We start from the raw sequence: 121896 nt of genomic DNA on the forward strand, positions 1-121896 counted from the left end.
TTTGTAGCTACCTATCTGAAACTTATCCCACATATTTAATTCTTTAGGTAAGTTTTTCATCATATCATCATAAGTAGAAGCTTAAACTATTATTTATTAACTAGCTGGGCCCGCGGCTCCGCCCGCGTGGAATTCGGTCTGTGTCAGTAAGCTTATTCATCCCTAATTTCTCTTTCTCTCCCTTGGAGGCGAAACTTGAAGTAAAGTTGACAGATGGATACGATTAGCGGACTGAAGTCCAGATAAAATATTTTACAATTAGGTAGGTACCACTAAACAAAATTACACTCCAAAACCAATAGTTTTTTTCGCCCTTATTCCAATATTAGACGTGATTTAAACGACACAGAGTAGTAGGTGTATAAGGGACAATACAGTACTACTTTTGTATTTTTACGTTCTTGACTGTACCTATCCAAATCATGTCCATGGCAAATATATCAGAGCATGAAAAATTAAGAATTTAAATTCGTACTAAAAACGCGAGCGCAGCGAGCGCGAAATTTTTTGATAGAAAAAAAATTGAGAGAGGCTATGTCAGGGACACAGCCGCAATGGTTGAATTTTGGTGTGGATATCTAATGCGAAAGCCGAAGGCCGAGCTCCGCGTAGGGCCGAAGGCCCGAAGCGTTCTGGATGTCAGTGCTTAATCACAGAACAATAGTATAAGTGTCTAAGTGCGAAGGCCGAAGGCCGAGCTCCGCGTAGGGCGGAAGGCCCGAAGCGTCCAGGCTGTCAGTACTTAAACACAGAACAATAGTATTAATGTAGGTTAATGTGTGTGCTGGGAGTCCTGAAGCACTCAATGAGTTTAGGAACTCCAGAGGGTCTGTTGTGACGTTGCCTTCATCCAAGACATTGTTAATGGATTTAGGTATATACTGCCTGTTCACTTACGATTTCCGCCAATATCCGCGCATATGTAGGTAAGTACAGACGTACGACTCTCTCCAGTACCCGCTGATGCACCAGTACTTACCGTCGAGCGCGTTCTGTCGTGCGAATCCGCTGAGCGGTCAACCATTCTTCGCACTGCGTGAACGTCTCCGATTCTTCCTCAGATTCCTGAGACCGTGCTACCTTGTAACCTCAATACGTTGCGAGAATTTCGCGAAAATTCCGTTTTTTTTCGGAAAGGTATGGTAACGCGTTTAAAATGCAAGTCCCAAATTGTTTGACATTTACAAAGACATATATATAATACCTATTTAAAATGTAAAAACTTTCGCGTTTTGAACACATTTATAGACGGGCCTATCTCGAAATTTATTTTATTACCTTTATTTACCGATGTTTCGACACAGGTTTCACTGGTCGTGGTCGCGGCTAACTCATGGTATAATAATATACTCCGCCTGGTACTCTCTTCCGAGATTCGCGAATGACCTAACTGTCACTTGCCTACGTCATCATGCTGTTTACAGGTTCTCAAACTTTAAAATGTGGGAGAATTTTAACCAACGGTGAAAATTATTTTAACGGCATTAATTTTAAGTTATTCATGTAGAAACATAGTAAAATAAAACAAATCTATACTGCACTTTTCACTCCTACTCTTACAGTTCCGAATAGAGCAGCCAACCATTTTCGTAACAAAACATTAATTACCAAGCTTACGACGTGAAAAGTTTGGAAAACACTGCGACTGCTGACACTGAGCGAGAAGGAAATAACAATTAACACGCGTTCGACAAGGATGACGGTCAGGGACAAAATGGCGGATTGTCAAATGTGACAGCGCTATCCTGTGTTGCCAGTAGTGTAAACAGAATTACCCGAACGTCTGAAATTTCTTTCGTGAATCGGAAGATATTGCTAACGAATAATTAAAAATGACGTGTTATTGTAAAATTTCAGATAAAATACATATAAATGAAAATTATAAAATTATAAAGAAATATTTTAACTTGTTAACCATAGATATAATGTACCCATGTAACATGTTATGTTGAAATAAAGTGGCAATGTTATTGTGACGTAGGCAAGTGACACTCTGGGAAGAGAAGACCATGTTTTATTAGACCATGGGCTAACTGATGTCCCAACAAAATGTCAAAACAGAGATTTTTGCAACTACCCGACGAAAAGTGTATGAATAAGTTTGGGGTAGACATGATATTTTCAAACCACCCACTTCACATTATGTTAATTACTGTCAATAAACCCGCGATAGACCCGTCTATAAATGTGATTTAATATGTATTTGCAAAGACGTTTGACACTGACTAAGAAAAATTTTGTTTTTTTTACAAAGTACATACACAAAAAAAAAAGTTTGCACCACTTTCTTAAGTTAGCACCATAAGATTCAGGTGCAAACATAACTTAATTGAGTGTAGTGGCCACCCCCCCTTTTAAGGGTTGATTTTTTCTAGCCTAAAATAGGGCCAGGGATTTTCTTGACAGATTAGTAAAGTTTGCATCAAAATCCGTTCAGCCGTTTTCACGTGATGCGCGGTCAAATAAACAGACAAACAGATAAACAGACAAAAAATCTAAAAACTGTTGGAACGTGTTCTGTTATCGATTCTAAGTATCCCCAACCAACTTTTTTTCGAATATCTTCCATGTACAGACTTTCGACCCTCTTCAGCTTTATTATATGTATAGATTCCGGATGGGTGTGCAAGTAGGTAGTACGAAATCATCAATTTAATAATGTATTATTAACCTCATTTGTCATTTATGGAGCCAGATTGATTTTCGCCGGGCACATTAAAGGTCGAATCAGTAGCTGTCATTGGCCTTCGTTTGATCCGTACTGAACGTGACACTCTGTACATAGTAGATTCGTTAGCATATAGGTATATAATAAATACTGATATTCTCGTACTTTCTGAATTACTTTGCGGTTAAATTGTTGGAAAATACATTAAATTTGTGGCACTCTCTCCGTAGCTAACAGTTTAGTGTGCGAAATAATAATTACAAATATAAATATATAATATACTTAGCACCTTAAATCCTTTTTGGTTAGTGTTTGAAAGACACCCCCACCTATCCAAATAACCTAATTTGTAAAAGAGTGTGAAACTGAGATTCACGCGGGAAACAACAACATAAACTACATAAACCTTTGCAATCGTATGTATGTATGTATGTATGTACGATCAGGCCCACGATCTCTCCATAAGCATCTCATTCGAGCCACCTGTTACTCGAGGCCCTAAAGAAGCACTTCGTGAATATGTTCACGGGCACAAGTTATTATAAAACTCGCTTTGCAAGCTATATTATTTACATGTAGCTATATTGTTCTAGCTTCTGCCCACAACTTGGTCTGACAATTATGATGATTGATAGAAACTATCGTATATGTCTTTCCTCGTATAAGCGCGAAAAATTAAGCAATTTACAAAAGAGTTACTATATATATTATATTAATTATTAAAAATTAAAATCTACATATTCAAACTTGTTCAAGCTTCGACTTGCTTGAAGCTTATAAGGACTATTGTAAAACTACCTGTTTTAGTTAAGTTAAATTAAGTATTTATGTATTTGTGCGCTCTAAACGAAATTTAATATACTGTTCTGTATTTATCTCGTCAAGTGAATTGTAAAATTCTTATGAGAATAAATGATCTTAAACCTAAGATATTGTGTTTAAGCTCCAATAAAAATTGGCCATTTGTTCAGTTTCTATGATAGCACATTTATTACTGTTAATAAAACCTCAAAAGTTTCTAATTAATCACAAAGTCACGATGTCACAAGTTGTTATTAAAATAAAGGAATATTACACTCGCGCTCCTCATTATATTCCTTCAAAACTTATCTAATTTGACAATATGAAAAACCTTAACAACAGTGAAAGATAAAACAGGTACCTAAATGTCGAACAAAAATGTATGCGGTATTACAATTTTATTGTAATAAAAACAGCTATCCTCTTTGAATCTTGTTAACCCGACCCAAATAATATCAGCACTAAATATGTATTTGAGTAAAGCAAACGAATAAAATTTCATATTGTCATAAAATTCGCATGGCCTTCGCAAACTTTTGTAAAATATAATAAAAACTAAATGTCACTGTCTCACCTCAGATCTTCTGTCGGTGCTTTAGTTTTTACGGACCATCACCGAGTGGAGTTCTAATTTGGTTTTCACCAGTTCACAAAAAAGTAGCGCATAATTTAGTAAAAGTTTGCCGACGCTGGAGTTTAGGGCGCGGGACGGGCGGGCGCGTCCGGCCAGGGCTCCGGTGCCTACTGTACTACGAACGAGCGCCTCGGATACTCCCCCGCTAGTGATGTGCCATGCTGGGCGGGACTTAGGTACCTCGTATGGTATCCTTTCATTATACTAAGACTCCAAGTAAAGTATTAGTAGAGCTAAAGAAAAAGTGTAAAAAGGCAAACCTCGAATTCTTTTGTTTGTCGATGTCCCACAGCTGGACCTAAGTCACGGAAGGTTAATCAACGGTGATATAAATATCTACGCGAATATTCGGAATCTCTTCCGGAAACGATGGACTGGAATTTAAATATCGGCGTTTTCATTTTTCTAGAGTTTTCTCCCTGAAGAGTGCCAAACAGAACCCTCCCTTGTTCGCTTATAATTAAACTTAAAAAAATTAAGTCTGATCCCGCACAAATAAGTAAGGTGATCTCGCGTGCGTAAGGTATTTTCTGTCTATTGTCTATCTCGTATCCATGAAATGTAAATTGCATTATTAAAAATTTACAATGAGACTATAAACAAGACAATTAATTCCGGCGAGTGCGTCATAGTCGTGAAGTTTTTAAAATGGAATTTACTGTAATGTCAGCAAGGTGCTTGTTTCTATGACACAGTAATGTTAATATCGCATTATCAACTTAGCGTCCACTACCAATCGTTTCCGTTATGGATTTTCCTCTTAGTCGGTTTCTTGTTTCCTTGTTGTTTCGTACTGCATCCAATTATTTATAGTTTTCGAAATAGGTACTACGTCAGAAGGATTGGAAGTAAAACCGTTTCTTGAGAATAACAACACCTACCCATTTCTTTTTTTTTATTCGCTGGAGCAAATCTGTTGTTTTTACCATAAATATGTATGGTATTTAGGAATACGGTACATGACGTGTACATAGGCCCTAGCCCTAGGTAACCGCTGAAAATCGTTCTTAAGGTGGATCGTATGCTTGTTTCCCACCGTCGTGTCAGTTTAACGACTACATATTACGCAGACGATATTTACGAAGACGCATCTGCAGAGACTACAGAATGGTACTGGGTTGGCTGTATTGTCTATGTGTTTGGATAAATATAAATACCTACCCAGTTAATAAAAATAGAAGTTGTCTCCTTAAAATATTTAATCTCATTCAAATTTTTATAATATACTCGTGTCCACACTCAAAAAAATATGTTAAAATGTTTTAAAAGTACCTATTATTCACCATACCCTTTAAATATATGTTCACAATTAAGCGAATCGAATTTAATAGTTATTTGTACAACAAGAGATCAAAGTTTGATATTTCTTCGAGTGCTTATTTTGAGTCCCGAGCAAGCGAAAGATTCTATACTAGATTTATACTAATTTAGAATCTTGAGCGTAGTAAGGGACTCAAAAGCGCACGAGATGTAAATAACTTTGATCTCGTGTAGTTCACAAAACTTTTCACCTCAGCAGTGAGAACATATTAGAGAACCCGAAAAATGTATTCCTTCTTCACCACTTACCTATTCACTCATGTTTTCTTAAGATATACCAAGAATAAAGGTTTCACCTCAGCACTCGAACAAGGGTACTTTGCTACTTAAAAACAGTGAGCCAAATCGCATTTTGCTCATTTTGTCTCACTCAGTGAGCAAAATGCGATATTGCTCACTGTTTTTAAGTAGCAAAGTACCCTTGTTCGAGTGCTGAGGTGAAAAAAAATTAACACAGTTTGATCAATGACAATACTTCTGGTGTTTGTTGTAAAAAGGTCAAAAATTAAAATTTATCATGCTAGTAAGTCAAAAACTTGAAACGTCTAGGTTAATTTGAAATTACAGTTGATAACTCAGATTAGGCAAGTATTTACATAGGTATTAATTATTATTTACTGTTACGGACATTATAATTCGGTGAAACAAACAATGTCTTTCTTGCTCGCCAAGTTTCTTCGCTCTGTAATGTAATTGGGTAATTTAAATTCTTAACAATGATATAATATTAATTAATTCTTAAATTTATCATTTCATATGACATTAATTAGTTGCTAATCCATCAAAGTCCAATTGTACATATACTTAATTACGTCACGTTTAAACACATAATAAAATTACAATTAATACTACGGAACTATGCATTAAGAACGAATTTAAGATTTTAAAATGATATTTGGGCGTTTTTTTTTTGTTGTCCCCTACACTTTTTTTTTCAAATTTGGGATTTTTTATGTTATTTCTATTCAGAATCACGAGCTCTTTCTATCCTAATAGAAGAAAAAATGTGTCCTAAGGTTTTTATTTCCAGTACGTCACCATTTTTCATAGACTTTGTATGGCGGTCGCGGAATGGAAAGATCGAAAAATGTATGGAAGTTTTGGATAGAAAGGGCTCGTGATTCTGAGTAGAAATAACATAACAAATTTGAAAAAAAAGTGTGGGGGACAACAAAAAAAACGCCCATTTGTATTAAGTACGCAAAATGACAAAAAACCGCACCTGTATACTTTAAAACTTAAACAAACAACTAACTCTAACTATTAAAATTACATTATAACATGTTTTTATATGACAGCTGTGCTCCTAGTGTCCATGACAGCGAGCTCGTTGGCCGCACTCACGATGGTCTGAGCGATGTTCTTCGGCGGCAGTCCGTACTGCTTGAATATGAACTTATAGCTGTAGTTCTTCGCACCCACCACGCGCACCGCGTGCCGAAGAATGGTGCACGTGCGTGATATGTTCCCGGCCTTTCTTTCTGCAGCTACGTATCTAAATCAAAAGGAAGAATAGAACGATAAGGTTGACAGTTAAGACTCATTACCAATAACACAAGTAAATGAAATACGAGTACCTAGCTTAAGTTTAACGTCCTATCTCCTATCTTGTAAGTGTAGGTAGGTACTCTGTGCAATTACTCAGTTGTAACGAAATAACGATTTTTTAACGATTGCCACCATGAAACAAATGTGATACCCTTGGTTTCCATAATTTCACCTGCACTAATTTCATTTGCCGATCAAAAAGTTCCCACTTACGCCGGACACCTCTGCAGTCGCGGTATCAGCTCCTTTTTCTTCAGCAACAACAAAGCATTCCTTATAGAAGCCGCGGCGACCACGGACGGGTACTCGGGGCAGAGGCTCTTGTTGACCATCATCCCGCAGAGGCAAAGGAACGTGGTGGCCACTTCGATCTCGCCAGGCCGTTCTTTGTTGCACCACCAAGCGAAATAGCAGAGGTAGTCTTGGGGCACTATTGGTTGGCGCGGAAATTTCTGCAATGTTTCAATAATAATTAACTAACTACTTATACAGAGTGGCCCATTTAGATTGGTCAGTATGGGGAAATCTGAAACTATAAGACATACGACGATCTCTTCTTAGGAACCATGTCATGGATTTTAACAAGAAAAACTGCATACATAAAAAAAAAATGTAAAATGTATTGAAAAAAAAAACCGGCCAAGTGCGAGTCGGACTCGCGCACGGAGGGTTCCGCACCATCAACAAAAAATAGAGCAAAACAAGCAAAAAAACGGTCACCCATCCAAGTACTGACCCCGCCCGACGTTGCTTAACTGCGGTCAAAAATCACGTTTGTTGTATGGGAGCCCCACTTAAATCTTTATTTTATTTTGTTTTTAGTATTTGTTGTTATAGCGGCAACAGAAATACATCATCTGTGAAAATTTCAACTGTCTACTATCACGGTTCGTGAGATACAGCCTGGTGACAGACGGACGGACGGACGGACGGACGGACAGCGGAGTCGTAGTAATAGGGTCCCGTTTTTACCCTTTGGGTACGGAACCCTAAAAATGATATGAAAACTGCATTTTATTCATTTTAGACATCATGTTTCATAGTAACATTTACTGCTTAAGACCTAGACACAATCGATATCTAAATAGAAATAATTTTATTTTTATTTTTCAAAACGTCCGGGTTCGATTCCGGAGCTGATACACATTTTTTTTTAAATGTATGAATGCAGTTTTTCTTGTTACTAAAATCGATGACATGGTTCCTAATAAATATAACAAACAGATTAAAATTAAGAAGGTATATTGGGCTGGGATAAATGCGGATCAGCGTGTGGATAAACAATTTATTATCAAGCGATTTTTTTGCGAGCGATACTAATATTGATATTATAGGGAAATAGTGGATATTATATTATACCAAAGGAATTTAATATTATAGGAGCGCGTGGGCTCCTTAAGGAGCTTGGTAAGCGGTTAAGGGAGGCAACAGGGGACTCTCGCGCAGGCAGCTTTCTCGCGCAAAGGATTGCCATCACTATACAGCGCGGGAATGCTGCCTGCGTGATGGGCACCTTGCCGAGGGGCCTAGGGTTAGAAGGTAGGTTTTAGGGTTTTTTTATTAGGTTTAGTTTTAGTAATTTTATTTTATAAGGTACTTAAGTATTAAGTTTGTACTATTTACGTTAAATAAACGTTTTGTTACTGGAAAATAGTTATTTGTACAACAAGAGATCAAAGTTTGATCTTTTTTTGAGTGCTTATTTTGAGTTCCGTGCAAGCGAAAGATCCTATACTAGATTCACGAGCGTAGCGAGTGAATCTAATTTAGAATCTTGAGCGTAGTAAGGGACTCAAAAGCGCACGAGATGTAAATAACTTTGATCTCGTGTAGTTCACAAAACTTTTCTCCTCAGCAGTGAGAACATATTAGAGAACCCGAAAAATGTATTCCTTCTTCATCACTTACCTATTCACTCATGTTTTCTTAAAATATACCAACAATTAAGTTTTCACCTCAGCAGCTCGAACAAGGGTACTTTGCTACTTAAAAACAGTGAGCAAAATCGCATTTTGCTCATTTTGTCTAATAATTTTGTTTTTAAGTAGCAAAGTACCCTTGTTCGAGCTGCTGAGGTGAAAATTAAAATGTACTGCTTCCGGCAAGACTCGAACTTGAGACCTTTCGGAACACCAGTACTATCGCTCTCAACCAACTGAGCTACGAAAGTTTACCAGTCCTTTTTGTTTTACACGTATATATTTATTTTAAATTTTCAAAATATATACAAATATATATTTTAAATTTTATGATATATAAGTTTAATTTCTTGTTTAATATTACACTTTCCTAGTTTGTTTTACTATTAAAATAGTTTTTTACGATACAAGTGCGGAAAGTAGGAAATTTGCAACGAGTGGTGAAATGGTGATAGATGAATTAAACCACGACCAAAGGAATTTAATCGACATTGATAATTAAATCGATATGAGTTGCGAATTACCTATTCGCACGTGTATATTGTACGTTTTACAGTAATAAATAGCCATTTAAATTTTCGACATAAGCACGGAAAATGCTTATTCCCGCACTACTGCGGGAAAGTAGCACCATATGTACCCTGTAATAGTTATTTGTTTTACAAGGGGGCAAAGTTGTTGTTTAACCGCTCGTGCTAATATTGATACCTGAGCAAGCGAAAGATTCCAAAATTGAACCACGAGCGTAGCAAGTGGTTCGAAAAATGAAATCTTGGCCGTTGCGAGGGTTTCAAAGCACGAGGGTTAAACAAAATTTGCTCCCAAGTGAAACACAAAATCTTTTACCACACCAACCCGAAGAAAATATAAACTAAGATATCAAACCAAATCAAATCCAAATAATTGTTATTAAATATTAATCATTTAAAAGTCAATTCTATCAGCAAACATAAGAAAACAACTCAAAATTTGCATTTGATTACTTTGCTTCACATGTGAATAAAATGGAACTTTGCCAACAGTTTTTGAACAATCAAGGGAGCCTTTATCAGTTGGTGTGGTGAAAAAGTATAAACAGTAGGTAGATACCACATACCAATCTAAGCAATATGACTTTCTCCGCCGCCCACAGCCTCTGCTTCGTGAAGGTATGGTTTCCGTATTTGACAAGCTTGGACGCAGGCGTGAACGGCCCGTGGAGCTTGGACGCGATCCAGTACGCGGCCGCCGCCACCAGCTGCATGTTCTCCGGCGTCACGTTGCCCGTGGCCAGCACCGCGTCCAGGTACCACACCGCCGTCTGAATGGTGGCTGGGTTGCCGTCTATGCCCTAAGTTTAATTCAAATGTCAATAAGGAAAGAATTATCACTATATGACACTTATTTCGAACTATTACAAGTAGTTGTATTTCATAAAACGAATCACTTATAGAATACCATAAAGGATGAAACGTTAGAAAGGCCCGGGTCCGAGCCGATTTATCCGACACTGTTTTCTATAGAAAGCATCACGTGATCACCGGTCGCCTGTCATAGAAAATGAAGAGTCGGTTGCCTCGGTCCGGACCCGCGCCGTTCTAACGTAAGACATCCTTATGTGTTTCGTAGAGCATGATTAACTGTGTATAGGAAATTATACTTAATTTTATAAACGCAACATATGGTACATTTTTAGGGTTCCGTAGCCAAATGGCAAAAAACGGAACCCTTATAGATTCGTCATGTCTGTCTGTCTGTCTGTCTGTCCGTCTGTCCGCCGTATGTCACAGTCACTTTTCTCCGAAACTATAAGAACTATACTGTTGAAACTTGGTAAGTAGATGTATTCTGTGAACCGCATTAAGATTTTCACACAAAAATAGAAAAAAAACAATAAATTTTTGGGGTTCCCCATACTTAGAACTGAAACTCAAAAATTTTTTTTTCATTAGACCCATACGTGTGGGGTATCTATGGATAGGTCTTTAAAAATGATATTGAGGTTTCTAATATCATTTTTTTCTAAACTGAATAGTTTGCGCGAGAGACACTTCCAAAGTGGAAAAATGTGTGTCCCCCCACCCTGTAACTTCTAAAATAACAGAATGATAAAACTAAAAAAAATATATGATGTACATTACCATGTAAACTTCCACCGAAAATTGGTTTGAACGAGATCTAGTAAGTAGTTTTTTTTTAATACGTCATAAATCGCCTAAATACGGAACCCTTCATGGGCGAGTCCGACTCGCACTTGGCCGCTTTTTTGTTTATTTATGGTACTTACGTTAATATTCATCAGCCAGTTGATAACGCACGCTCTCGTCTCACTCTTAACCCGCGGGAGGGCCACTGGTTTCGTTTCGGCTTGTAGAAGGTATGATAGAATTTCACCCGTATATTCTCTGTCCATGCTAGCCATGTATGATTTTTGTACTGTAAATTAAATGACACAACACTTGAATAGTAATGCACCCATTAACATTAAGTACCTAACACATGCCTAACACTTAAAAAGGACATAAATAAGAAATGTATTTAGAAAACGAATATTCAATCATTTTAGTAACATAGTTACATACATAAATCAGGTGACTGCATCCTCTCACGAATTGTTTGATTGAAAACACTTTCAACCCTTTCCCGACTTTCCAGTGGTGTTAAACCTTGTAACTCTCTACTATGAGGTCTTTTCAAGCTTCGCTTTATATTCTTTACCCTGGCTGGAACTAATGTATTAAGAGCCGGGGTACTTGCTGATATCCACTTCTTATTAGCAAGGCCATCTTTATCAGTGAAATGTATTTCCTTTTCGTTTGTATCATTTTCCTCATCACTGCTAACAGTAATGGCACTCGGCTCTGATATTATGCTCTTATCATCTTGGTAAGCAACAAAAGTGTTGTTGAAATCTTCACAACCCCGTCGCACAGTTACAAATTTAGTGTCATTTTGAAAAGGACTCCTTGGTCTATTGACAACGCTTTTGTTTTTTGAATTGCTTGGGCCAGCCATGCAGAACAAATTTAAAGATGGCACATTATGATTGAGTGCATTAGGGCCCGATAAAGTATTCAACGGTGGTCTCTCGCTTAATTTCTTCAGCAAGTGGTTCGGCAGAGCTGGCAGAGGTGCCAAGGGTAGAGGAATCCTTGTTTTTGGTTTGAAATTTTCTTTGTCTTGATCCATATTCACACTTCACTTTTAATTTTATTCTCGTTTAATTCTTTTGTCTTTTTTGCACTTAGGCACGACCAGCGCGACCGTTAATATGTTTAAGCTGAAGATAAATTATGCCGGGTAGGTACATAAACATCTCACAACGGGTTTAAACTACCCTCTATACTTCTCTTACAAATGCACGTATAACAGGTATAACGGACTGGATCGTATGGCAAGATATTTTTTGTCGCTTTACTTATAGATTATTATTGAGAAGATCATTAGGGGAAGTCCGGGCATAGTGAACACCTTTACCTTTGACTTGACATAACAGAAAAATTTAACGAGGAAGAAATGAAAAAAGTATCAATAATAAGTCTTTATTTAATAATCTTTTAATTTAAAACAACACTAGCCTGCAATGTTTAACAGTTGCTGCAATTTTGAACAAAACATAAAAAAAGATATTTTATTCGCTTTGCCCAGGGTGCCGGGCAAAGTGAAACTGGCCCCCGGGCAAAGCAAATATTACTCATAAAATCTTAGTGAACTTAATAACTAAGTGAAAATTAATCAACATAAGATCATTTCAATAATATTAATTAGAAAAAGCTGTCACAAGTAACTTTTGATATATTTTCACTGATTTCATAAGCATAAGTCTTCACGGCATTTCTGAAGACATTTTAACACAGCGAATCCACGTTCTGATAGCCATTTCTATGACGTCTGTTAGCCAGGAGCTATTATCGATCTTTTTTTGATATTTATATACCATCTGTAACAAAATATTTTCATAAAAAAAATTACCTAATAAATTCAAAGTGAACACGCTATCCGCTTTGCCCGATCCACTTTGCCCATTCAGTCAGTTAAAGAAATTAAGAATTAAAAAAAAATAACCGTTGGATTGTTTTAAAAGAAATGCGTTGTAAAAGGATGATACTTTAATAAGCAATAGAAGCATCTTGAATTAAAATTCGAGATAATTACTGTGACAAAATAACATACAATGTACTTACCTTTCAAAATCTAATGTTTTGCACTAAAAACACATTTTGACTCGTCACCGACGACGCTCACAGCGACCGCTCCCTGTGACGCTTGCCGCTCATAGAGCGAAGGATTCCGAACATCATATAGGCGCGTGGTGCGACAAAGTCGAATAGTTTAGGATTGGGAGCCCGAATTCGCTTTGCCTGGGGTGTTCGCTTTACCCGGACTTCCCCTACATTAAATTTAACATCAACGTACTTGTATCCTTAGTGTAAATTTCATTCGATAAAGTGTCATTTTGTATGAGATTTTCAGTTTCCAAAACGTCCCGCTTGGCGCACTGTTCAAAATCCTATACAAAAATAGACATAATGCAACGCAAACGCTCGTGACGCTATCGAATGAAATTTACTAATGTAAACTAGAGTCCAGAAGTACCGTAAAATGGGGTAAGTAGGGGCAAAATTTTTACATATGCAAACTGAATAGTGTAAAGTGTCATTCAATAGAACTTGCTAAGTATGTAAACAAAAGTTACTAGTAATTTGACATTCAGTGTCAATTATAGTATGGCGGTTTGTTTACATAGTTAACAAGTTCTATTGAATGACACTTTATATAATAAGTGTTCCGGACGTTTTGTATTTTAGTTTTTATTTTATTTTGGGTAGTTCCATTTCATAACTTTAACGATAAACAGGAAATCCCACCTCACCCCGTAGTCTCTCGTAATTGGGGTGAGATGGAATTTCATACAAAGGTGATTTTGGAAGATTGTTGGATCGATTTTTTTTATTAAGAATATTACTATAGCTCCATTTTAAATTGGAATAGGGTTAGTTGTTGATCAATGAAACACTAAAAGTTCAAGCCTTCCTATCTCTGGTGTTTTTAAAGTTATGAGTGTGATATTTCGTATGAAGATAAACAATTTATTTGGCTATCTTATGGCGTTCTTGGTTTCTACTTATTTTTAACAGTTTCTGTATTATAAAGCTTTTTTTGAAAAATGAGTTTTGTTTCATTGTGTACTTGTGCATGTTTTCAATGAAACACTCTAATTTTTACAGTGAAACAGATGTAATATATATAGTCTACCATGAAACATCCTTAATAAACATTGAAACGTTGTAATAAATAAGTTACATTAATACATACATCCTTTCAACCAATTAATGAGAAAGGAAAGGAGAAAATAGTGGAAGGCTGAAATTTGTTATTTAAAAGGTTTCCGAAATATGGAATCATTATAAGATTGCTGAAATATCTAAAAGCGAAAGACTTGTTTCATTGTACGCACACCTAAGTTTCATTGTGAATCGAAAATCTGGTCGGCACTTACGGCATGCTGCGAGAAAGGCGCCTTTTATGTCCACGGAGCATGATTGCCAACTAGGTGGACGCGGGAGGGTTTTAAGCATCTCCATGCTTGATATCATACACTTTCTTGCAACATAGTGTTTATAAACGACTGTTTCAATGTTACATATGTGACCTTAACCTTGCCATCAATGAAACATTCAACATATAAACTATCCTATCTCAGCCATTTCTAAAGTTAAGTATCTTATATTTTGTCATATGACAGACAAATTATTATCAATTTTCATGGTATTTTAGTTTCACAAATTTCGCACAGTCTTTAATTAATTAAAAAAATAATGAGTTTGTTTCATTGTGTACTAATACTGGTGTTCAGTGAACATCATGTTTCATTGTTTACTACATAAATATGTTTCATTGTGAGACTAGGGGGTGTTTTTTGAAACAATTAAAAAAAAACTGCACCAAAGAGTGAAATAAATTTAAAAATATTTAGCACCAAAGTAACTTAAATACACATAGAACACAACAAAAAATTAAATAACGCTAAACTAGACTCTATATCTTGGTAAAAAATTGCGAAACATAAATGAAAAATATTACTTTTGTCGCACGAATTCACAATAACGCTCGTAGCAACGTGCTCCTTCTCCGAGGCGCGCTCGCGTATTGAGGAGGTGCTGGGGGTCCCTGAGCCTGCCCTTGCTTGACAGACGGCACTAGCTGATAACACCTAGTTTCCGAGATATCGCAAAGTTTCACTGTGTACGATTGTTTCAATGTTCGACAAGTGACCCTACATTATTTTTGTAGCAGTAGCCTTAAAATTCCATCTCACCCCCCTTTCATCCCTTCTCTCCCCATTCATAACCCAACTCTCCCCGCGAACCCTACTTATCCCATTTTACGGTTTGAAAAAAAAATTTTTTTTGAACAGCCAATACGGACGGATATGAATCTAGAATATATATTCTAGATGTACGATGCCATATAAACATTTAATTTTACAAGTATTTGATTTTGTTCAAAGCTGGGTGGGGTAAAGGTACATAAAAAATGAACATTATACAATAAAAATAAATATAATCTTAATCGCGATCACAACTGCCACTAAAATAAATAATACCTTAGTCTAATGACTTAAACCTACGCTGTGTACTTTCACTTATCAAATGCTTCTGGTTTACTTTCTCATAGATTTAAGATTAAAGACAATTACAGTCAATTAAATTCACAGCAAAACATCATCATGCTCCAAATTAAAAAAAAAGGAAACAAACAGTCAACTGACTAACGGCTTATTGCTCGAATTGTACTGAAATATTAGCGATCGAAAAATTAAGTCTTTTGTTTCTTTAAAAAAAATCTTGTTTAAATTTGGAACGGCGTCGGTGCTTCTGGGTCTATGACTTTCCCAGCAATAACAACCAAGTTGTCGAGGCGATCGATGATGAAGAACATGAAGGGTCGGTCGACGCTGAAGCGGCGGGGTTCCTTGATGCCGGACAATGGGATGTTCTTAAGAGACTCCTGGACCGCGTTAGATGCTGAAAAAGTAAATGTAACAAAAGGTTATGCGTGGTCACTTTGTGTGTAATACTTCAAGATTTGATTAGTAAGCTTCTTCTAAACTAATTTTACGAGATAATATAAAGAAAGAAATAAACGATGATGTTTACTCAATGGAGCGTATCCATGCTTTAGCTAAAATAGAAAACTTAATTTTTTAGTATACTTATAGGTGATAGACAATTCGACAATTACTTTTGTACAAACACAAACAAATATTTAATTAATTTATTCTACAACAAAAATCGAAGAAACACGAATTCAAGCATTCGTGCGAGCGAGGAAGTTCACTTCGTTACGTTTCGAAGAGACGCTAAAGCTGACAAGGCTTACAAGAGTTACAAGCAACTACATACCTGACATTTGTGACGCGGAAGTGTCCGTGTTGTCGACGCGAACCGCTACGTGCTGCACCAGCTCCTGTACGAATAGTCCCTCCGCTGAAGAAACACCCGACAGCTCGGCGTCGCGGCTGAAGATGCTGCTCACTCCGAACTGCAATATCAATTTGTAAAGATAGATTATACCTATAAGATAAAAATATTTGTGATGACAAGTAAGATGACACCTAATTGTAAGTATATATGTATGTAAACATTTTATTAGGCAGAAAAGCATGCTGAACGGAGGACCATGGTGCATAAAATAACGACCTCATGTGGTCGCGACCCTAAGTCATGAGGAAACGAGGAAGAAGGAATTAAATTGTTATTCAACAAAATACCGGGACATTGCGACCTAACCTAACCTCGGTTAATAAAATACTTAATAGGTACCTTAGCTAAGGCTGCAACTGGCTTTGTAGTGGTCTCCACGTAGAATGTGGGCAGAGAGACCTGCAGCTCCTCCTCGCGCAAGCTGTCCTGGATGTCTTCGAGCGGCGCCGAGGGCAGATCCGCCGTCAGCCGCGTCAGGCCGTCGCGGGTGCGAGGCAACACGACCAGCAAGGAGTAGCGACCGCCCTGGAAGGTGGGTTAGTAATTTAATTTGTTAATTATAAATCGAATGCAACTAATTCTACGGTTTACCTTTGTTTTGTCGCCAATTTTTCTGTAGATTTTTGTATCACAGAAAATTTTTCAAGTATTTTCATATTGCAAAATATTCATTACACAGAATATTTAATTCAAACAACTTTAGTTCGGTTTAGTTACATTTCACAGAAAAAATTAAACAATTGTTTCGTTTTAAGGACAATTTATCCATGTAATTTCATTTCACAGAATCATCGATATCTATATAAGTTACTTCTCATAAATATGGTTTACCAAAACTTAAAATACAGAACAGTTATTTAGTCGAACATGAATTTCATACAATAATATTATTAAAGTATACTTTATACATATTCATGTTAGGCCGAAAGTCATTGCAACGTTAACAATTTAAAACATTGCGGGTAAAATCATATGAAATGTTGACGCAAATGAATGTAAATGTTGCGGAGTTGTAATTGTTGGAGTTATATTCTTCATCGAGTCGTGCTCCGCATTTGCTCCAGCGCTACGGGCAAAGCAGCCCGTTCGTCCTTGCGTATCAAAGCGCAGGCACAAAATGCTCCCCTCCGCGCCTCCGGCTTTTTACATACACTCTAGGGGTAGGACAGACAAGACCACGTGGATAGTGGGGTGCTCCGATTCGGATTTTTGTTAGTTAGACTTTTAAGTCTAAGTGCGTTTATGTGTATTTTAAGTGTGTTTTATTTAAATGAATACTAGGTAAAAGGTAATTTAGTGAAGTAATAATAGTTGAAGTCAAGATTCTGTGAACTGTAGTGTCGTACAAATAATACTCAATGAATAATAATTCTACAGTTAGAATTTTATTTTATTTAAAAATCTTTCAATAAATATTCTGAATATTAATAAAGTTACATAGTATGTTTCTTTAAAATGAATAATCGAAGAAACAAAACTAATTGTGACAAAAATGTGGGATTCGATTATTCTATGAATAATTTTCTTTAAAACAAAATTCGGCAAAAAATTTGACGGTAAAATAAGGGTACACCCTAATTCTACATATATGTCATCATTTTAAAAGTTTTTTTATCCTGTAAGCTAAACACCTAATTTGCATTTTCTCCAATAAAACTAAAGTAAATTTCTAAATAGTATTTTATACAATCGTGATAAGACAGCTTTTCAGTCGAGTACTGTGTTTAGGCCACGAATCTTGCTGAGTGGCCTAAGTACGAGATTAACAAGCTTGATTTTATCACTATTGTATATGTCGGCGGCAGATCGTAAAATCGGGCATATCGAGATATTCCTGGGCATATCATGAAACGCCGCCATTTCATGATCTGACTAAGATTAAACCAGGCATATCACGATCTGCCTTATAAAAGAGGCGGCAGATCGGTCAGACCAATATATTCGTTGATATTCCTAGCTTCTTACCGGGCGCATCGTAAAATAATTGATGAGATATTCCTAGGCATATCATGAAACGCCGCCATTTCATGATCTGACTAAAATTAACTCAGGCATATCACGATCTGTCTTATAAAACATTCGGCAGATCGATGGGAGCAATGTATTCGTCGAATTCCTAGCTTCATTCATACCGATCGCATCGTAAAATAATTGCATTTTTTGCCACTGGTGGCGCTGCAATCTATATGGCGCTGCGTCCGAGTCCAGTGTTGCCAGATCGTACCTTTTAATACAAGTTTACGTACCTTTTGAGCCTTGAGGTTTGCTCGATATGGCTGGTGGTCGCTAGGCAGATCATGAAATGCCGGCGTTTCATGATCTGCCTAGGAATATCACCCCTTGAGGTTTGCACGATATGGCTGGTCGTCGCTAGGCAGATCATGAAATGCCGGCGTTTCATGATCTGCCTAGGAATATCACCCCTTGAGGTTTGCACGATATGGCTGGTCGTCGCTAGGCAGATCATGAAATGCCGGCGTTTCATGATCTGCCTAGGAATATCACCCCTTGAGGTTTGCACGATATGGCTGGTGGTCGCTAGGCAGATCATGAAATGCCGGCGTTTCATGATCTGCCTAGGAATATCACCCCTTAAGGTTTGGACGATATGGCTGGTGGTCGCGCTAGGCAGATCATGAAATGCCGGCGTTTCATGATCTGCCTAGGAATGTCACCCCTTGAGGTTTGCACGATATGGCTGGTCGTCGCTAGGCAGATCATGAAATGCCGGCGTTTCATAATCTGCCTAGGAATATCACCCCTTGAGGTTTGCACGATATGGCTGGTCGTCGCTAGGCAGATCATGAAATGCCGACGTTTCATGATCTGCCTAGGAATATCACCCCTTGAGGTTTGCACGATATGGCTGGTCGTCGCTAGGCAGATCATGAAATGCCGGCGTTTCATGATCTGCCTAGGAATATCACCCCTTGAGGTTTGCACGATATGGCTGGTGGTCGCTAGGCAGATCATGAAATGCCGGCGTTTCATGATCTGCCTAGGAATATCACCCCTTAAGGTTTGGACGATATGGCTGGTGGTCGCGCTAGGCAGATCATGAAATGCCGGCGTTTCATGATCTGCCTAGGAATGTCACCCCTTGAGGTTTGCACGATATGGCTGGTCGTCGCTAGGCAGATCATGAAATGCCGGCGTTTCATAATCTGCCTAGGAATATCACCCCTTGAGGTTTGCACGATATGGCTGGTCGTCGCTAGGCAGATCATGAAATGCCGACGTTTCATGATCTGCCTAGGAATATCAACCCTTGAGTTTGCCCGATATGGCTGATGGTCGCGCTAGGCAGATCATGAAATGTCGGCGTTTCATGATATTCCTAGGAATATCACACCCTACTTATTTGATATGCCTAAACGTCGCTAGGCAAATCGTCAAACGTTGATGTTTGAACGATATGGCTTGTAGTCGTTAGTCAGATCATGAAATGGCGGCATTTCATGGTATGCCTAGGAATATCTCGATATGGCCGATTTTACGATCTGCCTCCGACATAGATATAGATTTATGATGTAACTGACAGTTACGTCTATTTAAAATAAATGTAGGTAGGTACCTATATATATTTTTTTGTCTCTAATTAACAAAACCCAAAGTGAGCCGTATGTGTGCTAGAGATATGAGCATTTATAAAAATGTTCTTCGTGATTTGCTTATCCATAGGCACTTAGCATCATGTTCGTTAGACGCACGTGTCAGATCCTCTTTTAAATGTTGTGATTTGATAAAATTCTTAACAACTCAACCATGCTTCTCAAGATGAGCTCACACGACCTTAGCTTAGGTAACATCCATAAATAGACTCGTATCGTATTAAGTGTGCTTCACTGCCAGCGAATCAATTTGACTAGCTAGTCTGATAATATAAATAAATAAGGTTTTTCGTACACAAGCGACAAAATACCTTCAAGAGGAGTCAAGCGATAAATGACTTAAATAGGGTCAATACCAACGACCTCCTATACATATAAATGTATGACCTATACTTAATCATATATAGGTACCTCTTAAAGGTATAGATCAACCGCAATAACAACTTGTATTCTAACATGTAGATCTTATGAGCATCTTGTTTCGAGGTAATTATCCCGTTTGCACGGTTCATTAAGTGTTCATTATAAGTAAATATCAAAGTTGGTATCAGATGGATGATGAATTTGTTATGAATATGCTTCCGTAGTTCATAATACGGAATGCGTCCCTTACGAGAAGCAGTTAGCCAAGTTTGATTAGCACCTCGGTATATTCTGTATTCAAACTATTTCAAACTATACTATACTACCATACTGTGGCTGACCTGCAGTGCCGTTACCCGTAACAATCGTTTAACGTTGACATAAATAATTTGTGTTTGCTAGTAGGTAGAAGGTAGAAGTAGGTAAGTACTGCAGTTATAGTAAACTTTATTTTTATATTAATTTAAATCTTTAATAGGAGCACACTTGCATTGTATGCGACTTATTTTATCTGTAGTTGAAAATTCACCAATAAGGATAAAAATATCAAGTTACCTAAATACAATGTTATTTTTAATGTACCTATGTAATTATATTACTTATACTAAAGTTCCGATGCTCGATTTGCATTACTTGCTAGGTACCTATAAGAATATGTATATTTACAATAACAAAAAAATTGTGTCTTTTACTTGGTCTATCGATATAACATACCTATATGCGTATAATGTTAACACGTTACGTGCATGTGTTTAATAGTTGAAAACTCACCAAATAGTATTCGCATTATGAAGAACTGTGATACGTCCTAGCCCTGTAAAGAAATTATTTTATCGTTAAGTAATTCATAATATACACGTAATACTGCTGTAGGTACAGAATGAACTCTTGATTGTAAAATATGACACTCTTTTTTTGGCATTTATTAAAGTAACCATCGTCATGTGTCATGTCGATCTAATTAAACCGAACCGGGAATTTAGAATTTAGAATGAGATAAAAATAGTTGATGATCCCAAAAATTGTATATTTGTGTGCTGTGACTTTCGATTAGGGTTGCCAGATCGAAAGGCGCTATTATCGGGAAAAAATATCAATTTTTCGGGATTTTGGGCCTTAAGTCGGGAAAAAAACCATTCAAATTAAATTAATTGTATTAAAAACAACGATATTTTACATTATTGGCACTACGTCAGCTTCTCTGCCCAATCTCGCCGCGCGCGCGCGCTGACGGGCTCAATGTGGGTCGCTGGCTCGCTCAACGACAGTTTGGAACTTGAAATTATTGTTTTATAACGTGATGCTGTTTTTCCGGACAATTTTCACTTTGTCGGGAATCGGGAACACATGCTAAAAATCGGGAGAATCCCGCCGAATCCCGACCATCTGGCAACCCTACTTTCGATGCATAACAGACTTTTTACCGCAAAAACCTGGAGTGGCTTTTTATTATAAGTACCTATTTAGGAAAAAAGAAGCATCGATTAAAATTCAGACAGGATCCGGTTTGAGAAGGACAAATATTTGAAAACAAGTTCGCTACATGATTTAGCTTTTTAGGGTTCCGTAGCCAAATGGAAAAAAACGGAACCCTTATGGATTCGTCATGTCTGTCTGTCTGTCCGTCTGTCCGTCTGTCCGTCTGTCCGTCTGTCCGTCTGTCCGTCTGTCCGTCTGTCCGTCCGTATGTCACAGCCACTTTTTTTGGAAACTATAAGAACTATACGGTTGAAACTTGGTAAGTAGATGTATTCTGTGAACCGCATTAAGATTTTCACAAAAAATAGAAAAAAAAACAATAAATTTTGGGGGTTCCCCATACTTAGAACAGAAACAAAAAAAATTTTTTTTCATCAAACCCATACGTGTGTGTGTGTGTTATGGATAGGTCTTCAAAAATGATATTGAGGTTTATAATATCATTTTTTTCTAAACTGAATAGTTTGCGCGAGAGACACTTCCAAAGTGGTAAAATGTGTGTCCGCCCCCCCCCCCCCCCCCCCGCAACTTCTAAAATAAGAGAATGATAAAACTAAAAAAATATATGATGTACCTACATTACGATGCAAACTTCCACCGAAAATTGGTTTGAACGAGATCTAGTAAGTAGTTTTTTTTAATACGTCATAAATCCCCTAAATACGGAACCCTTCATGGGCGAGTCCGACTCGCACTTGGCCGCTTTTTTTGGTTTTCATCTTCGCTGAACTATCGAGATAATTACTCTATCTGTTTTTTTTTCTCTGTATTTATAATCAGATAAAACACATTTTATTGTTTTTCTGGGAACTAGTTGTTCAACTGTTTTCTACTAACGTAAATTTAAAGTAAACCCGTTAATTCGAACAAACCTGACCTACATAATGTAACTCGACGTGATTGGCTAGCATTCAAAATACTTACACGACTGACCACTTGGAACACAAACGCACCACTATCAGTCTAACAAAACCACAATTTTTTATTTTATTTTTTAACCGTCAAAATGCGCGGGAATCGTGCAGCCGCGTCCGGTGCGTGCTCAATCGAGAATGACGTGCACGGAAGCTGCTACACACCGTTTTATATATTGTAAGGGTAAAAACACCAGAGCACCATTTTAAACAATATTTATTAGGGAATCACAATAATAATCAGAGTTTTGGACTTAGGTAATACGCGACGCCGATCACGCGCAAAAACCGATCTTTAGATGACAGACGTCAAAGTGTTGCTCTATTCCTGGTTCTCGTAGTGATGTCAAGACCGCTGTTTGACGATGCCGCCTTTTAGCTCGGCCATCGCCTGACCCGACCAGCGCCCCGCAGGTCACTGTCATCAGTGCAGCCACTGAAGTCTGCCACAGCCAACGCAGTCGCAGCAAGCTGGGTCTTCACCAGGTGGATGTAGCCTCCACCAGTTCAATATTCTGCGAATTGAACAAGCACCTTTTACGCTCAGCCGATATACAAGCCTTGGTCCTTTTGAGTAATTCGACTCGAGTTCCGTTGAAACGGTCTATTTCGTTATTGTCAACTTACACCAAGATATTTAGTTCTATTTCAGTCGAATTGGAGTAAGGGCTTAAGCCGACTGAACCAAATGTAAGAAAGCATGACCAGGCTAGGTACCAAATAATCCGTGGTATGAGAGGTGTTAGGATATGCAAGTCTGCTCAGCACTTGCTTGAAATACACAAAAGGCTTAATTCACGTGCATATGACACCAAGAGGATATAAATACCAATTCATTAATTATGCAAAATAATAAAATATTGCGATGAGCGTGACATCTAGCGGCAGTTAGATAAACCACCCCCTTTTTTTAACACCATCCAACATAAATTATTTTCTTGCGAATAACGTCATATAACTTTGAAGGATTTATTAGATTTTGATAAATTTCTAGCATGTATACCCATGCAGCTAATCCAAACCTTCCATTGAGCGGTGCGTTTCATACTGACCGCTTAACATAACAATGACTATTTGTGTCGTTTTAAAAGCAAAGACTTGGAACAAACTCACAATTGGCTTCTCCGTTGTAGGACGTAAGACTCCCTCGCATGCACGCACAAAAATGCGTACAACTCGTGAGAGGCTAACATGGGACACGTCTCACGCATGTGCGGAGCTGCCTAGGCTAGGACACCACTGCCCTTGTAGGCGCAACGACCGTAGAAGTCAGCCCTTCACGATAAGGTTGTCACGGAGCCCGGTGCACGCACTCGCTCCAACTGGGTATTTTGAACAGGCACTCCCTCCAACTCTACTGGATCCGGTACTTCGCCAGCGATCCCTAGAAGGTATAAGTGCAAGCAACCCTTTCAAGGTAACCTTGAGATCATCAGTCTTAAGGTCATTAAAATATCCTTTTGTAAACAAGGTCTCAAGCCAACCTCTCAAGGTCAACAACAAATAGTACGATACGATATAGATAAAACATTCATCGGTAGTAGAAATAATGGTCCTCTTAAGGATAATATCATATCACATGCAATGGTCCGCCTCTTTAAGCCTGCACTGCAGATACCAGGAACAAACTAGCCTGTTAAAGATAGTCTTGTATCACATGCAATGGTCCGCCTCTTAAGGCCTGCACTGCAGATATACCAGTAACAAAATTAGCCTATTAAGGATAATCTAAGCTCACATGCAACGGTCCGCCTTTTAAGGCCTGCATTGCAGCAAATACCAGTAACAACCATCCTCTTAAGGATAGTCTTATATCACATGCAATGGTCCACCTCTTAAGGCCTACACTGCAAATACCAGTAACAACCATCCTCTTAAGGAAAGTCTTATATCACATGCAATGGTCCGCCTCTTAAGGCCTACACTGCAAATACCAGTAAACAACCATCCTCTTAAGGATAGTCTTATATCACAAGCAATGGTCCGCCGTTTAAGGCCTGCACTGCAGATATACCAGTAACAAAATTAGCCTATTAAGGATATTCTAAGCTCACATGCAACGGTCCGCCTTTTAAGGCCTGCATTGCAGCAAATACCAGTAACAACCATCCTCTTAAAGATAGTCTTATATGACATGCAATGGTCCGCCTCTTAAAGCCTACACTGCAAATACCAGTAAACAACCATCCTCTTAAGGAATGCAATGGTCCGCCTCTTAAAGCCTACACTGCAAATACCAGTAAACAACCATCCTCTTAAGGATAGTCTTATATCACATGCAATGGTCCGCTTCTTAAAGCCTACACTGCAAATACCAGTAACAACCATCCTCCCAAGGATAGTCTATATCACATGCAATGGTCCGCCTCTTAAAGCCTACACTGCAAATACCAGTAACAACCATCCTCTGAAGGATAGTCTTATATCACATGCAATGGTCCGCTTCTTAAAGCCTACACTGCAAATATCAGCAACAACCACCCTCTCAAGGATAGTGACAAGCAACAGGCCGCTCCTTAAAGCCTCTGTTGCGATTACCGGCGCCAGGAAGTAGCCTATTAAGGATAGCATCCCTTGCCAAGACTAAAGTAACAGCCCTTCTTAAAGAGCACATAATAATTAAAGCTCTATAGCAGACATTGAAGAGAGTAAGTAATATAAATAAAATAATCACTCAGTTCTCAATCCGAGTGTCTAATAAAATTAATCAAGCACAATGTGTTTATTTTAGTCGGCAAACCCGTTAACAAAACACATAAGTATGACAACAGTAACCCAGTTCTAAATCTGGGATAAAACAAAATCACAACTCGATTCCAAACTCGAGAGTAAGTAATATAAATATAATAATCACTCAGTTCTCAATCCGAGTGTCTAATAAAATTAATCAAGCACAACGTGTTTATTTTAGTCGCCAAACCTGTTAACAAAACACATAAGTATGACAACAGTAACCCAGTTCTAAATCTGGGATAAACAAAATCACAGCTCGATTCCAAACTCGAGAGTAAGTAATATAAATAAAATAATCACTCAGTTCTCAATCCGAGTGTCTAATAAAATTAATCAAGCACAATGTGTTTATTTTAGTCGGCAAACCTGTTAACAAAACACATAAGTATGACAACAGTAACCCAGTTCTAAATCTGGGATAAAACAAAATCACAACTCGATTCCAAACTCGAGAGTAAGTAATATAAATAAAATAATCACTCAGTTCTCAATCCGAGTGTCTAATAAAATTAATCAAGCACAATGTGTTTATTTTAGTCGGCAAACCTGTTAACAAAACACATAAGTATGACAACAGTAACCCAGTTCTAAATCTGGGATAAAACAAAATCACAACTCTATTCCGAACTCGAGAGTAAGTAATATAAATAAAATAATCACTCAGTTCTCAATCCGAGTGTCTCATAAAATTATATCTCAGTTCCTAATCTGAGAATATACTCGTAGTCAGTTCTTAATCTGAAAACGGTACCTGAAATAACAGCATTTGCCCTTAACATGGGAAATATAAAATAATAAGCAGTTGCTACTATGCAACCAATTGTAAATGATCATGTGCAACTTGGCTTGCCTCTTCCGTGCCCCTAAATAAAGGCCACACTCTTACTATACCAACATTGAACTACAGTAGAGCCTGAACAGAAGTTCATGTTATCGAGGTTCCTCTCTTACCCAGGTTCGCCTTATCGAGGTTTCACAAATTGTATTTTTCAACCATCATGAAGTGTATATTGATAATGACCAATCAGTCAAATCATGGCACATATGCTTAAACCATAAAGCTTCCAATCCCAAGACACACATGGTTGATTTTCTCCAGCTGTGCATGTGCATTTTATGTGTAGATAACTCAACACATCATCATCCAGGTTAACTTATACCTGCACAAAACTAAATAATTTTGTTAAATGCCATGCAAGCACACATTGTAAGATAAATGAGTTCATAACATAATAAAACACAATTTATGCATTTTTCAAAACAATGAAATACATACTTAGTGAACCCACAAAATTTGTGAAACATATTATTATTTATAACTTCTGATTTATGAAACCCAGAAGCAATGAAAGTGTACTGTTTTATAATGTAAACAGTACCATAACACACTACAAGTTCAGACGAAAACCGTCAATAACTTCAAACAGTAGCTCATGACATGATATTCTTTGGTCAATGTTCATTAGCAGTGAATGGGTTAAAATAGTTATTTGGAAAGCTTTAACCAAGCTATTTACCTTCGTTTAATATTCACCCAATAAACACTTATCGGACTGGAACGTTTAGAGTCCAGTCGCACTTGTATGTAAAAGACATGTATCATGTAGACCGTCAATATCCATATTGACTCCTGAAAGTATTCACGCTGCTTACCATGAGCAACAACCTTCATTACCATGTCATACTCAGCTCAATAAATATCTTGTTCAATATGTCCATCTCTTTGACAAGATTAAACCTTGGAAACACCTGTAATCATACTTCATCGGTGCAAGTATTATAAAATTATGGTCAAAACTTCACCAGCAATAAAGTTTTGTTATAAGGAAATGCATCTGAAGAATACTGTTAAAACACAAATGATTATCATTGTCAATAACTCAAACACTTGACAATGTCATGCCAATAAAACTTTCATTAGTTTGGTAAGTCTGTTTAAATATAATGTCTTTGGTTCATTTTATAACATGACATTTTGTGAAAAATATTTGCAATGCAAACTTAAACCAACATCCCAATGAACAAAACAACAACCACAACATACTATAAGCTGTATGCAATTAATTTGTATGAACATTCATAAGATTTTTCATACATAGAACCAATCAATAATATGTACAGACAGAAATTTTCTCAACATTTCAAATGATTTACTGCCTTATTTATCAGTATGTCTGCAACTTAATGTTAATTGCGAGAATGCATGAGGTTATATGTGATATGGACTGTCTTTTAAAATGTTCAGCCCGAGGAGGCTCCGGAAACATGGAGTGACTACATTTGTCACAGACGATACTAACCAGCTACAAATAAATGTCACCTTTCGCTTATTCACAAAGCGCACTTTACTAACCACACACAGTCAATGTAACACATACTGACCGTTAGTATACATGTACAACATGAACAAACATTTTATTTCTAAATAAATACCTCATTTTCCATGACATCGGAGATTAGCCACTTATCAACATATTTTCTCCATATATGAATTATGAGCACTAGGACATAATATACCTGGCATCCATAACCAATTAACTTTGAAATATTAGCCATGTCCATCCGGGTTCATTATAGAGGCCTGACCCGATAGTCACTCTAGTGCGTTCAACAGTGTTGGCCGAAAGTTAATGCGAATTGAAAATGATGGCCATTAACCATTATAAATTGAACCTTAAACCGTATCGGACGATTATAGTTTACGATTCAATTTATAATGGTTAATGGCCAGCATTTTCAATTTGCATTAACTTTCGGCCAACACTGGCGTTCAACGACGGTATGGTCGTTCAATTCAAGAATCATTGCTGTCAAATTTCTGGAAATTACACAAACAAAAACATACCAACAAAGCATTATTTCAGTTGCAATAAGCATGTGTAATATCACACACACACACATATGAAACAACAAGTAATTTCTCCTCATTGTCGTTGTAACCAGTATTCCAGTGTTTTTGAAACCATGAAATCTATTTTACTTTGTCTTAAAGGATAAAGTATTAAATAGCGCTCATTGTTAATCATGAAAGCATATTACCACCATACATATAGCATCAATCAAGGATACATTACCAAACTTGTTTTATATGCTTTTTACTTGAATGTAAATTTCACCACGACACAGACTTTAGAAAATGTTCATAGCATTTTGTTAATATGTCATGTAGACATACTTAATCACATTATGTTATGTATCTGAAAGCACATGAATTACCAAAATAACACAACATATAAGTGAGGCAGTGAATATTTACCACTTTGGCCCCGTAGTATTGTTAGGTGTTGGATCAACACAGACTTCTTACCTGAGTTAACTTTTACCTGAGTTACTCTGTAATCCCAAGGATTTATTTCATTCATACCAATATCAAAATTCAATTGTACCTAATGGTATCTGTCAGCTTATGTCTTGTGATCTTCTGCTTTGAATATTGTAATACATACATGCTAGCAGCTTTATTACACTGTCAATATGTATTATTTTTGACAGTCATGATCACTGACGTACATAAACTGAAATAGGTATCTGAAATCAAACACAAAACAAGGGCAAAGGCGCGATACGCTAGCAGCCAATAGCCGGCATAGGTTAGTTTTGTAGGTTATTCTTGTAGGTATGATTTTGATACCGATCTTGGACTTTGTATATTTAAGTCCCTAACTGATGAGTGGTGTTGGTGCATTTACTCATTACAATCAGATTAACGATCAGAACAATGAAACAAGGAAGGACTACGCGCGGTAAATTTCGTAATGTCAATTTCGACAAATTATATCGTAGTAGGCGGGAATCCACTATCGCACTTCTGAAGCTGTAAGGGTAAAAACACCAGAGCACCATTTTAAACAATATTTATTAGGGAATCACAATAATAATCAGAGTTTTGGACTTAGGTAATACGCGACGCCGATCACGCGCAAAAACCGATCTTTAGATGACAGACGTCAAAGTGTTGCTCTATTCCTGGTTCTCGTAGTGATGTCAAGACCGCTGTTTGACGATGCCGCCTTTTAATATATAGACATTTAAAGCCGGCCACACACACTAGGTTATAACCGATGGTTATGCCTGCACAGTTTACTTGTGCAGGCATAACTGAACGTGTGTATGACATGACTCCTTGCCTGCGCAAGCAAACTCCTTGCCTGCGCAAGCAAAATTGAAAATATCAAAATTTATATTTTTTGCCTGTCGGTTGTGCTTGCGCACTTCGCTTGCGCAGGCATAACTGAACGTGTGTGGCTGGCAGGCTTGATAGGCTTCAGTTATCCAGTGATTGCCGAGGGGATAGGTCGCAAGTCACTGTGCAACAATGTCGTCTCGCAAACGAAATGCAATTGTAGAGGATTTTTAGTAGATTTTTAGGGTTCCGTAACCAAAGGGTAAAACGGGACCCTATTACTAAGACTCCACTGTCCGTCCGTCCGTCTGTCACTAGGCTGTATCTCATGAACTATGCTAGTTAGACTGTTGAAATGTTCACAGATGATCTATTTCTGTTGCCTCTAGTACAACAAATACTAAAAAACCGGCCATGTGCGAGTCGGAGTGGGGCTCCCATGATTTTTTTTCCGTTTTTATAGATAATGGTACGGTACCCTTCGTGCGCGAGTCCCACTCGCACTTGGCCAGTTTTATTATTTTTTAAGTGTGGAGTGGATTCATGGTTTGTATGCGTGTATGGCTGACGAAATATAAACCTAATAGCGCTATTTCGTCGACGTCAACTACCGCTACCGGTGCCATGATGGTTTGAACTGAGAGTTTGTGCAGGTTTGTCGTTACGTGTGTGTGCCCTATGGAACTCGGTCGTGCCTGTTGGTTTTGCTTGCACAAGCAAAACCGACACGCAAAACCTAGTGTGTGTGGCCAGCTTAACAGTTATGTTTGTGTTGGCTTTGAAGCCTTTAGAGCCGGCAGAGCTATGGAATAGTAATTTTATTAAAATTATATTTACCTAATAGGTATCATAAAATTTACCTTGAACTTTTATATTATGTCACTCGCCAGGTGCTTCATCAATACGGAATGACTCATTAAAGATAACACAAATTTAATTACTAACTTATTCAGTAAACTACTAAGTATTAAATTACCGCGTTAGTAACCGGTGTTTTAAAAAAACACCTGGCAAGATTATATTTCATGTCATAATGGTCACCTCATGGCAATCATTCTGTTTAACATGATTATGATTAACTATAACTTGGATTACATATACGAAAATAAATTGATTATTTGGAAAGCGTATTATTAGTCGCCATGTCTATTTTTTGTATGTACATATCATATTGCATGCAAAATCGGATAAAAATGCAAAACAACGGAGGACTGGCGCCGAAAGCCAAAAAAACTGTCCTTGTTGGCACGCAACTAAGAAAAAATGGGTTAACTCTTAATTAAATTAAATAACTGAACAATCCGTTACTGTTTGTCTTGTCAGTAATCTGTGTTATTAGGAATAAAGTTCAAAGTACGAAATGAAACAACTATAAGTACCACTTTACAACATTTCTCGGCCAAAGCAGTAAACAAGAAAACAAGTAAAGAAGTTTCGAACATAATTTTATAGATACCTACTTACATTAATAATGAAGAATAGGAAATTTCTCATGTGATGAAAAATACCGTTACCTACTTAATTTTTTTTTTATAACACATCGCTATAGTAAGTATACTTGGTCAACCAGATCTTGACAGTAGGAAAAGGCGGCAAATTTAAAAAATGTAGGCGCGAAGGGATATCGTCCCAAAGAAAATTTGAATTTCGCGCCTTTTTTACTGACAAGATTTGGTTATATATATATATATATATATATATATATATATATATATTAAATAAATAAATAAACAATAATTGCTCGTTTAAAGATATAAGATTACGAGTAAGTATAATGGCAAATTTAACAATATAAGGGTCACATCTTATTTCAGCTTCAGTGTTGCCACTGGCTCCTTCAAGGAGCATGGCAAGTATCGATTTGATGCTGGCCGGCGAGACCACCACATTGCCACTTCGGTCTTCAGTCGTAGATCTGAGGAGATCCGTGTCGAAGTAGTTAAAACGTGTATTGTCTGCGGTCTCAGCATGGTTCCATTTTTATCGACTATCACTATGCCCGTCACTTTCGCACTTACATACTTGTTAGAACGTGACAGGCATGGTGACAAATGATAAAAATGCGACCGTGCTACTAGGGCTGGTCTCTAGTTATCCATGCACTCTAAACTTTGAAGGCAGGCTAAAAAAACACCTGTAAAACAGAAATTTTAGTGAAACCTTTTTGTAAACCAACGCCACAGCACTGATAGAACTTTACTGATAGAAGACGAAGGATATATTTAAAATGATCATTAATTAGGTAGCAAAATAAATACCTATGTGTTAAATACTTATGTATTTTAGCATAATGTCGCATAGGTAGTGAAAGGATAACGCAAATGTTATGTTTGTTCGACAGTAGTGAATAATAGTTTTTTTTGAAGGAGGCAAAGTTGATGCTAACTCCATGTGCTAATATTGACAAAAGCGAAAGAGTAAAAAAAATCACGAGCGTAGCGAAAGGTTCGAAAAGTGGAATCTTGAGCGTTGCGAGGGTTTCAAGGCACGAGAGTTAACCCATTCAGCGCTAATCACGACACGTTGTCGGTTTGCCTCTACAAAGAATTTCCCATATTATCGGCTACGGCGTAGCGCTACGGCCATAGCTCTGCGGTGAATGTGTTAAATAAACTTTGGTACCGAGTGAAACACAAAAATGTTCACCAACAAATGAAAACTATTAGATATTTATCATTCGAACCAACCAAAATACCCTTACGCCGCGTGGTCCGATCGGCTTGTCTGATCAATCGGACTACGAATATTTTTTTTTCCTGTTGGCTCGATTGATCGGACGATAAGTACTTATTGAAGTCTTGTAGTCCTACTATCGGACTAACGGGATTTTAAAAGTTCATCTAGTTCGATCGATCGAGACACGAGACTTTGTAAAATCCTCCTAATACGATTACACAAATTTTATTCTTCCAGGTGGTTCGACCGATCCTTTCGTGGCGAATTTTGTGTTCTGTTCATATGTCGAAAGTGTTGTTTACTTAGTTAAGTAATCAATGTACTGTATTATTTATTTTATGGCACGGACGTGGACCGACTGGGACACCATGGATTATCTTGGCAAAAAAGTGCAGGCCGTTTTTCGAGACATGCGTCGCTTAATGACTTAATCCGTCGGTCTCTTGCCACCATCAATGTGCCTGCTCTTCCTGAGCCGACTGGCATTTTCAGAGACGATGGCAAGAGGCCCGATGGGTTATCTCATGCCAGTTTCTAGTACCTAAGCTAAGATGAGATAGCCTTCATGTATTTTTAGCTGGACTTAATAAAACAGTTTCTATAAAAATAGTCCGATCAATCGCTTTAACAGGAAAAACAATCTCCCTGTGGTCCGATCGTTCGGACTATAAGGAAATCAATTTTCCTAATAAATCGATAATCGGGCTACGAGAACTTTAGAGTTCGATCAATCGAGCCAACGGGAAAAAAAATATTCATAGTCCGATTGATCGGACAAGCCGATCGGACCACGCGGCGTAAGGGCCAAAATATCAGAAAACAACTCGAAATTTGCATCAAATTACTTTTTCACTCTTGTGGATAAAATGCTATTTACTCATCAGTTTTTAAAGAATAACGAGCTGGTGTGGTGAAATAAAAATGTATAGGTATTTCGAAACAAGAGCTTTTATTAATGATGCCTTGTAATAGGTAACCGGAACGACTCTTTATTTTATACAAACAGGTTTATAAATGAGGAAGGTCAGAATAAGAACTAAGTAAGATTATTATCTGCCGGTTGTAGGTACCTAAATATCTACTGCAAAAACAAAAAGTACAAAATGCTCATAACATAAAGTTAAAATAAAACTTACTGCACAAAATAACACGGTTCATGGTGCATCGGTTCCTCTAATTCCGGAACAAATTGAAAAAACCTAATTTTAGCATAAGTTAGACGAGTTTTAAACTGAGTATGTCATCGTTCGTAAAAAAAAGATGAAGGTTAAATTTACACTCCACACAACCATACACCAACACAAACAGTACTAGACTAATATTGTGACCTGTGTGATGAGACAATAGCTTACTTAGATTGCAAACCACCTTGATCTTTTATGCAAGAGTGCTTCGCCTCGCGGCTGTCACACGCATTTTCCGGCCGGATCCTTGTTATTAGACTCATCCCTATTTAGCCAAATCCACCCGACCTCCCCCGACCGCGGACCTGTATAATGCGTAGGTAAGTACCTATAGCCGCGCTTCTCAGATCTTCTGCTTTACATTGATCATATGACGCGAAACAAATAGTATAAACGAGAATAAATTGAGGTACGGGAATTTTGTGGCACCGAAGTTTTAATAGGTTGAATTCTGGAATGTTAGGGCAGGTAGGTAATTGAGTGAAACTAATAGGTACGTATAGATAATTTTTTACATGTTATAATTTTGCGTCTGATTTTATTTTCATCGAAGCCCAGAATACCTAAATCACATCTCACATTTTAAACTTTATTAATTTAGCATTTCCTTTTTTTTCCCAAATTTCCAGCACCAAAGTTAATAAAAACATATTTTTAATGTCATAGATATCTGCGGCTATTTAATGCACTTTTTTTAAATAATGATTCTATGAAATGTCGTGTTGGTATAACCGAAAGAAAAATTCGACTAAAAAAACAACCATGGTGATGTTTCTACCTGAACCTCATAGGTGAAAAGCAGTAGGTAAGTATGTCACATTGTAGCAATATAATTACCACCTTGGGCATAACACACTTGAATCCCTCACTACGCTCAGGATTCTACTTTCGAATACCTCACTACTCTCGGGTTTCTATTATAGAATCCTTCGCTTCGTTTAGCATTCAATGTAGGTACGCCCTCGCCGTTAATATGTCACTTTGCTCCCTCGTGACACGCAATCTACTATTCTGGGATCGAATATAAAGGCTGGGATAGAATACAATGTTTCTCCGTAATCACTGCCTTACTAAAAAACCGGCCAAGTGCGAGTCGGACTCGCGCACGGAGGGTTCCGCACCATCAACAAAAAATAGAGCATAACAAGCAAAAAAAAAACAAGCAAAAAAACGGTCACCCATCCAAGTACTGACCCCGTCCGACGTTGCTTAACTTCGGTCAAAAATCACGTTTGTTGTATGGGAGCCCCACTTAAATCTTTATTTTATTCTGTTTTTACTATTTGTTGTTATAGCGGCAACAGAAATACATCATCTGTGAAAATTTCAACTGTCTAGCTATCACGGTTCGTGAGATACAGCCTGGTGACAGACGGACGGACGGACGGACGGACGGACGGACGGACGGGCGGACGGACGGACGAACGGACGGACGGACGGACGGACAGCGGAGTCTTAGTAATAGGGTCCCGTTTTTACCCTTTGGGTACGGAACCCTAATAAAATGAAATGTTTCTCTGACAAAGATATCGCGAGTTCTAAATTGAAATTACTTACCTACGCGCCAGCCTCTGCTCGTCAAGCAAAGGAAGTTATAAATAGGTATCCTAATTTAACTGGGTCGACCAATAATAAGCTTTATAGAAGTTTTTAAAGCATCCTAATATTTAACACTAGCTGATGCCCGCGACTTCGTACGCGTGGATTTGTATATTGGTGGTTGTATATTCTACATTAGCTTAGAACATTATGCAGCAAGAGATTGCGGTAGGACGGTTAATCATTTGATAATTACTAATATTATACAACGCATGAGACTTTGTCTTTCACAACCTACGAAGTTTCAAGCCCCTAACTGAATAAAATTGTCCTCGATATAATCCCTCTAAACCCCCTTAGAAGATTTTCATGTCCTCTATTTAATAAAACCTACTACCTAACTACCTATTTACGAAGTTTCAAGTTCCTAGCTTTAAATAAAATTTGAACCCTATACAAACTTTCAACCCCTTTTTAACCATTTTAGGGGATGATTTTTTTAAAAGCTGAAATTATTTTTCTTGTATTCTAATAATATGCCTTTATACAACGATTCAAGTCCCGCACTCAAAAAAATGTTTGGCCTCCATACAAATTTTCAACCCCTTTTTCACCACCTCGTGGGACGAATTATCAAAATCTCTGACATTAGTTTTCTTCTCTTTTGATAAAATACATTTTTACGAAGTATCAAGTTTGTAGCTTTAAATAAAATTTGAACCCTATACAAACTTTCAACCCCCTTTTTAACCATGTTAGGGGATGAATTTAACAAAACGCTAAAATAACTTTTCCTGTCTTCTAATAATATCCCCAAATAGAAAGATTCAAGTCGCGCGTTCGAAAAAATGTTTGATATCCATACAAACTTCCAACCCCTTTTTCACCACCTTAGGGGATGAATTATCAAAAACGCTGAAATTAGTTTTCTTGTATCTTAATTTAATACCTTTTTGCAAAGTTTCAAGTTCCTAGCTTAAAATAAATTTGCACCCTAAGACGAACTTTCATCCTCTTTTTATCCCCCTTAGGGGTTGAATTTCCAAAAACGTAGCAATTACTTTTTTTGTAATCGGCTATTATGCCTTTCTAAGAAGTTTCAAAGCATTTGTAATGGATTAAAACTTATAACCCCTTTTTAAACCTGTTGAGGGATGAATTTTACAAAACGCTGTAATTATTTTTCCTGTATTTTAATAATATCCCGAAATACAAAGATTCAAGTCCCGCGTTCGAAAAAATGTTTGATATCCATACAAACTTTCAACCCCTTTTTCACCACCTTAGGGGATGATAATTCAAAAACGCTGATATTAGTTTTCTTGTATTTTAATAACATATATTTTTACGAAGTTTCAAGTTCCTAACTTAAAATAAAATTTGAACTCCATACAAACTTTCAACCCCTTTTTAACCCTGTTAGGGGATGAATTTTACAAAACGCTGAAATAACTTTTTCTGTCTTCTAATAATATCCCCAAATACAAAGATTCAAGTCCCGCACTCTCAAAAATATTTGATCGCCGTACAAACTTTCAACCCCTTTTTTACCACCTCGGGGGATGAAGTTTTAAAAACGCTGAAATTAGTTTTCTTGTTTTTTAATTTAATACCTTTTTACGAAGTTTCAAGGTCCTAGCTTAAAATAAAATTTGCACCCCAGGACAAAGTTTCATCCCCTTTTTTACCCCCTTAGGGGTTGAATTACCTAAAATGTCGCAATTCCTTTTTTTTGTCATCGGCTATTATGTCTTTCTAAGAAGTTTCAAAGCATTTGTAATGGATTCAAACTTTCAACCCCTTTTTAACCCTGTTAGGGGATGAATTTTGAAAAACGCTGAAATTACTTTTCCCGTCTTATAATAATATCCCCATATACAAAGTTTCAAGTCCAACACTCACAAAAATATTTAATCTCCATACAAACTTTCAACCCCTTTTTCACCACCCTGGGGGATGAATTTTCGAAAACGCAGAAATTAGTTTTCTTGTTTTTTAATATAGTACATTTTTACAAAGTTTCAAATTCCTAGCTTAAAATAAAACTTGCACCCCATACAACCTTTCATCCCCTTTTCAACCCCCTTAGGGGTTGAATTTTTCAAAATCGCTTCTTATCTCTTGTACACTTTATAAATTCAACCTAGTGTGCAAATTTCAACTTTCTAGCTTTTGTAGTTTCGGCTCTGCGTTGATGAATCAGTCAGTCAGTCAGTCAGTCAGTCAGTCAGGACACTTGCATTTATATATATAGATAGATAGACTAGCTGTTGCCCGCGACTTCGTACGCGTGGATTTGTATATTGGTGGTTATATATTCTACATTAGCTTAGAACATTATGCAGCAAAAGATCGCAGTAAGACGGTTAATCATTTGTTAATTATTAATATTACAACGCATGATACTTGTCTTTCACAACCTACGAAGCTTCAAGCCCCTAACTGAATAAAATTGTTCTCGATATAATCCCTCTCAACCAGAAGATTTTCATGTCCTCTATTTAATAAAACCTACTACTTAACTACCTATTTACGAAGTTTGAAGTTCCTAGCTTTAAATAAAATTTGAACCCTATACAAACTTTCAACCCCTTTTTAACCATTTTAGGGGATGAATTTTTACAAACGCTGAAATTACTTTTCTTGTATTTTAATAATATATATGACTATATACAAAGTTTACAACGATTAAAGTCCCGCACTCAAATGAATGTTTGACCTCTATACAAATCTTCAACCCCTTTTTCACCACCATGGGGATGAATTATCAAAAACTCTGAAATTAGTTTTCTTCTCTTTTGATGAAATACCTTTTTACGAAGTTTCAAGTTTGTTTGCAACTTTACAAACTTTCAACCCCCTTTCGACACTTTAAGAGATGAATTTTAAAAACGCTGAATTTACTTTTCTCGTATTTTAATAAAATGCCATTTTACAAAGACTAACAAAAATGTTTGATCTCCATACAAACTTTTTACCCTTTTTCACCACTTTGAGAGATGAATTTTCAAAAACGCTGAAATAAGTTTTCTTCTCTTTTAATAAAATACCCTTTTAAGAAGTCTCGAGTTCCTAGCTTAAAATAAAATTTGAACCCCATAAAAACTTTCAACCCCTTTTTAACCCTTTTAAGGGATGTACTTTTAAAAACGCTGAAATTACTTTTCTTGTATTCTAATAAATGCCTCTGTACAAAAATTCAAGCCCCGCACTAGTGTTGAGTCGCTCACTCGTGAGGCACCTCATTCGTACCACTCATTTTGTTAATTTGTCGCAGTACTTCGTACCGCAAAAATGTCTTACTTCACTCCTCTATTCATTTTACTTGATTCTAAAATTATCTTTCTCCTAAAAGTTCTATTCTTAACCTCCAGAATTGCACTCCAATTAAATGTTACTATTTATTTATTTATAAAGGAAGTGATGAATACATAAATATGTATATACATTAAATATTTTTGTCGCCGTTGGAATTAATGGAATAGTCGACGCTGAAAATATGCTAGTACCTCACCTCATTTGAAGTAAGACATTGTAACACCTCATTTTAGTAAATGAGGTACTCATACAAACTCATTTTAAATTGATGTCCTACCCATCACTACCCCGCACTCACAAAAATATCTGATCTCCATACAAACTTTCAACCCCTTTTTCACCACCTTGAGATATGAATTTTCAAAAACGCTGAAATAATTTTTTTGCAGTTTTAATTTAATACCTTTTTACGAAGTTTCAAGTTCCTAGCTTAAAATAAAATTCGAAACCCGTACAAACATTCAACCCCTTTTTAACCCTGTTAGGGGATGAATTTTACAAAACGCTAAAATTACTTTTCCTGTCTTCTAATAATATCCCCAAATCCAAAGATTCAAGTCCCGCGCTCGAAAAAATGTTTAATATCAATACAAACTTTCAACCCCTTTTTCACCACCTTACAGGATGAATTTTCAAAATCGCTGAAATTAGTTTTCTTGTATTTTAATTTAATAACTTTTAACAAAGTTTCAAGTTCCTAGCTTAAAATAAAATTTGAACGCTATACGAACTTCAACCCCTTTTTAACCCTATTAGGGGATGAATTTTACAAAACGCTGAAATTACTTTTCCTGTCTTCTAATAATATCCCCAAATCCAAAGATTCAAGTCCCGCGCTCGAAAAAATGTTTGATATCCATACAAACTTTCAACCCCTTTTTCACCACCTTACAGGATGAATTTTCAAAAACGCTGAAATTAGTTTTCTTGTATTTTAATTTAATACCTTTTTACGAAGTTGTAAGTTCCTAGCTTAAAATAAAATTTGAAACCCGTACAAATTTTCAACCCCTTTTTAACCATGTTAGGGGATGAATTTTACAAAACGCTGAAATTACTTTTCCTGTATTCTAATAATATCCCCAAATACAAAGACTCAAGTCCCGCGCTCGAAAAAATATTTGATATCCATACAAACTTTCAACCCCTTTTTCACCACCTTAGGGGATGAATATTCAAAAACGCTGAAATTAGTTTTCTTGTATTTTAATTTAATAACTTTTTACAAAGTTACAAGTTCCTAGCTTAAAATAAAATTTGAACCCTATACGAAATTTCAACCCCTTTTTAACCCTATTAGGGGATGAATTTTACAAAACGCTGAAATTACTTTTCTTGTCTTCTAATAATATCCCCAAATGCAAAGATTCAAGTCCCGCACTCGAAAAAATATTTGATATCCATACAAACTTTCAACCCCTTTTTACCACCTTACAGGATGAATTTTCAAAAACGCTGAAATTAGTTTTCTTGTATTTTAATTTAATAACTTTTAACAAAGTTTCAAGTTCCTAGCTTAAAATAAAATTTGAACGCTATACGAACTTCAACCCCTTTTTAACCCTATTAGGGGATGAATTTTACAAAACGCTGAAATTGCTTTTCCTGTCTTCTAATAATATCCCCAAATCCAAAGATTCAAGTCCCGCGCTCGAAAAAATGTTTGATATCCATACAAACTTTCAACCCCTTTTTCACCACCTTACAGGATGAATTTTCAAAAACGCTGAAATTAGTTTTCTTGTATTTTAATTTAATACTTTTTTACGAAGTTGTAAGTTCCTAGCTTAAAATAAAATTTGAAACCCGTACAAATTTTCAACCCCTTTTTAACCCTGTTAGGGGATGAATTTTACAAAACGCTGAAATTACTTTTCCTGTATTCTAATAATATCCCCAAATACAAAGACTCAAGTCCCGCGCTCGAAAAAATATTTGATATCCATACAAACTTTCAACCCCTTTTTCACCACCTTAGGGGATGAATTTTCAAAAACGCTGAAATTAGTTTTCTTGTATTTTAATTTAACACCTTTTTGCAAAGTTTCAAGTTCCTAGATCAAAATAAAATTTGCACCCCAAGACGAACTTTCATCCCCTTTTTAACCCCCTTAGGGGTTGAGTTCCAAAAACGTTGCAATTACTTTTTTTGTAATCGGCTATTATGCCTTTCTAAGAAGTTTCAAAGCATTTGTAATGGATTCAAACTTTCAACCCCTTTTTAACCCTGTTAGGGGATGAATTTTCAAAAACACTGAAATTACTTTTCCTGTCTTATAATAATATCCCCATATACAAAGTTTCAAGTCCCACACTCACAAAAATATTTGATCTCCATACAAACTTTCAACCCCTTTTTCACCACCTTGGGGGATGAATTTTTAAAAACGATGAAATTAGTTTTCTTGTATTTTAATTTAATACCTTTTTGCAAAGTTTCAAGTTCCTAGATCAAAACAAAATTTGCACCCCAAGACGAACTTTCATCCCCCTTTTAACCCCCTTAGGGGTTGAATTTCCAAAAACGTTGCAATTACTTTTTTTTTGTAATCGGCTATTATGCCTTTCTAAGAAGTTTCAAAGCATTTGTAATGGATTCAAACTTTCAACCCCTTTTTAACCCTGTTAAGGGATGAATTTTCAAAAACCCTGAAATTACTTTTCCTGTCTTATAATAATATCCCCATATGCAAAGTTTCAAGTCCCACACTCACAAAAATATTTGATCACCATACAAACTTTTAACCCCTTTTTCACCACCTTGGGGGATGAATTTTCAAAAACGCTGAAATTAGTTTTCTTGTTTTTTAATATAATACATTTTTACAAAGTTTCAAATTCTTAGCTTAAAATAAAACTTGTTCGCCATACAACCTTTCATCCCCTTTTTAACCCCCTTAGGGGTTGAATTTTTCAAAATCGCTTCTTATCTCTTGTACACTTTATAAATGCAACCTAGTGTGCAAATTTCAACTTTCTATCTTTTGTAGTTTCGGCTCTGCGTTGATGAATCAGTCAGTCAGTCAGTCAGTCAGTCAGTCAGTCAGTCAGGACACTTGCATTTATATATATAGATAATGGGAGTTGAACTTGGTAAGTACATAGATGTTTGACCGATAGCGATACCTACGAACCTTGATCAACTCCGTTAGAATTAAGGATGACTCACGCTAGACAGGGCCTTGCCCGGGCCGAGGCATCTAACGTGTCATTTTCTATGACGGCTGATCGGTGATCACGTGGTGCTTTCCATAGAAAACGAAGCGCAGGAAGCTCCAGCCCGGCCCCGGCCTGGTCTAGCGTGAGTAATCCTTTAGTAAAACTAGTTATGTTTACGCAATTCAATTGAAAGTCTATGTAAATCTAATCGTAGCCTCTTATATTTCAGCAACTGAGTAATTAAACATTGTTATAAGTACCTATCAAAATTAATTTCAGTTTGTACGCACCCGATCGTGCCCCGGGGAGTATTTCGTCGAATCAGCACTGGGCAAACGGCGGGCCCATTACGTAACTGACAGCGACGGCCCGGCAGCGGTCAGGAGGTCAGCTCTCCAATGAAAATTTCATTTCATTTCATTTCATTTATTCATGCTAAACAACATAAGTATACACAAATACAAGTACACGTCATATTATGAAACCCGGATGGGGCATAGCAGATAACTTATTTTCTAGAACTTAAATACAAAATTATCCTAATTACAATAAATAATAAATAACGATATAACAATATATACAAAACATATGCACACTAAACATCTTTGTCACCAAAATACTCTGCTATATGGTAGTAACATTTGTCATCTAAGTTCTTTTTTAATTGTTTAAAAAATAGTGTATTGTTCTTTTCTCCCTTTAAGGTGTCACTTAATTTATTATAAATTTTACTTGTCATGGCGTGTGGACTTGTACTGTGCAATTTCATTGTAGATCCTGAGACTGTAACTAGATTATTTTTGAACCTAGATTCGTAACGGCGGGTCTGATCTAGAATAGAAGTGTATAGTTGCTGGTTCTTTCTGACAAATTTACACACCTCATAAATGTATATGGAAACTAGTGTTAACATCTCATAATTATTTTCTAAAGTAAGGAATACAGCTCTCTGGGATTTTTATATTGGCTAGTATGCGTACACACTTTTTTGAAGGATAAAAAGATCTTCGACGTCTGTACTGTTTCCCCATAGTATGATGTCGTATGTAAGCCATGAGTATGCGTAAGAATAGTAAGATGTAATCGCGGAGTTAAAATCAGTAGATCTCTTAACTTCCCTCAATGCGTATACAAAAGATGATAATTTTGATTTAATTTTGGCTATATGTTCCTTCCAATTAATATTTGAATCTATAACGAAACCTAATAATGTTGCAGAGTCCACGAAATCCAATTTTATGCCATTTATGTCGAAATTTAATGATAGCGGTTTTTTTTGATGAGGTCTAAATTGAATAATTTTCGTCTTTGAGATATTTAGTTTTAAGTTGTGGTCTCCCATCCATTCTATTACAGAGTTTAATATGGAATTTATATCTTGATTTGTATTTGTGCCGTCGTTACATGAAGTTAGAATTGAGATATCGTCAGCAAAATATACGCAATATTGGGCTAATGTTTTCGGGATATCATTAATGTAAATTAAAAAGAGCAGACATCCAATTACACTACCCTGAGGGATGGAATGCGTGATGGGCTGCTGATCAGATTTGACACATGTTATTTCGCCCGTTGTGTGATCCAAGAACTCAATTGCAACACATTGTTCTCTGTTTTTGAGGTAAGACGTAAACCAATCGTGTGCAGTTCCCCTTATTCCTATTTCATATAGTTTGTTTAATAGCGTGTCGTATTGAACCATATCATATGCTTTAGACATATCTAGTAATATGCCAATTGCGTATTTTTTATCATTAAGTATATTTAAAATTTCTAATATATATAATAATTTGACCTAATTTACCGGGGAAAAACGGTAAGATATTCTTTTCTAGTATTCAAAGTACTGAACTCTCCATACCTGAATGTCACGAAAGTTACGTACTTAGTTTCCGGAAAATCAGCTTGCAATTGGAGGTTTCAGGGACATACTAGTACTTATTAAAAATAGGGACATATACCTCTATATATTCGATAATATATAGGTATATGTAAATACTGATAAAGCTAAGAAGCTGATTTTAGGAATTATTCTATTTGATAACTTAGTTCTATACCTATGTACTATGTATGTAAACGCGTATCATCGACAAAAGTTGTCATTAGGTATGGCGGAATGCCTCTTTATTAGAGTACAGTAGGTATATATAAACAATTAAGTTCTTGAATATCAATTGTATTTCTTATTTCTTCAATTGTAGTAGGTAATGGGCATCAGGGTAAAACAAAGAACAAAACCGATGTGTAAAACTGTTCGAAATTACGAAATCGTCCCATTTACGGATAAGCCCAATAGTCCCAATACCCATACAGGAAAACAATATTGGGAAAACGGAATACTTATGTGGGTAATCCCTAATAACCTGTCTGTCCTTTCGTGACAGACATTTTAAAGCAAATTTTTACTCATAATTATGTAGGTAGGTACAACCGAATTATAAACAATCCTAAGCTTTTAATATAAATAATAAGCAGTTAATTTTAAGGTAAAATACAACAAAACTATTGAGAATAATAGGCACTTTGGTATTAATTAATTTAATTAATTATGTAAAGGCCCATTTACATTATACAACTTTCTTGTACAAGAAACGACAATTATTGCATACAAGCCTTGCCTTTCAAAAATTGTATTCAATAATTGAACCATAGTGTTTATACATGAGCAATTATCAAAAACTTGCATACAATTATTGAATGCAATCATTGCCTGGAAATAATTGCTACCCTACTTTGTTTATATTCATGACATTATTGCACGGAAATAATAACATGCAAGTCTTGACAAGTCTAAACCTTTTAATTGTACAATAAGTGACGTATTGCTGCAATTATTGCATGTATTTGCCACCGCAAATTTTAATTGAACATTGAACGTTGGTTGTGTTTGTAATTTTTTGTAATTTTCTGTTGTGAGTTGTGAATATGAGCAAAAACGTATTTAAATTTGGTTCTTCGGATATGATAAAATTTATAGAAATATACATAAATCACGAATGTTTGTGGGACACGGAAAACATTCATTATAAAAATCGAGAGGCCTGCGATGCTGCACTAAAATCATTTTCCATCGAATTTGGGATTGAAGATGTTGGTATGAAGAGGGTTGGGTGTGTGGGACACTGGCTTGACACATTTAATTTGAACATAGAAGCTCAAGTTTGAATGATGTTTAATTCAAACTTGAGAACGTCAAATTACTCTACTTCCAAAAGCCGTCATGAAATGTTGTGTTTGTGAATTAAATAATAAATAATGTATTAACAAACTAAAGTGCCTTCCAGTATTTATAATAAACCTCCAAAGACCTCCTGCAACCTTTAAGAGGTTATGGGCCCAGCACGCTTCCACTGCGTGCTGGGCCACTACTGTTCATTTTATTTCACACGGGAGATCGCCAGAAATATTGCCCACTTCATTGAAGATAATGAATTAAAATTTGATTGCTTGGAATATTTAGACGGCCCCTGATGAAAACCCCACATACTTAGAGATTCGAGTTCCTTATTATCCTTAAAAACCTTGATCACCACTTATCGTCATAACGGAACAATCGTTGTTTTCCATGAACAGGAAAATTCAAGATAAATGTATTTTATAAGTAGGTATTTTCCCGTAAATCTCCTACGGAATTATTGTTAGAGTAACTAGAATTAAGACGCATGCGTTGCTTTATCTTTTCGCAGCCATTGACTTGATATAAAGTTAATTCAATAGATTTAGTGTCCCACACGCCATGGCTTCATATCAAGTCAAGGCTTTGGTCAGGTTTGTTTACGAGCAATTTGTTGCTTGGCGTTGATGACACTTTATTAGGTACTTTATGGCAGCGGAAAGGTTAAAGACGGGTTAATGGTTAGGTTAGGTTAGTACATACCCGTATTATGTACCTAACATACTTATTGTATTATGGATCGCAGGTCGACCTAGCCACTTAATGGCTCCTCTACACGATGGGCCAGCGCCGGCCACTCCAAGGGACGCATTTATGCGTTAGAGGGAGCAAGTGATATTGCTATCTCATTCTACCGCATGGCTGCGTCCCTTGGAGTGGCCAGCGCTGGCCCATCGTGTAGAGGAGTCACAACACTGATCCACAACTTCCACAAGATGTCACCCCAATCTTTAACCATTGGAGCCCTCGTCCTTCATCTCACTCTCACATAATATTATTTGTTGGTAATTTCCTTAATTACAATGGCAATGACTGAATGATTGACAATGGGAATGACTGCACTCTAAAAAATGAAGACCAACTAAGAGCAGTTTTCTCTTAGTTGACGTTAAGTTAATTACAACAATAACGATCTTATATATAAATCAAAGAAAGCTGATTATTTAAAACAATAAGTGTATCTGTGATTGTACTAATAAAGTAGGTATGTTATTAATCCTAACAATGGTATACTTTGCATCTATCATTAACTTATTGGCATAATTATGTAACGTAGGTTGATTCAATCCTTAACAGCCCTTAGTTGACCTTGCTAGGATGAATTAGTTAGCATAATTATTTTTCATGTAAATATTGAACAAGATCTTAATTGGTTCAGTTACATAGATATAGTAATAGCAATCAGAATTACCTTATTTGATGTGTCTAAGTTCTTGTTAGGCTCGTATGGAATCAAGATGCTTGATTACGACTATCAAGATATTGATAGGGCCAACCAAATTTTTTTTAGAGTGTGGTATATTTATGCGTATTACTTTTTTTAATAATAAAGTACCTACAGCAACACCTATGACTTATGAAAATCGTAGATTAATTATTATACTTAAACACTAAAGTTCTTACATGAGCAATTCTCAAAAAGTTTGTACATTTCGATCACATCTTAGATTTCTATAAAAATTGGTATGCTGGTAAAGTACATCTTCAAGCTGAACAACTTCCACCACATTTCCCAAAATGTCCCAGAAAGTTTCTAAGAAACATTCCTTTTTTGTTACCAAACGTGTAAGGAGTGTGGTGTGATCGAAATGTACAAACTTTTTGAGAATTGCTCACATAATTAATTATGTACCTACATACCTAAATGTACGAATGTAAAAATTCTATAGATACTTATAGGCATTACAAAGACGTCATTTTATGGAATAAGTAACCCTTTGAATTAAATTAAGGGATTAATATTAGAAACGTTTTTTTACAGAAAAACAATGGCCAGCAAACGAACGATCCCCCATATTAGTGGATATCATAGCCTATGGACGCTTATCCTGGTTCGTGCAGGAACTGTGATAGGCGTGCGGCATGCGGAACTTTTAATGGAAAAGTAAAAAATAAACATGAAAATCTATTTCACGTAGAACTCCAAACAAAACATGTTTCATAGCACAAGCGCTAGTTGTTGCGGCATTTGTTAAACAAGCGCCAGTTTTACAAACATGATGTTTTGTTTCTTTACTTACATAACAGAACTGTTACAATACCGGACGAGTAGATCACTCAGGCTAACCGGTTTCAAAGTGGTTTTCGATATTAATTATTTACTCAATGACTAATAAAACTTATAAATAGGTAATTTGGCTTGCTAATTACACACTTTTTTTTTACAAAATGAAGATATTTCTGTCACTCACGGTAATATCGAATCCAATGAGACCTCATTTATCAAAATCTGCCAAGTAGTTTCGACGCTTTGGTGGAACACATACGGCACTACATATGTATATAAACCCTAAATGTAGTCGGTAAAAAAATTACAGCGTTTTAATTTTGTATTCAGCAGAAACGTCCTGCAAACGTTACCACAAAGCTTAGAAATAAATGAAAAGTGGAAATAATCACTATCTCGGGAGAGTCAAACTCGCGACTCTGGATCCCTAGCCCATCGCTCTGCCAACTTAGTTACCGAGACTTCACTCGATGACAGCGAATATTTCCACCATATCACTCATTTGCGCCAGGGAGGCGCCTAGTGACATGTAGGGTCGACTACAAAGAGATGTATCCACTTTTTCACCTTATTACAAGGCAGTAAGGTGAAAAAGTGGATAGGTACATCTCTTTGTAGTCGACTGTATCGTAAGAGCATTAGGGTAACATTCCATTTCTGACCGCAGCTGCACTACTGGTACTGAACGCGTCGCTGTTACTGTCAATTTCCATAGTAAAATGAACAGTAGTGCAGCTGCGGTTGGAAATGGACTGTCACCTTTACCCTACTTTTTTTTTAGCGTTTTGTTACATTTTATGCAGAGTTGCATGTTGCATCAAGACAACATAAGCATTATTTGCCGAATAAGGTATTCGGCATTTTAACAGAATGATATATTCGGCCTAATACGAACCTAGTAAAACGTGCCACATTACAATCACCTATAAGCCTTAATTTAGTATGTGACAGACTGTTCATATCCACCGCTTTTTTAGCTGTTATGAATAACATCGTCACCAATGTCATTAAGATGGCTGCATGGGATAAATAAACAAAGATTAGAAGGATCACCTTACACTGGTTCGACCAAGACCTCGAGTCGTGCGCTGGCGCAAGCATTGACAGCAAGGGCGACGTTACGAGAAGTTACGACGTGAGAGCCGAAACTGCAATCACTCACCAGACATTATGGCGCATAGTAAAGTCGCCCTGCTACTCGCCGTCGTGCTCGGCTCCGCGATAATTGTAAGTAAAACTGTAATAAAACTAGCTGCTAGAGGGCAGTCAATAAGACTTATTTCCATAACAACACATGTAAAATTTGTGTTTTAGGTACTTACCTAAAAAATGTATGTCGTAATTCTTATTTATAGGTTCTTTCAACACTTTTTTATGTTTTAGACGGGTAAAGAATATTTATGTTATTACAGCATACACCAATACAAGCAGAAAACATTCTGTAAAACAGCTGTTTGCAATGAATTACTAAATCATGCCAGCCTATAAAGATTTTATCCAAACTTACTCGTATATTACAATGTGTATTTCGTTAGATTTATGCTAAAAAGAACAGCTGCAGCAAACTCTGCAGTTTTGTTTCTAGGAAGGTAAAGAATTACGCACAGAAATGTGTTCGAACTGAATAGTTTTCCGGGCCATTTTCAACATCTTCGTCCACAACATTGTCTACACAGCTTCCTACGACTAGTTTAATGATAAAGGAAAATATTTTCCGTGTAGCATTTCCACCCACTGATAGATCGGGCTTTAAGTTACGGGTCATTGGGGTTTTAAAATAGAATAGGTAATGCTATTTCGGGCGAATGGGTGAGACACGGGCCGCTGCTCGGTAAAGGGCTCTTGCAGGGCTCTTGCCTTAAATAAAATATGACATTGACGGAAAGAAATATGACTGTCATAAAATAGTTTGATTAACACTTTCAGTGCCAAGCATCCCATTTCCAAAACAAAAATAACACACTTACGTGTTCCTGGGGGTAACTTGCATAGGTAGCAAAATCTAATGAAATAATTAGGTATTCGTGAACTGGACGAGTGCCAATGAGATGTTAATTACACCTTAACCACCCAGCTATGTACCTAAATTGTGGCTGTTTCAAACACGTACTTACTAACAGCAACACTCTTTTAACTGATCATCGTTGTACCGTATATCTTTGCAATAAGGTTTACGAATTGCCAGAATATGACAGTGTGGATAGTGGTTATATTTTGAACACAGAGCCTAACGAGGATAATTATTACAAAACATATTTCTCCCTCATGAATTAGGTTTTTGTTTTCGTATTTCGTATTTCGGTCGAGTTTTTTTCTTCTCTCAAAAATCTCAAAATAAAAGATACCTAACAAGTAGACTTACAAACTCCACCATCTGAAAAGATGACGCGTATTTTTTAAATTTGTCGCTACCTTCCAGTCTCATGTCATGTCTCAGGAAAAAATATCTGCAAGCGTTTTTAAAGTGGTGTTAAAAAACTTCGAAACAAAAATGCTACCCTTATTCCACACGGGCTCCAAAAATAAATCCAGGACACCATTTTTTTAAATTTGCTCATTAGCTTTGACAACTGACTAATCGTGAAACACACTGCTTAAAACACGCACATACTCGTACAAGACTGTTAAAATCAATAGAGCTTCCGCAGGTCTTCTGGTACTGACGATGTAGTAGGTATATGTTATTTTACGAATCAGTGTATTTGATAACAGTTTGCACATGCCGCCACGCTTCGCCTCCTGACTTCAAACGATCCTTTGCTGTTCCATGTTGACGTTGAGTGTGCAAACAAAATATGCGTATATAGCGTTTAGAAATGATAGGTTGGCAACTTGGCATTTTTATTGACTTTTTTATAAATAGGTATAAGGAGAGCTTTCCAATATTTTTTTAAATTTAATTAGAATATCGTTACAGGAATGCAAAATAGTCCTGCCGCACAAGCTCCGATACCTCGAAAACATGTTGAATGCGGACTTGCTATCGAAGGCCACGAGGATGCGACAGCGAACGGAAGGCAACTCCGGTGGCGAGAACAGAGTCTGGCCCGTTCTGGGTTTAGGAAAATACCAGGATGAGCTACCGAGCGGCCCTCCACCTTTGCCGCCATTTCTCGTTAATAACATCATTCAGCGGCGAATTTCAAACCCCAAAATTTAATCTTGTTAAACTCTAAGTTTAATCTAAGTTAGCAAGTAAGTAAACAGCGATACATTCATCTCTAGTAAATCTTTTCTGAAGATTAAAAGAAGCTAACAGATTCGTTAATCGTTTTTTCTCGTGATAGATGTAATACGAGTAACACGGCATCGGTAGCTGTGTTCGACTAAATTACATCCAATTCAGCTTCAAATGAAACCTACAAAACAGTGCAATAAGGTATACGTATTGGTGCTCGGCGCGGTCCCAGTACATGTCATCTTGAAACTTAAGTCATTGTCAATAGAGGTGACAGCAGGGCGCCATCTATTGAGCATTAGTATGACGAGCACTCGTACGTTACTTATTGGTTCATTTTTTGAATTTTGATATATCCCAAAATTGTTTTACGAAATAATTAGCATATTGCTAAGACGTAGTTTTAAATCATATATAACTTAATATAGTTAATATACATTAGTGAGACTGAAACCTGATTCCACAGTCAAACTAAATGCACCTAGCTTATCTCGTGAAACTTTGTACACCTGAAATTGTAACTCTTTGTTCTAATAAATAGTTAAATTAAAAAGTAGGTAATAAATTGATACTTATAATTATGTGGGAACCCCAAGAAGCTCTAAGGTACCTAAGCCCCGTGGTGGAGGTTGTGTAAACGATTGCAGGGTGCCCGGCATTGGGAATAGCTATGTGAGGGGTTCAAAATGATCTGTAACCTGATTATTGTAGACACCCGGCTCGCTTAGTCACTTCAGTTGCTGACTGTGCGACGAATTAGCTTCTGAGGCAGCTTCGAATCGACGGAGGTAGTCAACAACGACTGCTTTTCCTTAATCAAATGTGCATAGGTCCTACTGAACTCGAATCTTAAGGTATTGTTAATTATATGTTGCGAATAACCCAAAATGTGTTTTACTGTCGCATTACCACTTTTACAATGGAGTATGGAGACTGTCAATGCGTTATCGTAGTACCTACCTATCAAAGTGCTATATCTCAGTAGCGTTCTTTCGAAATATGAACTCTAAAATTGGGTGAATAAGATTGCTATCGCAAGGGTGGTTTGGGAGAGATACGGGGTTCAGCGAGACAATGGCTTTTCATCTCGTTATGGCAGTCGTTTTTCACCGAACCCTAAGAGGGCCCGTGAGGCTATGAATGCCGTTCGCGTTCTAATGGACGTATACATCAAAATGCTTAGGTGTGCGTCTTTGTCTTCCCACTTGACTTAGTACAGGATTCGGTAAGTATAAAATACTTACATACAAGTCCCGTGTTTCAAAAAAGATGAATGATAACGAGTTATGTTGTATCACTGGATATATGCTCGAATTATCGGTCTGATAAAGCAAGCGCTAGTGACGAAGCGTCACGCTTGCACCATTCCACTAAACCGGTTAAACCGTTAACCCAGTATCAAATTGTATTGTAACCATGGTAACTCCAAGTTTAACCGGTTAACCCCGGGTTAGTGAATGGTGCAACTGCCCCTAGTGTCCTTTCATAACGTTTCGTAAGTGACGTAGAGTAGGGTACTTAAGTATTAATCAAATCTACTTAAATAAAATTTACTTCATAAAAATGTGTTCAGAAACATATGAAAATGAAAGCGTATTAATTCAAGCTTTATGTGGGATCAGCTTGTTATTATAACGCTATTAAGAGCCCGTTAATGATTTTAGAGCCAAAATATAAAATTGATAGATTTAGTCGTTGAAATTGTACACCTTTTATTACGTAATATCTAAATAACAAGTATTATCAAATCTAATACCTTTGAACGAGCAATTCTTTTATATTTATTTATTTATATGTATATAAATTTTAGGGATCTCGGGAACGGCTCTAACGATTCCGATGAAATTTGCTATATGGGGGTTTTCGGGAGTGAAAAATCAATCTAGCTAGGTTTTATGTCTGGAAAAACGCGCATTTTTGAGTTTTTATATGTTTTCCGAGCAAAGCTCGGTCTCCCAGATATTTTATATAACATTAACACGTCTTCTCATCTTGCCTTTTAATAATGAGCGTCCGTCACCGGCAATATATGACGAGAAGTGACAGTTTTTAAAAATTCATCAAAAAATTATAGTGGTAAATTATACAAAATGATGTATAGGAACAGTTTCAGGAAATGTTGTAGACTGTTTTGTATCAAAATTACGTTGAAATTAAGTCGATTTTCGCGAAAATTTGTGACTTGTTTTGAAGTAATTTCTGGGGAAAATTAATTTCGTCTATCTTTCATTTATAGCCTGACCAGTAATATATGATAATTGTCAAGAGGGCGCTGTTATTCTCATGTATAGGGTGACAATTCAGTGTAGTATGAAAAAATTAGTTCCAGTGAAATTCCGCAACATGGCGCACCCTCAATAGATCCTGGTTCACCTATACTCTTATTCAATATCATATAACAAAAATGCAGTCTATTAAAGGTGGAGTACCTACAGGATATGTGTAATACAAAAATACCATTTTTAGCAGTTCAACTTTACGAAATTTAAAAATAAGATCGACAAAATCAGTGCTTTAAGGGCGTTTACCTAAACGTCCATCAGAAAAAAAATCATTACCTTAATTTAGTGAGTCTGTTTTCAAAAAAAATATGTGTAAAAGTGCAAGATAAGAAGACGTGCTAATAGATACCAGTACTTGTTATTTATATTACGTAACAAAAGGTGAACAATTTCATCGACTAAATCTATCAATTTTACATTTTTGCGACTAAAATCGATACCGGCCTCTTAAAGGTCCGATAAACGTGACTATCGATTACCCAGTCATTTATCAGCGTCAAAACCAGTTTTTTCGTTCATTATAAGTACTCAAGGCTATTTGTTACACTGAGTACCTACTTACTTGGCAGTCGAATCCAGACTTTCATAATAGATGGTTGAAAATCGTGTTTAGAAAAATGTTTCAAAAATAGTTCAAGTTTTACCCTTTGACAGCCAAAGAGTCGTCTTGAGCACGTTGACGGCTATTAGTAAAATGTTAAAATTAACAATCGACTTGCAAGATTTTATTACATACTTGCTTACCTAGGTAGCTTAAGTCTAAATGTCCCAATGTACCTATTAGTATTGTATGTCCTAAGATAACTGGAACAAGCTGTGGTTACCTATAATTGGACAAGCATCTACTGTAAGCTACAAATTATTTTTTCATGATGTGTCTGTTGGTGATCCTAAATAAATATAAGTAGGTACTATACGTGCATAAAAAGGAAAAACATTTAATAATTTGAGTGATTTAAGTAGGTAGTAAATTTTTCTTTTTTTTTCTTCTAAAAATTTCGTTCAGTTTTATTTTTGTATAGATGTAAAAATAAATAAGGCGGCCTGACCCATTTGTACCTTAGGTGGGGATGTCATATAAGTACGGTCCAGGAATAGGCTACATGACTAATTTTTTTCTATGGTATCAATCGATCGGGTTTGTTTTTAGGATCAAATGTCTATATGGAACCCATTGCATTAAAGTAACACAAAACTCAGAAATTGTAGTCAAAGTCCGACAGTCGCACTTCACTCGCGAAACGCCCTGTACAAAACGGCCAGAGGCCGTGACGTCATCGCCCATCTTGTAGTATGGACAAAACAAGAAAATTGCGTTTTTGTCGGTGAAATATTGCGTTTATGTATATAGTTGCTAGTCTATTTTTTTTATTCGGTAGACTGAAATGACAGTTCACAGTATGAACATAAAATGTCATTTCATACTATGAAATGTCATTTTAGTCTACCGAATAAAAAAATAGACTTTATACAATATTTTTTGGATGAAATGTAAGGAATCGAATGGTACCCTTACTTTTATCGTTTTTGGAAGTTAAAAATAACTTAAATTTTGAAACTTTCAGGTCCTATAATTTTGTAATTTTTCAATATTTTATTTTAATATCCACATTATTGTGATAAATTGCTCGTTTGCTATCTATTTTACTAGATTTTGTTATAAAATTCAACATGTGTCATCATCCCTATTAAAGAGTTCTGTGGCACTTGATATCTTGTTATATAGGTAGGTATATATGTGACTATATATATATATAACTTATATATACCTATAGTTGCATATGTACCTATTAGATTAGATGGACAGCAGTTTACGCACAAGATACGAATCGGCACAGAAATCAAATTCCTTAACCCCTTAACCTTTTGGACGCCAATGACCGATATATCCGCACCGTAGGTTCAACGCCAAAGACCGATTAATCGGTCACAGACCACAGAGCAACATACACCTACGTGCATACCTATGCATTTTAAAGTTCAATTTCAGTTTTGATACTTCGGTGACGTGGCGTCAGCGTGACAGCTTTTGTTTGACACGGCGTCGAAAAGGTTAAGAATACTTAACCCTTCGAGTGGCATTGTCCTCCTCGAGGTCTCTACGGTAAGTGGCGGTGGCCGCGAGACGGACAGACATTAACAAGTCGTTGAATGGCGGCACCTCAGATTGAACGATGGGTTGAATGGCGCAGCCATTTTGGAAAAATATACGTCAAGTGGCGGGGCCCAACGGGTGATCATCGCGAATTTGACGCGTGTTAGAAATATGACCATTTCCCAAAAAAATGTATGAATGATATATATAAACTATATATCACTGAATTCAGCATAAAATGGCTTATTTGATTGTATACCAATTAATTCCACTCTATTTATGTGAATTATGCTAGACTTGTTCTAATCTCATATTACCAATTTTTTTCTACTTTCATGTATAAAAATACGTATAATTAGGAAATAAACAATTGATTGTAGAAAAAGCAGTATTTATGACTAAACAATACATTTAACACGATCCACACAGTTTCTTTCACTTTTTATCACTGCGTATTCCATTTGAATGTTCGCGGCTCGACAATCGGCGCGTAAGGTGGGCGAGGTGGGGCGGGAACATCACGCCATTTCTAACAAACTTAGTTTTACGCGGGAATTCGACCGTTAGGGAATACCATCCTTGTTTATTGACGAATGCATCTTGCAAGAGTGAGCAAGCTAGGCATAGTTTTAATGGTTTTATTTTAGGCGCGAAATGCAGCGTCGCACAGAGGCCGCGAGACGGTCTCTGCCAATTACGGGCTTTGTTATGACCGAACCTTCTCGCGACCGCCGCCAATTAGGGGAGTGTCCGCGTCGCGGCCTCTGCCACGCAGAGGCTTATTAAAAAAAATGGCCGCGCCATTTCTCCTACCGTTCAACCGGAGGTGCTGCCACACGAAGGGTTATAAGAGTCCGTCAACGCTAACTGTGCACAGACCTTGAAGTAACCAAGTGTGAAAGTTTCACCATTAAATGCCATATTTTCGTAGGAATTTGACTGTCAATGCAAAGTTGTGCAGAGTGAGCTTAGTCCGACTTGGCAATAGGCAATACGTCATATGTCATATACCTACTTAGGAGATAAAAATAAAACAAATTATGCTTTTCAATAAGTTTGTAATAAAATAATATAATAATGTAGGTAGATCACAAAATATTTTTAAACGACTGCGTTCATTCTATGGACATAATGAGTATGAGTATTCCATACAACGGACTAGCGATTGATGGAACGCCGAGCATCTAGTGCATTAATTAGAACCTGGGCGATTTCAAGTAGGCAGGATTTTCAATAAAAGCAAAGATCTATTGAGTGTATAAGATAAATAAAGTCTAAGAAAAAAGCGTGCCTCGACAAATCAAGAAAATGTATGCTCGAATAGATGGCAATATACCTTTGGCCTATACTCGAGTAGATGGCGACACCGTTTGATATCTGACATATACTAGTGAAAGAACACCGTGGGTCAAATAGCCATATGTCATTCTAAGAGTTTTAGTCCTGTGTCGAAAGATGGCAGTAAATTTAGTTGACTACAAAATTTACTTTGATACGCCTCTAAAGTGTCATTCAATAGAACTTGCTAACTATGTAAACAAACCGCCATACTAAAATTGACACTGAATGTCAATTTGCTAATAATTTTTGTTTACATAGTTGGCGAGTTCTATTGAATGACACTTTAATACTCAATTCTCTTTGCTAAAAGTAAGTGCTACGTAAGTGGTCAACCTTAACCCTTACAGCTCGGCCACAACTTTGAGCGAATTGCGACGGCGGCAATTTAAATTTTCGAAATAGTTACGTAATGGCCGGGCTAATTATCGCACTTGTGCGGTAAAGTAGCACCATGTGTACTGTAAAGATTGCTATTGTTTATTTATGTCACTTAACCTTTTCGCCGCCACGTCAATGAAGTAATAAAGTGTCATCAGCGCCATGTCAAAAATTGCTCGTATACAAATCTGACCAAAACTACGACTTGATATAAAGTCGTGGCGTGTGGGGCACGAAATGTTCGGACTTCATATCAAGTCAATGGCGGCGAAAGGGTTAAATAGGATAAAACTGTAAGGTACGTTACTACAAGAATATATTCTAATAGATGTGTGCTCGAACCCACCGCTGGCCATTGGGTGGATTAATTATTTATATTATTTCTTGTTGTTATTTTGTCCCGCCAGCCAGACAAAAGTAGTACCTACAGTCAGAAATTTCGAACTACGTTCTACTAACAAGCTTAGTAGATGGCCCCTTATGGAAAGAGCTTATTATTAAGTAAGTACCAGAAAAATGCATGTTTGTTGAATTGAAATAGATACTTCGTTTTTAGAATACCTCTACAAAATATAATATTTATTGATGTATAGATATATTTAATCATATTGCACTAAATGCCTGCGTTTTGTACAGTCGACGTCAAATATATGTTTACACTTTTGCACCTTACTCCTTTGTAATAAGGCGAAAAATGTAAACATATCTTTGACGTCGACTGTACGACCCAAATCGATAAATTCAACAGCGGTAGTATAGGCCGAAGAGCGTACGGTATATTGAAGAGAACGTCAGTTCACAACCAAAACTCATTCAATGACTAATGCCTAGAACAAAAGGGTTTGCTCCTGGTTCGTCGTATTCCTGTTTCGTCGGATTCCTGATTCGTCGTATTCTTGTTTCGTATGTATGCTGGAAAAAGTACGATCACTGGTGATTACATTAAATCTTCATATTTAGTAAATACTGGTTTACTGCACGACATATTTAATTATATGTATATAATTCCGATGAAACAAGCATACGACGAATCAGGAATCCGACGAAACAGGAATACGACGAAACAAGAATACGACGAACCAGGAACAAACCAACAAAAGTACCAAGGCCCAGTTTTATTTAACCTTTTGGACGCCAATGACCGATATATCCGCACCGTAGGTTCAACGCCAAAGACCGATTAATTGGTCACAGACCACAGAGCAACAACGACCTACGTGCATATACATAAAGTTCAACTTCAGTTTTAACACTTCAATGATGTGGCGTCTGAGTGACAGCTTTTGTTTGACACGGCGTGGAAAAGGTTAAATAAAAAAGTATCCGAAGATAACGTAGCTATCACGCTATATTCACATTTTTTAAATTCAATCGATTGCTTAAATTATGGTCACCTTCTTCAACTTTATCGATCTAATTGAGCATCTTAAGATACAAGGTTTCGTGTTACCGAGCTTTGGTAGTCAACTGCCGATAAAAGGCAACTATAGTGTGTCAAAGGTCTGTTTGATTTCAAACATAGACAGAGAGAATCATACTACATATCTTTGTCTAACACTAGTACTAGCACCCAAAAGAAAAGGATGAGTATAGTTTTTTTTGTTCCTATTTACTGACAGGATTTGGTTGACCCAGTATACATATTTTATAACGTCATTAGTGTCATTACCATACTACTTTAAACCCAATGAATTATTTTATACATGTTTGTGTATGTTTCTTTTTTATTTATGTAGGTACTATGTTGTGGCGTATAAAATTGTTTTCTTCTTTCTTTCTTTCCATTATCAAAGCACCTTGTGAAAAGACGATTTCATAACTTAAATCCAGGATATTGCTGGTATAAGAACAAAATAACTGCATTATCTTACCATAAAAAGGCTAATTGTACTTTTTGACAACATAATAGTTTATAAATTACAGATTAATTATAGGTACTCTAAATATAAAATACAGAAGAAAATTTGGTTACAGTAGGGCTAAGATAGTCGGTTTTTTATCATCTGTCATAATGCCTGTCACGTTCTAACAAGTCGGTAAGTGCGAAAGTGACACATGACATGACAAGTGACAAAAATGCGACCATGATACCGTCGCCGACTACATTTTAGAACATGAGGAATTCAGTTGTTTTCTCGATAACGCTGTTGTCACGCGGCATGGACATAAAGCAACCATATTGATGCCTGTACGGATATGATGGTCGTTCTTGTCTACGTGACAGCGTGATAAAACGGTGTCCGTCACTTTCTTTCCCACGGTGTTAAACAGTGACAGTTATTTTATCACGTGGATAAAGATGGATAAAGCTATCCATAATAGGCTGGCTGGTGAATATATTTATAAGCCTTAGGTAGAATTTGTAATGTTTAAATATAGAACATGGTTACTTAACTGTTAGAATAAGGGCTCATTTAGACGGTGCGAGTACTCGCATGCGAGTTTTCTTACATTGCGGTATTTGATCGGTCGGCTGAATTGTTGTAACCTCAATGGCCCGCAATGTAACTAAAATCGCATACGAGTTCGCGCGCCGTCTAAATGAGCCCTAATGCGTTTTTTCAATCGACAGCATATATCATAGACATACATGTCCCTGGCGCGAAGACAAATAACAGCGCCTAAAACGTTGTGCTATAGAACGCCAGTACAATTTTATTATCACTACCTACTTATTAGCTGAATATGAGGCGAATGCTTTCGTTCAAAAACTTGTTAATTCTGGTGTTTATGCAACAACAGGGTCTATTTTGATGTGCAATCTCAAATTGTGTACTTTCGAAGATTTATACTCTTCAGTATCCGAAACAAATATGAAATAGTTGAGTCTAATATGCCCTCAAATACACTGAAATTCTGGTATATTAGATTTATCCTTGATTTATTGAAGAAACGAAAAGAAGTTTTTGAACGAAAGTCCGATGTTGAAACCGCCGAGTAATAATTTAGAAATAATATATCATTCTAATCGATTCCTTTCGAATATTTACAAAGGCCGAGTGTCTCGTTTAAAAATATCACGGGAATATACAGTATTGGTATAAAATGTTAAAACCGAAACAATAACAACATGGAAGATCACTGAAAAAATATTGACTATTCCGCACATAAAAATAATTGATCTATCTGAAATATACATATGACATTACATTACATTATAACCTACGACACATATACAGAAAACTTTATCTAAGACGTGTTATCAACACATTATTTTACATTTCATTGATATGTCACATTATGTACATCAATACCGATTTAAACAATGAGTATGTTGCTCAAACTCCGTGGCTACAATAGTCGTAGCAATAAATAAATAATTAAATTAGCACGGGACTATGGGTACCTATACAGGGTGGCCCATTTAGATCGGTCAGTATGGGAAAATCTGAAACTATAAGACATACGACGATCTCTTCTTAGGAACCATGTCATCGATTTTAGTAACAAGAAAAACGGCATTCATACATTTAAATTTTTTTTATGTAAAATGTATTGAAAAAAATGGTGGCCATTTCGAAAACATACTAAAATAAATTAAAGGATATGAATACAATGCATTTTATTCAATTCAGACATCATGTTTCATAGTAACATTTACTGCTTAAGACCTACACAATCGATATCTAAATAGAAATAATTTTAGATATTTTTTTTTCAAAACGTCCGGGTTCGATTCCCGAGCTGAGTACACATTTTTTTTAAATGTATGAATGCAGTTTTTCTTGTTACTAAAATCGATGACATGGTTCCTAAGAAGAGATCGTCGTATGTCTTATAGTTTCAGATTTTCCCATACTGACCGATCTAAATGGGCCACCCTGTATACGCAAAATATACAGAACAGTATAGGGAATCACTCAGTTGAAGGTAGTCCAGCCCTTGGGCAACGCGGAGGGCGGGGCTTCCCCGCTCGATCCCGGCGCCTCCGGCAGCCCGAAGCCGAACTGGCTAAAGTCCAACCCGTACTCGTGCAACAGAGCACTGTCCGTCGATTTAGTCGTGTCCACTTTATCATTTTTATCACGGCACTTGAGAGGATCGAAATCTTCTAGATTCGTCGGCGAATCGTCCAGTTTTATTAGATCAGTGGACTCACACGACTGTAAAAGAAAATTTAAATTAATCATCACTATACGCGTTCGTATAACATTATTATTATTAAATCAGCATCTAGTCTTATTCACTAACGCTACAAACAGATCTAAAACTTGGTAAGTAAATACACAAACTAGATACTATTACTACGTAATTTAGTGCCATGCAATTGCGTGCACTAGGAAGGCATGACATAAGTGTGTTAATTATTTACAAGGCGATACATAGGACAGATAGACAGATCCCAGTGACATGTCATCTTTCACAGTTGGGCAAACCACGAACCAAACAAAGGCCTATTCATCAAATCTTCACTTCATAACGCAGCTAAGGAGCGGTGAAACAAATACCGGCACTATAATTAGAATAAATAATTATTTCTGCTTTTTACAAATCAATTAAGTAAACCAGTACGGATATGATGGTCGTTCTTGTCTACGTGACAGCGTGATAAAACGGTGTCCGTCACTTTCTTTCCCACGGTGTTAAACAGTGACAGTTATTTTATCACGTGGATAAAGATGGATAAAGCTATCCATAATAGGCTGGCTGGATTAGTTCAGCAATAAATATTGTTATTTTTTTATATCGTCTACAACTTGTAGCATACATAATTATTAATTATCAGTAACGAGTCAAGTACCGCTTTAAAATAATTGAATTTGCTAACAAATGATTTAATATTTACCTTTTGCTAAGTAAGAGAACGATGTCCTTTGCGACATTGTAGTAAGTTTCTCGTCTAGGCACATTTTGTTATATCCCAGAATATAATAGTTCATCATGAGAACCCTGAAATACTATTTGTCGGGCAGCCACACCATGTTAAACAGGTCGTTACAGATCGCGGGCCAATCGGGGTTCGGGCAGCCGGTTGCACTGCCCATTCTCGACTGACCCAAACTAGGGATCACTGGTATCTAGCTCGAGTACAGTGAGGAATGAAGGACCTTGGATATGTTATAAATATATTAATCCATAATGAAATTAACAATATAATAAGTTTTTATAGTTAATGTTTTAATAAATAAACTATTCTTATCTATTCAGTTTTTAAAACCGTGTTAGTGCAAAACAAGCTCCACTCTCGATCTCAGGGTAAGAACTCGACCGTTTTCTGTTTGACAGCGAGATATAGAATCGATATGAGTATAAATGCGCATATCACAATTACCTCTTGAGTATTTCCTCTATTCGGTATGTGGAGGTATCGGGCCACGGGCCTGGGTAAGCTATTGGGTTCCGTGGCGGGCGCGGGCGCGGGCTTGGGCGGCGGCTTGAAGCCGTTGGGCGCGGGCGAGCTGTCGGACAGCTTCCTCTGCGTGGTCGACATGGTCAGCTTCAGCTTGCCTTTCTCCTTGCCCTCCGTAAACTGAATAGTGCTCGTGTGGAAATCGCTCGCGTCACTGTTTTTGGTGATGTTAGTGACGAAATGCGAGTGGTTCGCGTGGTGCTGCGCGCGGGGAGGCGGCGCGGGCGCGTCGGACAGGTCTATCAACTTCCTCGTGGAAATTATTGGGTAACGGAGGGGGAGTTGGGGACGATCCGGTAACCGGGGTGGGACACTTGGTGACAGTGTTTTCTGCAAAATAAAATTGAATAATGTGCCACTGTGCCCCTAGGACCGGGCTGACACGCATTCGCATCACACGCATCGCATACATAATGACGTGTCCTAGACGGGTATGGAAGCGACTATGAAATAGAAACAAGCCGAGTAGGTACTTGAAATCTAAATAGAAATACCAAATTCACGACTAATCAAAATTAATGTCTCACAAAAAAATATGATTACAGATAAATGTATCTTGTCTGTGCGCTTATTTCTTGTGGGGTCAATTTTGATAAGACGTTAAGTAATGAAACAGTGAAAGTGCAATCATGGCTTTTGAAACATTCAAATTAATTAATTTAATAAAAAAACTGCGTTTGATAATCAAAGAAAGTTTGACAAAGTAATGTGATGACGTAGAAAATCAATGTATTCATGGAATGTGCAGAGAAGTTTAGAACGAACTTACTTAATGAGATTAGCAAGAAATTTGGGGTCTGTACAACCGCATGTCTAAAAAAATAAAAGGGGATAAAAAGCACATAAAACACACACACGCATAATAAAAAAATATCCATAATAAGTCAATTGGCGGACAAACCGTACATGTATCATTTGCAAATTTTTCATGCTTGCTTAGCCATAGCAAGCTTGAATGATTTCTATACAACTGGACAACAATACACAGTAACAAAAGCCACGATGACGAAAGCACACAACAAGCATCTAAGATTCTACTAAGATACATAGAAAAATTAACATTTTTGAGTCGCTGACATTAGCCCTTTGAATGCAATACAAAAGTACAAATACGATGCTCACACGCTTATAGGTGCAAGTGAGCGTACGGTCAGTCTTTAATTGCTAAGCCAGTTAGGGTTTCAGCTAATTTGGATATTCACTACTTACGCTATGAAATGTATAACAATTTAAGACTACACACGCATAACAATTAAAGTCCGTGACTGTACATGATAACACTTTAAGGTCTTCTTACCGCAATTTGGGAGACACGAAACAGATAACTTTGCACGGTCTTGGCATCCAAAGTGTTAATGAGTCGTATCAAACAAAAAAGTTATATTTTATAAAGATACTATAATTTGGATTTTTTGGACTACGTGGTAAGTTACTGCATATGACAAGGTCGATGACATTGCGTTAGATAAATCGAATAGACCGACTCTTTTGTATCTGAAAAATTGAACACCGCAAGTGTTTATGGGTGTAGTTGGACAAGGTAACAAAATGTATTTCGTCGAGGAAGATGTTAAATTCAGAGATTCGTCGTATTCCTGTTTCGTCGGATTCCTGATTCGTCGTATTCTTGTTTCGTCGGAATTATATACATATAATTAAATATGTCGTGCAGTAAACCAGTATTTACTACCTAAATATGAAAATTTAATGTAATCACCAGTGATCGTACTTTTTCTAGCATTTTTAGCACATTTCGACGAATCAGGAATCCGACGAAACAGAAATACGACGAAACAGGAATACGACGAACCAGGAACAAACCAATTCAGAGTAGTCAATTATTCCAGAACAGAATCGCGCAGTGAGAATGATTGTGAATCTTCGATACTTATAAAAATAAAAAGCAAAAAAATGTATACACCTCCAAAATATACTAGTTGTTACTAATGCCATCGACTTTTCATAGATATAATAAATATATATTTATCACACTGGATAATGTAATGAGTGTACGTTGTATTAAGTTACTCGTTATTTTTCTCGTCTAAGCATCACTTCAAGACCGTACGGATTTAATTCGAAAGGTACACCCAGTATGACATTTTAAACGACCAGGTCTAGCGAACGCGTTGATTTTGCATATTCGTAGTTCTATTAAATACTGCACCCTTACAATACTTAAGGGTGACACGAACCCGCCCATAGTTAGCCGCTCTCATACAATCGCAGTAACTCTTTTATTTTAGAACAACACGATTAAATTACAAGAAACTTTGCATGAACATTTAGGTAACATATCTAAGCCTGGTACTTGTTTTCGTTGCTAAAAATTGTTATACAAAGAAAAGAGTGAGAAGAAGTTTTGCACCTATGTAAAATTTCCACTCGCACTAATTTATTTGTATTACAATTTTTACCAAAGAAAACTACTACCAGATTTGGGGTTGAGACCCTTGGCCCGTGGGGTCCTAGTGCCCTACAACTTTTTAAAGAGCTGGCAAAAAGATTGATCGACCTCACTGGTGACCGAAGAGCTGGCAGCTTTCTCGCGCAGCGTATTAGCCTCGCTATACAGCGGGGAAATGCTGCCAGAGTCTTCGGCACCATGCCAAAGGGGTCCAACTTTTTAGATTTATTTTAATTTTATATAGTATTAGTTTTTAGTTTTAATTTAGTTTTATTTAGTTAAGTTAGTTTATTTATTGATGAATGTACATTTACCTGTTAATTTATTTATTTCATTAAAAATATATAAACATCAGAAACTACTACCAGATATAGATATAGGTATGTAAATGTTCATGTTATTTCAGAATGTAATTTTAAAAAAGAGAATATTACTTCGACTGTATGGCGGCGGATAGTTTCGTGTGACTCTTAATACGATGCGCAACGCACGTACGTACAGCACAGTATGATTTGCTACGCACTCACTAGGGGTGGACGCACCATTTTCTGTATTAAACCATAGAGAAAATAATACATAGATTGCTCACTCCATACATCAGTTTTAGTACCAAAAAGACTATTAGCATCTAGCATCGAGTAGTGGAACTATCAGTACTGCTACTTGACAATAGATGTAGCACCGACCGGAAAGTCTTATGCTGTTGAGATAAGACTTTCCGGTCGGTGCTACATCTATTGTCAAGTAGCAGTACTGATAGTTCCGCTACTCGATGCTAGATGTAGATACTGAAATTAATAGTCTAAACTGATGTATGGAGTGAGCACTCTTGTCTTATTATATTTCTCTATGATTAAACTCACGGTTCATCGTTTAACTCACGGATCTGTCGGCTAGACTGAGCTGGTTGTGCGGGCTGCCGGGCAGGCTGTCCCGGCGCGACTTGTTCTTGAACAGGTGCTCCATCTCGGTGAGCAGGTCGAGGGGCAGGTGCGGCGCGGGGTCGCGCAGCGGCGGGTCGCGGGACGGCGACGAGTCCGAGGAATCCGACGAGACTGGCGTTACTGAGCCGCACGAGAATCTGACAAGTCAAAAACAATTTTTTCCCAAACATACTACAAAATGTATGCGTTAATGTCACGAAATGAAGACATGAAGTCGCTCATTTATGGCTCCTTACATTACTTCTTGACCTAGGCCAAGAAGTAATGTAGGGAGTTAGTATGAAACGTACATTATTGTCCGATGCTCTAACTTTTTAAATTTGCTCACTAAGATTAGACTGACAGAGGAAATATTACATAGAGCCAACGACCACTCTCTCTGTAAGCATACTTGCGATATATTTTTTTTATTATGTTGTATCATTTGTTGAGTCAATCGGTCCTCGCAAGAAATACGGGCGGCCGGTTGCTCTTTGTCGGATAGCAGCTATATGTGACGTGTTGACGTGTTAAAAAACTACTTTATAAGCGGTTAAACATGGTGCTCGAATAGCTTTTTCAAATGTCAAGTTTAAAAAATAAAAAAGGCGGCAATTTACATTTTTATTTTCTTACAATGTTTGAGAAAATTACTATACAATCCTTGGCCGGAACAGGGATTGCAACACTCGCTTTATCCGGCAACCGCAATCTCGTCCTGCAATCCCTTACTTCACGGCCTCTGCAGTAATGTACTATTTCACACCTCCTATTCGGAAAAGAGCTTTTTCTTCCCTGCTACTCCTAGCAGGGAAGAAAAAGCTCTTTTCCGAAAAATCAAAGTGGCACTTTTTCTCCCTGCTAGGAGGGATCAAAGTAACACTATTTTTACATTTTTTTGCACATTATTTTTTTAGCTTAAATAATCTGTTTAAGCATCAGATTGTGTCAACACTAAGATTTTTTTAATTTTCCTCATAGTTGATGTGAAAAGCAGTATGTGTCACACGGTATCAAAATGATTTCGTCTTGGGCGTTAACACTTGAATCCCTCATTACGCTCAGGATTCAATGTACGCCCTTGACGGAAATATATCATTTTGATCCCTTGTTTAACCCTTTGACCGTCACAATAGTCCATACTCGACAAAGGTTACAGTATAAAATGAATCTTAATGTATTCTAATAAAGTATACAATTGTGTGTTCTATAATTTTACGGCTATTTAGCCGTGGTAGTCAAAATGTTACCGACCTACTCAACTACTAGACGGATAAGACAATCGAGGTCACCACCAGGGATGTTGCGGATGCCGATTTTTTGACATCCGCGGATGCGGATGTCAAGATAGGTACATAAAGACGTCAAATATTACATTTTAGTAATTTTTATTTCAAAAAACCGGCCAAGTGCGAGTCGGACTCGCGTTCCAAGGGTTCCGTACATTAGGTCCCACTCACGCTTGACTGCTCATTTCTAATAGGTTTTTTTGGTTAATGACTAAATTACCTAGCAGTCTAGCACTTACGCCGATGCTAAGACGTTCCTGTACCGACCTGTTCCACATCCGCATCCGCATTAAATCCGCATCGATTTTATGCGGATGCGGATGTTGAAAATAATGCGGAATTTCCGCGGTTGCGGATGCGGATATTCGCAACAACCCTGGTCACCACACATAAGAGCTCCCATGCAAATATTATATGTAGTTATTTGTTGTCCATCGTATTTTCTAGGAAACGTTCGTATTTATAATGCTACTTCACTCAACCTTAGTACATTTTGTACCGAGACTGGCTGAAATAGCAAGACACGTTCGTACATTTCCGTGAAAAAACGATGGAAAATAATTATGCACCACATCTGTAATGCGGTGTCTGTGTAGTCTGTGTCTTACCTGCTGTCATCTGTAGTATTGATTGACGACGGCCGAGAACCAGTCTTGGGTATTTTATTCTTCAGACCCTTCACCGCTGACTTCATGTTTTTACCTCCTTGCCGGACCTACGTTCAAACATTTCATAGTTATTTACAACATGGATGTATGGTATTTACTTTAGAACTAATAGCCTCCTAAGGCCCAAGGTAGGAACCTATGGTACGTATTCTATTCGATGTAATTTAAACGATGTTCAATTGGAACAGAGTCGCTTTTGCTTTGTTTCGTTCAATTTTCAAACAACGCAAAATCAAGTCTAATTCCTACAGTTTAGGTTCAAGTTTCAGTGGCAAATTTTGGATGTCATGTTTGTATGGTTGGGCCTTAGGAGGATAAATGACACGGATAATTAAATAGTAATATGCATAAAGGAGTGCAAAATATTATAGCGATAAATTTGACAGCCGAAGTAGATAGCGCTGTACTGCCTCATGCAGGTTTTAAATCACTAACGTTTGACAGACCAGGCCCCGTAGCCAACATGCCAATCGCTAACGCTCCGTAGGGAACGCAACGCAACTGTCACTGTCACACTAATATGGAAGAGTGTTAGAGAGACAAAGCGATTCGATTGCGAAGCGATAGTGATCGTCTCCTTGGCTAGGTCGCCTGAGGGCCTAGCCAAGATGACAATCGTTGATAGAAAACGCAAACCGAAACAAATAATGTTACCGCAAAACGTACAGCGCTTTCTAAATATCGATACCCTGTTGGCATAGTTCACAGTCGCACTAATTACGCGGAAAATTTGGTTGATGTAATCACAGCCTTTTGTTTTTGCGCTATGGTACTGAATACAACCAAATTTTCTACGTAATTAGTACGAGTGGGAACTAAGGTAAGTTAAGTATAAAGTTAGGTAGGGTAGGGATGGTTAGGTTAGGTACTAGAGTAGGATAGGTATGAAAGTCGAATGATTATTAGCTAATTTAGCCTTTGTGGCGCGTTTATGAATAACGCCATGTATCTTTGTGTGTATGTCTTACGCTAAAATCCAAAAAATATCAGTATAAATAACAAATGAATACCCGTGCCCTGTGTACACACACAATTGAACCTTAACACGAGGACATAAGGTTCACCGATGGTCAGTTAAGTTGTTGCTGCCAATTCGTAAAAACTTTTTACCACACCAGCTCGTAAATGTTCTCTTTATTCTTCAAAAACTTTTGAGGAAGTTGCATTTTGTCCATAAGTGTGATAAAGTACGTTGATGCTAATTTTTAGTTGTTTCCTCATGTTGGCAGGTAGAATTAACTTTTCATAAAAAATAAATATTTAAATGATCTTTTTTATTTGATTAAATTTTTAACTGAATAAATCAGTGGGCCTGATTAACAGTCCGCCGCACGGTATCGGCCTGTCAGTTGTTCGAAGCTGTCAACTTTTTGTTCTAAAGGGGCCCACTGATTACCAGTCCACCGGACGATATCGGCCTGTCAGTTGTTCGGAGCTGTCAACTTTTTGTTCTAAAGGGGCCCACTGATTACCAGTCCACCGGACGATATCGGCCTGTCAGTTGTTCGGAGCTGTCAACTTTTTGTTCTAAAGGGGCCCACTGATTACCAGTCCACCGGACGATATCGGCCTGTCAGTTGTTCGGAGCTGTCAACTTTTTGTTCTAAAGGGGCCCACTGATTACCAGTCCACCGGACGATATCGGCCTGTCAGTTGTTCGGAGCTGTCAACTTTTTGTTCTAAAGGGGCCCACTGATTACCAGTCCACCGGACGATATCGGCCTGTCAGTTGTTCGGAGCTGTCAACTTTTTGTTCTAAAGGGGCCCACTGATTACCAGTCCGCCGGACGATATCGGCCTGTCAGTTGTTCGGAGCTGTCAACTTTTTGTTCTAAAGGGGCCCACTGATTACCAGTCCACCGGACGATATCGGCCTGTCAGTTGTTCGGAGCTGTCAACTTTTTGTTCTAAAGGGGCCCACTGATTACCAGTCCACCGGACGATATCGGCCTGTCAGTTGTTCGGAGCTGTCAACTTTTTGTTCTAAAGGGGCCCACTGATTACCAGTCCACCGGACGATATCGGCCTGTCAGTTGTTCGGAGCTGTCAACTTTTTGTTCTAACTGACAGGCCGATATCGTCCGGCGGACTGTTAATCAGTGGGCCCCTTGACTGACAGGCCGATACCGTCCGGGGGACTGTTAATCAGTGGGCCTCTTTATAATGTTTTACAGTTGGTATTTTTCTCTCGTTGTTGTGGTGTAAACTTTTGTGTTTCAGTCCGTGGCAAACTGTGTTTAACCCCCATGCTAATAATCAATATTAGCACGACGGGTTAAAACTAAATTTTGCCCCCTTGTAAAACCAATAACAATATATTAACAAAATCGATAACTACAGTCACACTCAAGTTGTGTGTTTCAACAAGTGCCAAGTAGAAATTTCATTGCCGACTATACTTGGGGGCTATTCATATATTTCGTCATTTCAAATTAGAGGGGGGGGGGGGGGGTCTGGACATCGGATGATAGTAGGAAGACGTAGGAGGAAACGGGGTCATTCGAAGCATGATTTTTGGATGATTTTAGGGGGGATTATTTCAAAAATCGTCAAAAACAGATGACGTCATTTATGGACAGCCCCTTGTCAGTGACGCAGATATTCATTTGATTTAATAAAAAATAGCATGCAATAAATACAGTAATGTCCTATGGAGACCCAGTGCAGAAAATAATTTAGAACCAATTTATTATATTCGCTACTTCGTGGAGTACACATACTTTGCGGCAGCGCCAAATGAAAAACTAATAGGTATTTGTGAATAATGCGATATATACTAACTAAAGAATATTACATTTATATAAGCAAGCAATTTGCACAGTTAAAAATATCAAAATAATATTACGCGACTTCTATATCTACATATTCATTAAAGACGGCAATCATAATAAGATAAATATACTTACAGTTGTGCAATATAATAGCAGTACTTACATAAGAAAATGATAATTAGGGGAAAACTATAACTTTAGATCAATTAATTCTGCTGACAAAACAATGCCGAATGAAGAAATCAGTAGAAGCTATTTAGGAGACTTAATAGTAAAAACTTATTTCCAAATAATACTTATCTACATTACGAAATATTAAGCAACCTACAATTAAGCTGGGCTAATACGTAAGGTCAATGCGGCTAATTCCGGCTTTGGGGCTATTCCGTCCACGAGCATATATTTCTTTGATTGTCGATCGTAGGAAAAAAATCATCTGGTTTTGATTGATGAAACTAAAAGCAATCGCTACTTTGTCGATGAAATTATCAATGTTGGTGGTTGTTCGAGAAAAACGCTAGTGGACGGTATTGGCCACATTTACCTTACTACAATATGAAGAATACTACATAACATATACAAATATGCAATAATACATATCCTACATATATACCTATACATTTGTGTTTTGGTTACGAAATTATAGATTTGTTTTTTTTTTCTCTGGACTTGGAGAATCGTTACACAAAACCTCGCAGTCTTTTGAAAAACTTTTAAACCATAAAGTAACTAGATATGTTATGGTTGTAGTTACGAATAATGTTGTCTTAAATAACTGCGAAGTTACTCATGAAACAAAACGTTTCGACCCCGTTTTACACATTGACATTATCTAGGGACTGGCTTTACGGGCAATAAAAATGAGGCATGACAGGGGCCAGTACAGCGGTGTGAAACCGCTACAACGCGATTGGTTGATGAGTTCGCATCACGCGCGCGATTGGTTGACGAGTACCGCTGAACTAGTACAGTCACCAGCATAAATATATGACTGTGGGCAGCCGTGCAAAAATATCTGATGCTCCATTGGAGGCATAAGTATATGACGACACTACCTCGGTAAAAATATGTGATGCTTTGTGGCCGGCAAAAATATCGTTAGTCTGTATCCGCATAAATATCGGATCGGGTCGCTTAAAAATATTTGACGAGTCATAAAAATAAAAATTATGTGATTATCTCATCTGGCATAAATATCTCTCCACTGTGAATGCAAATACATGGGATGGCAGACGGACCGCCTATATATCTGACACGAAATTATGAAATATGTATGTCATCAATCGGCAAAAACGAACCATACCTGGATAGCATAGAGCCTTAAATTGTATCAAGTGATATTTGATTACTCATAAAAATCAAAATTATCTGATTACTCTCATCTGGCATAAATATCTCTCCACTGTGAAAGCAAATACATCGGATGGACGACGGACCGCCTATTATAATATCTGACACGTTGGAAAATCACAAATATGTTATCGACCTTCAAAACGAACCATACATGTTTGGTATAGAGCCGTAAATTGTATGAAGTGATTTGACAATTCACGAAAAGAGTGCAGACTTGTCATTGTATATGTCTGTCTCACATTATATTCTATCATCGATTTGACGGAATAAAATGAATATAATTTATTTGTAAATTTAAAGGCATTGCAATCATATCAAGACTCTAGTATATAACTGGATCTGGCATGAGGGGTGGGGGAAATGACCGAACGGGATAGTCTTATGTATCATTCAGTAGGAGTAGCAGCGAAAGCGCTATTATTGTTTGTCCTTGTCACAGTCTACAAGTTGACTTCTTTCATCATCATCATCCTTTTTTATGTAAGAAGGAGGTTTATTCGTTTTATTAGACATCTTCTATTAAAAGTCTACCTGAATTATGTCACAATTTAAAATTGCAAATGAAATACGTGAGACAGACATATGCAATGACATTGCAATGACAAGTCTGCACTCTTTTCGTGAATTGTCAAATCACTTGATACAATTTAAGGCTCTATGCTATCCAGGTATGGTTCGTTTTTGCCGATTGATGACATACATATTTCATAATTTCGTGTCAGATATATAGGCGGTCCGTCTGCCATCCCATGTATTTGCATTCACAGTGGAGAGATATTTATGCCAGATGAGATAATCACATAATTTTTATTTTTATGACTCGTCAAATATTTTTAAGCGACCCGATCCGATATTTATGCGGATACAGACTAACGATGTTTTTGCCGGCCACAAAGCATCACATATTTTTACCGAGGTAGTGTCGTCATATACTTATGCCTCCAATGGAGCATCAGATATTTTTACATGGCTGCCCACAGTCATATATTTTTGCTGGTGACTGTACGATTATTTATATATTAGCCCGTCCTTAGATATTGTACGTCAATAGTTTTACAGCTTAGTCTCCTGTTGACCACGAACACTTTAAATGGCTCGAGACGTCGGGATGTATTTTAAATTCATTATACACGATATAATCCGTTGAAATAGTTGTATTCCATGTAGTTACGGATAAATTCATTGCATAAATCCAATTTTCGTCAGTTAATTTGTTATTTAAATATAGACAACTTTAATAAAACAAATCGTCTTTTAAGTTTCACACACACAGTGTATATAGAAAAATAACAACGAAACCAAAGCATTTTTAACAACTACCATCACCAATACGCAACATAAAAAGTACGCTCCACAGAGTAGTGAACAACTAGAGTAATTTGAACGAAACAGTTCTGACGCCATTGTCTGGGACTCACCGTTTTGACAGCTGACTGTACCGCGGGGTTCGCCTGGAAATATTAAAGATAAAACAAACACACGTAGTTAAAGCGTGCATGCATATGGGAACAGCTACGGGGTAACAGAGATGGCGATAGTTGTATGTTCACGATAATATTTCATGTGGTATTTACAAGAGCATTATTAATAAAAGTCAGCGAAGTCACACTAAATATACCTACATATCATAAATTATTCCATATAAGCCAACATTTTATAATAAATTAATTTTAAAATCTTTATTTTTTGGCAAATTTATAGTACATACATATATTTATAAATTTTACAATTTGAAGGTAATAACTAATACATATTTTCATTTTCTACGTATTTGGAAAGTTATAACCCGCCCGCTATAGTTATTGGGCACTCCATATTCGCGAGGTGGCATGGTACTGATCTCTCTTACACACTTCATAATATTCATATTTAGCGACCCGCCCCGGCTTCGCACGGGTTAACAAATTATACATAAACCTTCCTCTGGAATCACTCTATCTATTTAAAAAAACCGCATCAAAATCCGTTGCGTAGTTTTAAAGATCTAAGCATACATACAGACAGACAGCGGGAAGCGACTTTGTTTTATTTTATACTATGTAGTGATATAAATATAAATAAATAAACAATTTTTTTGTAATGTTTAAAGTTAACCAAATTGTGAGTCAGCTGCAGGGAAAAGGTAACCCTCCCTGCATAGAAGTTTGTATGCAAAGGTGCTAAGCGTATAGTATTGCTGACTGTACATGAGACGCAGAAGTATAAATAAGATGTGGATTAGTTTGGGTCTAAGCTAAGGCTAAATTAGTATAAAACCGTAAAGTCAATTCTCTAGATGTTGTTCCAAGTCTATTAGGAAATTATTGCTGACTTATTTCAGTTAACACTATACATTTGACAAAAAAAAAACAAATAACTAATTTTTGATAAAATAATCGTGGCATTGACGGTCCAATCGCTGTTCAAGACACGTGTGGGTATGTAATGATGTGAGTGTCCATCACTCACACCCGATCGGGCGTATGATAACGTATTGAGAGTCCCACAGACCTAACCGCCGCCATACAAATGAAGTTACGCTCATTTTAAAACCACATTACTGATGTATATATATATATGGTACTAGCTTTCGTTGCTAGAAATTATAATACAAACAAATTAGAGTGATTTGAAGTTTTACATACAAAACTGGTACTAAACATAGATATATATTACTTACGTAGGTTTTGACTCCACGTTTAATGTAATTCGTATGGGGGCGGCCATTTGGCGGTGGGTGGGTACGTGTGACTCTTAAACGACAAATGTACACACTTTACGACATTATTTTTACCCGTCTTCATTATGCGATAAAAACGAATACCATAGCCCTCTGTTAACACACGTAAACACAACTAACCGTACAAAAGTGTTACCTTGTCTTTGAAATTTTTAAAGAAGGCCCCGCCTTCTTTCTTCACAGTCTTGGCCCAGTCTTTGTACTGCTGTTTCAGTCGTTGGCCGCTGCCCGTCCCTAGTTTGTCGGCGTACGCGTTACATTCCACTTCGAACTCGTCGTTAAAGCCTCTGCCGGAATTGAGCAATTCTAACCTCTCGTCTATAAACTGGAAATGGAGAAGGAAATGAGATGAGAAAATTCTAGTTTAAACCTTACGTACAGATCGATTCACAAGAGCTGGCACGAATGGAATGAATGAGTGAATGAAAAAATCTATGCGGGTATCACATTAACCAATAATGGTGGGTTTGACTATAGTATAATATATTGTATAGTGGGCCAAGAAAGTGGTCTACCAATTTTGACAAAAGTTTCTGCGAGATCTAACGATCGCTAAGGTTGACAATGACGTACAGTTGACGTACGTGTGTCGACCTTGTTGTCTCATGACGTTCAAACGAACCTCAACCGTAGGGTGGTACACCACTTTCTTGGCCCACTGTACCGATACAGGTGTTACTCCTAAAAGTTACATTCATTCCATTCGTGCTTTCGTGAATCAACCTGTACGTCTACTACAATTCATAAAAAAAAAACTTAATTAACTACTGTTGATCAGAATTTTAAAACAAATAGTTTCCCAAAATTATTATTATTATAAACATTTTTTGTCATGTACGTCAAGGAACTTCAGAAATTTGGGATATAAACGAGAATTTAATGTTTGACGGATTAAAATAACACAGAGAGGAAATTAATATAATAACCTACTTTGTAACCTGCTGTGAATGTAAATTTGTTTCTTATTTTATCTATTACAAATAAATTTACAAACTTTAAGTCAGTCTTAAAAATAATAATCGTAATCGTACCTGTTGAAATATTTGTGATTGTAGAATTTTTTTAAGGAATGGTTGCATATTTTTTCTAGTTCTCACAAAAGCCTCAGGGTTGAACGTTATTTGTTGACCTTTTTCGATTCTAAAAAGAAAAAGAAAATCAACACACAATTCATCGATTTCATTTTAAACGAAAACTAAATAAAAGCTTGTAATAATAGACATGAAAAAATGCCAATTCATATTTTCTTAAATCTTTTTATTGTTAAAAAATAACAAATATATCAATTTACAATCCTTGATTCTTAGATGATTAAAGGTCTGTAACGATCATTAGAATCGAACCAGTGTGTTTTCAGCCTATGTCGTCAATGACAAAATCAACGTCTATACAGGGTGGATTTTCTTTTTGGGTCAGTAAGGGCAGCTACCAGATCCCGTGCTGCTACGAGAAAACGGTCTAAGAAGACCTTCCCTCGATTTCAAATTAATGAAGATTGGCTTTTACAAATTTTGGAAAAAACATACAGGGTGCGAGAAAAAGGTCATTTTTGACAAACTTTTTTTTTGATGCCAATCGATCCCATTCCTATTAAGGATCAAAAGCTTGTATGGAACCAAAAAAAAATTTCCGGCTAGAAAAGCCACACATCGAGGAAAACTTTTCCCATACAATTTGTATGAAAATGAAAACTTTTATTTTTCACATGCTATTTTTGTATGCCAATCGATTCCATTCCTATCCAGTTTCAATAGTTTCTTTGGGGTCAACTTACGGTAATGTACTAAAAAGCCACAAATTAAAGAAAACTTTTTCCATACATTTACTATGGGGAAAATGTGAAATTTAATTCACATTTTTCTATCTGGCCAATCAGTCCTGTTACATTTAAGGACCATAATACTGTATGAAGACATTGCTGTAGGACTGATGGGCGAGATAGAAAATTGAGAATAACATTTCACATTTTCCCAATAGTAAATGTATGGAAAAAGTTTTTATTAATTTGTGGCTTTTTAGTACATTACCGTAAGTTGACCCCTAGGAAACTATTGATACTGGATAGGAATGGAATCGATTGGCATACAAAAACAGCATGTGAAAAATAAAAGTTTTCATTTTCATACAAATTGTATGGGAAAAGTTTTCCTCGATTAGTGGCTTTTCTAGCCGGAAATTTTTTTTTGGTTCCATACAAGCTTTTGATCCTTAATAGGAATGGGATCGATTGGCATCAAAAAAAAAGTTTGTCAAAAATGACCTTTTTCTCGCACCCTGTATGTTTTTTCCAAAATCTGTAAAAGCCAATCTTCATTAATTTGAAATCGAGGGAAGGTCTTCTTAGACCGTTTTCTCGTAGCAGCACGGGATCTGGTAGCTGCCCTCACTGACCCAAAAAGAAAATCCACCCTGTATAGATAAGCAGATCGGCAGCGGGATATTTAAAGGCGAAAATGTGGTAATAATACCCTTTAATTAAACAGCAGATAAAATACTTTGAAAAGGAAATTATTATAGAAATGATTATAAACAATACCTAACTAAAGTTATTTGTAAAAGTATCTATTTTAGTTACATAGTATAACACTTTGGGCACTAACTACTTAAACGAAAGGGTGTAGCATAATAATAGTGTCTGCAAATAAAACTTTGATATCCAACACCATTTAATTAAAGCATGTATTTATTTAAGACACAGAAATAAAACGGCCTCCAAGTCACTGCCGATGGGCAGCGTGCCTAGAAGGCTGGCCGCATTGCCACGTTGAATGGCAATTGAACACATAAAAATTGATAATTTAACTTAACCAATCAAATACGACCCTAGCCTATATTAAATGTACATTTTAAGGAGTAACACACTTTGGGACATTGGCCTATTTCGAATTTCACTCTATTTTCCTGTAGTTGCTCAGGGCACCGACCAGCTCCGCCTGCGACCGAGGCGAGTATCTCAGCAGCTCTATCTGATAGTACCTCGGGCGTATCCCAGAAATCACCGCTTCAATCATCAACTCATTCGGAGCGTTTGGCGAGATCCTCGCGAACAGTCTCCAGGCTTCGTTGACGTACTCCGCGTAAGTGTCGGCATCGTTCGACGTGTATTCCCTGAATCTATTGACGAAGCGGATGTATCGTAACTCCCCGCAGAAGTGCATCATAAGTTGCTCCTTTATAGCCGGCCACTGCGAGAAGAGATGAGCGTTAGCCTCCGCCCAAATTTGCGCACGTCCTTTAAGGCACGATAAAGCTTTAGTCATGGCGAGCGACGGCGCGATCCCTCTTACTTCGATCAGTGAATCGACCTGATTGCACCACTCGCCGACAGTTATCCTTTGATTGTCCGGGTTATATTCTGGCAGGTAGATATCGCTGAGTTTATTGTTTTGAGTTTTGATGTTGAACACCATTCTCTCGAGCAGTTCGATTTGTCTCTTGAGCACTATTAGTTCGTTATCCTGAATCATCCCCGGTAGGCTTGGGGAAAGCACTGATGTTGAAGGAACGTCATCGTGCAGTAGGTTGTTATTAAAATCTTCGTCTGGCGTTGGTGGCTGTCTTGGACGGGAAGGTACTCTTCTATCGGAGGACATGATTGGCACGGATGCTTGATTAATTTGTAGTTGTTAACACTTTGAAAGTGTCGCGAGAACTGAGACAAGACTATTACCGACTTTGCACTTATAGTTTACTAATTCGTTTCAATCTCAACCCGCAATCGAAACGCATCACCACGTAACATAAGGTGCAACAAAAATATACAAAAGGTTATCTGTTTAGGTACTAGAACCGCTTTTGTATTCCAATAGATTCGCTTCCGGGTGCGTAGTTCGTATTGAGAGCTGCATCGCAATAGGATACAACAATATTAACATTTGAATATATATTATGGGGAAGAATAGAATCTGCAGAAGTACTGTGTGTGATTACCAACATACTTATGTATATATTTTTAGGGTTCCGTACCCAAAGGGTAAAAACGGGACCCTATTACTAAGACTCCGCTGTCCGTTCGTCCGTCCGTCCGTCCGTCCGTCTGTCACCAGGCTGTATCTCACGAACCGTGATAGACAGTTGAAATTTTCACAGATGATGTATTTCTGTTGCCGCTATAACAACAAATACTAAAAACAGAATAAAATAAAGATTCAAGTGGGGCTCCCATACAACAAACGTGATTTTTGACCGAAGTTAAGCAACGTCGGGCGGGGTCAGTACTTGGATGGTTGACCGTTTTTTTGCTTGTTTTGCTCTATTTTTTATTGATGGTGCGAAACCCTCCGTGCGCGAGTCCGACTCGCACTTGGCCGGTTTTTTCATACTTTATTGCACGATACAAAATTTAACGAATGGTGAACTATATCTACTAATTTCGCATTAACATGTACCTTCTGCCTTCAAAATAATAACTACATTCGCAATATCGACTTTCCCCCAATCAAAAAATTTGGTATTTGAAGTATTTATTATTTAGGCAACTGACAATCTATACCTATCTCTCTCGAAGTCTCAACTCTCTTAACTGGCCATAGGTGAACATCTTGTATTTAGAACTAAGATTTCAAGGCCCTTAGTATATTGTTGACTTCTAAACACGGTCCATATGACTGACACTTATCTGACGCATATCACTGACATATATCCCTCTTCCATACCATATCTAAATCTACCCCACCCCGCTCGCAGCTTTGAATATTACCCAATACAAAGAGAATAGAGTGAATAGAGAGTGAATTTTACAGTCATCGTAAATTATGCAGCCCCAGTACAGACTGCCAGCGCCATCGCTCGAAAAGTTAGCACCATACCTTTGGCCTAATTTCAATATTTAACAAATTAACACATATCAGTGAAAGAATAAGGGTCAATGTCAAATGGCGTTCTAACAGTTTTAATCTTTTGTCAAAAGATGGCAGTGAATTTACAGTGGCTACATAATTTACTTTGACAATTCGCCTCTATTTCAAATTCTCTTTATCCAATACAAAACCTCCAGCTAATAATAATAATGGTCTCAGCTCAGCAACATGCTGAGATGAGACCATTTCGTGGCACTTTATCCTTTTATTCTCTGTTATATCTCTTGTCATCTCTTGTTATATCTCTGTTATATCTGTTATATCTGTTTCTATTTTGTGTTTGTGCTCACGAATAAAATTATTTCTATTCTATTCTATTCTATTCTATTCTAATAGAAAAAATATAGCGCGGCATTACAATATTTGACGTTGTCAAGCAGAGCGCAGTACAGGTCACTAGCGGCGACGTATATTGTACATGAAGTAATTTTTGAGCTAGACCATAGAGAAATATAGTAAGACAAGAGTGCTCACTCCATACATCAGTTCAAACTATTAATTTCAGTGTCTACATCTAGCATCGAGTAGCGGAACTATCAGTACTGCTACTTGACAATAGATGTAGCACCGACCGGAAAGTCTTATGCTGTTGAGATAAGACTTTCCGGTCAGTGCTACATCTATAGTCAAGTAGCAGTACTGATAGTTCCGCTACTCGATGCTAGATGCTAATAGTCTTTTTGGTACTAAAACTGATGTATGGAGTGAGCACTCTATGTATTTTTTTCTCTATAGCTAGATTATAGCTATTCTAGTACGCTGAGTAATAAAATAAGTGGTTAGAAAAATGACATAGCTCACCTTATCGCGTCTCGGTACCCCCCTATTAAACCAACCAGTGCCCGTAGAAACGCGCGCGACACAGCGTCTCCTAATGCATTCTTATCACTTAAAGCTTTCTTTAAACTGGATACCTGTAATAACAAAGGACAAACTTGTTCATAAAGGGTAATATTACATGCAGGGGAGTAATAGATGTTTAACTCCCTGAGTATCTTATCGCTAACTCAAAAAATGTTTGACTAAATATTTCACTTGCCAAACAAATTTAACCGAACGCGTTATTTTCAAAAAACTTTTTTTAAGCATTCGTTGAAGCCGTTAGGTTAAATTTGTGACCATTTTGAAAATTTGGCAAATGAAAGATCGGGCATAAATGTTTCGCTTGCGATACCTTTGGACTCTTTAGAAATGTATCGAGAAGTAAGTAATGTATATTCTCAGAAACGCGCAGTTGGATATAAAAGCGTGTACCAAAAATACTTGAAATATGTACTTACCAATTCAGGTGGAAGACTTTCTAAGTCTTGGAAGGGAGATCTCAGTTCGTTTTTGTCTACGTTTAATACTACTACGTCTCCTATATCCGACATCCTTACCGTCTGAAATGTCAAAACGAAACAAATTACATATAAGCATAGAGAAAAAAATACATAGATTGCTCACTCTATACATCAGTTTTAATACCAAAAAGACTATTAGTATCTAGCATCGAGTAGCAGAACTATCAGTACTGCTACTTGACAATAGATGTAGCACTGACCGGAAAGTCTTATGCTGTTGAGATAAGACTTTCCGGTCGGTGCTACATCTATTGTCAAGTAGCAGTACTGATAGTTCCGCTACTCGATTCTAGATGTAGACACTGAAAATAGTCTAACTGATGTATGTAGTGAGCACTCTTGTCTTACTATATTTCTCTATAATATAAGCATATGAAGCCACGTTACACAGCCAAGACACACAACCGAACGTTTTACTGCCTATGCAAAACGTTCCTTCATATTTAGGGTATTTTAATATGCGGACAAATTTAGAGGAACGCAAAAAAAAAGTTTCATTACTAATTTTGAAATTACTTTAGGTGCTGACACTTTAATTAAAACATTTTTTTGCGTTCCTCAAGAAGTCGTGATATGTATGGGATCCAATACATTCTACAACTCTTCTCATTTCGCACACTCTCCTCCTTCCGCACATACTCTATATAATAAATGCGGAAGTAACTGTCTGTCTGTATGTTTGACTGTTACCCCTTCACGCTTAAACCGTTGAACCGATTTTGTTGAAATTTAATATGGAGATACTTGAGGCGAGGAAGAACATACCTACGGTAGTTTTTATCAATCGTCATCATCATTACACGCAAACGAAGAAACTAGTTTAATTATCGTAAATTGAACAAACATGCATTTTGTGGTAGTTAAAACTCATTTTCGTAAAAGGTCATCTACCCGAAGTTAACCGGTGAAACATGGTATTACCATGGTTACCAGTACAATAAGACACTGGGTTAACGGCTTAACAGCTTAACCGCGGGTTAGCGGGATGGTGCAAGTGGGCCTAAGCATGTTAGTAGAACGTAATACAAAATTTCTGCTATCAAACTGTATCACTATTGTCCCTTGGATAACGAGACATAATAACAACACAAAAACTGGATCCAATCATAAAAATATGCTGCCCTTTAACCTCGCAAGACCCACCATATTCATTTTTTTTTATTTGAACCTTATTCTATATGTAAATTAGATCGAATTACGTGTTTTAAAAAGCAAAGAAATGCTACATTATTTGGTTCATGAAAGGTTCAAATTAGATTGCACGAATATGTACAATGTAATGTACATTTAGTCTCAGGAAGTTAATGGCGGAACGTTCGTCGAGCTTAGTGTAAGGCCTGAGGGGACGCTCGAAGCGGAGCGTTCGGCGGGACGTGCAGCGTGGCGTCGGGCTCGCAAGTGATTTGAGCAGCGTGCACTAAGGCCGCTCCTATACGTTTGCATTTGTTTAACATGCGCGCCGCACGCCCCGCCCCGCTGCACGCCCAACTCGAGCGTTCACTCAGGCCTTACACCAGGCGTGTCTCCGCGATTTCGTCGCTTTGCTACAGGTAGCTAAAAGTACATCTGTTCGGCCCCAATTTTGGGGAAAGCCATAAGCCGCGCGTGGCGCTGTCGCCACCTAGCGGCCATATCTGTGCTGATCGTAACAGACGCGTTTTGTTAGAGAGTGAGTCTTCTGTACTTAGTACTATTATTTTTTCTGTGCTTACACTTACACTCATAACGCTAGCAGGAACTCCAATAAGAAACGGCATTGGCGCCAACAGATAATCCACAAAGTGTTTAGGCAGGATCGGTATAAATATATGCTGCCATGACATAGGGAATAGTGTCGCGTTGGCCGCCTGCACGCACGCCGACAACCGGGAGGGCTTGGACGCTACGATGGCGACTCGTCTCTCGTGCAGTAACGCTGCCCATAACCCTGCCATGCATTTTGTGTCTACCGCGCTGAAGTATTCCGTTAAGTTACACTGGAAAAAGTACAGCACGTGTTGTTATACAAATAAAGTCAATATATAAATAAATGAATTAAATACGAAAACTCATCGATTTGAAAATGTGACCAAATATGACAACTGACCAAGTATGAACCATAAGCACGAAGAATTCCGTACATTGACCCGCTTGTTCCTATCTCTATCGCACGCTCGCGCATTGCTGTCTCGCCGATGATGCCGGCAGTCAACGCCACTTTGCGAGCAGGACAGCAATATAATCGCGTCACTATGTACACTTCAGTTCATTTGTGGTGCGCGTGCCGCGGCCGCTGCAGGACACCATCGCAAGCGGCTTCTGGCCGAAGGGTGTGGTGTTTCCACGGTTCCGGGGCAACCTGCCGAACCCTACACCAAGTCAGACGACGCAACGGAGCCACGCTGTTATGTCGTCGCCCAAATCTAGCATTTAATTTGTTTTTCTTGTTTTTTAGTTTCACAGTGCATTGGTTTTACTGTAATGCTGTGACACTTATTTGAGTAATAAATAAATAATAAATAATTTACCTACGCGTGCGATAGACACAGGCAATAGCGGCTCAATGCACGAAATTCTTCGTGCCTATGACGTTGCGGGTTCCCAGTGGTAATTAAAAGCATCGACGAAGGTACATACATTTTCAGGGATGCTCGGAAGCCGGCCGTCGGGGTTTTGGCAAGAGAACACGCTTCGACCCGCGTTGTACGTCACTTTCAGCGTGTGGTCCCTCATCGGGGGCCGGATCCGACACGCCTCCAGGAACGACGTCAGTTCCCCCTTCTCTGAACTGTTTATTAGGTTCGATATACTATTTAATAATCTGGAAGAAGATAGCATGGATGAAACAGACATGAAAATCGCTTTGGTACTATTAAATTACAAGGTATTTTTTCAACCCTTAGTTATATTTCGCGAAATGAATGAATATGACGCTATAATAAGCTAATCAAGCCACGCTCTCCCACCGTAACGTGGAAATTCAATTCGTACAAATTATAACATTAATACATTCGCTGCAAAGTGCCCGATAAGCGTGTTAATTTTTTATTATATATGCTAATGACGCTACATATATATATACTATTGTTTTACAGTTTTGATTATAATTTATAATACTGATTCACAACTATCAACAATCATTCGCTTAGCTTTATTATTTATTTGATTCATAAGTGGCTTTGTGAGCTGTAAGATAGGTCAGTCATATTTAAAATAATTCAAATACTGAATCGAAACAAAAAACCAATAGTATCATCAAACCAGCTCATAAAATTACACGATAATTGATTAAGATAAGTCGGACATAGGAAAGCTTTTAAACCCAAGTTAAAAACGAAAAGAAGTTGCGTTGCTCAGTGGCAATGACATATTATAGATAAAACTAATTTAAAATGAACAAATATACAGGTATAAACATATTTGCCATTAGGGATTAAATCCGCCATTACATTGTATTTTGTGTAATAACATTTAAATTCGCTTAGCTTACAATGCGACCTCTATTGTGGTTTTCCTTTAGACATGTGGGTATATAAACATGAGAACAAGGAAAAGTCACAAACCAAACCTCTTTTTTTATATAAGGTACTAAAATAATCACACTCTGCAAAATTAATTAATGTTTCTTAATGAATATTTCTAGATTTCTTTCGCTTCTTTCTCAATAATCCTCATTAAGATCATTATAATTAATAATTAAGGAGTACCGTATATCCTAATCCAAGTTAAAAATACCTATTTATATTTGAACAAGAACTTTCACCACAATCTGTTCTGCGGTATTTGCGTGACACTAGTTTACAACACCTGTGCAAAATGAAGATCCATATTATATCACTGACAATGCAGTATACTGTGCGATTTCAAACCTTATAACACCGTGGTAAGGCCTAGCTTCTAATAGGTTACTACGATTGTAGACGTAGCACTATGAATTGAGCGAAGGCCGAGCCACTTACGGCCCCCTATATTGATTGACAGGCTAACTATTACTATATTGGGACTATCATTTGTTATGCAAGTAGGAGGTGCGAACAGTATATAGTAAAGATATAAAATAGGTAGGTATACATATGTAAAATGGGTGCACAAAAAACGATTATATCCATTTTTACTCTAATATATAGAGCCAGTTGTATGGAAATTCTTATAAACTATTGTACTGTTTCGTTATCATCCTCAGCAAAGTTTTCAGATTATACCAAGTTGATTACAGTAAATAGTTAAGAAGACTTGCTTGAAAGCCTCGAGTCTTTACTGGAGTTTTGGAACACCAGTTGTTGTAGGTAATGTAGGTACAGTCAGCAGTAGAAGTTGCTAAGCGAGCGAGGTGTTCAAAATCATTTTGACGCGACTTTATTGTTTAGGGAATAAGAGCGTGTCAAGATAATTGTGAACACCTCGCCCGCTTAGCAACTTCTGCAGCTGACTGTACTACATTAGGCTCTGTTAATGTGACTAATAATCTCTCTCAGGGCAGAGCTGTCGTATTTGTATACGTAGGTAAGTCGCTCAGACACAGTCAGAAAGGAAGAGATTACTCCTGCTCTACTGACTTTCTGTAAAGGTTCCGTCACACAGGCACGTTTTCCGGGCGGGGCGTGAGCGTTTTATATGTAAAAGCGGCGCGCCCCGCTCACGCTCCGCCCGGAAAACGCGCCTGTGTGACGAAGCCTTAAGCGGAGTATATGTACAAACGCAAGATTAAAGCGACGAAAGCACTTGTAGATGGCCTTTCCTAATAGACGGTCTTACCCACATTAACCTTACAACTTATCTAATACGGACCGGTTACTTACTTATAAAATATGTCGTGCCACGGTAAGTGAGACATTATTACTAGAGCGGTGTTCGTTCTGGGGTCGTAGCGGCAGAAACAAAACGTATACTTTGAATCCACAGCCGTCATCACAAACGAATAGTGCTGAACGAAAGTACTGAAAAAAAAAACAAATTGTCAATAGTAAAATTCTATTTACACTTGAGTTGGCGCCGACTTGGCACAGTTGGCGTTGACAATTTTGACCGCCTCAATTCGTGTTCAAAGGTTCATTCCTGAGCTTAAATTTAGTAACTTTCTGAAAGCAACCGGTATTCTAATTAACTCCATTTTGCAGATAATCAATTATTTATTTTTATCTGATAAGGTCCCTACGAGCGTGTAAACTTGCCTTAGGGCCTGTTTACATATTGATTAGTGTTTGGTATGAGTTTATACATTTGCTACATTTACTACTAATACAAGTACTTAATAACTACCTTCGGACGATCGATATTCGAAATGTAATTGATATGTCATAGTTTCCAATTGTTTAGTGGATTTAAATATGTCCATGTTACAACAACGCAATTAATTACTTTTAACGATAAAAAAATTTAAATGAACTAATGCCATTCAGTTTTCTTAAATTTGTGGAGAAAAATAACACCGTGTATTACTTTTTTTTATCTAGTCTACTATAGTCTATATAGCCATCAGCATCAGATTTATAGTAACTACGCTAGCGCTACGGCGGATCACAAGTAATACACACGCACCAACATAATTGACTGCTACTAACAAAATACTTCCTTTCAGCTTTGCTGTAACGTACGCAATGATGGCTTAACGCCCCTTTCGCAATAGTACTGAAAGAGACGAAAAAGGCTACCTTAAGCAAGTTGTCACATTAATAGTTAGAAGTTATGCTAGACCAACTGCCTAGACTGTAGCTAGTCAGAAGTTATAAAATACTGTCATATTATAAAATCTAATTTACCTAAGGTACCACATTTCTATCAATGATTAATAACTAACCTAACGTGGATCGGTATAATTTATGTCACATAGTTATGTTATATGTATATTAAGAAAGAAACAACAAATGGTACTTCAGAGTTATGCTCTAACACACTCAAAAAGGTTTGTGTAAATATAGACACTGCTGTGTCGCACGGCTCTTTCTTGTAACTTTGCCATTTTCATAGTTAGCGTTGTTTTACTATAAAAAACATTGACATTGAAACTAAAGCAGACAACAGAAGAGTCACAGAATGTATCGGTTAATAATCGGATTCTTAAGTATGTTGTTGTTCTTTCATTATATAATTCTTAGATAACTCACCTATCTAATTCACAGGGGAATGTGAACTTAGGAACATCTTTCAGCTCATCCTCTGTTCTGAGTCCTTCGGGATATTTTCTGATGATATATGGCTCCCGTGGTTCCTGTGAAGGGTCCCCAGGTGACACTTCACAAAACAATTCGAACAGCCGCGCTGTGTCTCTGAAATACAAAGAGAAAAGCCCATCAGTGCACTGTTTTAATTCAATCTCTTTCTGAAAAAACAATTTTTAAGAATAGACTTCTGCTTTAAGAGGTTCATCATCATTCTCTTGCCCTTGTCTCATTCACTTGGGGTCGGCAGAGCATGTCTTTCTCTTCCATACCTCTCTGTCACCTGTCATCTCATCATTCACTAAATCTCTCCAAGGGGCCTCTACGTGTTGGATTGATATCACCACACAAGCCTATTAAAAGACTGGGATTTATACACCCAGGAAATCCAAAAAAACAAGAAGTAAAAGTAAATTTAATTACTTAAACTGTTTATTCCTTAGATGTTTTGCCAATCAACTAATGAAGTTGTTATAAACAAATATTTACATACTTCTTTTGTTTAGTTAATATTCCTAATTAAAATCTAATTGTTAAATAGCTAGTTACCTTCATAGTTCAACATTACAATAATTGTATTAATCTGGAAAACAAAAACTTGCATGCTTTTTAACAAGCTTTTATTAGGTCGACCTGTATGTAACTATGTAATGGAATCTAAGGTAACTAATTTAACCATCTTTCAAGGATCGTAGCGTCATGAAAATTGGCAGCTGTATGTAGTTCTGATGACAATACAATAATATGGTACTGTCGAACTGATCTGATGATGGAGACAGGAGGTGGCCATAGAAACTCTGTGATGAAACAACGCAACCTAATTGTGTTAGGGGTTTTTAGAATCGTCTCGATGAGTATTAGTTGTCTGTTGTAACAAAAGTACAGTCAGCGATAAAAGCTTGTACCAAAAATTAAATATTTGCCAATAACTTATCACATAAAGGTTACAGTTCACACACAAGGTCTGAGGTAGCATAAGCAAAATATCAATCCTCCCAGCCCTCACATTGCAACGCCTGTTTTGGATGAATGGAAAACCCTTATGATTGGTTAAAATGGTTAAAGCTAGTTTTAAAGAGAAAGTTTTATTTTTACTACCACACTCTCCCAGTATTGGATATGACGCCGTAAGATTGTGAACCCGCTAGTTTACAATCTAAAGTAGGTTAGGTTAGTTTATAATCTTCAGTGATGAGACTAAATTATCTGCCATTCACTTTCCAGACTGTCCACCTTATTCATAAGTTCATAGCACTTAGCAACCTCTTATTTAATAAAAATATTATGGCTTGGAAAATATAAGAAACAACTCTTGAATAGGCATTTATATAAACATCCTGTTATTGAAAGAAACCAAGAAAGATCAGCGAAGGCTGATCTTGGAAAGTTTGTGATAAATGAGTAAGTGAATACACATTCAAGATTACAATGCACATTTAAAAAAACGAAGGATTCAGCTGCCCTTTCTTTTCGTTTCCATACAGGTTATTTGAACAGGTATGATAATAAAGGTGACACTCATTTTTCACTTCAGTCAGCAATATTAGTATTGTAATGTGATACATGCCTTAAACAATAGCATAACAGCATGAATTTAGGAAGTAGGCGTATGGCTTGTTTACGTTCGAGATACTACGATATCAACAAGCGAACGAGTGTCACCAACGGAAACGACAACACTCGAGTGATATTAAATAGGAAATATGTATCTTTGCGCTGTGAACCGGAACCTTTAAGCATAATAAATCATATCTCACGCGGCTGCTGACGAACCGTCACCATTTATACAGATAACAGGGAAGGAAATGAAACAATTACCTTAGCCTGGAACCCATTTCTCGACGTGGTACTCTTCAAATTTTGACCGAATTAAGCGTTTCACTGTACATTGTGTATGCTTACGAGTATAAAGATCTAACGATTATGAGATATCACAGGCCATAGAACACTAAATACGACGGGGAACTGGCATTTTTTTAAGTTTTTTTTAACTGTTACGAAAGACTGTATTGAGTCACCATGGTTCAAAGAGACAGGCGAACACTGCACAGCATTTACAGCAACATACATCACAAATTGAGTACCAAAGAGAAACTCACGATTTTTTTCGCAAATGTCATGTCGGATGGCGTTTAGAAATCCAATAGGATTTTTAGATTGATCAACGTACCGAGAGTTCATTGGTTATTTTGCTGTCAGAAGTTGGATGACATCATGATGACATTGACATGTAAATTAAAATGTTGCCTTACTATAAAAAAGATTAAGGCTTGGTATACATCAAAGAGTAGTATAATATATGTGACAGTATACACATACCAAATACATACACAGAAAAATGTGTGTGGCACATGAATCTAGTATTTTAACTGGATCAGGCGTGAGGGGTGGGGGGACAAGACCGAACGGGATAGTCTTATGTATCTTTCAGTAGGTGTAGCAGAGAAAGCGCTATTATTGTTTGTCCTTGTGTCTCACATTTTTTTTATTCCCCACCATATAATATTTGTGTTTTTCAACGTCAGGAACGTAACGATAATTTTAAGTTACGTTGTTTAAGTGTAAATAAACGGTGACATAAAATGTTATTTTATTTCATTTTAAACATTAGTATCTGAATACCTACCAATTTTTAAAATATTACATGTTGAAATTAGGACATTCTAGACCAAAGATAATAGATAGTATAGAGGGTTATTGTCATAGTAAATTTTGTAGTAACAGTAAAACTGCCATCTATCGACACACGATTAAAGCCCATCACAGACGGAGTGATAATACAGACAGGGTGTAATCGTTAAGTGTAGCCAGGCGATAATTCCGTAAATATAACAGACATCAGAAAACTTCAAATTGATATCGAAAGTGCGTTACCCAATGATTAAAATTACATACACACACAAAAAGTTATTAATGTATATCGGCAGATACCGTAAGCGTAAGATAAGTAGGTACGGCATCTTACAATATCTTTTACGTACTATTTGACAGAGTCCACACACGAAGGTGTAATATATATTTTGGTATCTTACGATATATTATCGCAAGGCAGTTTTATTATCTTTCACGCGGTGCACTTGCTTATGTTTCAATTTGGTTAATGAACGATTTCACGGTGTATAATTGGCAGTGAACGCTGATAATTGGATCCTCAAAATCTGGTCATAATGTGTATCTGGTAGTTTTCGGAACAGAATCTGGTCATAATTATGCGTATCTGGTAATTTGCGTATCTGGTCATGTGCGTATCTGGTAATTACGAAATGCACATCTGGTCATCCGCGTATAAGGTAATTTGCGTTTCTGGCACTATGCGTCTGAACGATAACAACAAATACCTACCAAAAACAAAAGAAATGTTTAACCTTTTCGACGCCGTGTCAAACACAAAAGCTGTTACGCTGACGCCACGTCACCGAAGTGTCAAAACTGAAATTGAACTTATGCATATGCACGTAGGTCTATGTTGCTCTGTGGTCTGAGACCGATTAATCGGTCATTGGCGTCCAAAGGGTTAAATGACAAATACAGCAAACGTGATTTTTTTTTGCAGGTTTTTGCGTTAGGTACGGAACCCTTCGTGCCCGAGTCCGACTCACACTTGGCCGGTTGTTATTCGCAATTATTGTCTATCATTTATAGAACACGTTTAAAATAAAAACATTAAAAAAATTAAGATTTAGGACTCATTTAGACGGCGCGCGAACACGCATGCGATTTTAGAGTTAGACCAAGAAAAGTCTGCAGCGATTTTGATAGCCCCCGCAGTGCAAGTGTTATTTACACGTCATAAATTCATAGAGTCGTCGTAAAATCGTCCCAAATGGAGAGGAGACCAAAAAGTGGTAGTTACCTACGGACAATACAACTTGTAACAGCAATTATATTTGTAAGGGCTTATATAATATAATAGTTATGTACAGTCGACGTCAAACATATATTTTTCTACTCCAGCACTTAAATGTGTCAATTAAATGACTGACAGTGATATCTAAAGCAATGTCATTTGAATGCTTTGTCTATAGGCTCATAAGATGACTGCTAGCAGTCATCTTATGAGTATAATACAACTGCTTTATTTTTTTTAAAGATACAAGTTCCGATCATCTTGATTGAAAGAGGTATGTTTTCATTTACAATAATAACTCTTTTTTTTTTAAATAATAACTCAATTTTTTTTAAATAATAGCTCTTTTTTTTAATAATAACTTTTTTTTTAATAATAACTCTTTTTTTTAATAATAACTCTTTTTTTTTAATAATAACTCGTTTTTTTTTTTTTTGTTTTTTTTTTTTTTTTGCTGCAGCTGTCATAGAAAAAGTAATGTATGCAACAGCTCATAATTGGTTCTTAAAATTCTCGGGTCTTTTTTTACAAAACTCGACTACGTCTCGTTTTGTAACTTCGACCCTTGAATTTTAAGAACCCTTATTATATCACTGTTGCATAAACTACTATTACTCTTTTACACCTTTGTGTCCTTTGTACATATATCTTTGACGTCGACTGTACCTACCATGAAACGCAAGAAATAAACTAACTGAATACCTGTGATGTACCTGAATAGTGAGTAGGTACTCACTGAAAGAAGAAAACAGATTCAAGTAATAATTAATTAGGTATATTGTAGTTATAAAAAAAACATACAAAACATACACAGAGTAATTTTTTTTTGATAATTTAAATTTTTGAATAATTTTCATATTTTTACAAAATCACAACTACAACAGAAACCTACACGACACGGACACACTAATAATTAGGTAAGGCCATTGTGGCGAAGGCAGGCGATGATCTAATAATGTTCTTCACGGGTTTCATAAACATGGTAGTCCATCAACGATGCTAGGAACGAAATAGGCGAATAAGGTTTTGAGTCTGGCGAGTTTGAGTTTTGTTGCGTTAACTTTCGTTGCGGTTCATTACATTATTGAAATTAAAGAATAAGTGAATTGGTAGCCTTAGCCTGGACATTATGGAACTGATTGTTTAGTTATATAGGTACCTGGCGAGTGTACCGCATTGCCATAAGAGACGATCTTAAGACAACTTTGTCACTGAACAAAGAAAACTGGAACGGCACGAGGTGACATGGTTACGGAACAGCGCAATTTAATAGCGGCGACGACGCCGCCGACGTCGGTAACGGCGTTTGCGAGTGCACTTGCACTGATGGCGTCGTCTTCGTCTTCGACACCTATCGCACGGATCATTAGCCGCAGTTTGTTCATAAATTTTTAAGCTCTCTTCCTCTCTCGGAGCCAGTCTACGATGTCTATCATCTTCACGCCGAGGGGCCCTCAAGCGCTTTATTATATCGCCAAGCTTCGTCCTATTTCCGCAGTTTCGCAGACATTGGACCACCGCCTGGCCGATCGGAGTAATTAGCTGTTCCAAGTCTTCCAATTCGGGTTTAAGATCAACACCAGGCAACTCGGGGCTCGTAGACCTCGTAACCGCCTGCTCAGGTGACATTCTCATATCACTTATTGTTTTATTACGAAAAATTTTTATCATAGAACACCAAACATGAATTGCTATAAAAAGAAAATGACGTTTTGTGCCTCAGAATATTATGACATATTCAGAAGTTTGAATATTTGAAAATATTGTTTCTTTTTAGCCAGTAATAGGTTTAATTGAGGTTCCGACCACAGAGCCCCGATTTGTCAAGCTAGTGTGACAACTGAGACTCGCCCTCTACAGACTTCAACGATAGTCTGTTCAGAAAGAGAAGAGTCGTGGAATGTATTGGGCCCCATACATTCCACGACTCTTTTCTATCCGCACATACTCTATCGCATGCGAATTATGATTTATGATCAATTGCGGCATTTAATTGAGAAGTTTGTACCTATAGGTAATAAAAGACGCGCGTTATCCTTGTTTGTCCAATATCTTTGGTACCGACCGACCTAAGACAACCAAATTTTAACCAACAAAAAGTGACCTTAAAAAGGCCTGGTAACAAATAAATTCGACAGGGAGCGTGCATTTATATTTTCTTTAACGTGGTAAATAGGTAACATTGCTTAATAACTTTAGACAAGACGTTCATCGGATGTGACCACCTTGACGTGGCCATTGGCTACGCACACACAAAACACCAACCTTGGTTTTAAGGACATAATATCATAACATGATTAAAATCAACTAGTCCACATCTGTAGCAGTGCATCTGAGACGGCTATTTAAATGTCCCATGAGATGAGACAGACATTGACTAAAATAAAAATAGCATAAACTTAGATTAACATCAAAATAAACTTTATTATTCTTAGTTGGAATTTTCTGAGGTGATATCTTGAGCTCAAACCCCTAATCTGTTACAGAAAAGGTAATATCCTAAAAACAGAAATAAAACAAAATATATTTCCTAGTCTGTTCGAAAAGGGAAGAGTCGTGGAATGTATTGGGCCACATACATTCCACAACTATTTACTCTTCTGTTTCCGCAACAGATTATACTAATAGGGTCATGTTGTCGTACAGTGACGCAAGCAGATACTTACTGTTTGAAAAAACGCGCTCATATAGGGAATTTCCCGTAGACGCATTTGGCCGTATTGAATAGTGCGGAGTTGCGGACGCAGTGCACACCCTCCCGCTTCCCCAGACCCCGAATCCACGGTTTCCGTTTTCGAACTGTACAATTGTTACCTGACCTCCATTATAATCCATAGACTGCCGCCTTACTGTCCGGCCTTAATACCTTGCCGCCCTAGGGCCGGACCTGCAGGGCCTTAGGGCAAATCCGCTGTACTAGGTTTAGGTATAGTATGTACCTGTAAAGGGGTACCTAATGAAAATCATAGGTTCATAAACATAGGTATATTTCATTTTTAAAATAAAATTTAGCTGCCAAATATTAATACGATATAAAGAATAAAGTAAACTGTATTTCTGTACCTATCGGGTTCCTGTATCTAGTTAGTTTATTTATAGGACTGAGGTAAAAATGTAGTTATTTCCTAATACAGACATGAGACCTATTACACAAGGTATATACAATTACATCATAACACATAAACTAGTATTACAGTAACATAACAACTATAAATACATGTGTACATATCAAAATATAAATATATATAATACTTACTCGATATGCATAATAAAATGTAAGTACCAGTACTTTCAGCATATTTACCTAGTTTCAGTCATATTTATTTTATATAGAATAAGGTAAGGAGCACATATCATGTCTGTGTATGTCGAGCAACAACGGAAGGGAGGCGGAATTCGTGCTATTTCTCCTCTGCCGAAGCATAGACACAACTTATTACCTATGGTGGTGCTTGTTGTGACTCGACTCGTCAGTCAGTCAGTCTGTGACAGTCTCGTTTTAACTGTACGGATATGATGGTCGTTCTTGTCTACGTGACAGCGTGATAAAACGGTGTCCGTCACTTTCTTTCCCACGGTGTTAAACAGTGACAGTTATTTTATCACGTGGATAAAGATGGATAAAGCTATCCATAATAGGCTGGCTGATATCATTATAATATACCTACTAATACAAAATAATAAAAATATATTTGTGAAAACACAAAAAACTAGGTAGGTACCTAAAAGTAGGTACCTACATATATATTAAAATATCAGAATGTCTCATGGTAAAATATGAACAACACTACAACCAATCCGAATCAATAAAATAAAAACACATACTCGTATAAATCAAAATATACAAAACTATCTAAATCACCATGTTTAGGTATGCATTAGAACTACAATATCTTTAAACAATATTAAGTAGGTATTTTCTTTTCAGAAGGCACTTCGCTACCTACTCGCAATGCCCGCGTGATGCGAGGATGATACATAATTTATATGCCTCTAAAAAGTCACATTACAACATGTAAATAAAAATGCAATTTATTGCACAACTTTGGACCCATCTTTGGACTGAACTTTTCGTTCAAAAATTACCTTCAATAGAGTGATAAGTACATATAATTGCGAAAATAAAACGTACAGTGTTTGACAAGAGCGTGACCAGTGTTTATGTAATATATTAAGATGTGGCACAGAAATAAAAGTACTAGTTGAATAGAATGTTCTTTTGCCTACAATGCTTCGTAAAAAATAAAACACTTTTGACAGTTTCCCACCTAAAAATGAATTAAAAAAAAATGCCTCTTCCGATTCACGTTATGAGGCAGTGTTCCTCTGTACGTAGGTACCTACCCGAAAGGGCCCAAAATGTCACGAAACCAAGCTGATTGTTTATAAATAAATCGAAGCCGTTTGTAATTAAGTGGGAGAAGCGTTATATGGAGTACAAAAATTTTTACGACTTACCAGAACGAACGCGGGAAAACAAAAAAGACCTCCTCCGCAGAAACGGATACACGGAGAATAGAATAAACGGGTCTTGCAGATGTTTTCAAAAAATCCACTTCAATCAATGCGTTCTGGGTAAGTAAAACTGAAGAAAAAAGGTTTTTAAGATATCTCTAGATACAATCAGAAGGCGTTTGAATGAAAATTGTTTAAAATATCGCAGTACGGTGAACAAGCTTCTCCCTTACTAAAAACATATGGAAAAAACGCTATCGTGGGCGAAAGAAAACAAAAACTGAGATTTCAATCATATATTATTTTCCGATGAATTAATGACATAATAGGGCGTTTTCTAAAATAAATATTAAAAACCCGATTCTCCCAGATCCTGGTGTTTTTGGGTTCTTTCAACTCAGAATCACTAGCATATTCAATCCTGATGATAAAAAAAAATTGTCCCAAAATTTTGTATGAAAATTGTACATTCCACTACGTCACGTTACATACAAGTGAAACGCCTATAAAATGGTCAAAATTGATGAAGGCATTGTCGCCTTCCGCGTTCAATAGTTTCCAAAGCATAAGACTTATTGGATCCCACAAGAGAATAATGACCCTAAATGCCGAAGTCACTGTACTTCATGAAAAACTGAAAATTGCGTCGACGTTTTGGATTGGCCCTCACAATCACCCAACGCCAATTTAGTTCAAAATGTTTGGGCGTGGATGAAGTACAAATTACGAGGAAATAAACTCATCGAACGTCTTTCCCTTGCAGTTTTGGTGAAAATTTGGTCGAAATTATGCCTCAAAGATGCCAAGGTATTATTGCTAATTCATAAAATAAAGCATGAATAATGAATACCTATGTAATTATACAATACTCTAATACTCTTATATTATTCTAGTATTTGGCATGATAACTCTTTACTTTTTTCAAAGTTTTACCGGTCACGCTCTTATCGTACATAGTGTACAACCAATATGCAACCAACCGGTTCCCTTTTTAAAATAAACTTAGCTCGGTAATCACATACAATCTGCGTTCAAACACACTCTTAACTGTCCATCGGTGGGCCTTATGCCTTTTGTAATAAGGTTTACGAACTGTTAGTTAACTTAGTGGGCGATGGTAAGTACAGCCATAGAGAAATATAGTAAGACAAGAGTGCTCACTCCATACATCAGTTTTGATACCAAAAAGACTATTAATTTCAGTGTCTACATCTAGCGTCGAGTAGCGGAACTATCAGTGCTGCTACTTGACAATAGATGTAGCAGCGACCGGAAAGTCTTATGTTGTTGAGCACTGAAAATCAGCGCTGCGGTTTACCGTAGCATTACGCTGAGTGGGGGTCCTTTTTAATGTCTATCTGATATATTTATACTACCTATGTATTTAACTGGATTCTGTTTGACGTATATAAATGATTTTCTTTTTTCTTTCTATTTTTTTCTCTATGGTACAGCGTAACGATCTGTATTATAGAGACAAACCAAAGAAAGTCTGCAGCGCTAGATTAAAAGTAGTTTTTAAAAATCAGTATGCGACAACACCACAGAAAATGGATTAAATAGTCTTGATACTTGTGAAATTTCTACCATATTTACCGTCTATGAAAAAATTAAGCTGTAATACAGCTTAATTTTTATGGTAAAATAAATTTCATTCCAACAATAGATGTCACTATTAATATGTAGACATATACTAATATTGATAAATAATATTGGGAGAATGTGACATTTGGCTTCATCAAAATTAATAAGCTTTTGTAATATCCGCGACGGCGGTAAATAGGTACAGAGGGCCTACCGCGAACACCGAAGTTCTCAATATGCGAGCATCTTTCTCTTTTACTCCCATTAAGGCGTAATTAGATTGACAGAGAAATTGCCCGCAATTTGCGAACTAAAGTTTTCGGAAAAACGAAATAAACCATTAAAACAATAAACATATATTAAAAATTAATTTTAGCTTTAACTAGTAGGTACCCATGCCGTGAGCATAAGCATGGAGGTTGTGGGTTCGGGCTCAAAACCCGGCTAGTACCAAAGAGTTTCTCGAAATGTTAGAGGAAGTTCATAAGTATGCCTATACCTATTAGGTGTGTTCAATTTGCTGTGAAACCTTTGTCTAAACCAATATTATATTATCTAAGTAGGTACATATGGTGAAGTATTAAGATGTTTCATTCCACTTACCCGTCATCAACTCCAAATTTTGTAAACATTGTCGTTTTTCAGCTTGAATCGCCTCGTGCTGACTTTTTACAAGTGTAAAATTATTCGTCATGCGGAAAAGTAACTCCCGCACGCCGGTTTTGTAAGGTTTCACCATGTTTATTCCGTTCATCACAAAACACAATGAATATTTAAACGATTTTGACAAACACATACCATAGTGCATGACGTTTACTGACTGCTTAAAAAACATTGCCATATGTAGTTTTTTAATTCGATGTCAAATTATTGCGCTGCAGACTTTCTTTGGTTTGTCTCTAGCTATCCTACTAAGCAAGGTGACGCTGTCCGGCGTCCACCGGAGACCAAGGCCTAAGGCAGTGGTTCCTAACCTATTTATTTCGGTTCGGTATTTTTCGGGGGTAATAAGCTAACCTAATATAACAATACAACAAACGTACACGTTTTATTTTTTATTACCATTGGGAGGAGGGGTAAAATCAGGTTCCCTAGTTAGTCATAGGGGTGACCGGACTGAAAAGGTTAGGAACCACTGGCCTAAGGGAACACAGTTACGACGACATGATATAAGTTTCTCACTCACCAATGTTTCTTAACCTAGTTATTACTTATAGTAAATATATATAAACTTTACTAAATTATAAATACGTAGATTTTTATAAATTAATGAATATGTATGCTCAAAATACTTAAATCACAGGAACTAATTAAGCACTATAAAATTATCCACACCACAACCGGTATAACAAAAATGTTTGAAACAATAATACAATTTAAAGCCACCTTGGAACTATTGGGTAAATACAGGCTGGATTTTCTTTTTGGGTCAGTGAGGGCAGCTACCAGATCCCGTGCTGCTACGAGAAAACGGTCTAAGAAGACTTTCCCTCGATTTCAAATTAATGAAGATTACGGTAATGTACTAAAAAGCCACAAATTCAAGAAAACTTTTTCCATAGATTTACTATGTGAAATTTAATTCACATTTTTCTATCAGGCCAATCAGTCCTGTTACATTTAAGGACCATAATACTGTATGAAAACATTGTTGTAGGACTGATGGGCGAGATAGAAAATAGAGAATAACATTTCACATTTTCCCCATAGTAAATGTATGGAAAAAGTTTTTATTAATTTGTAGCTTTTTAGTACATTACCGTAAGTTGACCCCTAGGAAACTATTGATACTGGATAGGAATGGAATCGATTGGCATACAAAAACAGCATGTGAAAAATAAAAGTTTTCATTTTCATACAAATTGTATGGGAAAAGTTTTCCTCGATTTGTGGCTTTTCTAGCCGGAAATTTTTTTTGGTTCCATACAAGCTTTTGATCCTAAATAGGAATGGGATCGATAAGCATCAAAAAAAAAAGTTTGTCAAAAATGACCTTTTTCTCGCACCCTGTATGTTTTTTCCAAAATCTGTAAAAGCCAATCTTCATTAATTTGAAATCGAGGGAAGATCTTCTTAGACCGTTTTCTAGTAGCAGCACGGGATCTGGTAGCTGCCCTCACTGACCCAAAAAGAAAATCCACCCTGTATACATATACATATCTATTAGATACTTTTAGCCGTTTAAACAGCTTTCCCAAGATACGTAAACAAACCGCCACCAAGCGTTTTTATAAATTTTTCTACTCCCGTACTTTTATTTGTCATTTAAAGGGTCGTGCACACACTTTTAAAACCCTACCTTATAGTTGTCAAGACAAGTCTTTAGTCTATTCCCCAAAAAAGAACTTGTGCATACACGCAGTATCTTTTTGGCGATTTTACGATACTTCGTGTAATGACCACTTAAAAATATTGAATGAAATACAGTGTTGCCAACCTTATTTTAAATGTCATCTCTGACAAATAAGTGAACCATAGACATGTTTTTGTTTTTAATTTCATTCATTCATTCATTCTTTTCCCGCCTGTACCCTCCATTTTTGCTATTTCTTGAATTAAAAAGATTTGTTTTTTCAATATTATTTCACTTGGTCGTAGAAAAAGTATTGTATGCAACGTTGTTTAACTGAGTCAAAAAATACTCGTGGCGTCTTTATTAACAATTTTCGGCTTCGCCTCAAATTGTTACTCACGCCACTCGCCTTTTTTGACCTCTCTTAAACAACGGTTGCATAAAATACTATTAAAATCGTTGAAATTACAAAAAATATATCCGGGCTCGTATTTTTTTTTGTAAGTAAAAAGTATTTCATATATTGCTCGTGTACGACGAGCATATGTGGAGTGTTTCATCGTGAGAAATTATATTTTAACTATTGTATTGTCTATTATCTTGCAATCGTGTGAGCTAGGCAATAACGCTTTTTTTTGCAATTATAATATTTTTCAAACTCGAAGGATACGATGACACCTGTCATATTAATACAATTTTGCGAGATTTGACCTTTTTAGGTTATCAATTATATGGAGATGACAGGTGTCATCCTACCCTTCGAGTTAGAAAATATTATAATGTAGGTATGTACATACCAATACCACTAAAATAAAATAATATGTATACCTATGTACCTATTATAAATAAATCGCTGTAATTGTATTAAACAATCATTCACTTATACAAATAAATGACATACCACACCGTAACTAGAGGCAGCGTGTCCGGTCCGCAGTAATACGACTTATGCTTGGCGATTCTTTCACACAATTTGCCACTTAACCGGTGCGCCAACCTCTTTTGACCAGCGGTATGACCGATTCAAAACTCACTAAGTCAAATAGTCTCGCTTTTCGAATTAAGTAAACATATGGTATTTGTAACTACCGCAACTGCATTTCCCTGCCTTCGAGGTGATCCTCCATTATACACACCGTGTCTCCGGGCTGCTCATATCTTATGATGGACATGTAGCCACCTGAAATATTAAACGTGACATGATAATAAAAATCGTAGTAACAAATATAGTGGGAAAAAGGAACAAAAATACTAACAATGAGGACAACACAATAAATATGTATGCAACATAAATTAACAAAATTACATAAAAGTGCACTATAAAGTTTGTATTGGCACTGATACGCATATGTGAAGGTACATACATGGAATAATTTTACGGTTTAGACTCACTTGTTTTAAGTCACTCGCACGACATGTTTCGGAGAGCCTAGGTCTCCTTTCTCAAGCACTAACAGTGCGAGCAGCGTTCAGGTCTTCCGCTGTCATTGTAGGCGGGCATAGTGGTGTGTTTGGGCTTTGGTCACCTGACACTTGTAGCGATACACAGCAAGAACTCACAATGTCCACAATGTGACAGTGTAGTGTGTAAACCGTAAAATTATTCAATGTTAGTATGTCTCACAACAGTTTAAATTCGGGTACATACATGGCTATACATCATGTTTTATTTTTTAGTAAATATGGAATGTACTTGCTTTTTGTTATCACAGGAAATAAGTATGAAAATTCCTGATGGACACACTGAAATCAAGTCCATACTATTAAACAAATGACATCAAAGTAAGCTGTATAAACTCTGCATAAAATATTGCATTATTATTTGGTTTTTGGAACAGGAAATAAATCAAACACAACTGTGCTTTAGCTAAAAGTAATTTATTAAAAAAACCTATGACTATGTTCTACCTAGAGGTAATATAATACTGGATTTTTAAGGAACTTATCGGCACCACTTTGAAATAACTAAATATTTATACCATATCTACATTAAGCACGTAATGTTAAGTACGTACCTATACAATGATAATTATGTACCTAAGTAAATATAATAAATCATAATAAGTAAAAAATAAACACACAATTAAGTCAAGGGGAATAAAATTTCCTACAACTATCTCTAAAATTCATATATAATGTAATTAATAACGAAATAGTACTTGCAAGTTATACTTGAGCACTGATATTAGGTAATATAAACATAGAAATACTATAAAACCTCGTAGATGGGCTTTTTCTAAAATAAATATCGAAAACCCGATTCTTTCAAATCTGGACGTTCTTGGGCTCATTCTACTCAGAATCGACAGCACTCTCCACCCTACCATTAAAAAAAGATGTCCCAAAATGTCCATTCCATTACGTCACGTTTTTAGTATGAGAAAAATTTTCACTTGTATGTAACGTGACGTAGTGGAAATGTGGAATGTACAATTTTCATACAAAATTTTGGGACATCTTTTTTTAATGGTAGGATGGAGAGTGCTGTCGATTCTGAGTAGAATGAGCCCAAGAACGTCCAGAATTGAAAGAATCGGGTTTTCGATATTTATTTTAGAAAAAGCCCAGATAACCCCCACTCAAAACTTTTAGGATGATGGATTTTATTAAACCTAATATTTAGCGTTTAGCAGTATAAATCAAACAAATAAAAGTAAATAAGAGGTTGTAAAAGAAAAAAAAACGAATGCCAAACAACAATTAGGTACCTACATATACATAGGTATGTATATGGTACATACATATTATGGTGTATACATAGGTATTAACACGACCTACAAAAGGAGAAAAAATACCAATTAATATAAATATCACAGAACCAACTAAAAAAAAAACAACATGAAAAACAAAAAACATAAATGTGGTCACAGCCTACACAGTTCACAGCGGAAATATAAACGAGTTGGACCGCGAGCCAGGAGCATACTTATAAAGCTGGTCAACCAAATCTTGTCAGTAAAAAAAGGCGCGAAATTCTAATTTTCTATGGGACGAAATCCCTTCGCGCCTACATTTTTCAAATTTGCCGCCTTTTTCTACTGACAAGATCTGCTTGACCAACTATATTATGTCGTTAATTATCGCCTCCCGATTCTTACTTTGTCACGGCTCGTAATCTAAATTTAGCAATGGAAAGTTATAGTTTTTTATGTTGTCATTGGATCCACATTGTCAAGCGGAATACGAAAAAAAAACCGGCCAAGTGCGAGTCGGACTCGCGCACGGAGGGTTCCGCACCATCAATAAAAAATAGAGCAAAACAAGCAAAAAAACGGTCACCCATCCAAGTACTGACCCCGCCCGACGTTGCTTAACTTCGATCAAATCTTTATTTTATTCTGTTTTTAGTATTTGTTGTTATAGCGGCAACAGAAATACATCATCTGTGAAAATTTCAACTGTCTAGCTATCACGGTTCGTGAGATACAGCCTGGTGACAGACGGACGGACGGACGGACGGACGGACGGACGGACAGCGGAGTCTTAGTAATAGGGTCCCGTTTTTACCCTTTGGGTACGGAACCCTAAAAAAGCAAGTATATTCCAAGAACGGACCGAAATAAGTCTAAATCACATTTCTACACACACATATATACAAAGTTCGGCTGCCATATTTTATACAATAAATATTATTATAATAGGCTTATTATATTAATCACTTACTCCATACCACTTGATACTTAGCACAAAGAATTTCAACTTCTAAGTTTCTTTCACGTATTCTTTCAGTTGTTATAGGAAAATAGCGGTACGCCCAAATAGTCACTCATTATGGAATCAAAGACATCAATGTTTAGAAGCCGAGATATAGAAAAAGGCTTTAGATAAGACAAGTAGGTACAAAATAACCCCATACAACACATCGATTTATTTAACATCAAATTAACACAGCCTTACAGGCCAATTCAAACTTGCATCTTTTTTTTTTATACCACATCGGTGGCAAACAAGCATACGGGCCGCCTGATGGTAAGCAGTCACCGTAGCCTATGGACGCCTGCAACTCCAGAGGTGTTACATGCGCGTTGCCGACCTCAAACTGATCTGACTGTTGATCTGATGTCAAACCGATATTTGAATCAGTCTGCACGTTCGAATTAGCCTGTATCCTGTAAGTACTTATGTCTTTTCCTCTTTATATGCATCATGATACGCGGCAGGCCTCCGTCATTTTAATCTATTTTGTAAAGTTGGCTATTGTATAAAATTATAGATAGTTCTATCTAAACAGATTGCCTTTGCTAATAGTACCTAAAATAATCTCATTCATTATAAAGCATTATTTTCAATTCTTTAAATTCCTACAATAATGTACGTACATACGTAAATAGGTACGTATGTACATATAGTACACCAAACACGTACCTACGTTTAATACACCATTCCCTACAACTATGCCAAAATTAGCTTATACATACACGAATTATTTCCCCTGTAATTTTTCGTTTGGTGGCCTAATAATTGATAGGACTACGGAAAAAATCATGAAGTCCAGCAAACAGCTTACAAAACGAATCCCTTTCGGGCGTAATTTAAAAATTGAGCTGATGGTAAATTGTTACTGTTCCATACTCTATTGGCATATTATTATAATATGTATGTAAATACTATTGTGTATAATAACAGGTATCTACATAAAAAGGGTTCTTAAAATTCAAGTGCCGAAATAACAAAGCGACACGAAGAAGGGATAGGCCCGAAAGTTTTTAGGGTAGGACTAAGTAGGTATCACTATGATTTATGATCAATTTGGTTAGTAGATTTTTGTGGTAACAAATTACCTCTTACCCTTTGGCCCAAAAGCTTCGTAAGTACATTAAAAAGTTTCTATATCACTTATATTCATTATTTTAATGTAATTATTTATTTAACTAAGTATTTACGAATTACACAATACAGAAATTCTTTTGTAAAAATGTAGGTAAGGTAAAACCTTTGCACATATTTTAACTTTTTAAATCGCATAGAGAACAGGTAACTAGGCAAGGCGCTGCGTTCAAGGAGACCTAAATCTCAAAACAAAATCAAGTCATTTCCGTTAGTAGAAAAAAGCGACTAAAAAATGTAGGCGCGAAGGGTAATCGTCCCATAGAAAAATTTAATTCCTCGTATTTTTCTACTGACAAAGTTGTTTGAGCGGCTATTGTCTGGCAAACTATTTCAGTCAGTAGAGAAAAGCGGCAATTAAAATAAAACATTAGGCGCGAAGTATTATCGTCCGACATAAAATTTAAATGTTTATCTACTGCCGAAATTATTTGGCAGACTATAAGGAGAGCCTATAGAGTTGAGCAAAACCAATAAATGCCGGTCACTGGTCAAATTGGTTCAGGCACCGATACTGCATTAGGCAAAAAAATCAACAGTTTCCTAACAATATTTCGTACATAAAGAGTAGGTACGTACATATATCAAGTTTACTCTTTAAATAGTCAAAACTTTAAAATCAATCAACGGATCCCAGCAGTCTGTCTAGAAATACGCCAGAACTTAATTATAGTATTGTAATCACATTTCGTCTCGTTTTAAAATGACATAAGATATGCTAGGTCTCTTATCTATCTGTAGTACTTATATCACTCAAAACAGTACAAAAGGCAGATTCCTGATAAAATAATACTTACCTAATATGGTAATTGTTAAAATAGCATAATAAAAGAAATATTGATTTAATGATTAATTGTGTCATCGCTTTACGTAGTCGACAGTTTCTACGAAGAATCTCATTGCTGCCAGTTAAGCTCGTACGATCGTTGACAAAATTAAAAAACCTAATCGTAAATCTTTCTGCGACGAGGTAAAACTTACCAATTATATGAATGTTATATGTTCGCTGTCTCTGTCCTAAGCCATCTTGCTCCGTTTTCAATTTAATCGTCTATATTTGGAACACCTAGAGCAGGTTCATTCGCTTCTTTACCTTGCGGTGTTCCTGCCGTTCTGTCCTTCACCAGGCACTGGACGGTGACGTGGACGACGCAGAAAACGAGGGACCCGATCCCAAACCATAGAAAGGTCTTCCAACTCCCGTACTGGTCGTAGAGGAGGCCGCCGATGAAACTTCCGAGGGAAGTGCCGACGCCTTCGAATATCGCTCCCGTTAGACCCTGAAAAAATATACTGGTTGGGTTTCTAGCTTAACAGGCCTAGCGGCGCGACAGTACTATCTGGCCCGCGAGATATACTACCAGTTCCTCTCTAATTAGTACAGTTAGATAAAGTCGGGTAATCTTGCGGGCGAAATACTATCGCGCCGCGCCGGTGCTAGTCCTACAGGGTAATCAATATAAATGGGGTAGGGAAAATAAGACATTAAAAGGGTCCGGGCGCGTTAAACGGTCTGCTTAGCCTAAATCAATATGAGTAACTTGATATGGATACTTTCAAAATCAAAAGCTAATAGTATACTGTATTTAAAATAAATTATTTTACACCATGCATGAAGTTAAGCACCAGATAATTATTAGAAATATAGGAGTAGATAGGAGTTATTTTTAAACACAAGTTCTATTTAATAAATCGGGTAGAAATATAAAAAGTAGGTGAGTTGACCGTGACGTCACGATGTAATGTTTCATATAAATTCCATATTAGCAAATCGTTTTGACAGTTCGAAAAAAGTAACTGATTTGACTAGTAGGAAAATACCCTATTGATTGTGTCGCTTATATAACCTAGTAGCAAGCAGCTATCATCAGTAGAAAAGGCGCGAAGGGTAGCTCGCCAAGGAAAATTTTATTTCGCCTTTTTTTCGACGGACAAAATTGGTTCGCCAGTCTACAGCAGTGTGTTCGTTAGGGCCAATTGCGCCATCCCACTAACCCGGGGTTAAGCGGTTAAACCGTTAGCCCAGTGTCAAATTGTACTGGTAACCATGGCAACTCCAGGTTTAACCGGTTAACCCCGGGTTAGTGGAATGGTGCAAGTGGCCCTTACCTGCACAGTGGTTTCAGTGCCGAGCGGCGATACGACCTTGGCGTAGGACGCCATGGTGGGGTAGAACATGCCGAAGGTGATGCCCTGAAACATCTCTATGGGCAGAACCCACCATGCGTTGCTCAACAGCGAGTAAAGTATAAAGCGCACGCCGAACGCGAACAGAACAATGGTCATCATGTTTATATGGCCTAAACGCTTTAGGATGAAACCTGAGAACAAGATTAATTAGATCAATTAAATTAAAAGACCGAGCTTTGCGCCTCTTCCCAGAGAAGACCTAGGCTAGATCAATTTTTCGTCTCCGAAAACCCCCTTACAGCAAGTTTCATAGAAATCGTTAGATCCCCGAAATATATATAGATATACAAGAATTGCTCGTTGAAAGGTATAAGATAACAATGTTTTCTTACCATGGTCCTATTTTTTTAGGCCCTAAAAACGAATCGATTCACATTTCATATTCCTCATGACTTTGCCGTAGGTACACAATAAAAAGATACTAAGGGCGTGATTCATAAACGCCTTTCAAGTCTAACAAGCCTATAGTCTAGAACATCCATCATATTGACTTCTGTGTTTGTTAGAAACATAGACTAGGAATCCTCTAGACTGAGCATAGTAACGCTACCCCCTCTGCCACTTTTACGGTAGTTTTACTCCATCTTCGAGTCAATCCCGTGCCGTGATTGGTCCGTGTCTTTGAACGGACCAATCACGGCACGGGATTCGCTCACCTCGTCCCCCCGCACCCCCGTATTTTTGGCAGCATCGGTTTAGTCTAGAGGATTCCTAGTCTATGGTTAGAAAGAGACAACATTTTACAGAATTTTGCTAAATTTTGTGAATAAGGGGGTTAAAGATCGTCACTCACCAGACACAAACATGAAGGGTATCTCCCCTCCAAACGTCTGTATAGCGCTGACCAGGCCTTGCAGAGTCTTGTCGTACTCCGACCCACCGCCGTTTTGCTTCGAAATGTCTTCTAAATGCCAAAACAGGAAAGACCACAGCAGTCCCGTGCAGAGACCGACTGCTATGGTCCATAGAAAGAATATCACAGTGGGTAGAGAGGACAGCAGGGTTCCGACATCGGCGAGAATGCTTACGGACATTTTGGTGGATTCGATCTGAAAATGATATGAAAGTTAATTTTGCTGTTTCCGTAACCATTGGGTTCAAAAAATTATTAAGTGCATATCATTTAATTCGAACAGAGATTTTATGATTTATATGGGTGTATTTAGTGTTAAACTAATATGAATTAAATTTCAGGGCGTTATTAACTTCTTACTATTGTATCGGGGATAAGATCGATTCATAAGAGCTGGCACGATTGGGATGAATGAGTGAATGAACGTAACACGTGTCGCGAGACATTTCGTCACTACTTTGAAAGAAACTCTTTGTTCTGTCGATCAAAAGAAAAATGTTGTAATATTGTATGGGATGCAGATGCATGTTACTGCGTGCCAACTTTTTTCAAAGTAGTGACGAGTATAGTTCGTTTTTTTTAGCATTAGAAAAAAGATAAGCGATCTTGACACGTCTTTAAATGAAAAACGCTTTTTAAAAATCAGTAACTATTACTTATGAAAGCGGAAGAATATAAATAATCGTATTAGATTCATAATTGTTCCATTTTTGCCATTATTTATTTTTAAAACGTGTTTTTCAATAAAAAGGCACGTCAAGATTGTTTACCTTATTTCTAATGCAAAAAAAAACGAACTATAGTCGTCGCGTATGCTTGCCCTGGCTTTATACTGAATACTGAATGGCGCCTATAAGTTGAGCGTATGTGTGACCACGACTCTGTAACTCCGTCATAATGGGAACTCTAGACTGTGTAGTATACCTTTATGAAACACGACACGATGACGTCACCTAGCATGAACACGAACATTAGCACGAACGCGACGGCGTAGTTCTTGTACTCGCCCTCGCTGAACACGTCTATCAGGGCGCCAGTGAGCAAGGAAAATATACCCCAGCCCACCGAACCCCACAGGCGCTGCTTGCCGTATTGGGACACTTTCGCACCTGAAAAATGGAGCTTATTTGTAACGCAATAGAGTGCAACAATACAATTTTAATTGTCGTGAGTTACACTGTAAGTACCTATTTTGTGCCTATATTTTGACAGCTGTGTGAGATTTGTCGTGCAGTCAATTGTCCGTAGTAAAGTTTACACTTATATTCAATATAAAGGAGACCGTGTGTTAAGTTAAAATCTAGTTTTTTATTGTTCAAAGCAATAGCTAAATAACGAAATAGGTCGATAAATTGCTGTTAATTAAACCAAAGTACTAAAAATAATTTTTAACTGTTTTAGGCCTTTGTCCCCGGTTTCCGCTGGATGCTGCATAATAACGTGCGAGCGGGATGTCGCTATAATACGCGTATAGCGTTGCGTGTCTTTGAACGGACCAATCACGGCACGGGACTCGCTCACCTCGTCCCCCGCACCCCAGTATTTTTGGCAGCATCGGTTTCATGAAATAATTGCTCTAAACTCCGTCTAGTGGATTCCTAGTCTATGGGCGTAAACCAAAGACCACATTACCTAAAATATTGAAGCAGATGGCATCAGCGAAGGTAACAACGACCGCCATGCCAACCCAGCTGAGCGCCATCAGTACGAAGAACATCCAGAACTGCCTGGTGTACTGGCTGCCCGTATCGAGGCTCTCTGCCGCTGCTTGGAACATCTCGTTCAACTGTAAACAATCATCTATATTGAAGCGTGCGGTTGTTTTATGCGATAAACGGAGCGTTTAACGCATGCGTCAACGGAATGTAGGAAACATGACAATGCACTTACCGCTGTAGTGTAGTGTCATTAATCATTAGATTATCTACCCAAACGTTGTCCGCTACCCAAAGGTTGTCTGGAGTGGAAGAGATCGCTTTTTAGCGATAAGACCGCCTGTTGTTTACCTCTGTTTGTATTTCTGTTTTATTTGCATTGTCTTCTTTTATTGAGGTGTGCAATAAAGAGTATTTGTATTGTATAATGGGTGTCCGGCAAACGCATTGCGTTTATCGCTTAAAACAATCACGCGTATAAACTGCAGTCGAACTTTGACGTGACGTGCAACTGCCGTAATAAACGCAATTTTTTTTGTAGAATTCAGCTGACACACAGACTGTGCAGTTAGCTCTGCTAACATCCCACATTTTGGGATTAACTCGGGACTTTTTTGTCACTCGCCCGATATATTTCTTCCATGTCGCTGATATTTTTAAGGGCTCACTTAGACGGGGCAAGAACTCGCATGCGAGTTTGATTACATTGCGTCGTTTGATCGGTCGGCTGAATTGATGTCACCTCAATGGTCCGCAATGTAACTAAAATCGTATAGGAGTTCGCGCGCCGTCTAAATGAGCCCCCACTTTAAAAAGCAAAAGGCATCTTATGAACGAATAATAAAATACAGAGACATGTCAAAGACATTCGATGGTACAGTACTTAAAAGTCATTTACATGCGAGACCTGTTCCTTTTGTATATAATATAAATTACAGGAAATTAATTATGAAAGAATAAAGAAATACGGAAGTTCCTGTCAGTAGGTACATGTTGCTTTTCTAATAAAAAGCAACTCCCAAGTAACAATGAGTATTTTATTTTAGAGCACGTACCTGAGCGTTATTGCAGTTGATTTTACACGACGTCTGGAATAATTCGTGTGAAGCGCAATACGGATAATGTACAGACTCCGAATCACCTGTGAGCAAATAAAATAAAATCAGGATGTTACATGTAAGTGAAAAAGGGTCCTCACTCATTAGAATTACCTACATTACACAAATAATTTGATTCATTAAATTGATGCTTTTAACATTGATTTTCAAGCAGATTATCGCATCACAAACAACGGGAGATATGCGTGTATACGTTTTTACTTGCTAATAACGAAAACATATAATTATGCACAATATGATTATGATACGTAAGAGACGAGGGTGCGATACACTTGTCAACTGTAAATGGGATAAATGAGAGGGTTTGGACGGCAGCTCCTGACCCTGTCTGGTAGCAAGAAATAAATAAATATTATAGGACATTTTTTTACATAAATTGACTGAGCAATTCTGTTGCGCTTTCTGTTGGTCTTTAGTGGCTTTCTGTGTCTGGTTCTATTCAGAATACCGACTTACCGTTAGGAATGGCCACGTTTTTAAGTCTAACGTAAACGCAGCTGCTAACGTTAGTCGCGGTCTCTAGTTCCACGTAACCAGTGAACGACAGTTCGGATGGCAGCGCCTGACCCTGTCTGGTCTTCGGCTGACAGGATTCGGCGTCATCGGCGTACCAACCGTCGCATATCTCCATGAGGCGCCATGGGGTCGTCGAGTCTAGGTCGCAGTGCGCCTGAAAAGTGGTTTTAAAGTACATTTAGTAAGAAATTTTCTGGTAAAATTATACTGCTAAGTGCCATACATTTAATCAGTATATTTGACACGCGAACTCTACGGGATCATTTTGAAAGAAAGAATCATGATCATTATTCGAAATTGGTTCTAATCCTTCTTTCTCGTAAATTTCAACATTCTCAACACGTTTTTCAAGTGTGCACGTTTATCACAAACTTAATAAAATCATTAAAACATTTTGGAAATGGGCTTTTTCTAAAATAAATATCGAAATACCCGATTCTTTCAAATCTGGACGTTCTTGGGCTCATTCTACTCAGAATCACCAGCACTCTCCATCCTACCATTAAAAAAAGATGTCCCAAAATGTCCATTCCATTACGTCACGTTTTTAGTATGAGAAAAATTTTCACTTGTATGTAACGTGACGTAGTGGAATGTACAATTTTCATACAAAATTTTGGGATTTTTTTTTAATGGTAGGATGGAGAGTGCTGTCGATTCTGAGTAAAATGAGCCCAAGAACGTCCAGATTTGAAAGAATCGGGTTTTCGATATTTATTTTAGAAAAAGCCCAAATATTATTCCTATTACAAATCTATTTACGATAGCTGTGATTATATTGATTCGTTCGAGTCATAGTATGTAGTTTCAGCACTTCAGCAGTGAAAAGCAGATCTGTAGTCAAAAGTTTAAAACATACACTCGTGTACGCCGTCGTTTAAGAGTCTGATTCCCGCAAGACATGTTCGCGGTGCGACTGCCTATCACCCGGACAAGGCGGAGTTGTGACCCCACCAGGTTTGGCCACAATGACTAATGTTATGTACCTAATACATATAATATTTTACACATGCCAAAGCTATTGTACTTCACCTCACATTTACTGCTAACATTCGTAGGCAGCTGCTCCAACGAGGTATCGTTCACGCAAAGTTTGTAGTTGAGAGTCTGATTCCCGCAAGTCATGTTCGCGGTGCGACTGCCTATCACTCCGGATAGAGCGGCGTTGTCGCACTGCAGGTTACAGGGCTCGTTTATGTCCACGTAGTCACTTCCAATATTGCAGCGGGGAGTGTAAAATTTGCCTGTGGAAGGATTTATACATTATTTTATTTATAAAAGAAACATTTAATTGGACACTGCTGATTGCTGACCACCGAGCCTGAACTACAGTTTGGCGCTGTCCTTCCATTTAGACGAGGTATCACCACCATAACTTCACCAGGGGGCCTGGCCAAGATGACAATAACGCCAAACGAAATGTATTGAGATGAGATACTACGAAAAGTTATGCGATTATTTCCATGCATTACTTAAGTTTCGGTTAGCGTATTCTAGGAATGAATGTCGTTCCTAGCCAGGGCCTCTGATTTCGCTATATACTACTACTGCTGTGGCGCAACGACCCGAAGTGGATCTTGGCCTCAGACACCAAAGACCGCCATGCTACTCTGTCCAAAGCCGTTTCTGTCCAGTCGACGGCGCCGAGCGCCGAGTTCGCTAAGGTAAGGATTTCGCTATATACCTAAGCTTTATTGTTTATACTATCTGTGCTGTGTAGCGGTAATGATGTGCCAATGATCGCATATGTACCTATAGTATGCCACATTTTAGCCCGACTTACCTTCTAGAGAGACGTTGTTAGCCGCAATATACGCACAGTTGTCGCGCACAGTGGAGTTGGCCACGTACGCCGTGTAGTTTATACTGTCTGTGGCACTGTAACAGTACTGCGGTATGTGCCAGTGTTCGCATATCGTTTGCCACATCTTTGGTGAGGTCATGTCGCATGTCATCTGAGGATTTCATCAGATATTAATGATAGCATTGCTATTGGACTACAATAAGCATTTAGGTAGGATATTGAGACAAGTATACCGTTAAAAAAAGTACTAATAATATACACGATTAAGTAACATTTCGTTTAAATATTTGCTATTTTAAAGATGGTCTAAAATCGCTAGAATTCATTATATTAAGCGCAAATTGAAGGCTTGCTAAAGAAAAATACCCAGTAACAGGTAGCTACCATATATCATACATATTTGTAACTTGTACTACATTAGACATTTGAAAATAAGCTGTCACCTGACAGGTCGCCGTGCCGTTTTCTTCGCCTAGCTTCTCTAATTTATCCCAATCTATCATTTTCTCCTCCAGATAACAGCTCTGCAGGTAAGATAATCCACTACTGCAGGATATACCCACGGTGGCAAGGCTGTCGGACTCCGGTATTAGGTATATGGCGCCGAAGCTCACAATAGTTACTATTTGAAATAGTATGAAAATTGATTTCTGTATCCTAAATCTGTAAAAGAAACAAACTTTTTTAAAACAGATCTGTACCTAGTGTTCAAAATGTATTATATTGCCAAAGTAAGTATGGGGATTATTACCTCGCGTCTCTTGCGGGGGGTTTGATGTCAATGAACTAAAATAACTAATAAAGGTTTGACTAGAGCTACAAATTTACCCCATGTGCTTTATGCGAGCGACTCAAGTATAGGCTGCACGCTGCTTGAAAACGTCAAATATTATAATGCCGTAGAAATACACACAATAAAATATTCAGTATTGGAAATAAGCGTAAGAATGATTTTCTTTTTATTTACTTGCACCGCGTTACATAGCGAAACATAAAGCAAATTTTATTTTATCATGGAATTTCGCAACGCCAGATTAGGTAAATTAGTAAATACCTAATGAAACGAATGAAACTACCACGCGTAGTACAGTTGCCTTAGGCAGGTTTTTTAACCATCATTATTAAGTTAAGGTTTCTATTGGCACGGCTGCGCTCGTGATCTTGGTGTGACGTTATTGTCTGACGTGTGGCGTTCAAAAGGTACTTACAGTTATTGGCCCCTTTAAATTTAAAATTTAATAACGTTGAAGGGGCCAATCACTGGGAAGTCGACGGTCGACAATCTACATTAGTATTTATAGTATACCATACTTACATGTCTTACATATTATATAAATACTAGGTACTGTATGATGCCTTACATAGGATCTTATACCGCCAAGACACTTCGCCCTATTTGCCGAAATATTCGAATTACACACCTATCCTATATGAATATGAATAAAATATGAGAGCCAAGTGTATTGCGGGCATGACCGTCATCAACTGAACATAATACCGCTGTAGCAGAATTTATAGGTACCTGTGTAAAATATTTGTTTACGACGACCAATACTAAAAGCGCATCGTGTTTCATACTGTCTCAGCTCCTTTCTGTTCGGTATAAAGAAAATACTTAGTTAAATAAAACAGAACGGAATCGTCAATATCTAATGAGCAGGATCTTAAAAATAGATAGATTACTCTTTATTAGCACACCTCAGTAAAAGATACAGCTTAAAGAAAAACAATTGATTATTATATTATTTGAAAGATTACGATAAAGTCAAGATAACATTCGCTAGTAATGCAACTATAGATTACGAAGTCCACAAAATGGATTTGGTTTACACACCGATAATACTTTGGTCCCGGCGTGATAGTGACAGGATAAAGAGACCGTCTTTTTCTAAAGCAGCGTTATTAAAGACTAACGATTGTTCTATTATGTTGTTATCACGCGATAACCGTGTTCATGATATCCCTATGGCACTGCGGGATTAGCACAATTGACTTAAACATGTATAAAAAGAGAAAGACTGCTGAACTTCTCTTTTGAAATAAGTCATTCAGAAAAATCTTTTTCGATCCAGCTTAGGTCTTGATAGGAACTTTTTTAAGTAGTCACACTACTACCTATATATAAACTGTAAACTGAAATAAGTAGATGTCATGAACTAAAGAAAAGGTTACCAAGCCCGAGCTGAAGACGGCGTTCGTATCCGGCCTCCGCCACTACTGGTGACTTGGTCACTTTTTATAGTAGGTAAATATATGGCATCTATTTCAGTTTACAACTATCTCAATCGCTTTATCTGCCGCGAAGTTACTTAAGGCTGTTGTCAGACCTGCATTCGGTAAAGATCCGGCGATCAACGATTAATACAGGTATACATCGTGATTCTGAGTAGAAACAAAAAATTCTTACATGTAATAAAGTGTAGGTACAACTTTAAGTAACTATTTATTTTTACATCTAGGTATAACATGTTTTTTTTGCGCGAAAAAATTAATTACAAGAATACTAACCTATCAGCAATAACTCCAAAAAGAGGTTTTGCTACAAGTCCAAATATCGGCAGGATTGTGTAGATCAGACCCACCGTGGCAGAAGAGAATCCTAGCTGCCGGGCATATGTGGAGAGATAAGGGACTAGGGGCGCAGTTCCTGTAATTCAACGATTAATAAACATTAGAACTATATCATAATAATAACAATAATAATTCAGCCTTTATACGTCTCACTGCTGGGCACAGGCCTCCTCTCATGCGCGAAAGGGCTTGGGCTATAGTCCCCACGCTAGCCCAATGCGGATTGGGGACTTCACATACACCTTTGAATTTCTTCGCAGATGTATGCAGGTTTCCTCACGATGTTTTCCTTCGAAAAGCTAGTGGTAAATATCAAATGATATTTCGTACATAAGTTCCGAAAAACTCGTTGGTACGAGCCAGGATTTGAACCCGCGTCCTCCAGATTGAAAGTCGGGCGCATATCCATTCGGCCACCACCGCTTATACACAGAACTATATCATATGCATTATTAATTATTATTTATTTATCAAAATTCCTATGAAAATATGATGTTTATTGTGTTAACTTGACATAGACGGACTTATGGTAGGGTCTATAAATGCGTTGGACCTGTTTTAGACCTTTTACTTGAGCTCCTTTTCCCAGATATGGATTACATAATTTACATACCAATATTCTTATGCAAGATATTAATAGGAAGTTTACTAAACTTCTAGTAAAATATTTTATCAAGTAGGATTTATTTATTACACTAATAAAGGAAAACATAATGAGGAAACCGACCATGGACTAATCCTCATAGCAACTAGTTTCCTCTCTGCATTGAATGATCAGATGGCAGTTGTTTTGGTAAAAACATATTTGCATTGATTATTGGTTCCTTCCAGGTGGTACATCCTGGAGGCGTACAGTGGAAAAGGAGACTGCACCAGTTGGCCTCGGCTGGGCGGAGTTGGAGGAGGCCACGCTGGACCGCGAAAAATGGAAATCCCTTCTGAGAGCCCTATGTCCCTGATGAAGGATAACAGGATACCATCATCATCATTGGTTCCTTCTGGATGAGACCAGGAATATTACTAAGATAAGAAAATATGCCCCATCTTATCTTACAGAATGTGATGTTATATCTTTTTAGAAAAGATAAGACAACATATCAAGTAACATCAAAATATTTTAAACTGGGACAGTCTTGCTCTGTTCTACATTTGAAATCAAACTGATAAGCCATGTACTTAGGAACTAATTATGCAATAAAGATAAGGGAATTGGCAGTTATCAATGGATTTAAAGACAAATACAGCCACCATCATATATATTGAGGCTTAAAGTGTTCACAAATATTTGAACGAAGCGAATCAAAGTGCATGTACAGATATTTTGAATACCTTGGCTGCTCTAAGATATTATATGGCAGCTGTACTTAGCTTTGTGATACAGTCCTGTCAGTCATTTGTCAGTAGAAACATAGTTAAACACATAACCTCTTGCATTTCTTCAGAACAATAGTTGTAAAAAAGTATGATGCCATCAGCAGAATTCTACTGCTTTAATAAAAAAATACAATCTTATACAAATATTCACACCATAGGGTGCTTTCGCTATGAATGTTTTGCTGCCTGTGGCAAAAAAACTGTCATTAGCATAACTTGAACATGGTACTTTTGTCAAGGTCAATTTTTTTGTAATATGAAGTATAACACCATAATAAATATTGCTTTTAGGTAATAGTTTTTGATTTATTTTATCCCACAATTGATTATAATTAGAAACTGATTTAAAAAACTAGCGGTACTCTCAAGGAAAGGCATAAGTGACTACTCTATGGTTAAAAGTGTCCCTGGGTATCAAACTAAAAGTAATTGGCATTCAATATTACATCTACCCAACTATAAAATAGAATTAGAATAAACCTAGTTATTAAATTGCCAATGCAATAATAACAAGACTTATATAAGAAAAATAACCCCTCACTGCATACAACACCATACAGGTGTGTATCAGGATGGCGGGGGTACATCAACAAATGGAGCTGCGGTATACGTCAGGAGTTAGTGCTAGCAATGTGCCAAATGTGCGCCAAAATTGGAGCAATGTGCTCTTTAAACTCCAGAGATATTTAAGAAATAGATGACGCCCGCCATCCTGACGTCAGGTTGGCGGGTGCATTTCCAGATCCAGCTAACGGCTGCCTACTCAGGGGTGAAAGTACTGCCTAAGGTTAGTGCTCGCAATGTGCTTCCACATGTATGAAGCACAATCAAATCCAGAGAGCGGTTAAAGAGAAATATTGAATTGAATAAATATATATATAGACGCCTGCTCATTTTAAATAGCAATATTACATCTTCATTGCAGGCAGTTCATCAGGCGCACACAAAACATGCAGGCGCTTTACACAAAAAGTCTTATTTTATTTTTTCAAGAGACGTGTTACTTACTTATTGAACTTGTGAGAAACACACAAAAAACTCGTTTAGATACCGTGAAAACGAACACTCGGTAAAATATTTATATTACTCTACGACCAACTATTACACACATTAAGTAGGTATTACTATTGCTTGAAGCTACAACATTTTCTACAAACATTTGCATTTCTAGACACATGTCTACGTTAACCCATTCAAGGCCAGCGACTCTGCGTATGTAGGTATTAGTCGAGTGTGCTCAGAGCATAAAAAGGTCAACTACGGCGTTGCGTGAACAAGAGATTTCCTTTGGCAGGATTGGTCCTTAGGACCCAAGGATGGATTTAAGAAGAGGAGCCACCCAGATTTTTGATACAGATGGGGGGTGGGGAGGGTTTTAAGCGTCTGCGACGTCTGAGGTTAATAAGTTTAGGTTCTAAGTCAAGTTTAGTATCATTTTCAACTAAATCAGAGATGTAGACATATATTTCATCCAAATCGGTTCAGCGTTTATTGATTCCCCATACAACCCTACACCTTACCTTTCATTTTAAGGGATTTTTTCGGGATAAAAACTATCCTATGCTTTTCCACGAGACTCAAACTATCTCTATACCAAATTTTATCTAAATCGGTTCAGCGGTTATTGAATCCCCACACAAATTTCCACCTCCCTTTTTTACACCCTTAAGGGATTATTTTTGAGATTAAAAGTATCTTTGTTCTTCCCTGGGACTCAAGTCGTCTATACCAATATTCAACTAAATTGGTTTAGCGGTTTAAACGTCAAGAGGAATTTAAATAAAAATTCTTCATATTTTATGTGTTTTACTACGGAATGGTAGAAATATGATATCATAAATGAATTGCGCATCCCCCATTTATAGAAAACGATACCAAACTTAGCCTAGTAGCTTAAATAATATAGATAACTAGATAAATTTTGAGCCCTCCCCCCTCCCCCTAAAATTTTACACCAAAAATCTGGGTGGCTCCACTATTTAAATCCATCCTTGGGTCCTAAGGACCAATCCTGCGAAAGGAAATCTCTTGTTCACGCAACGCCGTAGTTGTAGCGCTGGCGGTTCACCAAAAAACGCTGCAATTGGTGTTAAAGGTATGAACAACGGTACGATTGATCTTTAGGACATTTGAAACAATTTGACCCGAAGCAACAACAAATAAAAAAACGAGAGAAGTTATGACGTCATCTTTTTTTTGTATGGAATTTTAAAAAAATGTTTAGAAACCTATCGTGTGTGGTATTAAACGAAAGGGCTTTCTGAGCCAATTCTAAATATATATCTTAGCTATTAGCTATAATTTGAGGTATCTTGGTATGTTTTGAAAATTATTTTTATTATAATTAAAAAAAAAATCTGAAATGTAATGATGTGATATATTTTTAGAATTGGCTCAGAAAGCCCTTTCGTACCCTAAACTTGACACTGTGCATTCTTATGCAAAGCCGCGTCTACGCATCGTATGGGAAAAGTGGTACTTTTTAGTGTTTTCTTTTTAGATTTCGGTCTATTTATGATTGTTACATAACAACTGAATATATATTCTATACAATAACGTATTTTTATTAGTCATTGCATTATTGTTATAGATAGCATGAACTCGTTTTATTGTATGTATCTACAAATGCACACCGCCAGCTTCTCTACTAACAACATGCTTTTTGACCGAAGCGTAGCGAAGGTCTACGTTTTGACTCGGGCATTTTGCTTTTGTATGTCCGGATGTTCTCCTCTACAGGTCACAATTCTCAACCGATTCTTGTGAAATGTTGTGACCAGATTCTATGAGTAAATAATTTTTTTTTGTCGATCCCGTTTTTGGAAATTTTCAAAAATGGAGGAGTTGTGATACCTCGCGCTTAAACAAATAGTCGTATCGATATCATAAGTATTTTATTTTTGAGACATATTTACATAGTAAATGGCAAAAAATGCAGAAAAATTGTATTACTGGTTTAGGCGGTATTTAGATATTTAGTTTGTACTCGAGAATGAGTAGCCGAATTTCGTCAGCTTAGAGTCTGGCTAATGAAAGTTGACCCTGAGATTTATTTAAAACTTTTTATATGGCAACTTTTTTTCCTATCAAATAAGCTGTCATTTAATTTCATAGTAATTTTCTTGCCAGGTGCGGTTTTTATTGATATTCCCGCGTTATCTCAGGCTCAACTTTCATTAGCCAGACTCTAGCTAAGAACTATCATGGCGCATTTTGTAAACAATCGCTTTTTTTGTTTGCACACGGAAAGTCTGGGTTCGATCCCCAATAAGACATAACTTTTTGTATTTTTTTTTCAGTTAAACTTCGTATTTTTTTATTATTTTTTTAATTATTATAAATTAAAATATTTGTATTGTTGATTGATCAAACCGCTGTGTGGCGCTGTCATCGTGCACGGTCCCAATAAGCTATGCTCGCGAGGTCTACAGCTCACAGAGCCACTAGTTTAAATGTATCTTTAAAGGAACACTGCCAGGTTGAGGTTGCAGAATATTTACTGTCTTACTAAGAAATTATTAGAATTTTATTTATTTATTTATTACTAAAATAAGTGACACAGCATTACAGTAAAACCAATTCACTGTGAAACTACAAAACAAGAAAACAAATTAAATGTTAGATTTGGGCGACAACATAACAGCGTGGCTCCGTTGCGTCGTCTGACTCGGCGTATGGTTCGGCAGGTTGCCCCGGAACCGTCGAAACACCACCCCCTTCGGCCAGAAGTCAGCCGCAGTTCGGCCTGCAGCGGCCGCGGCACGCGCACCACAAATGAACTGAAGTGCACATAGTGACGCGACTGTAGCTGGTGCACCCTCAGCGTGTAGCCAGACTTCCGACGGACGTACTCCACCACCTCGTCGGCCACGGCGGAGTAATGCAGGCGAGACACGTAGAGCGCCTTACTCGGTATCGCTATCCGTAGACCAGAATTAATTAACCGGCTCCGCAATGCCACACAGAGTCTTACGAGGCGCCCTGCGCGCCTTGTTCTTCCTTTCCACCAGTGTGAATCCCTCCTTATCCACATTGGTGCGGGATTTTATGACAAATTACGACATTCTATTTCTTAAAAGTATTTAACTATATTACTCAAGTGCCACAAATATTACAGATAAGGTTAAGGCTACATCAACAAAATAGAGCTCGCAATCTGGTTGCTCTTGTTCCTCACCCCTGGGTCAGATCAGAAATAAACAGCAGCAGTTGCCTTCATCTTTACCATCTTCTCTAGAGCACCTACACCTGTTATCAAACAGCGATCATGAAACAACAGATAGCGACCTCAGCCCAGCGACCACTGCTAGCCATGACCAGCATGCCACCACCACCATCGCCAAATCAGATAACATTGCTAGTACATTCAGAGTGAGTCTCCAACTACGAGACAAACAGTAAGCCACTCTGAACAAGCAAATGCGAATGCTCCAACATCATCCCATAATCCTATACCATCGCCATTTTCAGGTTTATCATCCTACATCCTACTCTGTAGTTTCAGTGTTCCTTCCCTTGCAGTAGCTACTCGATCAAAAAAACTAAAACTATAATTGTGACATGATTGTGACTAAAAAGAAGCCAGTCCAATCAAAACCTCTCACACTGTATTGGAAATGTAGCGATTTACCGGAATTGCGCCAGTCAAAATTTAGCAGAACTTTTCGAATGGCCAGTAGTCACAGAAAATATGTAAAAAATAAGCCAAATAAAAAGTAGCTGTTGCAGGGGAAGGAGCACTGAAGCTGAATGATAAACCTGAAAATAGCGATAGTATAGGATTATGGGATGGTGTTGTGGCATTCGCATTTGCTTGTTCAGACAGGCTTACTGTTTGTCTTGTAGTAGAAGACTCACTCTGAAGATGTACTAGCAATGTTACCTGATTTGGCGATGGTGATGGTGGCATGCTGGTCATAGATAGCAGTGGTCGCTGGGCTGGGGTCGCTATCTGTTGTTTCATGATCGCTGTCTGATAACAAGTCTAGGTTCTCTAGAGAAGATGGTAAAGATGAAGGCAACTGCTGCTGTCTATTTCTGATCTGACATCTGACCCCGGGGTGAGGAACAAGAGCAACCAGACTGCGAGCTCTATTTTGTTGATGTAGCCTTATTTGTAATATCTGTGGCACTTGAGTAATATAGTTAAACAGTTTTAATAAATAGAATATCGTAATTTGTCCTAAAATCCTAATAATTTCTTAGTAGGACAGTAAATATTCTGCAACCTCAACCTGGCAATGAATCTTTAAAGATACATAACTCACCTTACAGTGAACCTGGCAGTGTCTCTCCTAGGATACATACCTAATTAAATGTTAATTTGTGCATACTTGGCAGAGTGCATTTAAAGATACGTTGTAGGTATAAATTAAGAAACTAAAAGACTAAGATTTATTTTTTTATTTTTGTACCCTTTATACCAACCCTTAATATCCCTTTTTTTAGGATAAAAACACTAAATTCGAGCAAAAAAAATCCTGCCAAGTTTAGGGTTAATACCACACGCGAAAGGTTTCTGAACAATTTTTTTTTTAATTCCATACAAAAAAAGATGACGTCATAACTCCTCTCGTTTTTTTTATTTGTTGGTGCTTCGGGTCAAATTGTTTCAAATGTCCTAAAGATCAATCGTACCGATTTTCATACCTTTAACACCATTTGCAGGATTTTACTGATTTTCGCGGTGTACTGCCAGCGCTATTGACCTTTTTATGCTCTGAGCACACTCGACTAATACCCACATACGCAGAGTCGCTGGCTTTGAATGGGTTAACGTAGACACATTTGTAGAAAATGTTGTAGTTTCAAGCAATAGTAACACTTAATGTGTGTAATAGTTGGTCGTAGAGTAATATAAATATTTTACCGAGTGTTCGTTTTTACGGTACCTAAACGAGTTTTTTGCGTGTTTCTCACAAGTTCAATAAGTAAGTAACACGTCTATTGAAAAAATAAAATAAAAGACTTTTTGTGTAAAGCGCCTGCATGTTTTGTGTGCGCCTGATGTACTGCCTGCAATGAAGATGTAATATTGCTATTTAAAATGAGCAGGCGTCTATATATATATTTATTCAATTCCATATTTCTCTTTAACCGCTCTCTGGATTTGATTGTGCTTCATACATGTGGAAGCACATTGCGAGCACTAACCTCAGGCAGTACTTTCACCCCTGAGTAGGCAGCCGTTAGCTGGATCTCGAAATGCACCCGCCAACCTGACGTCAGGATGGCGGGCGTCATCTATTTCTTAAATATCTCTGGAGTTTAAAGAGCACATTGCTCCAATTTTGGCGCACATTTGGCACATTGCTAGCACTAACTCCTGACGTATACCGCAGCTCCATATGTTGATGTACACCCGCCATCCTGATACACACGCATACAGAGCCATATATGGCGGATATGATATTCAACTCTATTGACAGCTATGAAAGCCCAAATTTCAACAAATATTTTTGTTTAAATTTGAACGAAATTTGAAAGTGGAAAAGAGTTTATAAACGTGTACTGGCTCACCTGCATTGAAAAGAAAATAATGCCCTTTAACAGGCAACAACTTTTTGTTGACTTTCATGTTTGAGGTCACCATCGGAACTGAAAACACAGTATAATTATGTTCACACGCACATGAATTATGTTGAATGACAAGAAAAACTATTTAAACAGAATTCATTAATTGTGGAACAAATAAACAACCGAGGACAAGGTAAAGACATGCAAATCCTGCACGACCGGAACTGTTGAATGCGAACTTAACGTATAACAACGTGTTTATTACATAAAATAAAAACAATACTATTTCGGTAGTTTATCAATTTACCTTGTAACTTGGCATGGATGTTTTAAACAGAACTTT

General features: G+C 37.3%; 5 protein-coding genes across 7 annotated transcripts; 1 reads left to right on the forward strand and 4 right to left on the reverse strand.

Annotated features, from left to right (window-relative positions):
* Positions 1-6710: 6710 nt before the first annotated feature.
* LOC134661754 (uncharacterized) lies at positions 6711-12058 on the reverse strand. The gene is made up of 5 exons (XM_063517937.1): positions 11452-12058; positions 11157-11305; positions 9987-10220; positions 7185-7423; positions 6711-6918 (listed from the first exon to the last, which is right to left on the reverse strand). Exons 1-5 carry the CDS (start codon positions 12056-12058, stop codon positions 6711-6713), a joined length of 1437 nt encoding a protein of 478 aa, XP_063374007.1.
* Positions 12059-15721: 3663 nt separating this feature from the next.
* LOC134661759 (intracellular coagulation inhibitor 1-like) lies at positions 15722-17266 on the reverse strand. Its single transcript, XM_063517942.1, has 4 exons — positions 17258-17266; positions 16696-16881; positions 16276-16414; positions 15722-15897 (listed from the first exon to the last, which is right to left on the reverse strand). The coding sequence occupies exons 1-4, from the start codon at positions 17264-17266 to the stop codon at positions 15722-15724; spliced, it is 510 nt and encodes a 169-aa protein (XP_063374012.1).
* A 30681-nt stretch (positions 17267-47947) lies between these two features.
* Positions 47948-50095, forward strand: LOC134661402 (uncharacterized). Its single transcript, XM_063517470.1, has 2 exons — positions 47948-48084; positions 49775-50095. Exons 1-2 carry the CDS (start codon positions 48028-48030, stop codon positions 50015-50017), a joined length of 300 nt encoding a protein of 99 aa, XP_063373540.1. The 5' UTR covers positions 47948-48027; the 3' UTR covers positions 50018-50095.
* A 9863-nt stretch (positions 50096-59958) lies between these two features.
* On the reverse strand, positions 59959-88012 carry LOC134661405 (DENN domain-containing protein 1A). 3 transcript variants are annotated; one of them, XM_063517472.1, is made up of 14 exons: positions 87769-88012; positions 85897-86058; positions 84592-84729; positions 82430-82613; positions 81532-81789; positions 79751-79852; positions 79272-79384; positions 74643-74751; positions 73748-73936; positions 72311-72343; positions 66709-66815; positions 64771-64969; positions 61404-61811; positions 59959-60234 (listed from the first exon to the last, which is right to left on the reverse strand). In XM_063517472.1, exons 1-14 carry the CDS (start codon positions 87783-87785, stop codon positions 59992-59994), a joined length of 2262 nt encoding a protein of 753 aa, XP_063373542.1. In that variant the 5' UTR covers positions 87786-88012; the 3' UTR covers positions 59959-59991. The 3 variants fall into 3 exon arrangements, 2 of the variants coding, with proteins under 2 accessions (XP_063373542.1, XP_063373543.1); XR_010097953.1 differs by having other exon boundaries at positions 60134-60234; positions 60918-61811; XM_063517473.1 differs by lacking the exon at positions 72311-72343.
* Positions 88013-99086: 11074 nt separating this feature from the next.
* LOC134661684 (major facilitator superfamily domain-containing protein 6) lies at positions 99087-121646 on the reverse strand. Its single transcript, XM_063517841.1, has 13 exons — positions 121557-121646; positions 113601-113739; positions 111536-111755; positions 111072-111243; positions 110321-110532; positions 109229-109442; positions 108710-108795; positions 107632-107785; positions 106924-107108; positions 105940-106195; positions 105066-105277; positions 104050-104236; positions 99087-99309 (listed from the first exon to the last, which is right to left on the reverse strand). Exons 1-13 carry the CDS (start codon positions 121627-121629, stop codon positions 99215-99217), a joined length of 2205 nt encoding a protein of 734 aa, XP_063373911.1. The 5' UTR covers positions 121630-121646; the 3' UTR covers positions 99087-99214.
* Positions 121647-121896: the final 250 nt, after the last annotated feature.

Source organism: Cydia amplana, chromosome Z, assembly GCF_948474715.1.
Source record: "Cydia amplana chromosome Z, ilCydAmpl1.1, whole genome shotgun sequence".
Taxonomy (NCBI): domain Eukaryota; kingdom Metazoa; phylum Arthropoda; class Insecta; order Lepidoptera; family Tortricidae; genus Cydia; species Cydia amplana.

Coding starts and splice junctions, on each gene's coding strand:
- LOC134661754 (XM_063517937.1), bottom strand. CDS start 12,058: ATGGATCAAGACAAAGAAAATTTCAAACCAAAAACAAGGATTCCTCTA. Junction 11,306..11,451: donor GATGCAGTCACCTGATTTAT/GTATGTAACTAT, acceptor TTTAATTTACAG/TACAAAAATCATACATGGCT. Junction 10,221..11,156: donor ACTGGCTGATGAATATTAAC/GTAAGTACCATA, acceptor AATTAAACTTAG/GGCATAGACGGCAACCCAGC.
- LOC134661402 (XM_063517470.1), top strand. CDS start 48,028: ATGGCGCATAGTAAAGTCGCCCTGCTACTCGCCGTCGTGCTCGGCTCC. Junction 48,085..49,774: donor TGCTCGGCTCCGCGATAATT/GTAAGTAAAACT, acceptor ATATCGTTACAG/GAATGCAAAATAGTCCTGCC.
- LOC134661759 (XM_063517942.1), bottom strand. Junction 16,415..16,695: donor CAGTTGCAGCCTTAGCTAAG/GTACCTATTAAG, acceptor TTGATATTGCAG/TTCGGAGTGAGCAGCATCTT. Junction 15,898..16,275: donor TTCCGCGTCACAAATGTCAG/GTATGTAGTTGC, acceptor TTACTTTTTCAG/CATCTAACGCGGTCCAGGAG.
- LOC134661684 (XM_063517841.1), bottom strand. CDS start 121,629: ATGGTGACCTCAAACATGAAAGTCAACAAAAAGTTGTTGCCTGTTAAA. Junction 107,786..108,709: donor TCAACTGCAATAACGCTCAG/GTACGTGCTCTA, acceptor GATTGTTTACAG/TTGAACGAGATGTTCCAAGC. Junction 105,278..105,939: donor ACCCTTCATGTTTGTGTCTG/GTGAGTGACGAT, acceptor TCTTGTTCTCAG/GTTTCATCCTAAAGCGTTTA.
- LOC134661405 (XM_063517472.1), bottom strand. Junction 79,853..81,531: donor TTCCTGCTAGCGTTATGAGT/GTAAGTGTAAGC, acceptor TTGACATTTCAG/ACGGTAAGGATGTCGGATAT. Junction 64,970..66,708: donor AATACTACAGATGACAGCAG/GTAAGACACAGA, acceptor TTGACTTGTCAG/ATTCTCGTGCGGCTCAGTAA.